The following is a 132,407-nucleotide window of genomic DNA, read 5'->3' on the forward strand; positions in this document are numbered from 1 at the left end:
TTATGAATAAAAACGCATTTGAATTATTTTAGCAAGTGTCAATGGGGGTTTAGCCTCATAGAAAAAGGATAGTGTTCTCAAATTCGAACTGCTAAGTTGTGTGTGAGAAAACCTCTCTCTCCTTCCTAATTTTGGCGAAAAGGGAAGATGTATCTTATAATAATAAGTGAAATTAATTGCTCATAATTTAGCCATGCACATAGACATCTAATGTTGTGGAGTAGAACGTACGTGATGGGACCTATAGCTATACGATTGCTTAGTTGTCATGGTAATGTGATAGCTAGGGACCTAGCTGGGTTTTCTTAATTGTAATACTTTGTGATTTGTGTGATGTGAACTTTCCAGCCTCCTCTTGTTGGTCCATTTCTTTCCCTTCCACAGCTTTTAAAGCTCAGCTTCTGTCGTCTCCTTCCTTCCTAGTGATTCAGCTGACTTTTTAGGGTTTTTCTCAACCAACTCAGAAGTGACACGTTGATGCTACAATGCTCCACAAGCTGCTTCAATGGAAAGTATCGATCATTTGAATCTGTGGATCGTTTTATCACTTTATATAACTTTTTCTTTTTGGGGTTAATTAGTTTTTGCCCCATTATTTTCAAATTCAATATAGTCCTTGACTTAGTTTTTTTTTTACAATACTGTAATGGTTTTCTTTTTTCTTTAATTTTGTTTGTTTCTCTTTCTTAATTGCTTCTTGATGACTGTAGCAATCACTGGCGTGATCAAAGTTGCTATTGCTTGCTAGCTGCATGAAGGCTGTATATAGCTGTGGTGGTGATATATTTCCAAACAAAATTAGGTTTTAAAGTCTTTAGACTAAATTGTGGAGCAAGGAATACAAGAGCTCTCTTTTTCTCCACTTCCCTTTCAAGGGGTTGATTGCTTTCCATTGATGCCAAATATATATGACCAATCAGTAGAGAACAGCTTCATTGCTTTTGGCTAACTCCCATGCATTCCAGAAGCAATTAGAATGTTTTATTAATTTTCTGACATCATCTCCAAAAAAGATGTCAACTTGATGACCTTTGTGTCAATTTTGACATCTTTCCAAACTTCCTATTTTTACGCGAGCCATGTTTGATATGGAGATTAGATTGAACTAGTTTCATATTCTCTCTAATCCTTTAAATTAGAAGATAATACCCATATTCTTCCTTAATTGCACATAAAGTCTAGTCATTTTATTAATCCAATCCAAACTAATCCAGTTGTTTACCTGTTTTGATGAAATTAGGCCCAAACACCATTCTAATCCTCCATATCAAACGTGACCCGATATATCAACTACAATTATTATTTTATTACTTTCATGTGGCTCCATTCATTAGAAAACTTCACAAATCAACTGACAACCACCTTATATTATCTGTTGGGCCCCTATCAAGTATCAACTTCTAACCCCTGATTCTTCCAGCTTGGAAATTCTAGCTTGTAACTTGGATAATAAGGTAGCCTGAGAGGCGGAAAGGTTATAAGGAGAAGTTTAGAGTGAGGAGCTTATTTGAGAGGTTCAATTCCACCATCAACAAATGTGAGGAAATCAATGGACTTAAACATTTTAAATAGTTTGATGGTGGGATTGAACCCCTCAAATAAACTCCTCACTTTAAACTCTTGAGTTATTCTATGGTGAGGGTGTCATATATGGACCATAGATGTGGATATTTATATTAGCCACAAGATTCATCTGAATAGTAACTTCACTTAAATTTAATGAAATGATCCTATAGCTAACATGAAGATCCACTGGAGGAGTCCATATATGACACCCTCACTATAGAATTTTGCCTAAACTCTTCATTGTAGAAGCTCTCCCGAGATGTAGCAAAGTTTGATATCTTTGGCACGCCTTAGGCCCAAGAGCCTGATAGCTTGAGGTGAGCATTTTAAATAAATCACACCAAAGCCTAGTCCAAAGCCCCACACTTGTCAGCTTGAGAGCTGGACCTTTTGTGTGAATTTGAGATGATCAGTTCTGCTGACCCATGTCATTGTTGGGTTGGGTTTATAAGTAAATGGATCATATTTGATATGGATAATGAGCCATGCCCATGGGGACATTTGTAAAGAATCATTGTTGTTTTTTGAGTGGCTAACTGCATAGAGAAAAATGGTTCAAATTGAAGGTAAAAAAATAAAAACAACCCAAAATAAAGGATTAAGGCGGGCTCAGCTACTCTCTCACTCACACCCTCAATTCGTCTACTCTCCAACTCTCTCTCAACGCTATCCCCTTAGCAGACTAAACGACATGGCGACAACAACAGGCCTCATCTCCTCCACCTTCCTCTCCGGCGAGACGTCGTCGTTTCCCAACACATCTTTCTCCTCTTCATCCTCCTCTCTCAGGTTTCACCACGCTAACTTCCCTGCTAACCTGCGCATGGTGCGTATCCCAACCCTCGCCACTGCCTCGAAGCCAGCCACCACCACCCCCCGCCAGCCCCGCGGCATCATGAAGCCTCGCAAAGTCTCACCCGAGATGCAAGCCCTTGTGGGTACCCCTGAGATTTCTCGCACCCAAGCTCTGAAACTGATTTGGGCTTACATTAAGCAAAATAATCTTCAGGTTTGCTCTGTTCTTTTATGTTTATTTTAAAGTTCTCATTTTTGTCACTTTTTCATGGTGGTACTTGATTTTTCGAAAACCCTTTGGCTTTTTGGGGTTTGAATGGTATTTTTTTTTTATTTTTAATTTTATGAAAAAAAAAGTCTGGATAAGGTTATATTGGTGTATATGGAAGTGTTCGGTTTTGTTGATACTGTGCTGAAATTGGTTGATATTATGAATGTGAGTGTCTTTATGCTTGGATAAGGTTTTGGGGGCATGGATGAAAGGTGGGGTTTTTGTTGTTACTGCACTTGAGTTTGGTTCTTGATGTGTTTTTAACTGGTTGATATGTTTTTTGTTTGTTGAAATCGACAATTTCGATGCATATAAGAGTTGGGTTTCGTTATTTCTATAGTTGAGAGTTCATTTCTATCGTGTATTTAGATAGTTTTATCTGCTGCTATTATGTGGTTATATATTGGTTCAGGCAATGCTTGGATTGAAAAATGAGTAGTGGTATATACTAAGTTAGAACTTACTTTGGGATTTTGCAGTTTGTTATTCTGGTTAGATTGGACATACTAGGGCTGTCTTTATATGAGTGAAGTTGTATGTGAGGAAGTTGATCCATAAATTGTCTGTATGTTGTTTTCTGGATGCTTTTTCATCTGTTAAAGTTGGATGTTTCTAGTATATGTAGAATTATTTAAAATGTATTACTCATACCATTTCAAAGGATTGTCTTATGGTTGAATAATGGATTTGTTATTACCAACTTGCTATCTCCTAAAAGGTTCCTATGGGATTATCTTATGTGCTTTCTGATCATCTTGGGGGATTCTGGATCTGGCTATGCAATTCTGGCTGTTATGGACTGATAGTTGCATACTTAGGGCTTGTGGTTTCGTAATTAAGATGTATGGCTTGAAAAGCAACCTAATTTGCAGTATAAGGGAATTGTAGAAGCTGTTTTGAGTGAGTGGAGTTTGTACTACCTTTAATTTTTCTTTCCATACTATATTCTCATATTTGAGGTTTGTCTTCCTTCGTAGTAGTAAGATGGCGTTGTTGCTCCAGTTTGGCACCTACATGTAAAAGGAGGTCAAATGATTTTTTGGTTCATGCATATTCTTATTTGGCAGTTTCTGGATTTCGTTAAACTTATTTCTTATGCGATTTTGGATATGGTGGCAGGTCAACTGTTATCTCAAACAATAGTAAATATCTCTGCACAGTATATGTGTACACAACTTTTAAATTCAGGACTACCAAGTTTTAGCATTCCAGCTTGTTGCTAGTGTAAAGTTACTGGCATGTAGCATTTTCAAACGCATCTCTCATCTGCCAATGGGATTGCAGTTTTTTCACACTTATAAAGCAATTTAAATTGATGCACTTGTTCTTTGCTGATGTGAACTCAGCAAAAACCATGTGGTTGATGAATACTTTTGTACTTTAATTTTTTATTTTTCTCACGTTTCCTTTTTCTCTGAATCTGGTGTATCATGTACTTGAGCTTTTGGGTTCTGCATGCTTATCTTCGGATCTTATTATATCATAATTCCTTTCTTGTGACTATCTAAAGATTCTATTGGATAATAAATATAATATTGTAATTAGGATTCAAGGAATATTGGGTTTTCCCCAGTTTGTTTAGGGTTTGATAAAGATAGGATACTTGATTGTGGTTTAGTTTCCCATTATGATTGGGGGTTGTAGTCTATTTAATTAATGATAATGTATCTGATTATCTCCCTGAATTCTTATTAACATTTCTATGTTTATGTTAACTATCTCTAATCTTTCTGACTTGGTCCTTGGGCTTCATTCTTCCAGGACCCTCAAAACAAGAAGATTATAGTTTGTGATGAGAAGCTGAAGAAGATTTTCGCAGGGAAGGACTCTGTTGGATTTCTGGAGATTGCTGGGTTGATCACTCCTCATTTCCTTTGATGGAGCCCAACCTATGTAGGAGAACAAATTTGGAACTGCGGATCATTTAAGAAGCAAATGTTTTTGAATGTCGGGGTTGTGTTTTGGTACCGGTGAAAAAGCCATGCTGCTGCATTATGCTTCTCTAAGTGTTTAGTTTTTGTACTTAAGGAACAACTAGCTTTAGTTAGGGATTTTGCTTTTGGATTCCTTGTTATGTGGTGGTAGGCTTTCTATATGCAATATTACTGGTTACTGCTGGGTCTGCATTGGTCGAGGGTTTTAAATTTTGTGGAACTTTGGATCCAAGAGTTTTTAAATGGTGTTATATTTCATCTGTCAAGTCATAAATGGTGTTATATTTCTCGGACACTTCATGGTATTTGGGGCGAAATTTGGTTATTTTTTAACCTGACATTTCAAACTAACTTTAATGTTGTGCAATTTTTTTTGGGTTCGGATCCTTTGCTTTGTTTTGATATGCTTGACTTTTATTATTTACATGTCCAAGTCTAACTGAGTCATTAGTATTTCAAAAATGGATTTTAGCCTCCAAAGCCTAAAATCCAAGCCATAGCGAGATTCGACAATATATCAACTATTTGTTGGAGTTTGAATGAAATACATGAACTTGAGTCTCACATTGGAAAAGAAGAGTGGAAGTTTCCCCACACACGCTATATGGAAGGTGGGATTAGTGGAGTGGAACTTGGGCCTTACCTTTTGATTGGGCGTCGATTATGCATACATAATAATTAATATTTAATAATCATAAACTGAGTCTTGTGTTAGTACGACGTAACCGAACCTAACCTAGACATGTCTTAGTGAATTTTTTTGAGACAACAAACCACTTGTTAAAATCTACCTCAAGGCGCAATCAACTAACTAGGGTTAGGTCTAGATCGAGTTACGTGAGCATCCAAGCCTAATCGAGTCACAAGTGCCCCATAGTAGTCTAGTGGTTAGGCTTCGAGGCTTTAGAAAGGTTTGCGACTTGGATTTAGGGTTTGGAGGCCCAAATACATTTTTTGAATACTAAAATAATTTTATAATAATTGAAACTATTTAAAAAATATATTCAGAAATTAAAAATAATTTTAAAGTCCACAAAATTATTTAAGATAAATAAATATAATTAATTAGTATTTACTAAGTAATTTATGAAATTAATTAAAATACTTAAAATACTAATTAGTCATTAAATGAAGAATAATTAAAACATAATTAAATAAGAGTAAGATATTACTTAATTGTAAATATTAAAAAAAACAAACTAATTTTGTATAACAAAAAAATAGTCCACAAAATAATTTAAAATACTTAAGAACTATTTATTAAGTAATTTATGAAATTAGTAAAATATTTAAATACTGTTGAGGCCCAAAAAATTCAAGGCCGGACCCAAATATATTTCTAGTCCACTACGACACCTAACTCGGGAAAAAACCCGACTTGGGTACGCAAGAGTTCGTCATATCTGCTTGAACATGTGCCACACCAAGCAAATATGCAACATGCCACACAGAAATGTCGTAACAAGCCCGGAAAATGTACTGGTTCTATGAACCCATGCTTATTATCCTGTCAAGCGCTATTTTGGCGCAGCCATAGCCCTTCCAAAAACGGTAGAGCTCGAGCACAAGCATGCCAAATAACATGCCACGCCAAGCGAAAAATCCTTATTTTTGCACCAAGTCACGCTACAAGCTTAAGTGGGCTCAAGCCACGTGAACGCCTGGGGCTTGCTAAGCGGGTTGTGGTATGGATGGTTATGAGTATTCACGAGGCCCATTGATGGTCCAATGAGTGGAAGTTTTGGACTGCTTGAGAGCACCAAAACTCAAGCCCATTCCTTGAGCCCAAACATATGGGTAAGCATGAGAGAGAAAACCCAATAGCCCATCATCTTAAGAAAAGGCCCAAACTCTTAGAAAATATCCAATAACCATAGCCCACAACACTTGGAAATATCCCACATTAGTCAAAATATCCAGCACCTTGTCAAAACCAAGGCAAACCCACGTGAACACAAGCTGCTCCCAACACCTTATCAAAACCAAGGCAAACCATATGCACAGATTGCTGGAAGTAAATCACCTTTTGACCAGAACCCTTACCCATTCTTTCCTCTGCAAGCTCTGGTGGGAAATAAGAAAGGCAAAGCAAGAGGCGCCTCACCTAGATGGAGAAGTCTAGCTGCGTGAAGGTCTTGGAACCCCAAAAAGCTCTGCTCCTATGTTCTTGGGTTGGGGAGATTTCACCAAAGAGGATTGATTGGAAGAAAGTGAAGAAAAATGGAGGAGAAGACTTGATAAAATTGGGGGCTTCCAGCGCCTATAAAAGGAGACACCTTCTACCCAGCAACATAACTCTTCCAGAGTGAGCAACATCCTTACTCATTGCTGGAAGCTTCAATTTCATGCTTTATTCTTCCATTTTCTTCCTCTCTCTCCCATAAACACATCCAGATAGAGCAAGCATCACCTCTCACCTCTGGAACCCTTCAATTTCAAGCTGTGTTCTTCTATCTTCTTCCTCTCTCTCCCATAAACACATCCAGAGAGAGCAAACATCACCTCCCACCTCTGGAACCCTTCAATTTCAAGCTGTGTTCTTCCATCTTCTTCCTCTCTCTCTCTCTCTCTCTCTCTCTCTCTCTCTCTCTCTCTCTCTCTCTCTCTCTCTCTCCCTATAAACACATCCAGAGAGAGCAAGCATCACCTCTCACCTCTGGAACCTTTCGATTTCAAGCTATATTCTTCCATTTCTTCCCCTTTTTTCTTCCGGCAAGCCACCCAAGAGCTTGACGAAGCTTTCGTTAAACTGTTGGAAATCTGCTAAAGCCACCCATTTTTCCACCTTCATCTTTCCCTCTCTTCCCTCAACAAATTCTCACAAAACTCCTTCTCCCCTTACTTTGAACCTATATTTCTCATAGTCTCTCTCTCTCTCTCTCATGCTAAACTTATGAATGCTCAGTTCCCATGCCACAAACTTCTTATGCCAAGCCATAATATTTATCTATAAGCAATTGTTGGTTTTGTTAGTGAAGGAAACCAATGTGCTTCCTAAGGCTCCACGAACCTTTCAAAGCACTCTTGGGGCCTGATTTTGGAACTTAGACACATGGGTAACTCCACCCATTAGCTCTTTACAGCAGCACATGCTCATCTATAGCTGTTGGAACAAAAAAGACCCCTACAAATACTAATTATTCACTAAATAAATAATAATTAAAATATAATTACTAATTAAAGTAATTAAAAAAGACTATGATATTACTTAATTAAAAAAAAAGAAAACCATTTTGTGCAGTACATCTGCTTTAATATATTTGAATATCTTTAAATAGTATAGCCACTTAGCTATACGCTTAAAATGTTAATATATTTTGAAAGTATAGCTGCGCGGCATTACTTTTAAAATATTCGTATATATTTAAACAATATAGCCGCACGGCTATACTCTTTAAATATTAATATGTTTTAAAAGGATATGTAAGAGTTTTTAGAACCAACAAAAAAAGTCTAGGGAAAAGTTAGAGAGAGAGGCTCCTCCTTCTCTCTAAGTTTTCTCTCATCTCCACCGCCCTCTTCTGAGTAGCTGGTGTCTCTCCCGCCGCCCTTCGGGGCGGCTGCTCCGCCACCTTTGGTGTGGCTACCCTGCCTCCTTTTGTGTGGCTCTTTTCTCTCACTTTCGTTTTGTCCTTTTGAAAGCCCTTCCTATTTTGTATTCTCTGTTGCAGACCCTTAAGTCTTCTACTCCTTCCTCTGTTCTTTCTCTCCCTTTGTTCTACAGCCCTCACATCTCCCTCATCTCTCTTTCCCTTCATCCCTCCCCCACTCCGTCGACCTATTTCTCTTTTCCCACAAAATCTAAAATCCAAAAGTCCTCTATCCCTAAGATTTATTTGGTTTGTCACTGGATTGCTGCAGTTGTTCTACTCCATCAACCCATTCTCAGATCTCATACTTGGATCTGCACTTGTGGGTTCTGCAAATCTATGGTCAATCTTGACCACAACTTGATAGATCATTTGAGTATGACGCATGGGGGCTTGCTCTCCCAAATCCACACTCTACAGATCTCCTCTCTTGGCTCCCATGACCTTTGCTTTTCTTGTGGCGGCGGCGGCATATCTGTGGGTGGTGACGGTGTCTTATTTTATTTAGGGTTAGATATTAGGGTTTTTGCTTCTTGTGGGCTTTTGTTGTGTTGGGCTTGCTATTTTGGCACTTTAGGTTGGGTTTTTATTTTTTTCTATTTGAGCCTAGGCAGTAGTCTTATGTTAAGAGATGGATCGGCTCCCCTGGGAGGTGTCAATACTCTGATCTCTAACTTGATTACTTGTTCATAGTGTCTGTTTGTGTTTAGTTTGCTTTATTTTGGGCTGTTGGTAGCCTTGTCGTGCTTTGCTCTTTGTTTGTTGTGTCTGGCTGTTGGTAGTCATGTCTCACCTTGATGTACTGTATGTTGTTTAATGGAAAGTACATTTGACCAAAAAAAAAAAAAAAAAAGAGTTTTTAGAACCAACATGCATGTCCCTGAACAGACTACAAGATACATCATCTCGAATTAATTCACTATCACAATTTTATAGACAATCACACCAATTTATGAAAGATTGTGGTAGAATTTTAATTTTTCTGAATATAAATCCAATTAAAATAGGCAAGAGAAATGTAAGTTATCAAGTTCAAACTCTCTTTTTCAATTCTATTTTCCTCACAGCTTTCTCAGCAACCAAACAGAAGGTAACGAAGAATACCTCTAGATCCAGTACAGAGAACTCTGAAAATGAAGCAATTCGGCGCAATATCAAAACCTGGGGTTCCAAAAACCAACAATAACAGAACACACACGCTTAATTATGGAATGGCGGTGGTCTGCGGAGGCCAACTGGATTTATGGAATTTAACGGGTAGGATAGTTACGTTGAATGGGTAAATTTAGTACCGGGAAAATAATAGATAAAATAAAATAAAATATCAAGGTCCTCAAAATAAAATTAAAAACATTCCCATTAAAAAAGAAAAAAAAAGGAAAAAAAAAGAAAATATCAGATTGGTCTCAAAGTCACAATTTCCCTCGAAGATATTCGTCTTCTAAGAGAAGTTGCTTGTAGTAGTACCAAAGCCTCACACCCAGCCACTGAACTCCAATTTTCTCACTCTATCTCTAATGGCGGAGCAAATAGCTCTCCCTCTGCTCCTTCACAACCCACCACCCTCTTCAAGACCCTTCTTCCAAAACCACCACCAAAATCAAAACCCAGCCACACCAACACCACCGCCACTGCCTCCACCTCCACCGATGCCAGTAACCCCTCTTCTCCAAGAGCTCCTCCTCCACCCAAACCCCTCAACCCCACTAACCCAAAACCCCAACTCCCCTCCCACCCTCCCCAGAGCACGCACTCGCATCGGCAAGTCACGTGACTCCAACCGCGGCAAGCCCTGGTCCCACCACCGCCTCTCCTCCCAAGGTCAGCATATCCTCCACTCCTTTCTCGACCCACAATTTGATTCTTCTAAACTAGATGAGCAGCTTCTGGGTTTAGTTGAATTGCATAGAGATGAATTTGGTTCTAGCTTGGACTCTCTGTCTCTGGACGTCTTGGGTATTGTTAAAGGTTTAGGCTTTCACAAGAAATTCGACTTGGCAATAGATGTGTTTGAGTGGTTTAAGAAACGTGAAGATTGTGATTCAATTTTGAGTGGTTCTGTTGTTGCTGTGATTATTAGTATTCTGGGAAAAGTGGGCAGGGTTTCTTCCGCAACTTCTTTGTTTCAGAGTTTGCATAAGGATGGGTTTGCGCTTGATGTTTATGCTTACACTTCTCTGATTACTGCTTGTGCCAGTAATGGAAGGTATAGGGAGGCTGTTACTGTTTTTAAGAAAATGGAGGAAGAGGGTTGTAGGCCCACATTGATAACTTACAATGTGATTTTGAATGTGTATGGGAAAATGGGTATGCCTTGGAATAAGATTAGAGTGGTTGTTGAGTGTATGAAGAGTGCTGGGATTGCCCCGGATTCTTATACTTATAATACACTTATAACTTGTTGTCGCCGCGGCTCTTTGCATGTGGAGGCAGCTGAGGTTTTTCAGGAGATGAAATCAGCAGGGTTTGTACCCGATAAGGTTACGTATAATGCGTTGTTGGATGTGTATGGAAAGTCTAGGCGGACTAAGGAAGCAATGGAGGTATTGAAGGACATGGAGTTTAATGGGTTTTCTCCAAGCATTGTGTCTTACAATTCACTGATATCAGCTTATGCAAGAGATGGTTTATTGGAGGAGGCAATAGCCTTGAAAACCCAGATGGTGGAGAAAGGGATTAAACCCGATGTTTTTACCTACACCACCCTTTTTTCAGGATTTGAGAAGGCTGGGAAGGATGAGCCTGCAATGAGGGTTTTTGATGAGATGAAAAGTTCTGGTTGTAAACCAAACATCTGTACCTTCAATGCCCTGATTAAGATGCATGGCAACAGGGGAAATTTTGCAGAAATGATGAAAGTTTTTGAAGAGATCAAGATATGTAAGTGCACCCCCGATATTGTCACGTGGAACACACTTTTGGCAGTGTTTGGCCAAAATGGGATGGACTCAGAAGTGTCAGGAGTGTTCAGGGAGATGAAGAGGGCAGGGTTTGTACCTGAGAGGGATACTTTCAACACTCTAATCAGTTCATACAGCCGGTGCGGTTCTTTTGATCAAGCCATGGCTGTGTATAAGAGAATGCTAGAAGCTGGTGTTACTCCAGATCTTTCTACATATAATGCTGTTTTGGCAGCACTGGCTCGAGGTGGGCTTTGGCAACAGTCTGAGAAAATACTGGCTGAAATGCAGAATAGTCAGTGCAAACCCAATGAGCTTACATATAGTTCTCTGCTCCATGCTTATGCCAATGGCAAAGAAATGGAGCGCATGCATGTTCTTGCTGAAGAAATATACTCTGGTGTGATTGAACCCCATGTTGTGCTCTTAAAGACACTTGTTCTAGTTTTTAGTAAAAGTGACCTTTTGATGGAAACAGAACATGCCTTCTTGGAGCTGAGAAGAAAAGGATTTTCACCTGACATAACTACCCTGAATGCGATGCTATCAATATATGGCCGGAGGCAGATGTTTATGAAGACAAGTGAGATTTTGAAATTTATGAATGAGATGGGGTATACTCCTAGCTTGACAACTTACAATAGTTTGATGTATATGCACAGTCGCTCAGAGGATTTTGAGAAATCAGAAAAGTTTCTAAGGGAGATTATGGAGAAGGGAATAAAGCCTGATATAATTTCATACAACACTGTCATTTTTGGCTATTGTAGAAATGGTCGTATGAGAGAGGCTTCACGGGTATTCTCAGAAATGAGGGATGCTGGGATTGCTCCAGATGTAATCACTTATAACACCTTTGTGGCAAGTTATGCAGCTGATTCTTTGTTTGTGGAAGCTATTGATGTGGTCCGCTACATGATTAAGAATGGCTGTAAGCCAAACAAGAACACATACAACTCCATTGTAGATTGGTACTGTAAACATAATCGACGGGATGATGGAGTTAAGTTTGTCAATAACCTTCGCAATCTTGATCCACATATTTCCGATGGGGAGGAATCCAGATTATTAGACCGTATTAAAAATAAATGGTCATAGTTAGTTTTTCCTCTATGAATGGGGTTGCAGCTCGATTGGCTTATTATTAGCCTCAAAACACTTTAATGCATCAAGTTCTTCATTACCTCTTTCTATGCTCATGTTACAAGTATTTTGTTTAGGAATGGAGACGAGAAGAATGTAATGTTGTTGTTGTACATGATTTTGTTGTTTCTCCGGAAGGCTAGCTGCAGGATATTGTGAATATTTTGTATCTGAGGGATTATACGTTTGTTCAACTCAATATATATGGTCTGCGGAAAATATTGTATAGATCAGCTGAGATGAAAAGTAGTGGGATGCTGAGTAACTTCAAGGTATGCACAAATAACTCTTCAGCAACCACAGATTAACTCTTCAACAACCACAGATTGCCAATGTCTTTATTTTGATGGTAATAATTGTGAAAATCTCATCGCCGCAAGCTTGTAACAAATCATGGCATGACCATTGTATGATTAATAGTTGAGCATTTCCATTTCTGATTTTGGAGTTTCATCGAAGGTTATAGTTAAATGGTGTAATATATCCATTTCTGGTTCTTCCTTATGCTTTCTTATCTGTATATTAATTGATATAAAGTTTTGGTTGCTTGGTCAGGATGAGTAAGATGGGTTGATGATGTTGTGAGAGGTATATTACTATCATGCCCTTTATCGTTTCTTGCAAGTAGAAATAGATGTGGTTGCTCTTTGGATGGTTGCATGCAATCTGGCACATTATTAATGGTGAGAAAATGAAAAAGAAAAAGACAGGGAAGGACTTTTGGTAACCAAGAAGAAAATGTACACGCAAGATTGATGAAGAAAAAAGAAATAGGTGTGGTTGCTCTTTGCATTATTGCATGCAATCTGGCCCATTATTAATGGTGGCAGATGAACAAGAAAAAGACAGGGAAGAACTTCTGGTAACCAAGAAGAAAATATACACGCAAGATTGATGAAGCCAACGTGCCCCACTCTTCTAGTGAATTATGATAAGAGTAGAATTCATGTTCAATATGATAACCAATACCATCCTGAACAAAAATATATCCAATCACTTTGTCTGTTTTCTATCTATCTGTGTGGGATGCAAATTCATGTAAAATGTGTTAGAATGCCACATGCTTCCTAAATGTAAAATCAGGGAAATCTCTATTTTTATTGAGTAAGCTATTTAATTATGCAATTGTTGTAAGAGATTTGTTGTTCAAGTAGTTAAACAATTAGTTCTGCATCCGAAGTCATGCTTTCACTATTCTCTATTAGTGTATGGATTAGTCACGAATGGAACTCCATTATGTACGAATTTGTACTAAAGATGCAACCAAAAACCAAAAGGTTTCTTGAAGGAGTTTATCCAAATGTCATTTTACAACTGTGACTCAGACTCATGACCGACAAATCACATTGAAGGGTGAGGTAAGCCATGACACCAAAACCAAAATCCAAACCAGACATTAATTGCAGTAAACGTGGATGATCACTAGCCACACATTGAAGGAAAATATTTTCCCATCTCCCGTATATAAGAGCGAGACCAACCGCATACTGAACTCAGAAACTAGTAGTGTAGAAGACACTGGAAGCAATTTGAGACTTTTAGTCAATTTGGGCGCAACCAAGACGGGACAACAATGAGCTGGTGGTGGTCAGGAGCCGTAGGAGCTGCAAAGGTAACAACTTTCTCCACAAACCAATCAATTTTTTCCTTCAATTCATCCATGATCATATGCTAACATTTTCCCCCAAAATAATCACCAACCAGAAAAAGTTTGATCCCAACAATGCACCAACCAAGTACGAGAGCGTGGCATTGGTCGCCGGGATCACGGGGATTGTCGGCAACAGCCTTGCCGAGATCCTGCCGCTCCCTGACACCCCGGGTGGGCCCTGGAAGGTTTACGGGGTGGCCCGCAGGCCCCGCCCGGATTGGAACGTTGATCATCCCGTCGAATACATCCGATGTGATCTCTCAGACCCTCATCAAACACATTCCGAACTCTCCCAACTGACCGATGTCACACACATCTTTTACGTCACTTGGGCCAGCAAGCCCACGGAAGTAGAAAGCTGCGAGGCCAATGGCAACATGTTTCGAAACTTGTTGGATGCTGTGATCCCAAATGCACCAAATTTGCAGCACATATGCTTGCAAACTGGTCGCAAACATTATATTGGTCCATTTGAAAAGTGGGGAAAAGTTGAGCCTCATGAGCCTCCGTTTGATGAGGACCTCCCAAGGCTCAACGTGCCCTGCTTTTACTATACATTGGAGGACATTTTGTTTGAGGAAGTGAAGAAGAAGGAGGGGTTGACATGGTCAGTGCACAGGCCTAGTGTGATTTTCGGGTTTTCGCCATATAGCTTGATGAACATAGTGGGGACTTTTTGCGTTTACGCCGCGATTTGTAAGCACGAGGGGAAGAAGAAACTGAAGTATCCTGGGAGCAAAGGATTTTGGAACGGGTACTGGGATGCCTCAGATGCTGATCTGATTGCTGAGCATGAGATATGGGCAGCAGTTGATCCTTATGCCAAGAATGAGGCTTTCAATTGCAGCAATGGGGATTTGTATAAGTGGAAGCACTTGTGGAGGGTTTTGGCAGAGCAGTTTGACATGGAGTTTGAGGACTTCGATGATGATGATGAGGGCGGATCGAGGCCGAGCATGGGGGAGATGATGAAAGACAAGGGGCCAGTGTGGGATGAGATTGTGAGAGAGGATGGTCTGGTGCCTACAAAATTGGAAGATGTTGGGAATTGGTGGCTTGCGGATGCTATGTTTGGGCTTGATTCAACTGTGGACACTATGAACAAGAGCAAAGAGCATGGCTTTGTGGGGTTCAGGAATTCAAAGACATCTTTTGTAACTTGGATTGATAAGATGAAATCTTACAAACTTGTTCCTTGATGTGGTGATGGTGCCCAAGTTTTTTTCTTCTTGTTTTGTTCCTTAAGTCTTGTTGGCATGGTTTTCTTATGCTGTTGTTTTAATTTTTTACTTGTAATTGTAATTACCAAATCTTGGTGATGATGGTTTATTGGGTTTGTAATTTTGTATTGTTTTTTTCTTCAAGAAAATGGAAAATGTGATGCGAAAGATGATTAGCAAATCCTATATAATGGCCCCAAAACACCAGGAGGGTGAACCGCATGGATGGTCTGAATTAGAAGCCTGAACTTGTCTACAATATCATCACCAACCTGCAGCTCATGAGCAGTTCTTGGACGCAAATTTTAGTTCCTTCGTCAATCACACTTGAACTAGCTGCCATGCTTATGGCAAAGTAGTTAAAGTACATTTCCGATTAGAGATGCCTGAGAACCGTTTTTAAACCCGAGGAAAGATCTAATCTACTTGTGGAAAAGCTATTTCATAGTTTCATTTGTTGCTGTTGTCTGACATAAATCAACAATTAAAGGGAAGAACAATTTCTGAAACATGACAACTGTATTCTAGATGGCTAGTAGCCTAGTAGGCAACTTGGAGAATTCACAAAATGCAAACGAACCGAGAAGGTTTTATAAAGTAAAGGCTTTTTATCACAAAACGTCCCTGACGTTTGTGAAACTATCAGATTGCATCCTTAAAGTTTTTTTGTATCACTCATGGTCCCTAACGTTAATATGAGTGCTCTTAAATAGTCCCTCCGTCAAAAAAACTGTTAAATCCAAGGATAAAATCGTCAAATCCGTATTGCTGAAATTTTCCTTTTTTTTTTTTTTTTTTTCCTTCCATCTCTCTCTCTCTCCTCTTGCACTTCTCTATCTCCAGTCCTCTACCCAAGCTTCTCCCTCCACAACACTCTCTTCCCTGTTGCTTTCATCCATGGCAATAGCATAACTTTTCCTTATGTTATTTTTTTATATAATGGTTTTGGCTGAGTAAGCATTGATGTCTGACTAATTTATGGTTTTGAGTAAGGAATTGGTTTATTTTTATTTTTTTGGAAAGCCGAAACAAGTTAGGAAAAAAACAATAGAACATAAAAGAAAAGAAAGGAAAGGAACAGAAAATAAAAAAAGAAAAAGGGAGAAAAGAAAACAGCAAAACAAAAGAACCAGAGCAACAACCCAAAATGGTGGAAGAGAAAGGAATAAGAAGGAAAATACAGCAACCCAAATGCTCCCCACCAGAAACACCCAAAGCCCCACAGTCAAAATCCAAACCCCCAACAAACTCTCCAAACCCAGAAGAAAGCAAACAACTGTGGAGAGGAGAGAAGAATAGGGAAGGTCAAAGAGAAGGGAAATTAGAGGGAGAGACAGAGGAGGAGCTACCGTAAGAAATGGGAGAAGAGAGGAGATGGAAGGAAAAAAAGAAAACTTCAGCCACGCAGATGGGGGAAGAAATGAGATTGGAAGAAGAAAGGGAGGAAGGAGACGAAGAGTGCGAGAGAAGGGAGGGAGATGGAAGGAAAAAAAATTAAAATAGAAGGAAGGAAAATTCAGCAACACAGATGACGATTATATCCCTGGATTTAACAGTTTTTTTGACAGAGGGATCATTTAAGAGCACCCATATTAACGTTAGGGACCATGCGTGATACAAAAAAACTTTAAGGATGCAATCTGATAGTTTCGTAAATGTCAGGGACGTTTTGTGATAAAAAGCCTAAAGTAAATGCTTCAATAAGAAGAAGAATGAGGCGATTTCAGATCATGCTGGTAGCAGTTCCAAGCACAGAATACATGTAACGTTTAGAAACTAGTCCATCAACATTTCTTGGCCCAAAAAAAAAAGTCCATCTACATTTCCATAACCTATATTGGAGGCACCACCTCTATATTTCTTCCACTGAGAATGTTAAAATTCAGATTATGCTTGCAGTTCATGTAAAACCAGTTCAATTGTCACCTGCTGTTGCGGCATCTTCAACTCCTAATGCTACGTTTCGACTGTCCATGTTCGTCGGAGTTCGGAAAGCAGTAGAGCCAACTGTTCATCGCACCAAAAGTTTTGCTTTTTATACGTCCTCTCTATCTCTAAAGCCCACATGGATTATTGACTCGGGTGCTACGGATCACATGACATTTAATCCTGGCCAACTTATTAGTCGCAAATCATGTGGTGTCTAATGCTAATGGTATGATCAGTGCATAATTACATATCATTTGTACATGTTGAGGTCCAAAAAAATCCAAGGCTGGGCCCAAATCTATTTCTAGCCCAGTATGACACCTAACTTGGGAAGAAACTCGCCTTGGGTACGCAAGAGTTCGTCATATGCGCTTGCACACATGCCACGCCAAGCAAATATGCAACATGCCACACAAAAAGGTCGTAACAAGCTCGTAAAATGTACTGGTTCTATGAACCTATGCTCATTATCCTGTCAAGCGCCGTTTTGTCTGGCCATAGCCTTTACAAAATGGCAAAGCTCGAGCACAAGCACGCCAAATAACACGCCATGCCAAGCGGAAAATCCTTATTTTTGCACCAAATCACGCTACAAGCTTAAGTGAGCCCAAGCTATGGGAATGCTTGGGACTTGCTGAGCAGGTTGTGGTATGGATGGTTACAAGTATTCATGAGGCCTATTGATGGTCCAAGGAGTGGAAGTTTTGGGCTGCTTGGGAGCATCAAAAATCAAGACCATTTCTTGAGCCCAAACATATGGGTAAGCATGAGAGCGAAAACCCAATAGCCCATCACCTTAAGGAAAGGCCCAAACATCTTAGAAAATATCCAATAGCCATAGCCCACAACACGTGGAAATATCCCACATCAGTCAAAATATCCAGCACCTTGTTAAAACCAAGGCAAACCCACGTGAACCAAGGCAAACCCATATGCACAGGTAAACATGAGAGCGAAAACCCAATAGCCCATCACCTTAAGGAAAGGCCCAAACATCTTAGAAAATATCCAATAGCCATAGCCCACAACACATGGAAATATCCCACATCAGTCAAAATATCCAGTACCTTGTCAAAACCAAGGCAAACCCATATGCACAGGTTGCTAGAAATAAATCACCTTTTGACCAGCACCCTTACCCATTCTTTCCTCTACGAGCTTTGGTGGGAAAACAAGAAGGAAAAGCAAGAGGCGCCTCACTTAGATGGAGGAGTCTAGATGCAGGAAAGTCTTGGAACCCCAAAAAGCTCTGCTCCTATGTGCTTGGGTTAGGGAGATTTCACTAAATAAGATTGAATGGAAGAGAGTGAAGGAAAATGAAGAGGATGACTTGGTAAAATTAGAGCTTCCAGCGCCTATAAAAGGAGGCACCTTTTACCCAGCAACATAACTCTGCCAGAGCAAGCAACATCCTTACTCATTGCTGGAAGCTTCAATTTCATGCTCTGTTCTTCCATCTTCTTCCTCTCTCTCTCCCCCATGAATACATCCAGAGAGAGCAAGCATCATCTCTCACATCTGGAACCCTTCAATTTCAAGCTGTGTTCTTCCATCTTCTTCCTATCTCTCCCACAAACACATCCAGAGAGAGCAAATTAACATCACCTCTCACCTTTGGAACCCTTCAATTTCAAGCTGTGTTCTTCCATCTTTTTCATGTCTCTCCCCCATAAACACATCCAGAGAGAGCAAGCATCACCTCTCACCTCTGGAACCATTCGATTTCAAGCTCTGTTCTTCCATTTCTTCCCTTTTTTTCTTCTTGCAAGCCACCCAAGAGCTAAAGCCACCCATTCTTCCACCTTCATCTTTCCCTCTCTTCCCTCAACAAATTCTCACAAAACTCCCTCTCCCATTAATTTGAACCTCTGTTTCTAATAGGAAATCCAAACCTTCTCTCTCTCTTATGCTAAACTCATGAATGCTCAGCTCCCATGCCACAAGCTTCTTAAGCCGAGCCTAAATATTTATATGTAAGCAACTGTTGGTTTTGTTGGTGAAGGAAACCAAGGTGTTTCCTAAGGCTCCACGAACCTTTCGAAGCACTCTTGAGGCCTGATTCTTGAACTCAGATACATGGGTAGCTCCACCCATTTGCTCTTTACAGCAGCCCAGGGCTATCTGTAGCTGTTGGAACAAAAAAGTCCCTATTGTACCTTTCTAGCTTATGATTTCATTATGTTTTTGAGTTAAACTTGTGCTTTTAATCTCTTTTGTGTTTGTTTCAGTGTATTAAGTTTAAGGACTCATTTAATGCATTTTGGACTCAAGTTAGCTCAAAATTGTGTCTGAAGATCAGTCAACTTCATGGATTGGATTGTACATGCTCAAGAAGAACCAGCTAATGAGCCATACACCATTGAAAAGTTGTGGAAGTCTAGTTTCTGAAGCATTTTGTGGTTCATGATTCCGAGTCTTCTAGAGGAAGTTATGCAAGTTTTGGCAGCTTAAGGTGAAATTCGGCAACATTTGCGTTACTGTGCCAAAAATGATATTTGAAGGCCTTTCCGATATTTCCTTGAGTTTGGCTACATATGGTTAGAAAGATAAGACAAAGAGCTTCAAGATCCATATTTTTCCAGAATTTTATCAATGGAGGAACAAGCCCAAAATGAGCCTACAAGCAGATTGCAATGCTATGTTATGATGACATATGCATGAGTTAATTGTTTTTTGTGGGGAAGTTAGGTAAAGTTGGTGAAGTAGGTGTTGTAGGTAGAAGCAATACTCAGATCAGATTTTTACTTCCCTTAGGCCTATAAATAGTGTGGTTCTCTAAGTTCTCAAACACCCCCCAAGGGGGGGGGGGGGGGGGGGGAGTTCTCAAACATCTTTCTAGAGCTCATCTCCATTCTCTCCTTCAAATTCTCTTAGTTTTTCTTTTAAGTTCTCAATTGTTGTAACAAAACCGTTTGGCTAAATTTTTCTTTATGTTTTTCTTAGTTGTACTTTCTTTTCATTATCATGTAATTTCTTATTTGAAGTTTTCAAATTTGATTAGTTTCCAAGTTTCAATTACAGTTCTTGTTCTTATTCATTATGCTTATAAGTTATTATGTTTGTTTGAATGATTGATCACCATTAAAACTTGTATCTTGGTTGGAATTAAGAGTGGACACCATATGCTTTAATTCAAATTGAACTATGAATAGGAAGAGTATGTATGGACATTCAACAACAGAGATTAGATACATGCTTGGTTGTTTAAAACATTCTTCTATGCTTAATGGATTTCTAATGCTTAATTTTGGTTCGAAAACAAGGATTAAATTAGGGAATTAGGAATACAAGGTTAGGACCAGACACCATGGCTTAATCATACTTTAGCTAGAATCAATCTGAGAATCTGAATTGAACTTGGTAACTTATTTGGTTGAGTTAGTTTCTTTTCTTTTCTTTTCTTTCTTTTAGATTATTTTCTTTCTTATTTTCTATTTTGTGTAGGGAATCAAATTGAATCAATCTATCATCAATCGTCGTGGGATCGATCTCGTACTTACATATGCTATACTTTCCAATGGCTTGTGCACTTGCGAATATCACAAGTTGAGAATGCAGCTAAATCAATTTTGACGCAGCTGATCCGACAACAACATGGTACCCACTCCCCTATGGTTAAGGAAGGCTCTCTATCTCTCTCTAACTCCATCCATCTAGATTTTGTATTGATTGTTCCATCTTTGGATCATAACTTGTTGTCTGTTGCACAACTTACTACTATTTTAGGGTGTATTGTAATATTTTGGCCGAATTATTGTGTTTTTCAAGACATCATCACAAAGAAGACGATTAGTTGTGGTACTAGGCGGGGCAAACTCTACTATTTGGACTAGGCACTAGATAGTGAAATCAAGGTTGGTCAAGCTTTCACAACAAGTGGAGCTAGTTTTGAGAGGTAGAGAGACAAAGTTTGGTTATGGCACAAACGTCTTGGGCATGCCTCGCTCGGTTATCTGAAGAAGTTGTTTCCATAATTATTTTCCAGTTTTGATATTTCCAGCTTCTAGTGTGATACGTGTGAATTGACTAAGAGCCATCGTATTTCGTTCCCATTAAGTACAAATAAAAGTTTGGTTCCCTTCTCCCTTATTCATTATGATGTTTAGGGGCTTGCTCAAATCGCTACTCAAGCTGGAGCTCGATGGTTTGTCACTTTCATTGATGACTGCACCTGAATGACTTGGGGTTCCCTTCTCAAAACCAAATGGGAAGTCAGTTTAACGTTTCAAAAATTCCATAAAATGGTGGCGACTCAGTTTCATGCCCAAATCCAGGTTTTCCGTTCTGACAATGGTGGAGAATTTCTTAATCACGATCTCAACAAATTCTTACAGGATCATGGCATCATACATCAACGCCCGTTTCCATATACTCCCCAATAAAATGAGGTGGCTAAGTGAAAGAACCGACATCTTCGAAGTCGTTCGTGCATTTTTATTTGGTGCCAACATGCCTCGATCTTTTTGAGGCGATGTCGTCCTCTCTGCAACTTACCTTATAAATAGGATTCCCTCAAGTATCTTGAATTTGCAAACTTCTCTTCAAACACTTCACCACCATCTCCAAATACCTCCCACCTGAAACCTTGGACCATAGATTTTCGGCTATGTTGTATTCGTACACTTACATGATCACCAACGCAACAAATTGGATCCCCGCGCAGAAAAGTGTGTTTTCATTGCCTATGCCCTCATCATAAAGGCTATCGATTTTATCAACCTCCAAGTAAGAAGATCTATACCTCCATTGATGTAGTGTTCCAGGAACACGACATATATTTTTAGAGAATCACAAGAGGAGAATCTAGAGCCAAACACCCTTACTTTTCTGGACTTTTTCACAACAGAAGAGACTCAGCATCAAAGCGACCAGTCGCCTCCCTTTATCCGTACACAAGAGGGATCTCTGCCTTAAAGCGACCGGTCGCCTCTCCCACACGACTAGTCACCAATGGAAAACGACCGGTCGACTCCATGCTATCAAAATCAGGAAGAGAAAGTTGAACTGTTATATGAGATTTTGCCTGCTTTGGACCCGCTTTCAGCTTTAGCACCACACCAATCACTTTCTGAGGAAGTTATTTAGGTAACATCTCCCCCTGAAATTGATAACACTAATGAAATATACCATGATGATTTGATTTCAGAAAGTATAAAGGATACAAATACCCTTATATACCAACTTCTAGAAAACAAGAACCGTGGTAAACCTTGAGTATAATATGAAGCAGATCTTAAAGCCAAAGGAAAATATCCCACCAATAATTATATATCTCTAAGCAGATTGTCAGAGTCACATGTATACTTTGTAAAACAGTTGGCTGATATCTATCCCCAGTAGTGTGACTGAAACTATAAGACCCGTGTCTTGGGGAAATAAGAACGGTGAGCAATCCCACATCGCTCGGGGAGGGAAAGGTGAAGTGCTTTAAATGTGTGGGCACTTCTCGACCTAGCACGAGGCCTTTTGGGAGCTCACTGGCTTCGGATTCTTAGGAACTCCGAAGTTAAGCGAGTTAGGGGCTAGAGCAATATCAGGATGGGTGACCCACTGGGAAGTTGCTCGTGAGTTCCCAGAAACAAAACCGTGAGGGCAGAGAGGGGGGCCCAAAGAGGACAATATCGTGCTAGGGGAGTCAGGTCGTGACAAATGATATCAAAGCCGGACCCCGATCGGAAGTGTGCTAGCGAGGACGCTGGGCCCCAAGGGGGGTGGATTGTAAGACCCATGTCTTGGGGAAACAAGAACGGTGAGCAATCCCACATCGCTCGGGGAGGGAAAGGTGTAGTGTTTTAAATGTGTGAGCACCTCTCTTCCTAGCACGAGGCCTTTTGGGAACTTACTGGCTTCGGATTCTTAGGAACTCCGAAGTTAAGCGAGTTAGGGGCTAGAGCAATCTCAGGATGGGTGACCCACTGGGAAGTTGCTCGTGAGCTCCCAGAAACAAAACCGTGAGGGCAGAGAGGGGGGCCCAAAGCGGACAATATCGTGCTAGGGGAGTCGGGTCGTGACAAATGATATTAGAGCCGGACCCCGACCGGAAGTGTGCTAGCGAGGACGCTGGGCCCCAAGGGGGGTGGATTGTAAGACCCGTGTCTTGGGGAAACAAGAACGGTGAGAATCCCACATCGCTCGGGGAGGGAAAGGTGTAGTGTTTTAAATGTGTGGGCACTTCTCTTCCTAGCACGAGGCCTTTTGGGAGCTCACTGGCTTTGGATTCTTAGGAACTCCGAAGTTAAGCGAGTTAGGGGCTAGAGCAATCCCAGGATGGGTGACCCACTGGGAAGTTGCTCGTGAGCTCCCAGAAACAAAACTGTGAGGGCAGAGAGGGGGGCCTAAAGCGGACAATATCGTGCTAGGGGAGTCGGGTCGTGACAGAAACGAAGACTTAAAATGGAAAGAAACCATGAATGAAGAAATGCGAGCTCTCCAGAAGAATTCTAGATGAGAGATCGTGCCATTACCTCATGGAAAGAAGACAGTGGGATGCATGTTGATATATATTGTGAAACTTAAAGCATATGGATCCATTGAAAGATATAACGCTAGATTGGTGGTGAAGGGGTACACACAGAGATATGGGGTGGACTACCAGGAGACCTTTGCCCTAATAGCCAAGATCAACACTATCAGAGTCCTATTGTCTCTAGCAGAAAATCTAGATTTGCCACTACATCAGTTCGATGTTAAAAAAGCATTCTTACATGGAAACTTGGAAGAAGAGGTATACATGGATTTACCACTAGGATGTAATTTAGCTCATGACAAGAAAAATCAAGTTTGCAAGCTCAGAAAATCATTATATGGGTTAAAACAATCTCCCAAGGCATGGTTTGGCAGATTTACTAAGTGCATGAAGAATTTTGGATATACTCAAAGTAATTTAGACCATACCAGGTTCTTGAAGAGTGATGAAGAAAAAATCACTGCATTAATTGTTTATGTGGATGATATGGTCATAACTGGGAATGACACAGGAGAGCAACATAAGCTACAAAAGTATTTGTCTTAGGAATTTGAGATGAAGGATTTAGGTGCTCTAAAATACTTCATCGTAATTGAAGTAGCAAGGTCAAAAATTGGTATATTTCTGTCTCAAAGGAAGTATGTGATGGATCTACTCACTGGAACATGAATGCTTAGATGTAAGCCTGTTGACACACCTATTAAGATGAATCACAAGTTGTGTGAAGACATGGACTGGTTGCCAATCAATAAAAAACAATATCAGCGTCTTGTTGGAAGGTTGATATATTTGGCACATACAAGACCAGATATTGCATATGCTGTGAGTGTGGTTAGTGAGTTTATGCATTCACCCAGTGTTTCTCATAGGAATGCAGTTGATCGGATCTTAAGATACTTAAAGTCAGCCCTTGGAAATGGATTAATGTTATCAAAGAATGGAAATCTTGAAGTTGTTGGATATACATATACTGATTGGGCTGGTTTTATTACAGATAGACGCTCTACATTGGGTTACTTTATATTTGTTGGAGGTAACCTAGTCACTTGGCAAAGTAAAAAATAAAATGTGGTTGCTCGGTCTAGTGTAGAAGCAGAGTATTAAGGAATGGCTCAAGGAGTTTGTGAATTATTGTGGATCAGAGGACTCTTGACAGAATTTGGTTTTAAACTAGAGAAGCCAATGGAGTTATATTGTGATAACAAGTCAACTATCAATATTGCTCATAATTCAGTTCAACATGATTGAACTAAACATGCTGAGGTGGATAGACATTTCATCAAAGAAAAAATTGAGAACAAGCTCATATGTCTACCCTTTGTAAAATTAGAAGATCAATTAGCGGATGTCTTAACAAAAGCCGTCTGTGGACGAGTGTTTTATGACTCACTTACCAAGTTGGGCATTGGTGACGTGTATGCACCAACTTGAGGAGGAGTGTTGATGTGAGTTAACTTACTAAATCAAGGAGATTTATTTCCTAAGTTAATTAGGTGATTTACTTCCTTGTTTTATATAGTTGACGCATCCTTGTATAATTAGGAGATATCCTAATTAATTAATGTATCCATTTCCTTGTAAATCACCCTTATAAACTCCTATATATACCTCCTTATGAAGAGAATACAATAACCTAAAATATTCAAACCATATTCATATTTTAGCACATTCGACAACTTAACTTCAATGCACGCTCCCAATGATGCAGTAAGTCTTGCAGCTAGTTGATGCTAAGAAACAAAGCAAAAATAAGAACAAATTTTATTTATTTATTTATACTTTTCTTTAATTTCAGGGAACTAAATAATGATAAGCAAGAGAGGATCTCACAAAAAACTGCTCTCCTCTATTTACAATGTCATAGAAGAATGAATAACAAATCTCATTATCTACGAATTTGTACTAAACAAAGATCCAACCAAATACCAAAATGTTTCTTTTAACGAGTTTATCACATCATTACAACTGACTCAGACATATGAGCAACAAATCACATGAAAGGGAGAGTCATGACAACCCAAATGCACATCCTTGTAAAACGTACCAATTGTCCAAAAAATTGAAATGATGGCGACAAACCGAAAGAAAAACCAGACATGAATTGCAGAAAAAAGGGATAATCACCAGCCAAAATTTAAGGATAAGATTTTCCCACCACATAATCCTACCATGAAACCAACAATATAATATACTCAGAAACTAGTAGTGTAGAAGACACTGGAAGCATTGAGACTTTGAGACCCTTGGTCAATTTGGGTGCAACCAAACAGCACAACAATGAGCTGGTGGTGGGCAGGAGCCATAGGAGCTGCAAAGGTAAGCACTTTCTCCTCAAACCCATCAATTTTTTTTTCTTCAATTGATTGAGTTCCAATTTCCATGATCATCCCTGCTAACAATTCTCCCGCAAAAACCATCAACAACCAGAAAAAGTTTGATCCCAACGATGCACCACCCAAGTACCAGAGCGTGGCACTGGTGGCGGGGGTCACGGGGATCGTGGGCAATAGCCTTGCCGAGATCCTGCCACTCCCCGACACCCCTGGTGGGCCCTGGAAGGTCTATGGGGTAGCCCCTCAGGGCCCGCCCGGATTGGAATGCTGATCATTCCATCGAGTACATCCAATGTGATCTCTCAGACCCTCATCAAACGCATTCTGAACTCTCCCAACTCACCGATGTCACACACATCTTTTACGTCACTTGGGCCAGCAAGCCCACGGAAGCAGAGAACTGCGAGGCCAATGGCAACATGTTTCGAAACTTGTTGGATGCTGTGATCCCAAATGCACCAAATTTGCACCACATATGCTTGCAAACAGGTCGCAAGCATTACGTTGGTTCATTTGAGATGTTGGGAAAAGTTGAGCCTCATGAGCCTCCGTTTCATGAGGACCTCCCGAGGCTCAACGTGCCCAACTTTTACTACACATTGGAGGACATTTTGTTTGAGGAGGTGAAGGAGGGGTTGACATGGTCAGTGCACAGGCCTAGTGTGATTTTCGGGTTTTCGCCGTATAGCTTGATGAACATAGTGGGGAGTTTGTGTGTTTACGCTGCGATATGTAAGCACGTAGGGAAGAAACTGAGGTTTTCGGGGAGCAGAGGAGCGTGGAACGGGTACTGGGATGTCTCAGATGCTGACCTGATTGCTGAGCATCAGATATGGGCAGCAGTTGATCCTTATGCAAAGAATGAGGCTTTCAATTGCAGCAATGGGGATGTGTATAAGTGGAAGCATTTGTGGAGGGTTTTGGCAGAACAGTTTGACATGGAGTTTGAGGACTTTGATGATGCTGACGAGGGTGAATCGAGGCCGAGCATGGAGGAGATGATGAAAGATAAGGGGCCAGTGTGGGATGAGATTGTGAGAGAGAATGGTCTGGTGCCTACAAAATTGGAAGAGATTGGGAATTGGTGGTTTGTGGATGTCATGTTTGGGATAGAGTCAAGTGTGGACAGTATGAACAAGAGCAAAGAGCATGGCTTTGTGGGGTTCAGGAACTCAAGGACATCATTTGTAACTTGGATTGATAAGATGAAATCTTACAGACTTGTTCCTTGATGTGGTGGTGGTGGGGCCTAAGTTCTTTTTTCGTTTTTCTTGTTTTTGTTCCTTTGTCTTGTTGGTTTGGTTTTCTTATGTTGCTGTTATAATTGTTTTGTTAAGGTTGTAATACAAAATCTGGGTGGTTAGGGTTTATTGGCTTTGTAATTTTGTGTGAATTATGAATTAAGTCCATGAATTTTGGTCTTACATTACAATGATTTCAAGTCCCTTTTTTTTTTTTTTTTTTTTGTAATTCAGCTAGATGCATCACTTAAGGCCAAATCAGTACAAACAATCCACATGTATTTGTGGGGTTATTGATGAGGACATCTTTGTCAAACCAAGTAGGCTGCGTTTGGTTCATGGGTCTTGGGGATGGGAAACCAATTGCTTTCCCATGTTTGGTAAGTCAGGCATGGGAAAACGTTGCCTAGCACATGGGAAAGTATGAGGGAAAGTGAATCCTTCCTTCCTACTTGGGTTTCACTTTCCCTTCCCATGGGAAAGTAAGACTAACTTTTTTTATGACTAATTTGTCCTTACTAACAATTCATAATTACAGTTTTTATCCAACAATTATTGGTATTTTTTTATTATTTTAATAGGGATACAATTGGGAAACTAAACAAAATTTGTTTTCCATTCCTACTCAAAACAAACATGGGAAATGAAATAAAGTGATATTTCCGGGTCACTTTCCCGGCATTACCAAACATGGGAAAGGAATCACCATTTCCCATCCCTTGGGAAATGACATGGGAAATGATTTCCCATCAAATTCATTCCGTGAACCAAACGGGGCCTTAGGGTTTACAAAATAAAGAGATGGAAGAGGAAGTCATTTAATTTGGTCTTTAAATCTGGCAATATTTGATTCTTGCGATTAGTTTCTAAAATGACGGAATTTAGATTTCCATCATTTCAATTTCCGGCAATTGAAGATTTCATGATTTGGATTTATGTATGTCGGAATTTGTAAATGACAGAATTTTGTGAATGTCTCTATGGAAATTGTGAAATGACGCATATTTTGGTGGAAATTAAACTCGGGAATTTGATGCCCCAATTTCCACAATTTTTTCCGTGCATCATTTAATAAATTCCGCGCTTAAGTTGCCAAATAAGGGAATTATCAATTTCTCCTCTTAAATTCCCAACTTTTAGCTAAATTCTGAGTTATTTTCCCTCATCCGAACGGAGGGTAAGTTCTCCAAATTTTAGTAAGATTTTTAAGTTTTCCAAGTTAGGATTTCTAAGTTTCCTATTTTATTTAGGTTAGAATATCTGTTTTAGCAAGGGATAGGTTTAAGTTTGCTATAAATACCGCTCTCATGTAATTCATTAGGGAGTTAAGTTGTTGAGATATTAAGAAAACTGAAGCATCAGGATATAAATTATTTTAAGTAGAAAACTGTTTAACCCAACCATATAAATCGACTACCGTAAATTACAAATCTACCATCCAAAGATTTTGTTATGGCCAAATGTATTGTCAATTATCAACCTGGAAGATCAATTCACAAAAGCAGCAAATAGGGATTTTACTGATTCACATATACAATCAACCATTTTCTACAACAAAATGGAAAATGTGATGTGAAAGATGATTAGCAAATCCTATATGATTTCCCCAAAGAACCACATGAAGGGTCTGAATTACAAACTTGTCTACAATATCATCACCTACCTGCATCTCATGAGCAGTTCCTGGAGACATGACAGAAACAAATAATTAAAGGGAAGAGCCATTTCTGAAACATGACAACTGTATTCTTGATGGCTAGTAGGGAAAGTTGGAGAATTCACAAAATGCAAACGAACCGAGAAGGTTTTATAAAGTAAATGCTTCAATAAGAAGAATGAGGCGATTTCAGATCATGCTGGTAGCAGTTCCAAGCACAGAATACATGCAATGTTTAGAAACTAGTCCATCAACATTTCCATAACCTAAATTGGAGGCACTACCTCTATATTTCTTCCACTGATTATGTTAAAATTCAGATAATGTGACCTGCTCTTGCGGTACTCTTCAACTCCTAATTCTAAATTTCGGCCATCCACGTATGTCAGAGTTTAGAAAGCAGTAGAGCCAACTGTTCATCAGACACCTTAACTTCAACGCATGCTCCTAATGATGCAGCAAGCCTTGCAGCTAGTTGATGCTTACACTGGACAAGAAGAAACAAAGTAAAAATACGAACGAACTTGTTATTTTCTTTAGTTTCAGGGAACTAAATAATGACAAGCAATTGAGGAATCTCACACAAAGCTGCTCTCCTCTGTTTACAATGTCATAGAAGAATGAATAACAAGCACAATAGTGCTCAGCAAAACAGAAGTACTCCTCCTTCCTCCGGGATTCTCCTACGACCTAACCAGACAACATAAAATGAGAACTGGGATTTAAGTTTCCTTTCTACTTAAGAAGTTAACATAAATTTATAATTATTTGGCCCAAACAAACATGATTCTTTCCCCTGAATTGATTTGCATAAGTTACCAAATTTCTTATTTTTGAAAAGAGTTACCAAATTTCTTATCCTTTTGGCTGAACATGAACATTAAACAACTAAACAAATTCCAAGAGATTTCTTGGCAGTTCCCAGCCATAAAGATAAACTTGTTGCTCAAATTTCAAGTCATCTACATTCAAAATTCTGCCCAAACTGCTTCAATGTGCATACCTGAAATACTAAATTCAGTTGAAACCCAGAAAATGATATGAATAAAAGTCAAACCTGAAAGATAGAACGTCCACTGGGCTCACCCAAAACCCTCTTGACACCTCTTTGATCCACTATCCTTGTTGCTCTCTCCAAGTTCTTACCGAACACTAAATGCAAGCTGAATTTTGACCGCAACAGACATTATTGGAACAAAATTTTCAGCTTTTCTCAAAAGGGTTTAACAAAGAATTTGAAATGAGATGAGACTAACATGGAGAGCTGATCATCGGTCACTGTCCCATTTCAGCCATTTCAATTAGTTCCTTCTCATCAATGCCGACATTATATTTATAAAAAATGAAAGCAAAGGTTATGTCTTTTAAGTGGGAAATACTCAAAAACAAAAAAGAAGAACAAGAAAACAAAAAACATATAAATTAGAAAGAGAAAAGAAGGAAAAGAGAAAGGACCTGAACCAGTTGATTCAATGGCCTTCCAAACTGCCTCTGCAACCAAGCTACTTGCACTCATATTCTCAGTTTGCCACGCCCTATAAAAGATGGGTTTGATGACAGAGCTTGGGGAAATTCAATAAACAGGGCTCCAATTCCTGAATCTGATTGGGTTCCCAAGCAAAACGTTTGACAATAGCTTCTGCAGAGATGAAGCATCTTTCTCACGGGAATGAACCTTTCCACTATTTTTAAGAATTGAGAGACCGTATAGTTGTAATTTTTATTTTTTTGAGAAAAATTTAAATTTAGAATTTTTGTAATAAAAGAAGAAAAACATTTCAAAAAGCTAATATGTTTGCTTGATTTGATATGAGTCGTTGCGATGCTATTTGTGTTTTGAAAAATTAGTAAACTACATTTTTTTTATAAAAAAAAAACGAGCGATAGTCTAAATTAAAGATGTCAAAAACGTTCTAACCTGAGATTAGGGGTGGGCATCAATCCGGCCGATCCGGTTACACCGGCCGAACCGATTATATTGGTTTGGTTTGGTTTGGTTTTGACCAAAGAAAAAGTCAACAGTTTCAAAAACCGATCCGAACCGGTTTGGTTTGGTTCGGCTGCGGTTTGGGAGTTTTGAAAACTGTCATAAACCAAACCGGACCGATTATAAATCAATTTATTATTTGTTTAATTTAATTTACATGTGGCAAGGCTTGAGTGGTTAGTTGAAAGTGTACCATGTACCTCAGCACACCTGATTGGACTCCAAAACTAATACTCACAGACCCCATTCTCTCTCTTGAGCCTCTCTCTCTCTTCTTCCTTCGTTTCAACCCTAGCCGCAACTCCCTCTCATCATCACTCTCTCTCTCTCTGTCTCTCTGCTCTACACTCCACCTCTACCTCTCCCGCCCCTAGCCGTCAATCGTCGTTCGAGAGGGCAGTAGGTTGTTGCTTCTGGCAGCTAAAAGCAATTTATGTCATCTCGTCGTTGCGGTGGGGAAGGACGTGAAGGAGAGCGAAACGACGCTGCTTTGGGCGGTAAAGAACTTCCCGGGGAAGAAGATATGCCTGCTCACAAGCCTTCCCGCGTGCTTTCACTTTGTGAGTTTTTGATTTTGAATGTTGATTTTCGATCAATGTCTTCTGGTTTATGTTCTGTGAGAGCTTGAGCTTGTGTTTGGCTGCTGAGATAATACAACAAAAGCTAGGGGAGTTGAATTCTGAGTCAATTGTGGAGTAGTTTCCATCTTCAATTTCTAGTTGTAATTTATTTGTCATCAGAGCTTTTAATTATTGTGATTTTGCTATTCTTTGCAGCAGAAGGAAATGGTCCTGCCAGTAAATTGAAACAAGGAGCCATCAATTATGTGTGTTCATCGTCATCTCGTTGATATATGAATTTTCTATTTCAGCTGGACGCTTTGAAACTATTCATACTCGAAGAAGATATTCAGGTATTTTTTATTTTTTCATCTGATTATTTCAATCTGTAAATTAGATTGGGTTCCTTGGATTTTGGTTTCTGTTTGGGTACTGAGAAAGTAGTGGGAAAATGAACTAGATTATCTTATGCATCAATATTGAGTTGTTTGCATAGTTAACGTAGTGTTCCTAATGATTACTATGGTTTTAGGTTTTTGAGCATTTCACTACATTGGTTTCAGAGTTGGAATGGGGGTCGTAGAGGCAATGCAACATTTGGAGTCGTTGAGAACAATTGCTTCACTTAATGGTAGTCATTCTGATGTAAGATTGGGACAATTGCCCATGGAAAATGGAGAGCGCTCTTTCCATTCCCAGTCACCTAAGTTAAAGAGGCGCAGAATCCCTGCAATCTATATCTAAATGTTATGCAGAGAATAATCTTTGGACTCAACAATTTTTACCTGTTTGTTCCTGTTTATGTGACTTTTTGAGTTGATTTGGCATGATCCTTAATGTAGTGAAAATTGGGAATGGATACACCTATGTTTTTTTTTATTGATCCTTGTATTCTACTGCAGTGCAAATGTTTTTGGGGTTTCAACAGAGTCTATGCAGCTTTCATTTGATGCCAGAGGAAATGCATTTATTATTTCTCTTAATGCATCAGAGTGGACCTCTTTAGTCCAGTAACTCGCCTTTAGTTTGGGTTGGTTTGTTATTGTAGGGCTCAGATTCATCTCTACGTTCCATAAGGAGATAAAATGAGTAATATGCTATGTGTTTATGTTGCTGGACTAGTATTCTTAAGAAACAGAGCTTGTGTCATACAATACTCTTATGAAACTCATTATTGTTGTTTTTATTTGCAGAATGAGAATGTCAGCAGAGGGAGAGAAGTTCTATTTTACTGTTTTGATGTGCAGAATGTTGTGTTGAATCTGATGGGGCTGCTGTTTGGAAGGATTCACTGTTTTTTAAATCATGATTTGTAATAACTATATAATTAAGCACAATAGGATTGTATTTCTTTGAGAATCATGTTCTGTAATAATTATTATTGCTTGCAGCTTGTTTTCTTTCTTCTGTTTTTTCTTTACCTCTTTGGGTTGTATGATTAGTGAATGTTTTATGTGTTTGATATTAGGAAACTTGAGAATGAACATGTTCGGTTACATGGAGAAAATGATGTTTTCTTTTATGCCTAAACCGGCCGAACCAAACCGCACCAAACCGGATATGAATGGTTTGGTTTGGTTTGGTTTTCATTTTGATTTTAGCTCAAACCGAACCACACCGAACCGTGAAACTTTAATTGGTTCAGCTGTGGTTTGAGGATGAAACCGGACCAAACCGGACCGTGCCCACTCCTACCTGAGATTACTAATATGAATTTACACTATAGAGCAAATATTAAAAATGACACAGTGATATCTTGAAAATATTTATAAAAAAAACTAAAATTTAGGAATTACATTACAACAAGAGAAGAGAGCTCTTAAATTTCTGTAAACGACTTAGAAATTACACAATAAGAGCACACCCAAATTCCATTTTGAGGGAATAAAAGTACACACCATAGTGATTGTTTTTCAATAGAACTACAACATGTGGCAGAACTCTTCACACAAAGTATCTCAGTTGTGAATATTTTTTACTCTTCACACAATTTTGCCACTGATTATTATTTTTTAAATACAAGCGAGGTGGCACATGGATTCGAACATGAGACCACTGTTCTGTAAGTCAAAGCCCTATTTGGCACCATAGATTCTTTTCTTGATGTAAAAGATTTAGATAACCTCTAAAGCCTTCACAAGAGAGCAGAGAAAGTTTTCAGGCCTACCTAAGAAGAATGTCCCTAAAGGATTGCAATTCAGAGGCAACATGACTAATACCCTTTCGGTCTCTTGGGGATTCAACAGAACAAGCAATTCCAATTTGAAAGATCAAACACAAGCACTTCAGCTTTTTTTGAGTGTCATTGGTTCTCCTTCCAGTGTGATCTCCTTGAAGAAGTAGTGGATCTGCAATTTCTGTAACTCCCTCAGGAAAAGCCACCTTGACAAAATTATGTAGGTTCAAGCCTTCACTAAACATGTGGTCAGTGGGTCTCTTGCCTGTAAACATCTCTAGCAAGAGAATGCCAAAGCTGTAGACATCCCCATATGTTGTCACCTTACTTCCCATACCATACTCTACAGTTCAAACATCACAAATTATCACTACAAATGTGAATTAAATTACTCTCTTCTCATTATATTTGTATAAGAAAGGATAAAGGATACTGTGAACATTACCTGGAGCTACATAACCAACTGATCCTCTTATGCCAGTGGAACTTATTTGATTTGAAGAAACGTTACTAGTTTCTTTAGGGAGAAATCTTGCTAGTCCGAAGTCAGATACATGTCCGGTCAATCGGTCGTCCAAAAGAACATTGCTTGGCTTGAGATCACAATGAACTATTGGTGTTCCACAATGGTTATGAAGATAATCTAGAGCACAAGCAACATCAATGGCAATGTCTAGCCTCTGAGCAAGATTTAAGTTCTTAGGTGCATCTCTTACCCCCTCTGTTGGAGTAGTTGGATGCAACCACTCCTCTAAGCTCCCGTTGTCCATGAACTCGTACACCAGGGCCTTGAAATCGTTGCCACGAAAATCAACACTCGAACATATAGTTAAAATCTTGACAAGATTTCGATGCCTGATATTTCTCAAGGCCTCACATTCAGCTATGAAACTCTTAGAAGCTCCCCGGCGTAACAGGTTGAGCACTTTCACTGCAACAAGCTGAGCTCTATCATCATCAAGAAGTAGGCCTTTGTACACAGACCCAAAACTTCCAACACCAATCAAATTAATGGAAGAGAACCCATCAGTTGCTTTTAGGAGAGTAGAGTATGACAGTTGCAATATAGAGTTTTCCAAACTTGTCATTTCAGTTTCTTTGCTTATCTTCTTTCTTAGCGGATGAAGAAATATAAGAGACAGCAACATAGCTATTCCTAGAAACCCGGATATAGAGATTACTAAAATGAAGCTATGAGACAATCCTCCACCCTTAGACTCCTTAGAATGTTTGCATTTGGGCAGCTGAAGCTCAGCAATGCCGTCACAGAGCCTGTTGTTTCCAACAATTGAAGTCACACTAAGAGTGTTAAAAACACCTTCAACTGGTACAGCTCCCAGAAATTCATTGTAAGATAGGTTCAGATTTTTCAAGAACGAAAACCCCTGTAAAAATTGTGGAATTTCACCCTGCAGATTGTTGCAAGAAAGATCCAAATCTCGAATCCGTTCCAGTGAAATCATAGAAGAAGGAATAGGCCCCTTGAACAAGTTGCCTTGCAAGTGTAGGACTTCTAAGCTCAAACAGCTACCAAGGCTAGTGGGAAGTTCTCCTGCTAACATGTTATCAGAAATGTCCAATGCCCCTAGACTCTTCAACTGTCCAGCCTTCAATGGAAAGGGACCAACAAAGTGGTTTCTAGACAAGTCCAAGGAAATTGATAAGGAGGGGAGGCCAATAACATGTTGAGGTATTGGGCCACCCAGGTTATTTTGAGAGAGATTCAAAAGGAGCAGCCTCTGGCATTCCCCTAGGCTTGAAGGGATGCTACCCTCAAGATTATTTCCTTGCAATAAGACTTCGGTTAACATTGTTAAATTTCCTAGAGAGGAAGGTATGCTCCCTGATAATTCATTGTTTTGAAGACTCAATCTCCTAAGCCTTGAAAGTTTCGCAATGTCGTTGGGGATATGACCTTTGAAGTTGTTATTCCCCATGCCCAATAATTCTAAGTTAACCAAGTTCTGCAAATTTGGCACTTGCCCAGTTAGTTTGTTCTCTGAAATATTCAATTCCACTAGACTTGTGGCATTGGATATTGACATAGGAATGGACCCAGTAAATTGGTTCCCATAAATGTGAAAGTATTGGAGATTAGGAAGAGTGTTTCCCAAGTCTGAGAGAATGCTCCCTTGAATTTGGTTTTGTGACAAGGAAAAAGCAATGAGAGCAGAGAGGTTGTAGATGGAGGGAGGGACACTACCAGACAATGTATTTGAGGCCAATGAGATATTTGTTAAATTTCTCAATTGACCTAAAGAGCTAGGAATGCTTCCTTTCAAGTTGTTATCATTTGCACCAAGTATCATCAGAGATGAAAGATTACCAAGGGAAGGAGGGATTTCTCCTGTTAAGTGATTAGCTTGCAGAACAAGGCTTTGAAGCTTCGACAAGGTGCTGATTTCTGGCGATATTTTACCCACCAAGTTGTTGTAGCCAACATTGAGATTGATGAGGCTGAGGCAATTAGAAACATTGACAGGAAGAGAGCCACTAAGTGAGTTATTGTCTAGACGAAGTACCTGCAATCTGCGTAAATGCCCGATTTCCAGAGGGATTTGATGACTGAAGCTGTTGTTTTGGAGATGTAGTTCCCTTAAGAAGCTTAGATTGCCTATGTGTGGGGATATGGTTCCCACTAAATTTTGAGACTGGAGATCTAGCCTAATGACCCTCTGATGATGCTGTAGACTGCAGTTGACACCTTGCCATAGGCAAAAGTGAATGGAGTCTTTCCATGAGCTCAAGACCCTATGGGGGTCTTGCAGTATTTGAGCTTTCATGGCTTGCAATGCAAACCTATCTGTCACATTTCCTGGCAATGAGCTCCCACAGTAGACTAACGTGCTAAAGAATGAGTATATTAAGATGAGTCTTAAAACCAAAACCCCCATTTTGAATTGGGTAACTAGAGAGAGAAAGATAGATGGGTTGAGATGTGAAATTGGCCGGTTTTATTTCGTATCAGACATGACAAACTAGATTTTTTATTTGAGACAGGAAGTAAGAACCTGCATAACATTTTCCAACTAGTTTCAAATTTGCTTAATTTCCAAGGACCACGTCATTGGTCTGTCTGCTAGTCTTGCTCCAAGGAAGTAAGCTACATGCTTTGACTATTCTGGTCAACATAATATGTCGTGTTTCATAACTTCCACGAAAGTGTGAAAAAGAAAATGACTTGGTTGAACAAGACCCCAACGTGTTCTGGATGGTACGAAATTTAGACTGAAGATGAGAATGTGGACCGAGGTTTAATTAGTTCGTTTTCTAAATTAAATAATTATATCAGTCATTGTCTTAAAGAATTTTAAGCAGTACTATCCCTCTAATCGAACTTAACCCCCTGAATTATATTTTTGTCCATTCACATTAACCAACTTAAAATCCAACTACAAATATACTTTAGTAGCTCTTAGAATAGTAATACTTTTTCCCAAATGTTCAACACCCAAAAAATAAAAATAAAAACTAAAATGAAAAAGAAGAGAACCGCCGGTTTGATCAAACCCAATTTGTTGCTTATGATGGAAACCATGAACATGAAGAAACCACAATGAGAAATCAATAGAACAGGTCATTAGAATATTTGGGAGGAAGAGGGGGGGTGAGATCACAAAATTGGTACTACAACTTCTCTGGAGTTTGCAGGCAGTCTGGGCCAACCAAAGTACATGAAGTGAAGGAAAAAAAAACAGAAAAAAAGACTCTCAGTTGCAGAAATTTACTCCCAGTCTGCATTCAAACGTGCTTGTATACCTATGCTATAAAATTCATCTATTATACCCCAACCAATCCAGAAAAAAAAAACCTAACCTTATTCACAAGTTTTTTTGATTATTTCAACTACTAACTACACTATGCTAGGGTATCAACCATTCAAGGGTTTTCTTTCGTTCACTAAACGATGTGATGCAGACCCTGTTCTGCATCATCTGCACTAACCGAGAAAATATCAACAGGTGCTCTGGTGGAGCCAAGAGTACTGTGCTTAATTTTATGCTTCGAGGAGCTTTTGTGGTGATCAAGATAGACTACAATGACAGTGATGTCATCATGGAAGTGACGCCTTACTCCCTTTTCAATTTTCTTTATGTCATCATATCTCATCTCCCTCTTCTTTGCAGCCTCATGAAGAGCAGCCCTTACTAATCTCTTTGCAATACCCTGCAAATATTAAACCAACATATGGAATTCTGTCACAGAGATGTCCAGAACACACTCAAATACAAATTTGAATAATTTAATCCTACTGCTATTATTACTTCAAAACATTTGAATATATTCGACGGGGAAAGAATAAAGAGCGAATAAATGGAAGGGAAACAAGCATATGCTCAAGTACCTAACAAACTGACGAAGATAATGACAATAACAAGGTGATAACCTAAGGTCCTCTTGGTATTACTGTAAAAAATAGGTGAAGGATGGGAACTTACTGCTCTAGGGTTTTTGAAAACAATTTCTACTGCTGCTTCATCACTCAACTGTTCCCAGAGGCCATCTGATGCAAATATCAAAAATGAATCCTGTGGCTTAAGGTTCCTAGTAATGATTGACGGCTCTGCTGTCATCACTGGCCGCTTCATAGGAACGGGATTCAGAAATTGCTGGTATATTGGGTCTCTGTTGAACTCAGGCTTCTTTAGATAAACATCCCCAATAGATCTTGACACCTGAAATATAAATAATATAAAATAAAAAAAACCTTTTAGACCACATACTCCAGTACATATAATTCATCTAATACTATCTCTAGAGGTACAAACAGAAAAACTGAGACACTCAACTGCAATACTTTACACTTGAAATAAGAAACCAAATATTCACAAGCTCAACAAAGTTGCATGGAGATAAATGAAAAATAAGGGCACGATAGTTACATAAGCTTCCTTCCTATGTTTCTGGGGGTCTCGTGTACATCTCATGCATGGAAAACAAACACTTCTAACCAACCTGCATGAGATGCTGGATCAGGAGGCGGGGCATAAGAGTCCTGGAACATACAACTCTCTTTAGAAAACTAAGAATACAGGGAACAAGTTCAATACGTTTTTCTGAATAAAGACATAGGAAACAGATAATGCCTCGAATTCATATATCTTGCACAACAATGTTGATCAATGAAAAAACCAATGACTTAAAACAACAGTTTTGATTCTAAGCCTGACAAAATTATACAGCACATACATAAAAAACGGATCATCTAAAACCATACTGCTTACTCCTAGGATTGCCAACATGCAAGTCACCTCATAAGAACTCATACTTTAGGCAGCAACAAACAACGAACGAATTGTTTCATGAAAAGAGTCCGGATGTACCTGAATTATGCCCTTTATTCTCCAAACTCCACGAGTATACACCACCACATGCGCATCATCTGGATGGAGTGCTTCGACCTCCTTCCTGACCTGCTCATCTCCTACATTGTGGTCAGTGGACAAGCGTTCTGCCACCACCGCACTCCTCTTACTCTCTGAAACTCTCCGGCCAAGGACTGCTCTGGAGTCCCCGAGATTGGCCACATACAAAACATCATCCGATATCGCACCCACAAGGCAACACGACCCTACCGAAGCAATTTGCGGCATCACCGGCAAAGATCGCTTCACCAGACGCAAAAACTCATCCTCAGTGGCGCTGAACGCCTTCTTAATCACATCCGGCGACAACCCACCTTGCTCCGTGGCAAATTCTACAAAACCCACATAAAATCTCAGAATCTCTAACCACAAAAGCAATCAAATTCAAGTCCTTTCACTACTCCTAAACCCAATTTTCTTATATGCCCTTAAACCCATTTCAAAATATTCAAATTCAAGTATTTTTGCTTAAACCCCAATACAAAATTAAATCGAATAAGAAAGAAGAGTGAGACATACTGTGTAAATAAGGAAAGAGGTGGTTGTTGACGAATCTAGAAGCTTCAGGGCCACCATGGCCGTCATAAACACCAACATAGGTCGCAGAGGGAGAGGTGAAGACCTGACCCTGATCTTCCAAATTCGAATTGGCCTGAACCACAGCGATCGAGTAGTCACCGGAGGCGTGGGGCTTCAAGTCCATGTGCCAAAGCCCATCGCCACCTCCTCCAGCACCAAATCTCAATCCGAAGCAGCGCTCAAGCGGCCTGTAGCACGAGCGCAGCATTGTGTTTCACTCCCGTCTCCGATTTTGGGTTCTGCGTTTTGGGTTTTGCCTCTAGTCGTTTTTTCGTGTAGAATTTGGTGGTTCGGCGACAGAAAATACAGAGAGAAATAGAGATTGAGATTGAGAGAGAAAGATGATCGTAGAGGCAGAGGCAAAGTCGTGGGGAAGACGCGTGAAGAGGGAAAGCAGAGACTAGTGAATATGAAACAGCGTATGCTTCAACGAATCCCTCCTTTTATACACTCCACTCTACCGCGTCAGAAAAATGAAAGTGCTTTTTCTTTTTCCTTATTTTTCGGTCAAAATAAAATCTCATATTTTACTCTGTCATTTACTACCCATTGCGTGGTAAAAAAACTAACATTTACAATTACACGCGAGTCACACGTATTAGTTAAATTCAAGTATTTTTATACTGCAGAATAAAAAATCAACACGTTTTAACTTTACAGCTCACTTCATACTCGGTCTTTTACTAGTGAGTGAATCTCGAGATTACTCGTGTATGTTCTTTGTTTTTTTTTTTTTGTGTTTGATTTTGTTTCTTTTGCACAAATTTTTTGGGATTCATTTACAGTGATGAGTAAGAAAATTATGATTGTGACATTTTAAGTCACTTAAATAAAAAGGGCAACTTTTTGACAAAAAATAAAAATAAAAAGGGTAACTTGATGCATGACTTGGGGCCACTTACCTTTAACAATTTATTTTTACCTCAATCAGAATATATAATTACAAAGGAGGTAAATTACGATTACCTCCTCAATATAATTAATTTTAAAAATACTTTTTTGTGTGTGTTAGATTCCTTGTTCTTGAGGCTGCTTATTATAATTTAAATGAACTTAAAGTATATGTATATCAACCTACACGTTGAAGCAACTCAATATGCTTTAAAATGGAGAAGAATGGAATTGACTTCAAAAATTTGGAACAAATGATAGAATATTTTTTTCAACACACGTCTACAATAAAGTTACGCAATGAGATTTTAAACTCATCACAAATATATATGTCGATATCGCATCTATTTGAGTCGAACTACGACTTATTTTGATGAAATAGATGCGACTAAGTTAGTTTTTGTTTTAAAATTATCTTAGATTTTGCTTTATATTCTGTTAAATAATTTGAGAGCTTAAGACAAAAGTTTTTTTTTTTTTTTTTTCTGGTAATATTATGTTCAGATAAAATATAAAATTCTTTTTAACTGCAAACAGATAAACGTAAATCTTTGAATTGAAACCAAACGTCCAGTTGTAATTAATTTGAAAACCAAATTCAGGTGAAGCGTCCAGCTGTAACTTTTACAAATATTTATTATCTTTTAACTGGCATATATATATATATATATATATATTTCTTCTAACAATAATCTTATTGTTTTGGTACCAAACTTTTGAGATTGTTACTAGAAAAAAAAAAACATAAGGTGAATTAGACCAGACTTAACATTCAAATGGTAAGCTAACCACAATCAGTGGCACCTTATACTATAGCATGCACAACAATCACTTGGCCATCAACTTTTGAAAAAGCCAAACTTGATGGGAAAAAAAGGTTTAGATGCAAGAGAAATATAAGAAGAAGAAAAAAAAAATTATTGGGTGCGATGTGAAGTGTGACGGTGACGCTTGTTCACACTATCTCACGTGGTGTTTATATTTCATTATGGAAAATGCTAGAGGCACCAACTTTGGGCACCAACTTGCTCACAAACTCTCTAATAGAGCGTGAGACTCGTTGTATTGGCGGGCTCCACCTCTATTAGAGAGTTGGTGAGCAAGTTGGTGCCCAAAGTTGGTGCCTCTAGCACCACCCTTTCATTATTTAGGTATAATGAGTAAATAACACGATGCGTTAGTGTGACAGTGACACTGTAAATATCAGTGGGATTTGTTCTGTAGGCACAATCGCTTGCCAAATCCAAGAAAAGGAAAATGGCAGTGGTTTTGTACCTCTCAAGTTAATTTTCAATGGTGAAGTTAATTAACAAGGTTGCTTGGAAGATTAACTACGAGAAGAAGCTTTGTCCAAAATTGTAATCAAGTTGAATCGAATTCCTTGACTAAGTCTGATGAATGTGCGTGTTGGGAGATCTAATTAAGCTCCTTAACTGTAGGGTGATGAGTTGTATGCACAGAGTTGTCTACGCTGGAATATATGAACTCTTTATTCATGGGATTAGTAGAATCAATTACCCTCTTGCTGTAAAATTTGAGGTCGAAATTTGATGAACAAACATGATGATTAGCGAGTTCCAAATGCTTAAAGAGATACAACGAAGATTGAGTTGAGACGAAACTTAAGATAATAGTTGTTAATCACATACTAACTACATCAAGTAAGTACTGAGTCAAACTTGAAAACTTAAGACCATCTTCAACAGTGGGCTAAATCCTCAAATTTAGCTAGTTCACACCTAAAACCCGTCTCCAGCAAGTGGGATAAATGTGACATGTCACCATGCCAAACCCAATTGGCAGGCCAAATGGGCCAAATATTGGACCAAATGTGGCCTACTTCTTGAGTGGGCTATATCTTATTTTATTATTAATTGAGTGGGCTATTTGTTGTTTTTAAATTAATGTTTTACGTTCTTGGAGATGGTCTAAGAGCATTCAAAATGGGCTTTATAAATCACATCCTTAGTGAAAATAATGAAAATAATGAAATACTAATTATTTATTTAAGGATAAGATAATAATTAATTACAAATATTAAACTAAACAAAAAAAAAGGACCCGCCCAGGCCGCCTAGCGCCTAGGGCCTAGGCGCCCAGACGGCCTTTTGTTTTTTGTTGTTGTTGGAGCAAATTACACACAGGTATATCCGCTTCTGTTAAAGATTTGTTCTCATTAACACAAAACGTATGGAATCAAGCATTGCACTTTTGTTTTCAGGCTATTGTTCAAACAGAAACTGAACGGCAAATTGATCATATTTAAATCAATCCAATACACACAGGCTGGTCAACTCTACAGTTGAAACTGTTCATTTCATCACATCCTCAGCCTTTGGAGCAAACCTCAGCTCTGACAGCAGATCAATCCCAAAAACAGCATCAACCCGAGCTCTCCGAGTTGCATATGTTCTCGAATTTGTCTCGCCTTTGAAGAAAAGACTGAGCAGATTGTTGGAAAACCCAGTGATAATTATCCCTGCATTGTGATTCTTCACAGGGCTGCCAATGACCTCAGGCTCAGCAATTGGGTTCTTAAGATTCCAAAGCACCAACTGTGGTACAGTTGCATACCCTCTATTTCTGTTCTTAAAGGCCTTCTCAAAATCAATCAAATGCAGGAGAAGCCAGAGCATTTTTAGAGAAAAAAGATATTCCATACATAAATAAAAAAAGAAAAACTTCAAGGGATATATCATATTATATATATGTATATATTCTGCAGGTTCCCAGATTAAAACCCATATGAATTCCGCAACTAATTTCTTCTTGGTGTTTGAATATTTTCTGTGATATTTCTTGTGGGACTAATGGCAAACCATGTACAGAAAATTAACTGAAGTCTATATCTGTAGATGTCATGTTTAGTTAGAATTGAAAACGAAATCCCAAAAGAACAGATTCATACTATGATTGAACAAAACTTATTATGTTGATCGTATTTACATCAATCGAATACAAAGAGGCTCGTCAACTCTTCAGTTGAAACTGCCCATTTCATCACATCCTCACCCTTTGGAACAAGCCTCAGCCCTGACAGTACATCAATCCCACCAAAAGCACCATGTACCTGACCTGCATATGTTCTCGAATCAATCTCGCCTTTGAAGAAAAGACTGAGCAGATTGTTGGAAAACCCAGTGAGTTTAATCCCTACATTGTGATTCTTCACAGGCCTACCAATCTCCTCAGGCTTAGCAATTGGGTTATTAAGATTCCAGAACATCAACTGTGGCACATTAAAATACCCTCTCTTTCTGTAATTATCCAAGGCCTCCTTAAAATCCAGCACCCAATTGTTCTTAGAGGCCTTCTCAAAATCCCTGTATGTGAACACAAAAATCCTTTTAGGAACCTTGGCATTACCCTCTGCGATGGCAATCTGCAGAACTTGATTGTAAATCTTTGAAAAATCCACCTGCTCAGCACACTCTATATGTCTCATGAACTCACATTTGGACTTAAGATTGTCTCCTTCAATTTTGTGCAGCCTTGGGAAATCGCTGAACGAGAAAACAGAACCTTGCCATGGTTTTTCGCTGAGCTCCGAAACCAACAACCCCATTGAAATGCAAACCATCTCCTTCAATGTCCCTCTCTTGCTCTCAGGGAGATCACACACTGCAATACAATTCCTGAGCTTCCCTGTGTTCTGCAACTTGTGGACTACTCTCCGCCATTGAAGCTCTGCAATCTCATCATCACAGCCGCCATGTTCCTTCTCCAATGAGGCCACCACCTGGTGAGGAAGATTTAGCTGGTCACCAAAGCACATGTTGAAAATAGTTTTCTTTCGTAATAGCATGTCCACAAGCTTCATGCAAATGTTGATTGGCAATTTGCTTTCATCATGGCCTCCACCAACACCACAACTAAAGATCTTCCTGTAGATTTCCAAAGCAATCAGCGCCTTGCGGTTCTTGAACGATGATGATGACTTGTTGTTCTGTTTCGCAGCCGTTGAGCACTCCAATGCCTTGCGCAGGGGGCTAAGTACTTGTTTCCTCAATCGATCACGAACCCTATAAGAATAATGAGCTTCTTCAACATCTTTGTACTCTTCAAAATTATGGCGTGAAAACATTCTCTTTGCTATGTTTTCACATATCAAAGTTTCTCTGTCGTAAGACGAATCAATCGAAGGACATAATTTGGAAACAGAGCTGATTTTTTCAATCTCGCCAGACTCCAAAGACAATAAATCTGATGTCAGTATTTCCACAAACACTTCGGATACAATATCGTGCAACAACCGATAGTCTGGGTCGTTTTGGTACCTATCAACCGCGCTCTTCGCTCTTGCAATGCGAACTTCTCTGACTGGCTTGATCTCTTTCTTCTCTTTCTCCTCCTTTTCCTTTGTTTCATTTGTTTCATCCGTGGACCAATAGCGGGACCAATAGCCTGACCAATAGCTATTCCTAAGTTTCTGTCTCTCTTCCTCCTCCTTTTCCTTTGCTTCATCTATGGGTATCTGCAAAACCCTATAAAGAATCTCCAATAGATCTTTGAACCAACCCAATTCCACAAAAACCTTGAGATTCAAAGCCAAGGTTAGAGGGTGGTTTTTGTGGAGCCACACGAGGGATTTGTAAAAGGCTTCTTTGTTGGGCCTCACCGCCATTCTCAGGCAAAATATGAGCTTGAGAGTTGTGAGAGGATCATGGTTCCATGCCTTTGCTTCATATGTCATCAGATCCTCCTGGCACCGATACAAGTACGCGTGCGTGGGAGGGTTTTCTTTGGATTTATCAGAGTATGTGGTGGCCTTGAAGAAGAATTCAAGGCAGGGGTTTAAGGGTGGGTTTGAAGAAAAAGACCGGCCTTTACCCAGTGGGGGGTTTTCTTCATGAGGTTTGATGATGGTGGAAATGGGGTGGTCAAGGTGGAGCTCCGGTGGGCCCAGAAGACAAGCTGTAGGAACCATGATTAGGGTCTAAGGGTGGGTAGAACGACTACACAGTCGGATTGGATCGATGGGTTCTGGTTTTAGAAAGATTTGTGGCTTATTTATAGGATGAAATTACTTGGTCATCAAGTATATTGTAGGTTATGATAACATAACCGAGCTTGGCCATCATCATCTGTTGTTTTTTTAAATTTATCCAAGCTAATTTGTAATTTATTTTACTGAAATTAATTTGTTAACTTTTTACCTGCAATTAATAAGCTAAAATTGTTGCAAGTCAAAGATTTCTTTCGTTTTATTTTTGTTTTGTTTTCCATTCTAGTGCCAATTTTGAAACAATAAAGCCATTTAAATAACATAAGCAATTAAATAATTTCTAATTAAGCCATTTAATGATAATCATAAGATTGGATGAGATAGGTCATGAGTATACATGTTAATTAAATTCAAACTACGAGCATCTCCAATAGTATTAGCAAATTAAAGTTTGTTGACCTATGTGGCAATTTGAAAAAGTTTATTTGCTACTTGAATATTTTTTGCTCCAACTGACTTTTCAATTCAATTAATACAATATCATGAAAAATATGAAAACATGTGAAAAGTGTATGTATTTATTATAAGGAAAGAAAAAATGCATGTTTTCAACATTTTCAAGGTAATTAAGTTTTGTTTTTCCAAAGTAAAATTAAATGTTTTGAAGAGCCAAAGTCAATTTATCAGTCCTGAAGAGAGAGTTACATACTAAATCGAACCTGAAAACTTAAGGGCCCGTTTGATAACCATTTTATTTTTAGTTTTTAGTTTTCATTTTTCATTTTTGCGCTAGAGTATAGAGGAAAATGAGAGTGAGAATGAGAGTGAGGATGAGATTGAGAGAGACAATGAGAAGGAGGAGTAATAAAAGTGAAAACAAAATCTTGAAAGTGAAAAGAATTTGAAATAAATTTAGTTTTTGGTTTTACTTTTGTTACTCCTCCCTCTCATCATCTCCTCTCATATTCCATCTCAATCCCAATCTCCACTCTCATTCTCACTTCCATTCTCCCTCTTTTTCCTCTATACTCTAATACCCAAAAAAACTAAAAACTAAAAACTGAAAACTAAAATTGAAATGGTTATCAAACAAGACCTAAGTAATTAGATTTAGATGAAAAGTTCATATCATTGTGGAATTTGTTTTCCATTAACAATTATATGCCCATTTCAGAATATAATGACCATTAAAATGTATTGAAAGATGCTAGCTAGCTAATAGTACAGAAAATCAACCGAGTCATATTTCATCCTTGGTAAAAATTGAAAACAAAACCCAAAGAAAAGATTCATATATTATGATTGAACAAAACTTATTACAAGATGTTGATCATATTCACATCAGTCGAATACAAAGAGGCTCGTCAAGTCTTCATTTGAAAGTGCCCGTTCCATTACATCCTCAATCTTTGGAGCAAACCTCCGGAGTGACACAAGATCAATCCCAAAAGCAGCACGTCCCTGAGCAACCCGAGCTGCATATGTTCCCGGATTCGATTCCCCATTGCAGAAAAGACTGAGCAGAGTGTTGGAAAACCCAGTGATGATCATCCCTGCATTGTGATTCTTTACAACATGGCTACCAATGAAGTCAGGCTCAGCAATTGAGCCCTTCAAATTCCAAAACACCAACCGTGGCACATATGCATACCCTCTCTTACTGTAATTCTTCACAGCCTCCCTATAATCCAGCACCCAATCATTCTTAGAGGCCTTGTCAAAATCCCTATATGTGAACACAAAAATGCTTTTAGGCATCTTGGCATTGCTCAGCTTCTCCATCATGGCAATATGCAGAACTCCATTGTAAATCTTTGAAAAATCCACATTCTCAGCACACACTATGTTCCTCATGAACTCACATCTGGACTTGAGATTGTCTCCTTTGATTTTGTGCAGCCTTGGGAAATCGCTGAATGGAAAAACAGAACCTTGCCATGGTTTTTCGCTGAGCTCCGAAACCAACAACCCCATTGAAATGCAAACCATCTCCTTCAATGACCCTCTCCTGCTCTCCGGGACATCACACACTGCAATACAATTCCTGAACTTCTCTTTGTTCTGCAACTGTTGGACTAGTCTCTGCCATTGAACCTCTGCAATCTCATCAGCACCACACTGTGTAAGTCTAAATAGATATAACATGTAAAACACTAACCTGTATCAGTCATGTTGAACAAGATGAAGATCAAAACTGAACCTGAGAAAAACAGAGACTTTCTCCTAGAAGCCGAGAACTCTTTTTCAGCAGTAATTCTAATGGGGTGAATATCTGTATGCTTTGTTGTTGTATGTCTCGGCTCTAGAAGGAGCCTCCTATTTATATGCATATCTCTAGGAGTTTTGCCCATCAAGAACCTCCTAGAGATAACCTTAATGCTTATAGGATTAGGTAATCTTAATCCTTATCAAAGTAGGAATCCTTAAGCCTGTGTATATCTAGAACACTTATTTTAGGCTGCCATATCTGATAGGAATAGACTTTCTGATAAACCATGAGTTCTTAGAAAACCTTATTCGATTAGAAGATCACTTCTGTGGTTTAAGACAGTAAACCATCTTACATTCTCCCACTTGATCAAATAATCGATCTAAGCTCATTGTCATCACTTAATGGCCATGTGAAAATCTACTCTTATCTTTATTCCTTTATCAAGCCACTGTCATGATTGATAGTTCACAAGGGACTGTCGAAGCTCCTCAGATATATAACATCTAAGACTTTTACAACCACACATATGAACTAGCAAAAACACGTAAGGCTTCCAACTGGATTAAGATTGAAAACAGTTATGATTATACTGTCGAGTGTGATCAATCATAACTGGTTTAGCTCACTTTAATGACTGCCAAGGTCTTTAAAACAAAATCATTCAATGACTCATTCATAGATTCAAACTGTGAACAATTGCTAGCACAATTACAGTTTGGCTTTAATCTATTTGTCATTTAACGAAACAGTATATGCAAGTAATAGAAAACTTCAAAACATAACTGAATCAAAAGCTGTCTAGATAAACTAGTTAACAAAACCAAAATAAAACTGTAATCACTTTAACTCCCACTGACTCCCACTGACTTTAAGCATCAAAACTTATCAGCAACCCCATACTTGCAACGTGCCTATGAAAAACATGATTAGGCAAGCCTTTGTTTAAGGGATCTGCTATCATCAATTCTGTTCCTATATGATTTAAAGCAGTCTCACCATCTCGAATCTTTTCCTTGGCTGATAAGAACTTTAAATGTAGATGCCTCATACCAGATGACCTTTTATTCCCATTTGCAAAGTATACTGCTGCACTGTTATCGTTCCACAGTTGAATAGGCCTCTGTATTGACTCTACTATATTTAGCATTGACATAAAATTCTTGAGCCATATTGCCATGGAAGTGGCTTCATAAACTGCTAAGAACTCAGCTTGCATTGTAAAGGTTGAAACATATTGTTGTTTTACACTCTTCCATGCGACTGCACCTCCTGCAAAAAGAAAAACAACACCTGATGTGCATTTCTGAGTGTCCAAGCAGCCTGCAAAGTCAGCATCTGCATAACCTTCTAGTTTCAATTCTTCAACTCTTCTATAAATCAGTTTATACTCCTTAGTCCTCTGTAGGTACCTTAACACCTTTTTCCCTGCAACCCAATGTGTCTGGCCTGGATTGGACTGAAATCTGCCAAGAACACTGATACAAAATGCAAGGTCAGGTCGAGTACAAACCTGAGCATACATGAGGCTTCCTACCAATGAGGCATAAGGCTTGTCCTGCATCTCTATCTTTTCTTGTTCAGTCTTGGGAGACTGTTCAGTGCTAAGCTTGTCACCCTTTGAGAATGGAACATCACAACCCGTGCAATTTTCCATATTAAACCTCTTAAGTATCTTCTCAATATAAGCCTTCTGAGATAAACCTATCAACTTTCTGTCTCTATCTCTGCTAATTTCGATTCCCAGTACATAGTTGGCTTCTCCTAGATCACTCATATCAAAATGAGAAGACAACATTCTCTTGGTGTCATGTAACAAGGACAAATTACTGCTTGCTAAGAGAATGTCATCTACATATAAGAGTAGAATAATAAAATCCTTTCCATTGAACCTCATGTAAATGCATTCATCCACTGGATTATCAATGAAACCTTGAGATTTAATTACCTCATCAAATTTAAGATACCATTGTCTTGATGCTTGTTTTAAACCATAAATTGATTTCTGCAGTCTGCATACTAAATTCTCTCCCCCTTTTAAGATAAAACCATCCGGTTGTTTCATGTAGATCTCTTCAACTAAATTTCCATTTAGAAAGGCTGTCTTGACATCCATTTGATGCAAGTGTAGATCAAAGTGTGCAACCAAAGCCATAATGACTCTGAATGAGTCTTTTGTTGACACAGGAGAAAAAGTTTCATTATAATCCACTCCTTCTTGTTGTGTGAACCCTTTTGCCACTAATCTGGCTTTGTATCTGTCTATTTTCCCTTGTGCATTCCTCTTGGTTTTGTAGACCCACTTGCAGCCAATAGGTTTAGAACCTGGTGGTAATTCAACTAAACTCCATACACCATTCTTGCTCATCGATTCAAGTTCAGACTCCATGGCTGCAAACCAATGTTGATTTTCCTCACTTTCCATAGCTTGTTTATGAGTGGCAGGATCTTCTATGGTGTTAATGTCAAACTCAGACTCTTGCAAATAGACAAAATAGTCATTTGGTAGAGCTGGTCTTCTAGTTCTTTGGGATCTCCTTAATTCCATGGTCTGATGTTGTTCTGGCAGATTTAATTGCATTTCAACTTCTGCATTTTGGTGCGTTTCAGCTTCTAGATTTGGATGAATATTTATGTCTTCATGTGCAGGAGAGTTTTCTTTATTCAAGTTGTCGAAATTCAATATAGTCACTCCCTTTTCTTTATTTCCAGCTTCTGCAATTTCTTTGCTTTCTATAATTTCTTCAAACTCAAAATCTGTTGTATCTGTTTCTTCCTTTTCTTCTTCAATGAAAACAGCCCTTTGTGTCTCTACAAATCTGGTGTTGTGATTAGGACAATAAAATCTATAGCCTTTTGTCCTATCTGGATATCCCACAAAATAACAACTAATTGTCTTTGAGTCAAGCTTCTTTTGCATTGGATTGTATATTTTTGCTTCTGCTCTACATCCCCAAGTTCTCAAGTGATTGAAACTTGGTTTTCTATTGCACCAAATTTCAAAGGGGGTTCTGTCAACACTTTTAGTAGGTGATCTATTAAGCAAGTAATTTGCTGTCTTCAAAGCTTCTCCCCATAAAAATTTTGGTAGTGTTGTGCAACACATCATGCTTCTCACCATCTCTATCAAAGTTCTATTTCTTCTCTCTGAAACACCATTTTGCTGTGGTGTTCCAGGATTCGTGTACTGAGCCACAACACCTTCTTGTTGCAAGAACATGGCAAAAGGTCCTGGGTTTCTTCCTTTCTCATTGAATTTTCCATAAAACTCTCCACCTCTATCAGACCTCACTACCTTGATTTTCGAATCTAGTTGGTTCTCAACCTCTGCTTTGTAAATTTTAAACATGTCCAATGCCTTCGATTTTTCTGCTATTAGATACACATAACCATATCTGGAAAAATCATCAGTAAAGGTTATAAAATATCTGAAGCCATCATGAGTGTTGACTGGAAAAGGGCCACAGATATCAGTGTGTATCAACTCAAGTAATTTTTCACTTCTTACAGCTCCTTTCTTTCTGAGGTTTGTCATCTTCCCTTTTGCACATTCAATACATGTTTTATCCCTTTCATGGTGGTCAAGTGGTGGCAACATAGATTCCTTGCTTAAGATACTTATTCTTTCTTTTGAGATATGTCCTAGTCTCTTGTGCCAAAGAGTATATGATTCTGAATTGCTCAACTGTTTTGTGCTTATTACATTTAACATTTCAGTGCCTTGTTTTGGTAGTTTGCAATTCAATCGAAACATTCCATCAACAATCAAGCCATTACCAACAACTCTTTTATTTCTTGAAATGGAGAAACCAAAATCATCAAACTCAAATTGTAAGTTTGATTTTACAAGCCTACTAACTGATAAAAGGTTCCTTGTCATAGTAGGAACATAAACGACATCAACTAATTCCAAACAAAAACCAGATTGCAACTCTAGATTAACTAAACCAATAAAATCTACTTTAACTCTTTCTCCATTTCCCACGAACACCTTCAAGTCATCCTTGTTTGGCACTCTCTTTGTTTTGAACCCCTGCAAAGAATTTGTTACATGAACTGTTGCACCACTGTCTAACCACCATGTATTGGATAAAATTTCAAGTGAATTTGATTCATAAACCACAGAAACTGAGTTTTTCTTACCTTTAGCCTTTTGCTTGTCCAACCAACGTTTGTACCTTCTACAATCCCTCTTCATGTGACCAAACTTTTTGCAGAAAAAACATTTCAGACCTACTGGACCTGTCCCTTTGGTAGTTTCATCCTTCTTCTGTTTCTTGTCTGCATATTTGGATTTATATCCTTCCTTTGGCTTGCCTTTAAAATCCTGCACCAGATTCACATGTTCCTTTGCATTATCAATTCTAATGCTTTGCTCTTCCTGCACACATATTCCTATTAGATCAGCCACTGTCCATGTTTCCTTTTGAGCAATGTAAGTAGTTTTCAAATGCCTATAAACGCTAGGAAGAGAGTTAAGAGCAAAGTGCACCATCATGGCTTCATCTACTGTAACTTTCAGAGCTTTCAATTTGTTTCCAATGTCTACCATGTTCAGAATATGAGTCCTTATGCATCCTTCTCCATTATACTTCAAATCTGTGAGTTTGCTCATTAGTGTACCTATCTCAGCCTTTTTGGAGCCTTGGAAATTCTCTGCTATTGCCTCAATAAATGTCTTTGCATTTTCAGACTCTGTGATGCTGCCCCTTACCTCCTCTGAAATTGATCTCCTCATGATTAAGATTGCCATTTTGTTAGCCTTAGTCCATTTTGCAAACTTGGTCCTAGTTTCGACAGATGCATCAGCTGCTGGTGTGGCTGGTGCTTCCTCAGTTAGAACCATTTCATAGTCCAATAAGCCAAGAGCTATTTCTAGATCTTCTCTCCATTTCTTGTAGTTGGAGCCAGTGAGGGTCTGGATTGAATTGTGATTGACTGTACAGGTTTTAAAACATTAATACCTTAAATAATTTCCCCAAAACTTTAGTTTAAACATACTTAACTCACATCTTTGGATAGAAAGTGTAAGTACGTCCATTGACACTGAAATACAAACAGTTATATAATTCCTTGAACAAAAGTTGTCCACATCTTTGGATAGAGGAGAACTTCTGCTATTTTATAACTGTGCATATTCCATGTCGATCCATCACAGTCAAAGCTATATCAAAATGCTCCCATCTTTGGACGGAGAGCCTTTCAATAAGTTCTGAACTGTGATGCCAATTTGGATCAATGTCTTTGAATGCAATTATCATGGAATGATTGAGCCGCTTTAGCTTGCTCAATTATCCCATGGCAACTGCAAACTTGATCAAAAACTGTCAAGAACATGATAAAGTCAATTCTTTATACTGTTATTATGTTCTTGTCTATATAACTTGCAGCTTTCAGTTTAAAATTTTCATAGATTTCCTGTATCAGATTGGTTAGGTAAAACATGATATAACTAAAGCTCTGATACCACATGTAAGTCTAAATAGATATAACATGTAAAACACTAACCTGTATCAGTCATGTTGAACAAGATGAAGATCAAAACTGAACCTGAGAAAAACAGAGACTTTCTCCTAGAAGCCGAGAACTCTTTTTCAGCAGTAATTCTAATGGGGTGAATATCTGTATGCTTTGTTGTTGTATGTCTCGGCTCTAGAAGGAGCCTCCTATTTATATGCATATCTCTAGGAGTTTTGCCCATCAAGAACCTCCTAGAGATAACCTTAATGCTTATAGGATTAGGTAATCTTAATCCTTATCAAAGTAGGAATCCTTAAGCCTGTGTATATCTAGAACACTTATTTTAGGCTGCCATATCTGATAGGAATAGACTTTCTGATAAACCATGAGTTCTTAGAAAACCTTATTCGATTAGAAGATCACTTCTGTGGTTTAAGACAGTAAACCATCTTACACACTGATCCTTCTCCAATGAGGCCACCACATGGTGGGGAAGCTTTAGCCCATCACCAAAGCACAAGTTGAAAATATAATTGTTTGGTAATAGCATGTTCACGAGCTTCATGTAACACTTGAATTTCAATTTGCTTTCATCACGGCCTCCACCATCACAACCAATGATCTTACTGTAGATTTCCAAAGCAATCAGCTCCTTGCATTTCTTGAACAATGATGATGACTGGTTGTTCTGTTTCGCAGCCGGTAAGAACTCCAATGCCTTGCGCAGGGGGCTAAGTACTTGTTTCCTCAATCGATCACGAACCCTATAAGCATAATGAGCTTCTTCAACATCTTCGTACTCTCCAAAATTATGGCGTGGAAACATTCTCCTTGCTATGTTTTCACATATCAAAGTTTCTCTGTCGTAAGACGAATCAATAGAAGGACAGAATTTGGAAATAGAGCTGATCTTTTCAATCTTACAGCACTTCAAAGACAATAAATCCGATGTCAGCATTTCCACAAACACCTCGGATACACGATCGTGCAAGTATCGATATTCTAAATCGTTTTGATACCTATCAACCGCACTTTTAGCCCTGGCAATGTGAACATCTGTGACTGTTTTGCTCTCTTCGTTCTCTCCTTCCTCTTCCTCCTCCTTGCTTTCGTCGTCTTCCTCCTCATCGCTTTCGTGTTCCTCCTCATCACTTTCATCTTCCTCGGAGTCGGACCAATAATTCCTTTTACTAGGTTTCTGACAATAATTCGTACGTTTCTTCCAATACTCTTTCTGGCTCTCTTCCTCCTCCTTTTCCTTTGCTTCATCTATGGATTTCTGCAAAACCCTATAGAGAATTTCCAATAGATCTTTGAACCAACCCAATTGCGCAAAAACCTTGAGATTCAAAGCCAAGGTTAGAGGGTGGTTTTTGTGGATCCAAAAGAGGGATTTGTAAAAGGCTTCTTTGTTGGGCCTCCCCACCATTCTCAGGCAAAATATGAGCTTGAGAGTTGTGAGAGGGTCATGCTTCCATGCCTCTGCTTCATATTCTGTCAGATCCTTCTGCTGCTGATACATGGGAGGGTTTTGTTGGGATTTATCAGAGTATGTGGTGGCCTTGAAGAATTCAAGGCAGGGGTTTGAAGAAGAAGACTGGCCTTGACAGATTTTGATGGTGGTCGTGGGGTGGTAAAGTTGGAGCTCTGGTGGGCCACGAAGACATACTGAAGGAGCCATGATTAGGGTTTGGGGTGGTATAGTGAGTACTGTTGGATTGGATCGATTGGGTGAGTTATGTCGGCTGGCTTATTTATAGGATCATTGCTTGGGCATCAAGTATTGTTGTAGGTTATGATAACATAACCCAGCTTGGGCATCACGATATGTTATTATTTTCAATTTATCTTAATTTGTTACCTAATTCATTTCAAAGCCATTACGTTCTGTGGTGAAACAAGGTTTTGTTATATTATTAATAAAATCGACAGGTAAATTGCTTATTAAGGGTTCATTCGGATGGTTTAAACAAATAATTTAAATTTATTATTTAAATCCATATAAATTTAGATCCCTTCATATAAACATAATTAATCGAATCTATATCCATTGAATGAGAAATCACGACCTTAAACACTTGATTTAGCACTTTCTGGGAATTCTTGTTGGTTTGAAACTGCCACTAATTTTCTGGCTTTGATTTGAAGAATAAGGCCTACGAGCTCTTTGTTTTTTGGCAGAGATCTCTCCACACCAAGGATCCATCCATTCAATCAAACTAGGGAAGTTGATGTTGAATCTAAAGGATCTACTGCTGGATAGATACTTTTGGCAGCTAATCCCAGTGTTTCATGTCAGTTTTTCAAGCCATAGCCATATCATGCTGATCCAGAAGATGCAGCGTGCAATCGACCCGTACGAAGGGGTAATCCGACCACCAGTTTCATCCAACGACATCGAGGGAGCCCTACCATTCCCAGTAAGGAGATTCAAATTATTTGAGTGCAAGAAGTAGGACTCACTACCCTGACCAACAATGATGAAACAAGGCTTAATGTGCTAATAGTTATCTTCTTGTTAACTTTTTTACCACAAATAAGTCCGAAGAAGCTAAATCGAAACCAAAAACTTACGCACCCAGATGTAGACGAAAAGGTTTATATGATTGTGGAATTTGTTTTTCTTTAACAATTATATGCATCCATGATTTAAATTCACATTTCAGAAAAGAGGTTTTTTATTTTTTATATAAGTGATATCTTGGAGGGAATTCGTATACAGGATAAGTTACAAGTCCCTTGCAAAAAACAACATTTTTATATAATTATTTCTTAAAATTTGTAATGGCAAATTTGTACACATGGATTAGGTAGCTAGCTTTCTCCCCGATATAGCAAAATAGAAATCACTTTCCCAAGTTTATTCTTGAGTGAAAACCCATCTGTATGTGTCATCCTTCGTTAAAATGAAAATGAAATCCCAAAACAAAACAAACAAAAAAAAAATTCAGATTCATGCTTTGATTAAACAAAGCTTATTATATCGTGTGGTTCATATTTACATCAATCCAATATAAAGAGGCTCCTCAGCTCTTCGGTTGAAACTGCCCATTTCATCACATCCTCAGCATTTGGAGTAAGCCTCAGCCCTGACAGTACATCAATCCCAGCATGTACCTGATCTACTCGAGCTGCATATGTTCTCGAATTCGTCTCGCCTTTAAAGAAAAGACTGAGCAGAGTGTTGGAAAACCCAGTGACAATTATCCCTGCATTGTGATTCTTCACAGGGCTGCCAATGACCTCAAGCACAGCAATTGAGTCCTTAAGATTCCAAAACACCAACTGCGGCACAGTTGCATACCCTCTCTTTTTGTAATTATTCCAAGCGTCCTTATAATCCAGCACCCAATCGTTCTTAGAGGCCTTGTCAAATTCCTTGTATGTGAACACAAAAATACTTTTAGGCATCTTGGCATTGCTCAGCTTCTCTGTCATGGCAATCTGCAGAACTCGATTGTAAATCTTTGAAAAATTCACCTTCTCTGCGTACTCTATGTTCCTCATAAACTCACATTTCGACTGGAGATTGTCTCCTTCAACTTTGTGCAGCCTTGGAAAATCACTGAGCGGGATAACAGAACCTTGCCAAGGTTTTTCGCTGAGCTCAGAAACCAACAACCCCATTGAAATGCAAACCATCTCCTTCAATGTCCCTCTCATGCGCTCCGGGACATCACACACTGCAATACAATTCCTGAGATTCCCTTTGTTCGAAAACTCTTGGACTAATCTCCGCCATTGAATCTCTGCAATCTCATCATCACCGCCATGTTCCTTCTCCAACAAGGCCACCACATGGTGAGGAAGCTTTAGCCCATCACCAAAGCACATGTCGACAATAGTTTTCTTTGGTAGTAGTATGTCCACGAGCTTCATGTAACCCTTAATTTGCAATCTTCTTTCATCACGGCCTCCACCATCGCCACAACCAATGATCTTGCTGTAGATTTCCAAAGCAATCAGCCTCTTGCGGTTCTTGAACAATGATGATGACTTGTTGTTCTGTTTTGCAGCTGGTAAGCGCTCCAATGCCTTGCGCAGGGGGCTAAGTACTTGTTTCCTCAGTCGATCACGGACCCTATAAGCATAATGAGCTTCTTCAACATCTTTGTACTCTCCAAAATTATGGCGTGGAAACATTCTCCTTGCTATGTTTTCACATATCAAAGTTGCTCTGTCGTAAGATGAATCAATCGAAGGACAGAATTTGGAAGCAGTGCTGATATGTTCAATCTCACCAGACTCCAAAGACAAGATATCTGATGTCAGCATCTCCACAAACACCTCCGATACACGATCATGCAAGAACCGATATTCAAGGTCGTTTTGGTACCTATCAACCGCGCTTTTAGCCATGGCCATGCGAACATCTGTGACTGTTTTGATCTCTTCCTTCTCTTCCTCCACATCACTTTCGTCATAGTTGGACCAATACCTATTCCTAGGTTTCTGCCATTCATTCGAACGTTTCTTCCCATACTCTTTCCGTCTCTCCTCCTCATCTTCTTCCTTTTTCTTTGCTTCATCTCTGGATTTTTTCTTCGCTTCATCTATGGATTTTTTCTTTGCTTCATCTATGGATTTCTGCAAAACCCTATAGAGAACCTCCAACAGATCTTTGAACCAACCCAATTCCCCAAAAATCTTCATATTGAAAGCCAATGTTCAAAGATGGTTTTTGTGAACCCATAAGAGGCATTTATAAAAGGCTTCTTTGTTGGGCCTCCCCACCATTCTCAGGCAAAATATGAGCCTGAGAGTTGTGTGAGGGTCATGCTTCCATGCCTCTGCTTCATATTCTGTCAGATCCTTCTGCGGCTGATACATGGGAGGGTTTTGTTGGGGTTTATCAGAGTATGTGGTGGCCTTGGAGAAGAATTCAAGGCAAGGGTTTAAGGGTGGGGTTGAAGAAGAAGAATGGCCTTTACACAGTGGAGGGTTTTCTTGATCGGTTTTGATGATGGTGCAGATGGGGAGGTCAAGGTGGAGCTCCGGTGGGCCCCGAAGACAAATTGGAGGAGCCATGATTAGGGTATGGGCTGGGTATAGCGAGTACTGGGGGATTGGATCGAATGGTTTTGGTTTTCAGAAAGATTGGGTGAGTTATGTTGGCTTCATTTGTGGCTTATTTATAGGAAGAAATTTCTTGGGCATCAAGTATTTGGAGGTGATGATAACATAACCGAGCTTGGTATCAAGTAAATTATAAACTAATTTGTAACTTTTTCTTAACTCACACTCTAAAGCCATCTGTGATGAAACCAATTCTTTAAACTAAAATATCATAAGCAATTCCCTCAAAAAGAAAAATATCATAAGCTATTAAATAATATTTCTAATTCAGCCATTTAGTGATTATCATAACATAGGTCGAGATACGTCATGAGTGTACGTTACATTCAAATCAAGGTTAAACCCTTCAATCTGCCACCAAACTAGGTAAAAATTTGAAGGTGAATTCAAGTCAAATTAAGATAGGTCTAGAGGGTGGATTATAATAAAATCTTACTAACTTTTTTCCGGTCTCTTCGCAAAGTCTAATGGTGTTTCTCTTCCCAATATTAAAATAAGTTTCTAGCTCATTGATTTAATAAAAAATAGGAAAATTCAGTTACTAAACAAAATATTAACCATCTAATCCCCAAGTTGAGTTTGCCTACCAAAATAAAGACTTGTGCTCCTTATACGAAAACACCCCAAGTCACATACATGATTGACACTCGTTGATGGTAGCTCTCAAAATGAGTCACATCCCAATCCATCTGACCATCACCCACACCTACGGCTAGCCTCTAATTAGTCTCAACTCAACCCAATCAATAGTTGACAATCATTCATAAATTTTGACACACTACATACAACCATTGATCGAATGTAGTTCTCGCGTATCGAGTATAACACTAATCAACAACACAAAGTCAGTATATGAAATGGAAGCATGAATATCGTAGATGCTCATGGCAGAAAGGAACATAAATTTATTCTCTCTTTTTAAAAAAATTAATAAAAAACTTTGAAAGTGCATTTGCGCGGCGTTCGACTTGTTTTTGGTAGTGTTCGTTGGTCCTTAATTCTGAAAATGTTTCCCCTATTTATAGGAAAATATGCCGCCCTTGTAAGCTCGACCAAAAATATCTTCACCACCTAAAGCTTGCGTGTCTGATGTTGCTCGGCAATTTCCACCTTGATAATGAATTTGCAAGTCCCAATGTCGGCTTTATCTAAGTTCCTAATTCTAATCACCCTTCCCCCGTTCAAATCACACTTCCCTCAAATTAAGGTTGACAGTCATTTGATGGTTACATCCTAATCTAATTTGCCAATCACCAACACCTACGATTTTTCACAGCAAAGTGACAATTCTGAACTTCCTCCAAATAAGATCATTGTCAGAGAAAATTATGGGATTTTCAAAAACCAAAACTAACAGCAGTGGAATTGAATTGCAAAAGAAATTTGGAATTCAGCCTCTGCAGTTATGTACAGAAAATCAACCAAATGCAGGAGAAGCCAAACCATTCTTAAAAGAACAAGGCAGTCAAAATCTAATGAAACATTCATCATTCTATGTCAAGGAACATAAACATGTTTCCATCAATCAAATACAAGAAGGTTATCGAATTCTGGTCCTGAAATTGCACATTTCATCACATCCTCTGGTCTGGGAATGCATTTCTGGACATCAATACCATAAGGTGCTTGGATCTGATGAGCTGCATATGGTCTTGAATCTGACTCTCCATTCAAGAACATAGTGAGCATATTGTCTGAAAACCCAGTTAAACTAAGACCTACTTTATGGTTCTCCTTCAATGGGCAATTAATAACCTCTGGCTCACGCATGCCACCCTTAAGATTCCAAAAAACCATATCTGGCACAGTCTGATACCCTCTTCTTCTGTAATTCTTCAAAGCCTCTTTATAATTGTCCTGCCAATCGCATTCGAAGGCTTTCCGAAAATCCCTGTTGGTGAACACAAAAATCCTCTTGGGCATCTTATCAGGGCTTAGATTTTGTGAGGTTGCAGTGTCCAAGATTTGGTTGTAAACTGCTAAGAAGTCCAATTTCACAGAACACTCTATCTGCCTCATGAAGTTGCACTTGGACTGAAGATTTTCTCCTTCGATCTTGCAAAGCTTGGGAGAAAGGCTAAAGGGAAAAACCATTCCATTCCATGGATTTTCACTCAGTTCTGAAATCAATAACCCCATTCCAATGCAAACCATATCCTCGCATGTCTCTCTCATGCTCTCTTGGATGTCACATACGGCAAGACAATTCCTCAGCTTCCCTTTGTTTGAAAAATTTTGGACTAGTGTATGCCATTCAAGCTCTGATCTTTCATTATGTTCCTTGTTTATGAACCAACGCTTGTACAAGAAAGGAAATACTATTTGGTGTGGAAGTTCTAGCCCATCACCAATGCTTACCCGGAAAAATTCAACAACATTTATATAAAGCTTAAATTGAGATTTGCTTCCATTTTCCCCCCCATTTTCCATCAAATACAATTTGCTTTCATATTCTCTCTCATTGCTCAGGATCCTCCTGTATCTTCTCAAACCAGCCAGGGCCTTAGGGTTTTGGGATAATAGCTGTGGTACAGTAGGAACATACCCGATCTTCCTTGGTGATGATGATGATTCTAGCACTTTGCGCAGAGGAACAAGTACTTGTTTCCTCAAACGATCACGAACCCTGTAAGCGTAATGAGCTTCTTCAAGCTCACTGTAATCTTCATAGTCATGGCGTGGGAAAATTCTCTTTGCTATGTTTTCACACAGCAGGGTTGCTCTGTCATAACCAGAATTAACTGAAGGACAAAATTTGTAAGCAAAACTGATTTTTTCGATCTCACCAGACTCCAGAAACCTGAGATCCGATGTCAAAAAATGTGCAAACATCTCCGAGATTCGATCATGCAAGTTTCGATAATCCGAGTCACTTTGGTACCTCTCGACCGCCATTTTAGCCCTGCCAATGCGAGTATCTGAGCCTGTGATCTCTTCTCTGTTCTTCTCCTCAACCCCAGTTTCTTTCTTGTACGGATAACTCTGATAAAAGTCATCTTCGTCAGAATCAAGATATCCATAGTCATAATTGATTATTCCATTCTTCTTTGATTTTTCTTTTGCTTCTGCTTCCTTTATCGGGTCTTCCAAAACAAAATAGAGAAACCCCAATAAATCTTTGAACCAACCTTTACTCCCCAAAGCGATGACATTCAAAGACAGGGTTAAAGGGTGGTTTTTGTGCACCCACAACAAGGCTCTGTAGAATCCATCTGTGTCAAGCCTCTCCACCATTCGAAGAGCAAATATGAGCTTGAAAGTGGTGAGAGGGTCAAACTTCCATGCCTCTTCTTCATAATAAATCAGATCCCGCTGGACCCCCCCGAAGTACCAGTACTCGGGAGGGGTCTTTTTCCGGGTGTGATCAGCAGTGTATCGGCTGGCTTTGAAGAAAAATGTAATGCACGGGTTTGAGGTTGGGTGTGAAGAAGACTGCCCAGATTGGCCTCTACCCATTGAAGGGCCTGGTTCATAGGTTGTCTTAAGCGTAAGGTCGAAGATGTCCGGGAAGGGGTTAGGCCGGCGGAGAGCCGGTGGGCCCAGAAGAGAATCTAGAGAATCTTGAGAAGGAGGAGCCATAGTTGGGTATGGAGAGAGGGATGCAGGGTTTAGGGTTTTGAAAGAATTGGAGAATGCGGGGAAGATCTGTTGGGGCAGAGAGAGATATTAGATTTGTTTGTGGCTGATTTATAGGATGAAATTACTTGGGCATCAAGTCTTAGTGGAGGTGATAAAGTAACTGATCTTGGCCAAAGGTTGCTTTTTAAATTTATTTATTGAATTTTCAATTTTTCTTTTGCAAAATTAAATTTGTAGACCTTTGTCTAATCTCCGTCTGCGGAACCGAACCAGAGGAAGAGAGAGAGAGAGAGAGAGAGAGAGAGATTCGCGGAGTGGGCCAGATCTGGCCATGTGGCTGCGGAAGTGGCGGCGGAGATAGAACGAACGAGGAAAGGTACGGAGGGCGTGGAGAGAGAGTGACGGCTGAAGAAGAGAGAATAAAAATAAGTTAGGTTAGGGTTTTAACCGTAGCTAGTTATATATATATATTTTTTAAATTTCTTGAAAACTCCCTTTTATATATAATCTTTCCTACAACATGAGAACCCACCACCCATTTTTCTTCTGTGGAGAAGCTCAGGGCTCAAACAATCTAGGGCCGGCCTCTTGAGTTAGGCCTAGCTGGAGGCTTCTAGGTTGCTTCAATATAGCCAAAGAAAAGAGGAGATTTCATGTCATAGCCAATACACCTGCAAAGGAGGCAGGGTTTCCAATTCGGACAAGGATTTTGCCAGGTTAATTTTGACAAAGCCATTCATTGGTGAAGCCAAGGACTGAGTGGGCTTAATAATCTTGTAATTATGTGATTTTCAAAACAAATTTTCCATAAGTTGTGATTGAGTAAGATAATAGAATATTTTCAAAATCATATGTTGAACTCGGATTAAGTGTGGTTAGTCCCTTTATTCAGACTAGGATTAGAAAACAGAAAGCAAACCTAATCGAACTCGGGTGGAATCATAGCCTGCGTCCCTTTTGTTACTATGTCTTGGCTAAATGGCCTAACCTACATATGCAATTTATGCTTTAGTTGAACTATTTTGTTCCATAGTTGCACAGATGTAAACATTGATTGCTGGGAAGGTGACTTTCTTCAAATTTTGCGTCATAATAAGGGAAATTCTCTTCCATGTTGGTTTAGATTGAAAAGTTCAAATTATACAAAAAATTTCACGTCCTTGTTTTGCATGATAATAGGAGCGGGTAGAAGAGAAACTATAGAATAATACATTAGTATCGTCACGTTGTATAGTTTGTACACGTATTACAATATAGGTGGAGAACTTGGTTAACATTTTCCATTTTTAGGGAATAGTATCAATAAAGGAGGAGACACTCGCATCAATTATTTTTAAAAAAAACATTTTTGTCGTTGGCAATAGAAACGTACAATTTTCGAAAAGTTTTCTAAGGATCCAAAATCCACATGAATATTTGTTTTTCCCTCTTAGTAGAGGCCGATGATAAATTAGTACGTGTAGCAACTTGTGAAGCACTGGCTTTGATATTTAAAACTGGGTGTAGCAACTTGTGGAGCACTAGCTTTTATATTTGAAACTGGTAGTCCGGAGAAGTTATAGAGTGAAAAAAACATACGCATTGTAAAATATTTGAACATGCAACAATTGATAAGAGTTAACACGATTGCTGAGAGAGAAGTGAACTAAGTTGTAAAATATCTTGAGAATTCTCTCAATTGCTAATGGATTCTGTTCAATTATTTTGTTTTTTGTTTTTTGTTCTTTTGGCAAATATAAGAATCTCTTTTCTTAACGCGGAAAAGAAAAGACTAACAGAACTTAGACTCACGAAGTCACGCAAGCCCAAAGAAGTCCAAGTAAGAAGAGTTCACGAACGAGAGAGGAAGACTACAGACAAAGTTTTGATAGGGTCAAAGAGTTGAATATCAGTCCAAGAGGAGGATAACCATTTTGCACCAAACAAATATAAGAACCTTACATCCAAGTTGTATTGACTTTTTCAACCTCTAAAAGACCATGCTTATCTAAGTTCACTACATTTTTTTCTACCAAAATCACGCTCTTTTAAATTCTGCTTTGCAAGGCTTTTATCAGTTTTTTTAAGCAGTTCAGGGAAGATGTAAAATCTAGCTTAACTTTACCTGCTTTACAACTATTGTAGATTAAGTTACAAAACAAGGATTGAAACTATACACCAAGTATGCAAGACAAAACATAACAACGATTCGTTGCATCTAATCAGAAAGCATCACCATAATTTGGTGGTCAAGTTCCAAAACTTTTCCTGCAAATGAGCAACCCAAGCAGTAAATCATCTCAACAGAAACTATGTAGTCCTTTTATCAGTGTGACTATTTACAACTATAACTCTTCGGCAATACGGGCAGTCCCCTCGAATTCGAACCCAGGGACCCAAGCAGACAGCATGGAATCTATGCGCACAAGGCAAGTTTATCAGCTCATCTCCATCCATGAAGCTCTCCAGGCAGATACTACAATCTCGGGATGCTCTTACAACCAACCCATCGACATCCATTTCTGAGCTGCTGAAAAGCTCAGGGTTCAGACAATCAAGGACCTCTTGAGTGAGACCCGGAGGCTTCTTGTTCGCTTCTTGCAAGAGTTGCTGCCTGTCAACTTGGGAGCCCAAGTTAGTGGAAGGATAGGCACCGGTTGACCGACCAGTCAAAATTTCAGTACCCCAATCCCTTACATCAAAGGGACTTGATTCATCACCATGCACTAGCCCACTTCCGTAAACGTTCAATGCTCTACGATGCCTAAATAAAGCCAAACAGAACAAGGTAATTTCATCAGAGTCAATACTAAGAGGCAGGTTTTTTAAATTTAGGCCAGGATTTTGCTATCATCTCTACATGGGTGTTTAACCAGTTGATGGATACTGAGTTACACGCCAAACAATAGATCATAATGCTCGGCTTAGACAGGGGCTGACAATCGTCAATTGGTTAATTGGTGTGCATCGCACAACCAATTAACCTAAACCCAATTGGTAACTGGTGGAGAGTTCTCATAATTTTATATATTGAGATCATGCAATGCTCAGAATATCTAAGCATGGTAAAATTCCACAGCAAGAATCATTGTGAAGTCTAGTCTTAATCTCCAAATTAACTTAAGTGTTGCCAAATAAATGGGCCATAATTTGCAGCCAGCATCCAAATTTCAGCTCCTAAGTACATGTATAATCCAATAGAATTGCTAATATGCTATTGTAATTGCTAAACAAGAAACAAAGCTAGCTAATTTCCTCAAAAGAAGTACAATTTGGAGGCATTAACATGCAGAGCAGCAGAAACTGACCTGGTTTGTGAAGGAGGCATCCCTCTCAGCCTCTCAAGAAGCCTTTCCCTAGCGAGCAAAACAGACCCAGGAAGCCTCTCGTTCCCGCTCAACCCGGGACTGCTTGCACCGACACCATTTCCCGAACCCGAGTGGGCCCCACCTTGCTCAGCCCCAATTGCCGCTCGCTCCTGACCAACCAAACCCAAAAGCGCACAGATTTAAGAAATTACGAAATTCAATTGCAAAATTTGAAATTAAAAAAAGAAAGAAAATGGTTACCGGAATGGAGGCGCGGTGGCGGAGATGGCGAGGGGTTCGGCGGAGGAGAGGATCACATCCGTCGGATTCATGATGGTTATTGTGATGGCGACGGTTGTGATTGTGGTTTCGATCGGGAAGAGGAGGAGGGAGAGAATCGAACCCTAGATCGTGGGTGGCGGTTCGGCTGTTGTAGCGAGACCTCCGGTTGTAGAAAAGCTCCGATGCGCTCGTCATGCACACACACCAATCAGCGTTTTTTACCTCACGATCCTAGAAACGCTTCTTGTTTCTGTCTGTGTTGATGGATTTACAGTGTTTTTTTGCAGAAACGGTTGGGGAAGAAGAAGGGACGGTACTCAAAACTGTCCACGTTAAAAACGCGGTAGATGAAGACTGAAGAGCTTTTTATAATAATGGTTTTTATTTATTGGTTGGAAATGACTTGTTTTTTGTGGCTTTTTTGATACTTTTTTTGTGATTTGGAAAGGATCGGATTGAGATGAGGAAGCGTGTCAGTGAGAAAAGGAATTTAGTGGATTTTAGGCGTTGGATTCAGAATTCAGATGATATTTATGAGAGCATTTTTGCTCATCACTTTAATAATAGGTGTACTCTCACCACTATTCTCAATACTTGACATGTGTTCATAGGTGTAATAATGATTCCATAAATACAAAGCAAAAGTTAACTATGGTTATATCTATGGACACGTGTCAAGCATTGAAGATGGTGGTAAGGGTACACCTATAATTAAAGTGGTGAGCAAAAATGCACCCGATATTTATTGCGTTTTTTTATATTTTTGGTTAAAGATATTTATTGCGTTTAACGAGTATTTATTGGAGAGATTATCTTTGATGAGATGGATTGGATTGAATTGGACAGTGACTTGAAAATAGGCATCCAGCTTTTGCTTCTTATTTTTTTTGGAGGGGGGGTCTAAAGCTTTTGCTTTTTCTTGTTAAAATAAAAAGGAGAAAGTTTATGTTAGGCCCAAGGTCTTAAATATCGATAGTTTTGGAAATATCGGTGGAAATTAAAAGCCACAGAAATTGTGATAAATACATGGAAATTTTTAATGAAACTTTAGAAGAGGTTTATTTAGTCAATCATCTATTATTTTGACACAAAAAATTGGAAGGAAATGTATTGCATAGTGAGTTTGAGTGATTTAAGTTGATTATATTGCGATCTGACAAACTCTGTGACTTAGAAAATCTGGAGTAATTAATGAAAGAGAATTAAACACCCCCTAATAATTTATTTATCATTTTTTAGTACAATATTTTACACTTTATAAATTACATGGTAAGATACATGAGTAACCTTATTTCACATTATTCACTAAACGTGGTACACGTTCTTATACTTATTATTTATCAAAAATTGAAAAATAATTAAAGATGTAAACCAACTTGATTTTTCATGAAAATTAGGCACTTTACCATGCTTAAAAAATAATAGTGAAGATTGAAAATTAACTAAGAACATAAATAAATTTATCCAAGGAAGAATTAAATAGTAAATAAAGAAAATAATTATAGAGATTTAAGTAATTAAGCAACAATTTGAAGGAGAATTTAGCAATGTAAGTACTTATAATGAATAATAAAATAATCAATAACTCATGGCTGGAGATGGCCTAACCAACTTGTAAAAGAAAAACTTGCCTATACATGTTTCATTGATGTCGTGTGTCTTACACGGGTGTAGACAAGTTTTTCTCCCACAATATGACTTCAATTTTTTATTAAAACAAAATTACAGCTTCATACGTGGTCGTGAATATGGATTAAGATGTATGTTGCTAAAAGGATCATATTTTTAGATCATATTCGATGATTGTATAATAAAACAGTTGATTTATATACTTATTACATCAATTATTTAATTAGCGAACTGTTCGTGTTACTATATTGTAAACATGTTATCCAAATTTTGTAAATATGGCAAGAACTGGGGAATATTGTACTCGTGTACGTAGCCATGCATTGTACATACGTATTCAAAGAGTACAATTTATACAAGGGCTAGCTTAGTATATATTATATATATGATATTGTTCGTAAGGGCACCGATCTTATTTAAATAGTAAATCCGGCCACAATATATAATTAGGCCATATTGTTCACAATAAACCCTTTCTAATAATATTAGATACTTTAGTTTTATAGATATAGTGATGATTGAATATTTTTTCTCAAATGATCTCACATATGCATGTACTGATAGTAATGATCCGGAGCAGTGTCCGGGTCCGGTTTCTCGAGTACTCCGTCGACGTTCCGGAGCCAGAAAGTCGGGTTGACAGAAGCAGCTTCCTTGGGGACATCATCCATCACCCCTTCATGCCCTTGGGGAACATATATTCCTGTTCTTGGATGTGGAACCCAGTTGCACCTCCATGATGGGCTGCCACTACTAGTCTCCTCACTGTCACTCTCGTTTCCGCCTGAAATTTTCTCTGCAGCTCCCTTCATCTTGCTGAATTGACGTTGATGATCCACTCTCTTAGCTTCCCTGCAGTATGAACTGCGCACATATGCATATCATTATGCCCCCAAAACTAAACCAGAAGTACCATCTTAACTGACAAAAGCCGCGAGGGCATCCTCCTCCAGAAATCAAATTAGATTTGAAAACACTCACATAAATTATAGTTTCATTTCCCTATATATTTGAATGCACATGTTTAAAAACATTACCTAACCAGAAATATCTTTGACTTTGCGACCCCGCTGCCTCTTGTCATGTCCCTCAGCAATCACCTAGCTATTATCACAAATTTTTATACGCAAAGGCTTATGAAAAGCAATGTTGTGAAGTTTGAAAAGCCTGTATATGCATGCGATATATATATATATATATATATAAAAGAGACGGAGGAATATGTTCTATATGGTGAAGGGCGTTCAAAGAAGAGAGAATAAAAAAATGGTGTTGATTTGGTGGTCTTCGTTTAAGTACAATTGGAATATATTGATCTTAAAACATGCGTGACCGTACAGATATTTGTTCTGCAGATGTGACATCTGGTTGCTGCCCAAGTACTGCACGTGGCAGTTCCTCTTTGGTGGATTATGAATAACCCTAGCTTTGTTTGGAATTTAATCTAGGTGACGCACGATTAGGAACATCTTTGTGAAGTTGAACGCGATGGCCCAAATCTTCACAATATCAATGACCATGACCAACTTACTAGTCACACTCAAGTCATATCACTATCTTTTTTCTATAACTGTCGTTTATGATCTATGTTAAACTTATCTTTCAATAACTGTCGTTTATGATTTATGTCATTAGCTACTGCTTAATTAAGATAGAATAACTTTATTAATTATAAAGGGCATTAAGCTTATTCTAGGAAAGTGTCATGAACAAGTGTTTTAAATGTGTCATATGGTAACCTTGCATGCTCAAAGATACGTCGTACGTATTACATATATACACCAAACCAAACCAATTATGATTTTTTTATTCATACTTGAACAAATTAACCAAAAATCAATCAATTCTTAACCACCTATTTCCACTTTCCATCCTGGAGAATAAATCATGAGGAATCATATTGCAATCAAAATTTCTGTTTTGGGTAAAAGATTGAATTGAATACACTAACTTTTGTTTTTATAGAAATTAATATACTAACATTTTTGCTTTCGCACATGATCTCTAAAGAGGAACCTTCCCACATAAGTCAAGTTTTTAAAAAATCATAGTCGCTTCTCTCCCAAAAAACACTCTATAACCATTTTCACTTTGAGGGGGAGGAAGTCACTGTTCTTCCTCCCCTCTCCCCTTCTCTCTTCCTACCTTCTCCTTTTTTTCCCCAATTTTTAGAGACATAAGGTTTCCCCTATTTATCTTCATTTTTTAATAATTTTCCTCCACTCAATACGTCTTGGCCTCAAATCTCCACCTGCGTTTCTATGTCGGATCTCTATCACAATCAATTTTGCGGTTTCTTTATGTTTGGAATAAGTTGCAGAGACTCTTTGGCTTTTTTGTATAGTTTTCATCTCTCCTTTTGTGATAGTTTTTCATATCTTCTTTGTGAGAGCTTTCCACATCTCATTTGTGATAGTTTTATTTGTATTGTTATGTCTTGATTTTTTTCAAGCTTTATCTATTTTTGGTTATTTGCACTCTTAGTTGGGATGACTATGCTAGAGTTTCTTCGATCATGCATGATCATTAGTGGTAGAGCCCCAGATTGTCTTAATTTTGATGTTAGATCGCTTCATTATTGTAATGACCCTTTTGTGACTAGTTTGTTGCTCTTCGTAGCTAGTGACTATCTTTGCCTGAATTATAAATGCAATTTCAGAATTTTAAAAAGAAAAAGAAAAAAGAGGAACCTTCCCCTTTAGCCAAGCCAATTTCAATTTTTTTTTTAATGAAGGCCAAGCCTTGCCTTTGAGTACTTGTCCTTCACACATAAGTTCACACGACATTACATTGGCTAAGAAAGGTAAACAAACAAATATAATACTTTTTAATTAGGGCTAGTTTGACATTGTAATGCTATGAAAATAATCGCTGTCAGATTAACTGTGAGAGAAAGCAGTTTAGCGTTTGGTAAACTTTTTGTTAAAAGTGTTCTCGCAAAATTTTTTAACAATAAGTGATTTTCTCATAGTTTACCAAACGGGATAGGCTTCCTAAATTTTTTAAAAATCACTTATCGCCCCAAATAAGAAATGTCAAACGGGCACTTAATCTTACAAATATAGAAATATAAAAAGACCACAAGAGTGTAAAAATAATTGTTATTGACCACTTAAGTTATAAGTATCTGTGAGTGCAATATAACTTAGTTCTTTGAGTTCTTTCACCTCCACCTATGTGGGCAGGGATTTGAAACCCCAATGCACCTAATAAATATTTGTGTAAACAGTAAACCCCCACCCCAACCCTATAAGTACCATGCATCCTTAGTTCTAGGTTCGATTCTCCTACCACCAATATCACTTTGTACAAAAAAAAAAAAACCCCTTCCTTTAATCGTTTGTACTAAAAATTAAAAAAAAAGAAGTTAAAAATCCCTTATTTGATTTTTGTTTTTGTTTTTTTATGAAAAGTTATAAGACCCTTATAATTTTAATTTTTTTTTAATATTAAAAACAAAATTGGTCATTTTCCTAGACTTTACAGAAACTACAAACTATATAAGACATTTTTATTTTTTTGGTCTGAACTATATTTGACACCAATAAAAAAGAAAAAAAAAATATATAAAACAAAAGAAGACTGCAGAGTGAAGACAAGGGCATCCGGCGGCCAAACAATAAAGAAGAAGACCAAAGAGCGCATGCTCGTAGAGTCGTAGCTCACAAATGAACTGAAAGAAAGCAAAAAAAAGAAAGACAAATTAAAAAATTCGCAATGAAAGTGAAAGCAAAGAGCCCCAAAGCGAAATTTGGGCTACCCACAGTCTTCCTCCTCTGTTCCCTCTTCTTCTTCGCTGGCTTGTTCACCTTCACCCTCCTCTCTCATGTCTCCTTCCCTCAATTTCTCTCCGGTCCACGCTCGGTCACCAGAACGCTTCAATCGGAAGATGGCGAAGATCACGGTCCACTGCCACAAGGCGAGACCGGAGACAGCTTTATTCAATCGATTCCATTCCAGGTTTGTGTTTAATCTGATCAGTAATCGCATTGTTTGGAATTTGCCTTGCTAATTCGGTCAATTGGGTTTTGGGTTTGTTTGACATTGTTGAATCCCACAGGTTTTGAGTTGGAAACCTCGGGCTCTTTATTTTCCGAGATTTGCAACTGCGGAGCAATGCGAAAGCGTGATTGAAATGGCGAAGACTAAGCTCAGGCCGTCGGCATTGGCTTTGCGAAAGGGAGAGACTGCTGAGAGCACAAAGGGGACTAGAACAAGGTATCTTTGTCCTCCATTTTTAATGCTTCTCATCATCTCCACATGGAGAGCATTTGAATATGGATATGAGTGGAGAAAGATGGGCCATAATAATGTGTTGTGTCAATCAGAAATGTTTAACGTAATGTTATGCAATTATGCCTAGCGTGCTATGGGGAGAGTAGAGTGTTTGATATTTATGAGAGTAGAAAGAAAGGGACCCATGGTGTTTCATTTGGAAATAAAGTGGCACAAACTAATTCCAGCTGTTGGGAAAAGTTAATATTTTGTTAATCATAACATTCTAGGGAAGGATAACTTCTTATTTATGTGTTTCTTTCTCCATTGCGGCACAAGCACTTGGGTTCACTCATCAAGTTTCTTCAAAATTTGTTTTAAATCAGTGATTTGCCATAATAAGTGGATCGGTCCCATTACTTTATAGATACATTGATGTAGGGGCAATGGATAAAATGCCTGCATTGTTCGTCTTCTTTCATATTTGTCATCCTGAAGTTTTTAAAACATAGTTGACTCCTGACCTAGATTATGTACAAGAAAAAATGACATCATAAGTTGGGATATGTGAGTACCGGGGGGATGATATCAGGGTTTGTCAGTTTGATGCGGGTGCATTGACTAGCAATTCCTTGCTCCACGCATAAAATTATTTTTGTATTTAATAAGTTGAGACTGTCTGTTATTCTGACCTTACCATGCTCAGGATATGTTCTCTTATGCAACTTGCAAAATGAACTACAATATCAGCAGAGTTCGTATTTCGTGTTTCCTCAAACTGCCATTAGAAACTTCTAGAATAGCTCATGCACTGTAGTTTGTTGACATGTATTGTATAGTTTGCAAGTAAATGGGAATTTAATGCTGGATATTTTTTCACTTCTTATTTATCTTTTTCTATTATTAAAGGGCCTGCATATTTGGGAAATTTGTGAAATGAGTAGTTTAAATGTTTCAAGAAACCCATTCATAAGAATTCTTTTGGCAGGGAAGTTTTGGAAGATAATTTATAAAAGAGCCTTGTAATATCCCTTTCTGTATCATAAAACTTGTCATCTCTGCTTTCATCAAGTTATATGTGGTATGCTGCTTTGGAATGTATCTTATAACTCACAATTAATCACCTTTGGTTGGTCTCTGTGCTCACGATCAATGTTAAACATGCTGGTTTGAAGGTGTTTTACATAGAATGTTTTGCTGCTTGTGACATTAACTGTTAGTCTATACTTTATTATAGTTCAGGCACATTTATTAGTGCATCTGAAGATGAAACCGGAATCCTGGAGATTATTGAGGAAAAGATTGCCAGGGCTACAATGCTACCAAGGACCCATGGAGAGGTATTTTTATCATTGTATATTATTCAGGGGCAGGCTTAAGTGTGAGGGGGAATTCAAAAGCAGTTAAGCAGATGTTTTTCATTGTTCATATAGGTCTGAATGCTACTATTAGTTTTTCTGATAAAAAAACTGTTTCTTTCTTTTTCCTGGTAAACAGAAAATAGTGTATCCAATACTGTTACTACTTTCACAACAATTTTAAAATGTTAACCTTTCATTACAGTTAAATTCTAAATTAATCTGAGTAATGCTAAGATATCATCATATTGCAGGCATTCAATGTTTTGCGGTATGAGATTGGCCAGAAGTATGATTCTCATTATGATGCATTCAACCCATCGGAATATGGTCAACAGAAAAGCCAAAGAGTATATACTTAACTAGCTTCTGCATAATGTGCTGTCATTTTCTGCTCTGTTTTTATTTCGGAATTCCTTCCTGCCAAATAGAAGATCCCTGATACTTGATGGGATGGTTTGCGTATTTATGCACCTAACACCAGCCAAATAAATAAATAAATGAACACATAAAAAAGAACTACGGTATTTCTTATAATTTTTGTGTAATGGTCAGCATCTCTATTATGTATTGCTGATAAGCAATACTTATGGAATTACTTGAATATTAGATCATAATCATAACCCTTTTCTAAAAAAATAAATTTGCAACAATGGTTGACCATTTTGCTTCCAAAAAAATCAGTTGTGCTTTCCAACTTATGATTTTTCCTTTTTCATCTTCTATAATGTATATTTTAAATTGAGTATTGAGCAAAAAAAAAGAAAGAATCAATATTGGTGATGCAGCAGTTATTAATGATATATTTCAAATGGTAGTTTCATTAGTCCCTTTTTCTGTTTATGTCATTTGAGTACATATGTTGCTTAAAAAATATTGGGTTGAGGACCTTGAAGCTGACATCAAAAGATTGTTAGTCTTTAATTTTTCAGAACAATTTATCATCATCGAGCTGTAATTGATTTCTGTAACTTAGAAGGATGACTGCAGTTTTAGTTGTCCTGATTTCTTCAGCTTTTTAAAAAGAAAAGATTAAATAAAACTTGTAGCATAATCCCATTATTCTAATCACCATTTTTGTATTCTAACATTCCATGGTTCTATTTTATATGAGCCTTGCCTATAAATTCTTTGCCCATTATACTTACTGAACTAGTTAATAGTTATAGATCCTTTTCTCATACCCTTTACATTCAGCCTAAAATTATATTTGAAACTAATTTATAATTATAGGTATGCAGAAGTTGCAAATTGCTTTTTGAATTCATGATTTCACCTTTCTGTAAACGATTTATCGTTGTTGCTTCTTTCCTTAACCATTGATACCTAACTGTCAAAACTTTACACTCAATGTTGCAGTTTGCTTCCTTCTTGTTGTATCTATCTGATGTAGAAGAAGGTGGAGAAACCATGTTCCCTTTTGAGGTAGGTTAGAAAATTGATAGTTTATCTTACTATTACTTTGAAATATTTGCATGCACTCATCCTAATTTTTTTTATTAGTAGAATGGCTTACATATGGGTATGAGCTATGATTACAAGAAATGCATTGGTTTAAAGGTTATGCCCAGGCAAGGGGATGGACTTTTATTTTATTCAGTGCTTCCAAATGGCACAATTGATCAGGTAGTTTACTTTATCATATCTTAAATCACATCTAATTCTTATAAATTGCTTTTCTTGTTGTTATGAACGATGTGAAGTTGGACAACTTGTTTCTATTTCCTTTGGCATCAAATTAATTTATTTGAATCACATCAAAGTATTTATTTATAAAGGATCAGCAACTAATTAGTTTATTTGAAACTTGGAATTGTCATTTCGGTTCTCTTCCTCTGTCACTTCTTAATGGTGATTAAATAAAAAGTCTCTTGTGGCGCAATTTGCAGACATCTCTTCATGGAAGCTGCCCGGTGATCAAAGGGGAAAAATGGGTTGCAACAAAGTGGATTAGAAATCAAGAAGATCTGGAGTAAGAGTTGTTTTATTCCAAATGTTGTTCTTTCTGGAGCTGGTGGTTCCGGAACAGTGGAACAAAACAGATCACTGGTTTTACAACTGCAGCCTAGTCAACGTCGAACAGTGGTACTGGAGTTTCTGTTCCTTTCATGTTTCAAGTATAGAACTGAGTGAACTATGTTCTTGCAGTAGGCGGCGAAACAATCACTCTTGGATGTACAGCCCAAAGATGGGGTGCTAAACTTCTTTTGTTTTGGGTCGATAACCATGCCACTCGTTATAGAAGAATTCTTTTGTGTAGCTTTGCAGCTAAATAATGAAAGAACCTTGTATGTAAAATGGTATTTTGATTCGATAATTCTTCCTTCAAAATCGAAATTTTGAGTTGTCGACATTTTGTGTATTAAGAATTCTCCATGCATAATTGTCATCATCCACAACTCTCTTGGACTACCAAAATAAAAATTCAAAAAGGTCAGGATATGAAATATGGTACAATTAAGTATTGAGTCCACTTCTATTCAGGGATTCTATCAAATAAACTTAATGAAGGATATTTTATGGAATTCGATTGTATTTGAGGGATCTCTTAATTGAGATAGAATATAGTTGTCATTTTGTCAACGAGCCTTAACTCAAGTGGAGTCGGAGAGCAGAGATCTTAAGTTCAAATTTCATGTAATTAAAAAATAAAAGAAAAAAGAAAAATAGAGTGAGTTGCCACATAAGCAAAGGTGTGATTCTCTCGTATCCTCCACATCCAAAAACACACCACAATGACAGAATAAGGTAACTTCATTTTAAAAGGACCGTTGGAGCCAAAAGACACGCCCTTTAGACTGTAACGGCTACTTACCATTTGAAAAAAACAATAAACCCTCTTTGGATACCAGCCAAAAATCTTCACATTCTTCTGATTACCAAATCCCAAAAGAACAAAAATCTTCGCATTCCTCCCTCAGATCTCACAATTCCTTTCGAACTCTTCATCATTGATCATTCTCTTCTGCGATTCTTGATCCCCGTTTTCGTCTCAGAGATTAGCCATGGACCTCGGCTGCTTGGACTTGGGTTGCATCTCCGTGTCAGACAAGCGAGGCACTAACGACGCCGTTCTTGATTCCAACAACAAGGAAAACGACGCCGTCGACACGACCACCGTGAGCCCCAAGATCGGAAACGTAAGTATTTTGACCTTTCGTTCTTCAGATTCAAGACTGCTATTTTTCCATCAGTGCCTTAGATTTGTTCCGTTTTCTTGAATCGGATTCTCTGTTTGTGTTTGGATCCTGATTTGTTTAGGCTTTAGTGGATTTGAAACCCTAGGACCTTGAATAAATGAGGATTATTGATTGGCTTTGATTTGGTACTTAATTGCTGGTTGTTAATCATTTGGAACCCTAAAACCTTTGTTATTTTTTTCTTTACTGTTGGGATTTATGCCGATTGAAATTCCAATAGCCCCATAAACTAAATGATTAGTTAAATTTTTCTTAAGTCCTCTACTTGGTGTTCTGTTTTAGCTTCACTTTTGTGTTGATATTTTGATAGAAGCGGATTCGAAATGCCTTACTTCCACTGCTTAAATTCAGTTGGCTTTTGCTTGATAAGATATCTTTGTCATTACAAGAATACCATGGATGTTGGAAAGAAGGCAATTTTAATATGAATTTATTTGTTAATTTAACCTGACATTTCAGTGTTGACCTTTCTGGTTGGTTTTTGTGTTCTATATTTGCAGGAAATGCTGTGATATAGACCAAATTAATTTCTGTCAAGTCCTGTATTGTTTTGTTTGACATCCCCATTTTCTTTTCTGAATAGTGCAGAATAAAAATTTGAAAGAGACTAGCCTATCAACGTTGAATTCTCTTAACAAATCACAAATAAAGAAGCCTTCTCATCGTAGGACCTCTCCTCTGAACTGGTTCCCGCGAAAAAAAGGGGACTCCTATTTGAAGAGGAAGATCAAAATGCTGCAGGTTTTGCATCTTTCTCTAATAAACACTTGTTATTTATGCTCTAATGTTTTTTTGATTAATTTCCATGTTAACCAAAATACTAATTTGTTGGCTTTTATCAGGAAGTAGATGGCATGAATTTAACTCTTGATGAGACTTTAGGGGATTCTAATCCGCATTACTCAAAAGTCCTAAGGGAAAAAATGGCAGCAAAAGAAGCTGCACAAAAGGCAATGGAGGCACGAAAAGCTGCACTGGTGGAAGCATCTTGGTGTCGCATTCTTAGGGCATCCAGGTAATTGTTTGAACTTGGATGCTTAATCATGATTAAGCAGTTTAAAGGCTAATTTCTTAGTTACAATGTTCTTTTAATCTTTATTTCAGGATTCAAAGCAAAGAAGCAGAAGCACAGCTGTTGAAAGCAGACAAGGCTGCAGCCGAAGCTTTTGAAGAGGCAACAGCTGTGGGAGTTATCATGTTTGACAAACCAAATTGCCCTCGGAAGCCATGTAAAATAGAAACATCCACTGTTAATGGAGGAGGGTCTACTACTCACACAGTCACAGCATCTTTTGAGACTGCATTTGACGTTGATAAAGAAGTAGCTGCAGCTGTTAAAATTGCATTAGTAAGGCTTGGAAATTCTCCTTCTTTTAGTAAAGATGAATTCAAAGATCTGCTCCGAAAAATTAGTGAGAATCCTGATACAAGTGAAAATAATCAGGAATCGTCTGAGTTTACTTCAGAATGTGAATCAGAATCTGGATCAGAACTTGAAGTAGTATCCCAGAAAGATTCTATCATTTCCCAAGATTTAGATCATAAGATGCCAGGTTTTGAGGAAAGACAGAGTAAAAACAGAAGGCAGTCATTTGGTAAGCTTAATATGGCAAAGATAGCAGACATGATGCTTGAGAGGCTTCAATGTTTGCAAGAAGATGAACTCTCCTCTCTTGCCACTATAGTTGCTACTTGTGGTTTAAATGCTGCCTTAATGGAAGTTGAAAATAGCAAGCTTCATGATCAAGGCTCTGCTGCTGAGACCCTTCCACAAAGATTTGGAGCGGCAAAGCCTGAATACTTCAGAGATGGGCAGGTGAGAAGGAAGCAAACTATATCAGAACTCCCAAGTCTTGACAAGTTTTTAGTTAAGCACATGACCAAACTTGAGAAAGAAGTACAAGAAGCCAAGAATAGAAGGAATAAGTTGACGGAAAAAACTGCAACTGTTGATGAGAAGGCCAATTTAGATAACATTGGAAATACCTCTGAAACCATTCCAGGCTTGGGAAGCATTCTTCTGAAGCATGGTTCAAAGTTCGAAAAAGAGATTGAAGAGGCAAAGAAAAATTCAGGTGGAGATTTTGAAATGTTTCAAAAGAGTTCACTGAGAAACAAAATATCTTCTGATGCCATTCCTGACTTGGAAAGTATGCTAGTTAAACATTCTTCAAAACTTGAAAAGGAAGTTGAAGAGGCCAAGACAAAATTTGCGAAAACATCTGCTACAAGTGACCAAAAATCGGTAGTGGGCAGTCGCAAAAAAGAACATGTCTCAGAACTCCCCAGCCTAGACAAGTTCTTAGTGAAACATGTCTCAAGACTTGAGAGGGAAGTCCAAGAAGCAAAGAACAGAAGGAAGACTGATGTACATGAAGGAGTTAGGTTTCCTTATCTGAAGAAGAAAGTTGATTCATTTGCTTCAGTTGCACAACAAAAGAAAATGGCTATTTCTTCTTCTGAGGAAGGATCAGAGGGGAAAGAAAATTTAGACTTAAATAAGGATGTTGACGAGAATTCTAGGATGGAGCAAAATGAAGTTGGGTCTTCACTGCAGAATCCTAGTGCAGAGGAAATAAACTCACTTCAGAATATGAAGGCTGAAACTAAAGAGACTGAAGATGGTTTAGACAAGATTATGGTCAAACCAGTCCACTGGTTGGAAAGGGAGAAAATCCAAGCCTTGGCAATGGGAAACAATTACGAATATCATACGCTCAAAAAGAAAAAGGGAGAAAGCAGTGTTACACAATGTGAGAGCTTGGACAAAGTTTTGGTAAAACATGTTTCCAGACTGGAGAAAGAGAAGATGAAGCAACAGTCAGAGAACGGAGCAACTGAAGTAAAAAGAAGTAATACAAAACTGCCTTCACAATCGGAAGAAGCATGTGGTTTGGACCAAATTCTGGTTAAACATAAATCAAGGCTTGAAAGAGAAAAGGTGGCTGCTGCTCAGCAACCAGAAGAACAAACCAGATTCTCTGTAACTCGTAAAGAAGCAAGGGACAGAGAACTACAAGAACAATGGGGAGGTTTAAGCTTAGGAAACTCCATGAAGCCACATGTCTCGAAACTTCAACGAGATAAGGTAAATGCTCTTTTTCTTGTGCTTAATGTATTTTTTGCAATGCTTTGTTGAAATTCTGATTATTTGTTGGTTCCTCCTTTGTCTAATGGGTTTGTTGGTATTTCCATTTTGTGTAGGCCGCTTGGGTTAAAGCTGAACAGGAGGAGAAGAGGCAAGGTACTGGTTTCTCAGATTGAAGCCGAAGATTAGAAAAGGAATGGAAGATATGGACAGAAGGAACATGTGAACTTTTGTGAAGAAAACGTTCTCATCATTTTCTATTCAGTGATCAATGCGATCAATGCGTTTTTTTCCTATGTTTTGTACTATATTGCATTGTAACAGGAGATTTATAATTGTCTATAAATATAATCAATTCAATTTGGTTAGTTCTTTGACTACGGTAGAATGGAGTGGTTTCCCAAATCTAAGTTTGGATTTTATTTTAAATTTTGCGTTGCCTCATGCCAGTGGGAAGTAGGAATGTAAGTTCAACAGGGGACATCAATAAGAACCCCATCAGACAACGAATCGACCATGATCAAGTTTTGACAGAAATTTTTTTTACTGCCAAAGCAATTATAAAAGCCCCTTGATCTTTAGAGGGGGCAACGAAACAGCACTGGAAACAAAACCACTTTGATCTTTTAGGTTCATATTGTAAATTACGTAGCCGATTTGGATGTAACAGATCATAATTTTTACAAGAGACCATTGAAGCAAAATCATTATGGATCCAAATGATCTACCAACAAATGGAATGATACAATTTTATTGCTCAAGTAACTACACCCTCTCAAGCTCAGTGTTGTGCTTGTCCAATTGGTCTTTCAGATCCTTCTTCCACCCTTGGATCAACCTTTCATGCTTCTTGATAAGCTCAGTCTTTATCCTCAACTCCTCTGCCATCGCATCAATCTCCTGGAAAAATGAAAACACGCAACATTAAGAAAACAAAGGCTTAATAAGCTAAGGACAAGCTGAACAACATGGTCTTCAGATAACCTTTCTAAGTTGTTCGGCCTTGGTTGGCTGATCCTCACGTTGTAGACCAATAAAATATAGTTGAAGCTTTTTGGCAGCTTCCATAAAATCTCTGGCATGCCTCTCTACATCAACTGAAGCAATGACAAAATAAACACCATCAGAAGAAGTAAAGATAAATGCATTCTTGGTGCATTGTTGTTCGTTGTGCACTTCAGGATCAAAGAAGACTTGGCAACTTCGTTCACTACTTTACAAAGACTGACAGTTATAAGGTTTGATGTTATGATTGATAAACAAAGTTTCCTAACGCAACCTCAACCTCAAAGGCCAAGTCAACCAAGGTTACAAAGGTAAAACAAAAGATCCATGAATCTTTTGTAGCCACTACAAGAATGATATTTTTCAGGTGGGTACACAAGATTTACCCAAAAACATAACCAAGAGTTCCAAAACAATCCTAACACTTGTAAGTAGAATTTTCATATGAAATGGAAAAATTCATAGAGAGCAAGACTTTACGTCCCCATTTATGCATCCAGAATCCAAACTTTTGGTCAAAATGGATTTTCTTACCCCCGCATGAATATGTTATGTAATCTACAATTTCCTTCTTTTCCAGCCACTATTTAGAACTAAAGGCTAACACTTGGTTATTTGAGATTTGATTTGAAACAAACAACAACTCTCTTGCTGTTCAAATCTCCCAACTCTCTTGCTGTTCAAATCTCCCAACTCTCTGTTGAAATATAACTCTTTTGCCAAAGCTGAAGCAAGAACTCCCAAACTGAGTGTGTTTAACCAATTTAATATATTCCTTACTCTTTCCTTTAGGCTTTGGCCAGAGACAGGTACACAGAATGTTTTCTATTGTGGACCCAAGAAACCCTATTGCAATTTTTTTATGGGTAACATAGCTCTGTCACGAGGTTCACCCTCTCAAAGTTTATCAACAAAAAAGTGAAACTACAAAGTTTCAGTTAAAACAAATGCGTACACATCCAAAAAGTTGTAGTTTTATCATCAAAACTTAGAAACCCTAGCCTCAGTCTCAGGATAAGTGGTTATTATGTGGGTGACCAAGCATCTGTATCAAAGAGGATTCACATACATACAAGCAAGCATACACTGAAAGGCATGTAAAGCTATTGGTACTAACTCTGATGAGAAGGGTGGGGAGACCGGTCAATTGCTTGAAGCTCTCTGGCAGGCAAGCATGGAAGCAAAGCAGCCTCCAGTGCTATCACACAGGCAACCATGTCTTCCCTTGGAGGCTGTGGGGATTGCATCTGGGCATCAATTTGATGCTGCTGCTGATCTGCCGCTTGTCTCTCAGCCATGTGAAAGATAACCAACACCTGCAAAATACCCAAAAACCAAAATAGATAGGAAATGAAATTGAAGTATGAATTCGATTATCCAAATGGGCAGATAAGAAACCCAGAAGAAGAAGAAGAAGAAAATGTAAAATTTACAGATGATGTGGTGGAAAATTAAGTATTTAAGTATCTGGGTATAACCAAACCATCATGAAATTTTCAATCTAAGATTCAACAGCTCTTAGTATCTAAATAATATCTAAAAGTGCGAGGCTTTTGCTAATCTATTAATCATACAACTAAGGAAGAGTGAATTGAATCCATAAAAATTAACTAAAAAAAGCTTAGGAAATATCCAAATGCGTATTCTCTCTTTCAATTTCAGACAAATTATACAAATCTCGTGTTACCTTAGCCTTGGGTGAGACTGAAATCAAAGCTTGATATGACGAAACAATCTCATTCAGTGTAGAAAGTTCAGCCTTCCTCGTTCTCTCGTGCTCTCTCTCTTTCAGTGTTGAGTATCCTTTCTTTCCCTCTTCTCCGTTTTTCTCTTTTGCTGAGAATTTCCCTCTTCCACTTGAACCTCCCTTTAAACATTAAAAATTACAAAATACAAAATACAAAATACAAAAAATATAGAGTGCTGCTAAACGAACCCTAAAATTAACTGAGTACACCCTATGATCTAAGTATACCCTAATATTTAAATCAAAATGTAAAATTAACTAAGTACACCCTATTTAATTACCAAAAATACCCCGGATACACCCTAATCCACTCTATTACATAGCAGCAAACCCATTCGAATCTGGTAACAACATTCATCAAGGTTAAGTGGCATACTAAATTATTCGGATATCATGGCTGAGCTTTGATTCAAAGGCAGTAGAAAGCCCCCTGTTTTCTCTGTGATTTATTATTCGCCATTGCCATGTGGTTCTTTTATTGAATAAATGATGTTTACCAGGTTCGAGTTTGAATTCTCTCTACATCACTTTCCCTTATTCGAGTTTGAATGAATTAGCACATGTACCTTGCTCAACCACATAATGGAATAGGGTTTCTATCTATTTTTCCCAGTTAAGCAGATTCTTCAACTCAAATCCCAAAAGTTTCAATCTTTATTTTCTTAGTTTTCACCCAAATTGAATTTGGTTTTTTCTTCAATTTTTTAGAATTTCAATACACAATTACCAAATTCCAGTTTCAATTCCAAGTAAGCACGTATGAACTCGCTTGGTATTTGGAGGTTTTTTAATCTTTTTATTGTCAATAAAAGGAAATAACATAGTTTTTGGAGTAGGGTTTTTCGTTTATGTTTGAGTAGAGTTGAATATGGTGAGTAGGGTGTATCCGGGGTATTAACCAAGTTAATAACCAATATATTTTGAGTGGTGCTAAATGAACTCTAAAAATAACTGAGTACACCCTACTATCAAACTATTTATTAAATTGATATTTTTATAACCAGTTTAGTTTTTTATTAACCTTTAAAAAAAAAGATTTACCAACTTTTAACGATAAATAGAGGAATTGATTAACAGGTAAAACACAAGAACTAAATTTTCCATTAACTAAACTGAAAATAAATTGACTATTAAATTGGAGAGTCCCAATAAAGTTAGGAAGATCAATGTTAATATTACTTGATATGAAATGACAAAAGTTGTTAAATTTATTGGATTATGTTAATCAGCCTCCACTCACACACACATTCAACTCAATCTTTGCTATATCAGAGGTTGTCTTGAGTTCAAAATTTTGTATTTTTTTTAATAAGGACGATATCATAAATTATTCTAATGTAGAGGATGGGGATTCAAACTTGAGTATAAGGAAATAGGCACATTACATTGGCCAATTGAATTAACCCGCATTTGTTTGAGTACAAATTTTAAACACGATGATTTTTAATGAATAACATGAAGAAGAAAATAAGAAATACCCACATATATGATAGAGAGCATTTTTGCTTACCACTTTAACACAAGTGTATCATCCTCATCCTTCTCAATACTTGGTATATGTCCATATGTATAGCCATTGTTCAATAAATACAAAGTAAAAAGTTGATCATGGTTATGCCTATGAACACTTATCAAATATTAAGAAGGATAGTGATGATTCAACTTAGGTTAAAGTAGTGAGTAAAAATATTTCCTATATGATATGACATGGTATTGTAGACACATATTTTGAGGTGGTAGGCACATCAAAAAACACATCATCTCTTATTTGAGAAAAACTTAGTTGCAACAAAAAAAAATTTATTTTACTATTTCTGATCAATAATTATATGCCATATGAAAGTGTTATCACACATGTCATAACATTATAGACCAAAAATTGCTACCCTATTTTATGGAATTCTTTCTCCTCTTGTTTGCCACTTGCCTGGTGAACCGACTGACATAAATCCTCCTACTCTACCAACCTCCAACTAAGTCCAATTTATTTCCAGCGAAAAAACAAAAAACCTAAAGTCCAATTTTTTTGTCTCTATTGCCTTCTTGCCACCCTTTAAACACAACCCTCCTCCTCCTTCCTCCTCTCATCTCCTCTTCTTTCTCTTCCACATTCCCAAATAAAAAGAGCACCCTACCCAAAACTCAAAGCAACGTTTCTGGTGCTTTTTCTGCAGTCTGGTTTTCCATATCAGAGCCATGGGAGGAGGCAACGGGCAGAAGGCCAAGACGGCACGCGAAAGGAACATGGAGAAGCAAAAAGCCGCCAAGGGTAATTCTTTCTCTATCTTACTTTCATTGCACAAGCCTCAGATTTTCTTAGACTCGTGTGTGATGATGCTGATCCATCTGGGTTTTGTTCAATTATTTATTTATTTAGGAAGCCAGCTTGAGGCCAACAAAAAGGCCATGAACATCCAGGTAGGTAGTCCCTTTGCAAGCTTGGCTTTAATTTGTTTCAAAGTATTATGCTTTATGATGGGTTTTGCTGTTTGATATATTATTAAGCTATATATCATTTGTTGGTGCTTAAATTTCATTCACCCAAAAAAAGGGTGCCTCTCAAATTTTGTTTATTTTTTGTTATCCAATTGGTTGATGAAGAATTTCTTGGTTTGAATAGATTTTAGAGCCTGTGACTTATCTAATGTTTTGTACAGAAACTTTACTCTAAAATTTTACTTTGCTGGGGTTTGGAGATTTTGGCTTTTGTGATTTGGTATTGTAACTTGATTGATTGGCAATGAGGAAATATATGTTATATATGTATATGTGTTATTTGTACGCTTCTTGTAGTGATATGAAGATGGTTGTTGTGGAATTTTCCGGCTTGAGTTCCGGCGCCTGAGTTTTTCACTCTGTACATCTCTGTTCTAATTGGTTTTTTCTTTTCTATTTAATCCAATGACTCCACTTTGATTTCAGCTATTTCAGCTCCTCCTACGCCTTAGCTGATCAACAATTGCTGTTATACATATCCATCCCTACTGAATCATGTCCACTTGATCATGGGCAGATACTAAGTTGCAGTAAAAAATCAACAAATGAAATTTATTCAAATATGATTTACTCACTTGACATCCATTATGCATATTTTTATGCTTTAAAACCCTTTCAGAATGATCTTGTTTTAATCAATTTCCTATAGATATTCGTACTTGTGTTTTCCATTTGTATCGGTTTCTTGTGTTGTTATCATTTTCAATCTTAGGAGATGCTTTGTTAATTTGCTTATTTGTTGTTGATTATAAGTTGCCTCAAGTTCATGTACATGTGAGATGTCTAATTCTGCTTTTGGACTAGTGATCTCCATGGGTTTTATAAGTCTTTTTTTCTCTATAAGCACGACTTGTACAAAGATATTCTTGGATCAGAACACCTTATTTCAAAAACCTCACAACAAGTTTAGAGAAAATAGAAAGGCACATTTTAATCTTTCATCCTGCATTATTGTGAGTTTATTATTCCTACTATGTAGCTTGGTGGAATTCCATACCTTGATAATGATGAGGTTGTGAGAAGCTATGACTGACATATTGTGCTTGATTCACTTATTTTACTTGCTCAATGTCATTGCATTAGAAATAGTTTTTAAACTCTTTGACAAAGTTTGTGACCCGGTTTGCTCTTGTTATAATTGTTGTCGGTGTTGTCGCTCGTTTCGTTCCTTCAATGATGCATCTTGGCGGGTAATGGTTACCGAATGCAGTGCAAGGTGTGCATGCAGACATTTATATGTACCACATCAGAGGTGAAGTGCCGGGAACATGCTGAAGCAAAGCACCCTAAGGCTGATGTTTATTCTTGTTTCCCACATCTTAAAAAGTGATCCTTAAAACTGCAAAACTTGCAGACTGGGACGGGCTTTAGAATGTATTATGTATCTAGCTACTCTGGCTTTAAAATGGTTTTAGTTAATGAAATTGTCTATTCAACCATCCAATATGCCCAAAAGAAAAAAGTCTGTTAAAGACTATGAAAATGGTGTTGAATTGGATTTTGAATGTTAAATTACTAGGCACAGATCAATTTAGATATCTGGATGGGAGCTTGCATTTCATAAATCTACTGTATGTTCATTAAAAATATATGAATTGGCTAAAGCTTATTTGTCTTGCACAAAGTTGCTCTGATCTATTAGTAATTTTTTCGTGTGACAGTCACAGTGTCGCATGGTTTTTTTCCAATCCATGTTATATGTGTATTACTATATCATAGTATATAAATTATGCCGTTCATTCATATTACAATGTTTGGATTGATAACATCACGTGACGGTGTGATGGTCTCGCTTTAAAATTTCTTTTCTTTTTTGGTCAGATCTACCATAGTCAGCCAACCTCATTTTCCTATTGGCCAAAAAAGAATCCTAGTGACCCACTCACCCATATTGTCAGGCAAAATTGTTGGTACTGAACTGATTGCCCACCATGAATGTCTTCGGTCAAAGAAGTTTCACAGGGCAGGTTCCAAATCACTCATTAAGCATCAGCCCAGAACTTACTTAAGCATATTGGGCCATTGGCTTTTACCAACCGACAAATAAAGAAGGAAATTTCCCCTCCACTCAATTCTTTCTTTGTGTGGAAAGTCGTTTCTGTGAGGACACTAATAATAAAAATCCACATGCTCTCGAAAAAGACATATTTTACATCCAAGTTGCTAAGTTTGTGATTCTTCCATTCTAAAGGTGTAATGCTTTATAATTCAATTCTTTTTTCAACTTTTATCCAAATTCTCACAAATGAAGTGGAATCCATAAAATTGTATCCGAGCAAGACCTATGTAAGGAATTAAACTTTTGTTACAAAGGGTTTGTATTAGGTCACATGATGAGAAATAAAGGGTATAATCTCCTGACAAAAAAGTTGAAGTAATTGTGATAAGTCACGTGATGAGAGATCAATATAGGAAGGAAGTATAAACTCATTACATACACTACTTTTTATAATAAAGTTTGTTGTGAGCAAGAGAGTTAGGAAAATAGCAGAATAATAGTTCGATTATATTCTAGCATCTTCCCTATAGAAAAATGAGAAATAAAAAACAGGACCTTCAACCTTTTGATCCCTTTGAACATGAACATGGTACAAGAGGGCCCAGCATATATATAATGGGTTGAATTCAGGCATGCCTGCCTAACATGGCAGGACATAATTGGCAAAAGCCAAAACTAGTTCAAAAGACAAACTCACCAAACTCACTTCACACTGTACCCGGTATACTGCCCTATTTGTTTTGGTGTTTCCCCATAGTCACCACCCTCGCCCACCAGCTCAGCAGCTAAGACTAGGTCTTCTCCAATTTCCCAGATCACCCCTCAAGTGGCCCCCACTCAACGCGGCAAGGCAAGACTTTCTTTTAGCTCTCTTTCACAAGTCCACAGACAAACTCACAGGTCAGTCATGACCACTGCATGAATTTCCCACTTGTTTCCAATCCAATTGGGCTTGAGAAGTCTGAGAAGACCCCCTCTCTGCATCAGCAGGAGAGAGAGAGAGAGAGAGAGAGAGAGAGGAGCTCTAAAGTCTAAAAGACTGTAAACAGTAGTATTTGAATATTACTATTCATAGCGCACACCACGCAAATCGTATTTGACTTGACGAACTTTGCAAACCAACACTTGCACTTTTGAAACCAAAACCACCACTTCGCTTCTTTTTCTTTGTTTTTTGTTTTGTTTACTTCTCAAAGTTCCTCCATTGTTCTCTCCAATGGCTCCTCTCTCCATAGTATCTTCCTTTCTCACCTTCCTGTTATGTATTTCTCCTGCCTTCTCCACAAACTCTGAAGGTACTTCCTTCCTACCCATCTTGCAAGATCCTTTCTGGGTTTCAAATTTTCCCTCTTTTCCTCAACTGGGTTAGTTTCCTTTTGGTTGCTGAGAAACCAGAGAGGAGAATCAGGGAAAATTTCCTCAAAACCCACATCAATTTCAGCTTCCAGTTTCTTTTCCGTGTCCTCTTTGTTGGGTATCTTTGAGATTCTGTAATTTTGACTTGTGATTTAATTTGATTTCAGGAAATGCTTTGCATGCTTTGAGAAGCAGACTCAATGATGCCACCAATGTCCTGCAGAGCTGGGACCCAACTCTGGTCAATCCCTGCACTTGGTTCCACGTTACCTGTGATTCTAATAACCATGTGATCCGTTTGTAAGATTCTCTAATTTCTTTGTTCTTTGTTCTTACCATGTTTAAATTTAATTTAAAATTTTATTGGGTTTATGTGCTTGTTGGATTTCTTGTTTGAGTGACGGAAGCGCTTTTGGAATTGTTGGCTATTTATGTGTCCTGATTGACTTCCTTGTCTTCAATTTCAGGGATTTGGGCAACTCTAACATTTCTGGGAGTTTGGGGCCTGAGCTTGGGGAGCTGAAGCACCTACAGTACTTGTATGTTTCCTTTTCTCATACCAGCCTTTTCTGTTATGCTGTATTTGATTCAGACCCCAAAAAAGAAAGGGACTGTATTTTTTTGGCTGCTTAGAAAAGCAAGGAAGCAAAAGATCCCATGTTTATACTGTTTCCAACTTTAGAAATGAAAAAGCTCACTCAAGTAACAGATTGTGGATTTAGAGACCCACATGACTGAAGATTTTTTTTTTTTTTCCCTTTCTCCCAGTTCCTATATCAAGTGGAAAAAAGAAAATTTGATCAAATCTTGATTTCAATTTACTTATACATGTTCTGACTTTGATAACAGTGTACTTGTACAATTTGTTAATGAAAATAATTATCTGAAGAAGTGATTGAGTGAAAATCTTTGAATGTGTTTCAGGGAGCTTTATAGAAATGACATAAGTGGTAAAATTCCGAAGGAGTTGGGGAAATTGAAAAGCCTTGTTAGCATGGATATGTATGGCAACAGATTTGAAGGAAAAATCCCCAAATCTTTCTCCAAATTGAAGTCACTCAGATTTCTGTAAGTACTTTCAGACTGATCAGCCAGAATATTTCAACATTTACAATTCACAAAATTGCAGCTAATTTGCATTTGACATGGTTAAATTGATGGTGCAGGCGACTAAACAACAACAAACTAACAGGATCTATTCCAAGGGAGCTCGTCAGCCTTTCTAACCTGAAAGTTTTGTAAGTTATAATCTTGAGATAACTGGAAACTAAAATCTAAACCTGAGTCTAGTTCTCATTCTGAAATTATTTGGCTAGTTTATTACTGTATTAGTAGCAGTCTTATGAGATTTTAATGTGACAGTGATGTTTCCAACAATGATCTATGCGGAACAATTCCAGTTGATGGCCCATTTGGGACTTTCTCAATGGAAAGGTACCATTTCTGTCACAGCCCTTTCTTTCATCTTCTCAATCATATGCAGTATGCGCCATGGCACTAAAACCAATCATAGCCTAAAGAGAAACCAAAAGTTTATAAATGAGTTTTGAGTTTCCTATTAGGTTAATAGGATAGGATCTGGGGACGCGATTGTTTCAGCGTTCCGAGATAACATGGCCATTGAAATATGTGTTGTGTGTGCATCATGCATTCAAATGTTAACCAAGATTCAGGCCCAATATGAGACCAGATGGTGGTTTGGATAAGTTCCGGTTAATTGGTACGGCACACAAAAAATTTCATCATTGTATAGCTGATGGATAGTTTTAACTCTCAGAGAGTGAAGTCACTCTGGAGCCTGGAGTATTGGAGGGCATGATGATTTGAATGAATACTCATGAACTAAATCTCAAACTTTATTCTGGATGCTGTTTCAAAAGTTAAACCAGTTCTTTTCATAAAATAAGTTCCTTAATTACAAATCATAGTATGCATATGATGGTCATTTTCCATAGTCTAGAGATCTTGAACAGGTCTCCAAGTCTCATGCCCTATAATCATTATTTACCTTATTGCAGTTTTACTGAATTTGCCCACCTGGTTCTGTTTCATTATTTACCTCATTGTAGATTTACTGAATTTGCCCTGGTTCTGTTTCAGTTTTGAAAACAACAGACTTAATGGCCCAGAGCTGAAAGGACTGGTACCCTACGACTTTGGTTGCTGAAGAAGAAGGCTGGAATTTCTCGATCATCCTTATAAAGATAGTAACCTTGTATTATAAAGGAGCAGGATTGTAATCACTAATTATATTATGCATCTGGCAATGGCACACTGTTAATGTATGGATATGAAAAGTAAACACTATCATAGCAAAAATAAAATTATTCTGAGATCGGAACCTTCAATATGATCAGGGCAATTGTTGTATTAAGCCACAGTATTGTGTACTGTGGACAGCTTATTTAGAGGACGGGACATCGGTTGTAAGGATAAATGTTCTCTACCACTTCACCATTTCACCAACTGAACTTCAAACCCCTTGTTATTGAGTACTTGCTTTAAGTAATCATAACGTCTAGATTAATTCATAAGCTCAAACCCAATACTTGCTTAAAAAGGTGCTCAATCCCATCCGAAAATCATCAGAAGAAGAGGCTTTACGAAAACTCTGAAAATTATGAGGATGTGAACTTTGAAAATTTATGCATTATGAATTACACATGCATCGATTGTAAGAAATCAAACCTGCGTCATCGACACTCAGAAATCACACGTGACATTTTTTTTGTTTGGTTGGATGTCGATGGACATATTAAGAGTTCTGAAAATGAGAAAACATAGCATACCTCAAAACTCAATATCAAATGTTCATGGACTAGACATCAAATGGTGACACGAGATGCGTCATACACAAAACAAAACCTACAGGATACAGCTTTAGTAACTCAAATGAATATAGGCAGATCTTCGAGGGCATTACTGCAAATGCAAAGGCAACGTGTAAAATTTCTAGACACGTGGCATGATAAAATTGGTACACCAAACTTTCTGGAAACAGTTTGGTTCACGTTCAAAAAGGTCGGCATGTGTGTAACCGAAAAGGCAAAAAAAAAAGGTCGGCATACATATACGTGGCGCTCTTTTCCTACTTGCCGTGTATTGAGTAAGGGCATACTCGCTTGCACTTTACTCCACGTGTGTAATCACACTTTCAAGTTTCTTTTTCTTTTTTCCTTTCTACGAGGGAAAAGTATTGCATACCGATTCTCATTTCAAGAGCTGTTTTTTGTTGTTGAAGGAAATGCAATATTCACATTGAAGAGCTTGAAAATATTATAAATGTAATATGATATACTTAAGGCTAAGAATTAAATTGTTTATATACACGCATATCTATGCTAAAATTAAGACACGATGGCAAAGAACTTCATCTCCTATTTTGGAAATGTAAAATTCTCATTTCATGAGTTTTGGATACCCTTTTCTCCATCATAACATAAGGCTAAGAATCAATTTACTATTCCCTTCTTTTATATATTTTTGTTTGCTAAATACTGAAATGATGTCTCATATCTATTCTTAAGTCTCATGTATGACCTTTGTAGAGAGAAAAAAATGATGACATTAGTAAACACTAGAGAATTCTTACAAATGATATCTCATTAGTTCAACCACTTGCTCAAGGCTCAATACGGAACTATAAGGTAGGTTGTTATCAACCATTGTATCTAATGAAATCGAACAACTTCCCCCATAGTTCCCAAGTGGCAATGGAGAATAACTCGTATTTATAGGGGAAACAAGAGCAATGTACAAGTGTACATAAACATGAAATTATTCTTATGCACCAAAAAAGAAAAAAAGAGTAATTGCTGCAGTGTTTATCATGTTTACGAAGAGAAAAACAGTGTTTCTGATTGTTTGGCCAATTAGAACTACAACTTAGATTTGAGTCTTTATATCTTTGATAATGCTCTAGATTGGGTTGGGAATAGTTTGATTGATGATTTGCTAGGAGTTACCAGAACTCGTCTAGTTTATACAGATATGCTGGTGTAGGTTGTTCTTTGGGATTTATCTCCTCTTTTTAATTATTATAAATAAATAAAAGCCAAAACATATACCATTGTTCTAAAGGTTAGGGAAGCGAGTACAAACTTCATACATAAAGTGGAGAAAGCCCAATTCATTTCTATATTTTAAAACAAAACCCCAAACTTGCCACCAAATGACCAAAAGTCCCCTTCCTCTATATAACTCGACACACGTCTCTCTCTCACATGTCGCTTAAAACCTCTCTCTCTCTCTCTCTCTCCCAAAACCCCACGTCAGAGAGACCAAAACCAAAACCTCTGCCCTTCCCCCATTGAAGACCTGCAACAACCACAATGACGGCCGTTTTCAGAAGAAATACTAACATCACCCGCCTTCTACACAAGCACTCCATCACCGACCCGATCGGAGCCCGGACTCTTCTCCAATCCCAAACGCAGTCCAAAGCATACCTCCGCTTCCCCCAAGTTTTCCGGAAAGCCAGAGACTACGACCTCTCTCCCTCTGTCTTCTCCTCCGCCTTCTGTTCCTCCAAGTCCTCTGCTGAAACGACGTCGGTTTCTAAGCTTGGGTTCGTGGGTTGGTATCTGGGTATGCTCCAGCACCGGCCTATTTTGACAAAGAGTGTCACTTCAGCGCTTATTTACACTGCTGCTGATTTGTCTTCCCAGGTGAGTCAAACCGTAATTAAATCATCACTTTTGGGCATTTTCTGGTACATTTTTTCAATTGGCGCTTGTTTAAATATGGTATCTAATGAAAGTAGTGATATTTATCAGACATTAGCAAAATCATCATTTTCAGAATCTTATGATGCTGTAAGGACATTGCGCATGGCTGGATATGGGATGCTGGTTTTAGGGCCATCCCTGCATTTCTGGTTCAATTTCATGTCAAGAGTCTTCCCAAAACGTGATATTTTCTCTACATTGAAGAAAATGGCTATGGGGCAGACGCTTTATGGACCTACCATGACTGTTGTTTTCTTCTCCTTGAATGCATGTCTACAAGGTATGCATAAAACATGTTTCTTTATGGCACATTTTTCATGTTGAATACTCTTTGTCAAGGTCCAAGGATTATATGTGCTCTGCCTCAACTTTGTATAACTTTATATTTTGCGAAGATTTGTATGAATTAATGCTGCATTTGTCTCACAGATCAAATCATGTGTAGTACATAAAATTTGTTCTACATTCTTGAATCAGGGCATTTCTCTTTTCATGTTATAATATGTTCAGCAAAGATTTTAACTCCGTGCGCATTTTAAAGCTGTGAGGATTGAATTAAGCGGCAAGTAGATTGGTTTGTCAATGATTGTGAATTAGGTTGTTCTAGGTTTTATTTTGTGAAAATTATGATTGAGCCTGCCACACTTCGTTGTATAAGTTACTTTGGAAATTGGCTTTCCAATTTTTATTCTTGAAATTGAAGATGAAAATCAGTTTTACAGAGAGTTGATAATGGGATGCTGAAAAGGGATAAATACATGTATAAAGTCTAGTTGTAGTTCGCCCAGATAAACAGAAGTCTAGATGTACTGACTTTTAATCTTGACCCTTGTGTTTAACTTTTGGTGTTTCCTGTTTGTATGCAAGAATAATGGTATAACTTTGATGCATTATGAATAATGGTATAACGTGTCTCTATGTGAATTAATTCTTCAAGCACTAACTGCTAAGTAAACAATTAGAGCCGAACTGAGTCTGCAGAAAGATGTTTTAAGTATACAAGGTGTTTCATTTCAAGTTCATATGGTCTAAGTATTTTCCATGATTGCCAAATCCAGGTGAAAACGGTACAGAAATTGGTGCCCGTTTAAAGCGAGACTTGTTCCCAACATTGTTAAGTGGTGTTATGTACTGGCCACTGTGCGATTTTATCACATTCAGATTCATTCCGGTCCAATTACAGGTATATGTGGAAGTTTCTCTCTCTCTCTATTTTATTTTGGTTTTTCTCAAATTTTTTGGATTTGGGAATCACTTGAAATTTTAAAGGGGTTGTCTGCTGAGTTCTATTCTGTAACACACACAACTTGGATTTGGCTCCAGATAATAGTGGGAAATTTTCTGATTTGATCAGTTCACCTCGTTGTTTGTCCAACAGACATATTTGACATGATCTGCAACTAACTTGGGAACTTTTTTTTTTTCCTCTTATGTTCTCATTTGGACAGCCATTAGTGAGCAATGGATTTTCGTATCTGTGGACCATTTATATGACATACATGGCAGGCCTGGAGAAAGCAGGCACAACATCCTAGCTGAATTGACTGTAGGTGCCAATTTATTTCATTAGTCTCATCTTCAAGATCTAGACATGTTTCCACAACCCTGCTTGGAAGTTGCTTGTGATGCCTTTACACAGTAAAGCTTCTGGGTGCCTGCGCAGAAATGCTAATGTGACATCCACAGCCGAACCATGGTTGAAGCCCAAGCTATGAATCTCACTCTGATTTAAATTAGACAGACCTACATTATTTATGAATTAGATTCATTGGTAATTATCTTTAGACCGTGTTTTTCCCGGTACTTGTAAAACAAGCATACACGTTATGTTATATAAAGCAGTAGGTTGATGTTGAGAAGAAACTTACAAATGACAATCTCTTTTCTCAGAAACAAATGCATGCCGGGTTTTCATTTTGCTTGTATATTAAATTTTTTTTTTTTTTTTTTTCTGGAAGAGCTGTTTTTCAGCAATTCAAGTTCTTTAGAACAGGTTGACAAGTATATAAGGAAAGGCACATCTTTGGTGAGTTCCTGATTGATATAACTGGTGCTGAATGAACACCATCTCAAGGTCCTCATAAACTTGGCATCAGAAAGTCATTGATTCTTTGAGTTAGTGGATATGGCTTTTATTAAACCAAGGCATAACATACAAGAGAAGTATTACAGGGTGTCTAGATAAGAATCTAAAAAAAAAAAGTTACAGTAAAACAACAACGTTCATATTGCAGACGCTCAAAAAACTTCTTCCAAATTGTATAGCTGAGCAGACCAAGCCACCCCACCTTCTCTTTGCCGGCCCCATCAATCAACTGGCGAGGTCCATGTAGGAAACACCACAAACTTTGCATTTAAGGCTTTCTTCAAACTTGAACTGATCCTCTATACAGTTTATTGCCGATACGAAAGTGGAATTACACAGAACATTGTATTTTTCTGTCAACTGCTAACTTCATTACGTACAAAATTCAGACAGCAGCTCTTCACCGGTGGGGAAGATTAACAAACAAATAAACAAAAGATATTTCATACATCAGTTAATCATCGAATATAGCAGATATTCGTTCCTAAGAAAGGAAAGGTTCCATAAAGTGAGTTGGGAAGCGTGGTTTTGAAGCAACACACACACACACACACACACACAGATACATGTTTTATATTTAAGGCAATGAATTGTGAGCTCAAAGTGATGCTGTTGCTTACTTTGAACAATTTATATGCTTGATATTGTAGTCAGAAGCTCACCTGTTCTAATATACACCAGGCTTGCAACCGCCTTTGGATATGCATTTCCTCACTAAAAGAAAATTGAAGCGACCCCTCAATCAAAGAGATGCCTTCTCAAGAACTTTGCTCACATAAGCCTAGGCATTGATCACGTCAAGGACTGCACACACCGTTATGTCAGTTAAGTATCAGTGCTCCAAGTGAGGGAAGAGGAGAAATCCTGACAAAATTATTTTGTGTGACCCGCTATTTCAATTACAGGCTCAGGAAAAAATAAGACAAACTTCATAACACAGCACTAATAGGTTTCATTAGCTGAGAGGAATGTAACACTAAAAGTAAAATAAGGCAAGCAGGAAAAGTAAATTTAAAGAATATGTAACTGTCTAACTCCAATAATTTGAATTGTGAATAAGACGTTTTCCCATAACTTGGTAATAAGAAAAATGGGAACAAAAACAGATATTCATTGAAGAACAATGTTCAAACACTGGTGATGTCTTGTATAAATTGTTTACATGTTTTGGTATAGACATGCCCCCTCCAAAACAATTATCAAGCCTATATCTAAATGCAACCTAATGAACTTTACCCAAAACTTCTCACATAATCTACAACTTATTCCCTATCGCAATGCTTCAAAACTCCGTACCAGGCAGAGACTAAAAATCCGTGTAAGGTTAAAGAATTGATCCAAAACACTGAACTATGAATAATTGAGGGTGCAATTTCATGCCTCGTCATCTCATCAACCGCTGAATGTGTGCAATGATTTATTTCACTCTTCAGAAGCACGCAAGACAATCTTCTCACGCTGTATGGCCCAATCTGCACCGAGTATCTGGGGATTTAGCTCAACTGAGGCAGAAAAATCCGATACAGTCACATAAGTAGATTTTCTTTCTCTTTGCATATTTCTCGGAAGTGACATCCCATTCAAACCATCTTTGTACGGGTATGAGCCACTTAGTTGTTTTAAGTGCTCATTGCCATGCCTTGTCCCAGCTAGCTGAATACAAGGTTCTATTAATCTCTTTAGGTAAGCATCTAATCCATTATTCAAGAGGTTAACACAGTCTACAGAGACACTAACGCCTTCCAATTCCAACTTCCGCTCCAAACGACTTCTTAATGATCTTGTATCAGGTAGCTCACCACAGTTTTGACAGGTCTCAGGGTGGTAAGTACTACACAATGATACATTAGGAAGAGCTTTACGTGATCCACCCAAATATATACCTAGAGGAGCTGTTACTGGGCTTCTACTTTGAATAGATGGGCTTCCTGCGTCCTGTTCGACCTCTTCTCCATCTTCTACAGAGGCAACTTCAACAGGAGGTCTGCTTCCAAGAGAAAGCAATTCACTAGCACTTTGCTGCTCCTGTGCTTTAGAAATGAACTCCTCAGATGCCAAATTTTGGGGCTTTCCATTTGGCCCCAAAGGGCTTAGGCGGTCCCGGAACTTGCGTTCCCGATTAACTGGAGACCTGCCCTTGCGAGGAGATTGAGGAAATGCATCCGCATTAACTGATTGAAAACCATTCTTCTGATAGCCATTCGCCACTTTAACATTCAGGGTACTTCCCCCTTTCTTAATACCTGTCAAGGGTGGAACTTTTGCAAGGCAGGCATTCTTGATAATTGATTTGATAAGTCGGTTATGAAGATGGACATTTTCCCTCCCAATAGTCCGATTGCAAAACTTGTCGAATTCACACTTGCTAATCTTTGAACTAAACAATCTTCTGATCAGATCAAAGTATTTCTCAGCTCTCTGATGCCCAATCCTTTGGATAATCAGACCTTTCAGCTCTAGAGTGTCGATACGAGTATAGCTTTGATTGGGCACCATTTCTTCCCCTCCACTTGCTAAAATTCACCAAAACCAGATCCTCATTGAAACCTTGAATTCTCCAGCAAAACCCAGATGACAGAATACATGATCTTCAATCCAAAACCTAAAACCCTAATTTTCAGACAATGTTTTCACCTGCATGTTCACCAAAGCATCAGAAGCAAATTCCTAAATTTTCTTATTCAAATTGAACATGGGTACTAAAATTCTGCTCAAATTACTTCAATTACAAAGATAAATATCACTGGGAACTAAACATTGACTAAACCAAGAGTTCAAAGAAACATAAATATCAAAATATCTTTCTAAAATTGGAAAATTAAAGAGAAAGAGTAGCCGAAGCAAAAAATTGGGCAAATTTGATAGATTTCAGTAAGAATTTACAGATTTGACAGAAACCCAAATCAGATTTTGGCATGAAATAAAAACCCAAAAAGCGCGTTGACCAAAGAACGAAGAAAGAGAGAGAGACACGAACCTGGCTCGAACGAGGCAGTTGGATTGCCCTTTGAGTTTGAGTGTGTTTTTTCTTTCCTCTTTTTCCCAATTGTTATTTGGTGATTGTGCTTTGTCTGTTTTGTTTAGAAGCTGTTCCAGTTATAACAAGGACATGCCAAACAAGGATTAGGAAGTAGAGGGCTTTGCCTTTGTGTACTTTTCAGATGAAAACACACAAGTGCGCTTTACTGAGTTTGAGAATTGAGATGTGGAGACTTTGGTTAGGGCCCGTTTGTTTGCGCTTTTTTTTTAACTGTCTTTTGTTTTTCTTTCCTTTCCCTCCCTGGCTCCCCTGCGGTAAACAGAAAAAACTCCCACAAAGCTACCGACCAAAATTGGTTTATATTGTTTATTTATTTATTCAGTTGGGATATCGAACACTATTGATTGTTTACTATTGATCAATATAGATTGTATTGTGGTGTTCACGTCAATCAACAGTTTATCAATTAATCATGTTCGCATAAGTGATTGAAAATAGGATATTGCTATTAGACTAAACTTTGAGGGTACTGATAATTCACTGAACGACTAACACTAGCATATCTCTATTCCCGTATTATCTTGTTAGCAAACTTTTCAGGGTTTTGTAAAGTAGTGGGTTGATTGATGTTGTTGAAGACAAACCAAGATAGTATCACTTAAGAATCTATTTTCTTGGAAACAAATGTTTGTGGAACTTGAAAACCAAGTTCTATATTATAAGCTCTTTTTCTCCAGTTCTAGAAGAAACTTGTCTTTGTGCTTGGTTCACTGATAATTCTACACATCTAACGCAAGCAATTCGACTTCTTCTTCTTCCCTGTAGAGGGAGATAGTTTTCCCATTTAACCTGGTTAACTTTTAAGGCTTTGTCAGCAGATTTGCTTTTGGATGTGTAGATTCAAACCAGGGAGGCAATTGAACAAAAACAGAATTCTATAATGAATTGGATTCTGTCAATCGTCAATCAACAAAAAATACAGTAATACAATCTGACATTTAAAACATAGCTCATCTTGAGCTCAGTGAAGCAAGCCCCAGAACAAACTACCCTACCTATGCAATATAACAACATTCTAACCACTAACTAGTTAATAGTCAGGTCAGCATTCTTCACCAATGCCTTCTGGTCTTTGATATTGAGCTGAGGCTTCAGATCTGGCTGTGCGCCTTCCACTGTTCACAACCAATTAAGAGTTCCTCTTCAAAACTATTTAATCAAAAGAAATTTTTTTGAAATTATATAGCCGACGAAGCTGGGCGGAACCAACATACCCACCTTTCCTTTCCTTCTCCACAATGCACTGACAAGTTTCATCAATTGAGAAGAATGAATAGTCCAGTTAAAATAGGGTGAGCAAGAAAAGTAAAATCCATTTGAAGTTCAAACTTTCTAAAGATTTGTAACTGTCTAATTGATAACTGAAGTCACTGTACCAATTATGAACGTTGAATATACAAAAATAGAGAACAAAATAAAATTAATTGAAAGTAGTGTCCAAACCTTCAAACAGTGAGGTCTTGTATGAAAACGTTAACATATTACTGTATTAACATGCCCTCTTAAGAATGACTATCAAGCCTATGCAACCTAATGAGCTTTACCCAAACTTCCCACAGAATCCACAAATTTTTCCTATGTCAATGCTTAAAACCTTGAAGAGGCAGAGCCTACAAATTCATGTGAGGTCAAATGATCAAAAAACTGAACCATGAATAATTGAGGGTGTAAGTTTCACGTCCCTTGATCTCATCAACTGCTGAATGTACGTATACAAGGTTTTTTTTCACTCTTCAGAAGGACAATCTTCTCAAGCTGTATGGCCCAATTTTCGCCAAGTATTTGCGGATTTAACTCCACTGCTGCACAAAAATCTAACATGGATGCAAAAGTAGATTTTGTTTCTCTTTGCATATGTCCCCCACGCAATGTCCCATTTGAACCACATATGTACAGACCGTTTAGTTGTTTTAAGTGCTCGTCCCCATGCCTTGTCCCAGCTAATCGAATACAAGGTTCCAGTAATCTCTTCAGGAAAGTATCTAACCCATTGTTCAAGAGGTTAACAGAGTCTACAGAAACACCAATACCCTCCATCTCCAACTTACGCTCCAAACGACTTCTTAACGATTTTGTATCAGGTAGCTCACCACAGTTTTGACAGGTTTCACGGTGGTATGTACCACCACACACTGATACATTAGGAAAAGCTTTACGTGATCCACCCAAATACATGGATATACCAAAGGGAGCTGTTACTGGGCTTCTACTTTGAATAGCTGGGCTCCCTGCAACCTGTTCAACTTCTTCTCCATCCTCAGAGGCAACTTCAATGGGAGGCCTGCTGTCAAGAGAAAGCAACTCAGTAGGACTTTGCTGCTCATGTGCTTTGGAAATCAATTCCTCATATGCAATATTTTGAGGCTTTCCATTTGGCCCCAAAGGACTTGGGCGGTCCCGACACTTACGATCTCGATTAACAGCAGACCGGCCCTTGCGAGGGCATTGAGGAAATGCATCCCCGTAAACTGGTTGAGCACAACTCTTCTGATAGCCAATTGCAACTTTAGCATTGAGGGCACCTCCGGTTTTCCTAATACCTGTCAATGGTGGAGTTCTTGCAAGGCAAGCATTCTTGATAATTGACCTAATAAGCTTGTTATGAAGATGGACATTTTCCCTCCCAATAGTCCGAATGCAGAATTTGTTGAAGTCACACTTGCTAATCTTCAAACCAAACAATCTTCTGGTCAGATCAAAGTATTTCTCAGCTCTCTGATGCCCAATTTTTTGTACAATTGTAAATTTTAGCTCTGAAGTGTCAATACGGGAATAGCTTTGATTGGGCAACATCTTTTTTCCCTCCACTTCTTGTCTTATAATTCACCAAAGTCAGATCCACATAGAAACCTCGAATTCTCCAGCGAAACCCAGATGACAGAATGCAGGATCTTCAACTCAAAACCTAAAACCCTTATTTCCAGGCAATATTTTCATCTGTATATTCACCAAAATGGCATCAGAAAACAAATTCCTACATTTCTTAATTAAAATGAACAAGACCCATGTACAAATTTTGCTCAAATAATATAAATGTCATCTCGAACATGGACTATATCATGAGTACAGAAAAACATAAAGCTTACAATGTCTTTACGACATTCAAAAATAGAAAAGAAAGAGTAGCAGAAACAAAAACAGAGCAAATGTGATAGATTTCAGCAACAATTTGCAGAATTGGCAGAAACCAATTTGAGATTGTGGTAAGAAATCAAAACCCAAAAAGCGAATTGACCAGAGAACGAAAGTACAAAGAGACGCACCTGAGTGAAACAAGGCCAATGCTTGAAGCTACTTCTGTTAACCAAACAAGGATTAAGATGAAGGGCCTTGTGTGCTTTCCGAACCTTCTTCTGTAAAAGCCACACGTGCGTTTTTCTGAGTATGAGAGATGTGAAAGACTTGTTTAGGGCCCGTTTGTTTGCGCTCTTTTGTAACTGTCTTGTGTTTTTCCTTCCTTTACCTCCCCTCTAGTGAAGAGAGAGAAAAAAAATAAAAAAACCTGTTTCATTTTTAGTTTCTTATATAGTTTTATATTTTTAAGGACAAACATTTGGCTTTGATCTTTCTTTTTGTTTTTAGAGAGAGGGGAAGCATAAATTCATACTATTTTTTTTAGCTCTAGGTATACTTTACCTCGGAAGCTATAAATCATCACATCAAATGCAAAATCTTATTGAGGTACATAATGTAATTGCTATGTGATATAAAGTTGGAGGCCAAAATCTCATCCATTCATACGTCAAATGTAGCCTCATCATTTGGTTCTAAACCCACCAACATGCTACACTATAGTTAGGATCCTGTTTAGGAGTGCTTCTAGAAGAGCCAAGAGCACTTTCTGACAACTGAAAACGCTTTTTACAACATTTGGTAGAATAATTTTGAAGTGCTTTTGGGTTATAGAAACGCTTTATGGAGAAGCATAGGAAGCACTTGGATTTCTTAAGAAAATTTCAACATTTTTATAATAAAAGTGCTTTTGTTAGAAGCACTTGTAAGCATGTGCTTCCTAAAGAAGCATTCCCAAACGAGCCAAATTCAAACAAATATTCGCTTGTGTGCAAAACAAGCAGCTGGTGAGCAGCTCGCTATGGATAGATAAAGTAGGAGCCTAGAATTGTTAGCGTGGTTCATTGACTTCACTTCGAGGACATTGTAGAGTTGAGATGCCAACAAAGAGGACCATCTGGGTTTTGCATTTGATGATTATTGTACATTTTTCTATCCTTTGCAAAAGAACTTTATAACCTTTTCAAGGCAATCGAAACTCTGAAAGCATGTACAGTTTTCAAACCCAGTTTTCATCTTGCACAAACTAACTTCAGACGAACACCAATGCATCAAAACAACTTCAAACACATAACAAAAAGAATTACAGCTTCAAACACTTCACTTCAAACACATAGTGCTGCATTGCATGTATTAGAATTACAGCTTATATGGTAAAGAATTATACATTCGTTTATAGCTTTGCGAACCTGTGAAAGTTAGTATGAAAAGGACTGGCTACTCTAATTTCAAGACTTCTTCTGACCTCAATTTGGAGGGTTCTTGTTCTGTATCAGGTGACAAGTCTGTGAGAAGGCCAACTGAAGCCTCATCTGCATCTTCTGGATGCAACTGCGAAGCCGATGAATGGCCAGCCGGACAGTTAAGGGGAGGCTCAGCAGGTTGTTCTGCATCAAAATGTGCCCACTTCCTATCCTTTGCATGAACTAAAAGAGGGTACAACAAAACCCCAACAATGATTACACAACCACTTACAAAGAAAGTCCTTAGAGAAGCCAAGCACATAACAAGAACAAGCAACAATGCAGGAGGCAGGCAAAGCATTGTTGCCCCAAATGTTTGGAAGGGGACTTTGTAAGGTCGATGAAGGTCTGGCTTCTTTACTCTCAATTTTATAAAAGCTGCAAATTCAAGAAGCATTCCTATAGCATATAAGAAATTAAGAAATTCCAAAATTTCCTGAAAACTCATCCACGACAAGAAGATAACTCCGGTAGCAGAGCACAAAATGCTAACAGTGGGTGTTCCATACTTTGACCTACAAGATGGAATTAAACAAACAATCAGGTAAGTGCTCATCAACACTGCACCTAAGGTCAGATAGCATCGGACTCAATTTGGAAGCAAAAGGTCCTTTTCTTTGAACCTATCGAATCTTGGGATATAAATTATAAATAATCTGTCAATTAAGTTTATAGATGAAATATGCCATCAAAGGTTCATTTCCTTGAGGTTGCTAAGGGAGATGAAGCATACGAGTTACAAACCTTGAAGCAAATATAGCCGGAAGCATTCCCATCTCACTCATCCCAAGAAGTTGAAAGGCATCACTGCTCATTTCTGCTTCAAACAACCCCATGTTAGACATTGCAGCAGCTGCTTGAATCCACCACTTAAGCCAAAAGCCACCTATTAACATCCCAACTTCAGCAAAGTACCCATCAGTCCACTCACTAGAGGCAGAGTTTAAAGCTCCTGTTCCAGCAAGAAGTGGGATCAAATATGAAGAAACCACCACAACTACAGCCCCGAGAAGCGCCTTTGGAAATGTCTTACTTGGATTTTCAACCTCCCCTGCAAGGGTACTTGCCTTATCCCAATAGTTCAGATTCCAAAACATACTATTGAAGTATCCCCTCCAATCCACCTTCTTAAAGTCTACAACTAGCCACTGCTTAACCCTTATTCTGGGAATAGAAAGAATCGCCATTACAAGAAACGGGCAAAGTGAGAAAATCGCAAGAGAAACAGCAGAGAACCCGACAATGTGTAGTCCACGGTAGTTCAAGTATGTCAATGAGAATGTTATTCCCAAAAGAGCTGGAATTCGAGCTATCAACCGGTTGAAGATGGGAAATGAATGCTTCAAGTAATCCAGGAATAGGACAGGGTAAAGAGCGTTGTCCATAACCCCACTAAACCATTTCCAAAAGCCCTCTTGGAAACCCCAGAAAGGCCCAAAAGCTGCTGATATCCAGAGCACATATCCACCATTTTCAGGGAAGCTTGTGGCAAGCTCAGCTGTCACTAAAGCTTCTGGGATGCTCCAAAACAAAGGAAACACCAAGAAACCAAGCAAAGACAAAAGAGGGCCACCCCCAGCCCTGACTGAATCCTCTACACCAAAAGGACCCCCAGAAACCTCATAGAAAATTAGAGCTATTAGAGGCAAAAGTGTCAACTTTGGGTTTGGTTTTGCAGCTGCGTTCTTTGCATCATCACTGACTATTCCCTCTTCAGCCATCCACAGACAGCAAAGGGAAAAATATCTGAACTCCAATACCAAGCAGCCTAATGGATTCAATGAACTGGGTTATGCCTGAAATTTAGATCTGGTTATTGTTTCATGATGCTAAGCTGTAACTGTAGCCTGCAAGCTCCATCAAAACCCATAACAAAAACAATCAAGGAAGTTTCTGCAGGTGATTTTGTTCAGAGAAAGTACCTGTTTTGAAGGATTTGCCAAACTTGGTGTGGCACGATTTTCACAACAGAGGTGTTGGATTGGATCTATGAACCCTCTCTTCCTATTTTGCTTCTTGGAAGAAACTAAAGCCACTTCCTTCCACAGAAGTGGTGAAAATGGATCCTTCATTTGTGGGCGAGTCTAATCTTTGACTTTGGATGCGCTGCATACGCGCTGTAGAGTCACGTGAGGCTAATATTTATGTGGAATGTTGGGATGTCAAGACACTGGCTCCCATACGCCATTGTGTTGGATTGCGTACTGAATATGGCATGTATAATGTGGAAGATATGACGATTGATGAGAGATGATAATGACCCAATGGTCCCCCAACGTGATCGTTGATTATGTGAATGTAAGTTGGTCGGAAACAAGGGACATAAAATAGATAGAGGTGCCATTAGAATGCATGTAACAAGTTCTGCTAGAAAAAAATAAAAATTGCACGTAACAAGTTACCTAATACACCATCCTACAGCGATTTTTCTAACCTATAGATAGAAATTGCCCTTAAAAATCGGCTTGTAAGAAAATGGTGCCCGAGAGTTCTAAAATCACTTTAAAATATTTTTTTTCTTTTCTAAAGTGGGCTCTTGAATCGTGACTAATTACTTACTAGTACTTAAGCAAATATTCCATATTAGAATTCATACACCAAACAAGCCGTCTTTTTCCCGCCACATATCTCCTTCGCGTCTCGCTGTCTCTGAAAATGTCGGAGCATCCATTGCAGGCACTGTTTCAAACTGTTGCGAAAGTCTCAAATTCAATTCAAGCCCAACTCTCTAATCTCATAGGCCAACCTCACCACTCCTCTCCCACAACCCAAACACGCCTTTTCTCTGTCTCTTCCTCCTCCAAAGTACGTTCGTCAGAAAATGTCTCCACCCATCCCCAGCCCACCGATCTCATCAACAAGAAAAAGGTACTCTTTCTCATTGATGATCGTTACACTCACTCGTTTGCAGTGTTTTAAATCTAAAGTTGCAGCCTTTGTTGGATTTCCTTGTTTGTCTTCTGTCTTAGAGAGATGGGTAACTCGGTAACTGTTTGATAGAAGTCCTGAACGAGTCTAGCGCTGATTATTATGTGTTAGTGCATGTGGATTTTTCTCTAATTCACGTAGTGTGAATCCCATTGAAATATGTTTTTTTGTTGGAAGCATTTGTTTGGTGGGTTTTGTGTGTAAATGTAGGGTCGGCTGAGATATTGTGTTTGCAGCAACATAGGATGGCTTATTAGCTGAGACGGGTTGAGTTGTATACTAATGCCATATCTTTCACTTTATAGATTTTTAAATTGGATTCATTATTTTGTTGTGGAAAATGTATGCAGGTTGAGTTCCTGTAGGCACCAGTAGCCATAGTTAGCTTCCATGGCATTTTCAAGCCATTTTATTCTGTCAAAAACTTATTTAGAATTTCAACAGGAAATTGCTTTGTTGATAATGATGAATCAATTCCTTATATTCAGGGAAATTCGGCTAGTCCTTCGACTAAAGAAGAGCTTGGAAGAGCCACTTGGACTTTTCTTCACACTCTTGCTGCTCAGGTAAACAAAGTAGTGAGTGTTAGTATTATTTGCAGTGTGCAATAAAGTTGTTAACGAATCCAGAACAAAATTGAAAGTAAAGTTGGTGTACTATAAACTAACTAGTCACTTGGTTCATTCCCCTTGCTTTACAAAAATATCTTGTTTTTTAATTATCCTAAAGATAACTACTGCAGACTACCAGCTAAAAAATAGACATTTGCAAGAAAATTACTTATGTATACTGCACCTTCTGCTCTTGATCACAACAAAATGATGTATTATGCGCATGTAATTATTAACCATTTCATGTAGATTGAATTATTTAATAACTTTTATTTCTTTCAGTATCCAGATAAACCAACAAGGCAACAGAAGAAGGATGTAAAAGAATTGGTATATGCTTCTCTCTCTCTCTCTCTCTCTCTCTCTTCTCTTCTCTTCTCTTCTCTTCTCTTCTCTTCTTTTAACTAGTCTATGTACCAGAACTAAAATGATGCCATGACTTGGTGCTTCAGTTGGGTTTCCGTTAAGTTATTATATAGTAATGGACCATAAATCTACTTCATTAGCTGTTCTTTGTTCATTTCTGAAGAGCTAAGAAGAGTTTCACAATCCTACTCCTGCGGAAATATGATTGCAAATCATTTTTTCTTAAAGGATAGCACCATTAGCTCATTAGCACTCCTCAATTAACCTCTGGCACTCCAAACTGATTATCTTATGATTTTTATGCACTCACAATATGGAGTGCAAGGTAAAAAGGAGTGACAATATTCCTGCCCTTCTTAAATCCTTATTTCTTTCGGATGGAGTCTCATCAGAACTTAATGTAGGATTTTCTAGAAGGAAAATGTTTTTTCTTCATAAACTTTGTGCAACCTCATTATTTTATTCTAAAATAATTCATTTGTTGGGCATGTTTTCTTTTTTCTATGTTGGACTTCGTCTTTCAAGAAGCCACTGTGATAATATATTGTTAGGTGTGAAACTGATATACATAATGTGGAAGAATTGGATTATGCAATTAGAGCAACTCATTTTGCGTGCATTTATTATGCAGATGTCAATATTATCACGAATGTACCCCTGCAAGGAATGTGCAGATCACTTTCAAGAAATTCTCAGGTGCACAATTTCATCTTCATTTTAACTTTGCTCATCATGTTTGTTCTCTATTTTTCCATAATTCTCAACTACGTTATAGGTCCTTTGCTATCAATTGATTAAATGTGACATTCAGATGCTTTACCGTACGATCTCCAAATGCTTCTTCCGTATAATTTTGAACCAATAGATGCATCTTTGCTGCATGTTTGGCAGATCAAATCCTGTACAGGCTGGATCACATGCTGAATTCTCCCAATGGCTATGTCACGTGCATAATACAGTTAACAGAAGGTAAGTTCTGCAGAAATCTCCGCACAATGCTATTAGTTTTTTTCTGACCAGATACTAGAGTTTATTTGCACTGCTAAGATCGGATTTAGTCACCAGAGTGTTTGAAAGGTAGTCTGGCTGACACCAGGCACCAGCTCAACTGTCCTGGTTCTGTAATTTGAGATGCTATTTGATCTGTGGCCCTTTGAGGAACCTGATAATTTTTACATTTTGACAAACTGAATTCTTTTGAGTGCTAAAATGTGGTGTTATTGATACAGCCTTAGCAAACCAGTTTTCCCCTGTGAGCGAGTTGATGCAAGGTGGGGCAAGTTAGAGTGCGAGCAGCGTGCTTGCGATCTACTAGGACTTACTTCAGGATTTGAAGACACAATGTATTAAGTACTTTCTGGATCAGATGTTGAATTATTAGAGTTGATGGTATTATTGTACACAGCATTGATTGTAATCAACTTCATATAAAAAAGTGCATGAGTTACAGATAAAACATATCGATAGTACCCCCTTGCATATTTTGCGGGACTTTGCCCTTTGTGCATGTGCAGCAGTAGACAAAGCTTGTACATGAACAGCTTCTACACTTGAAAGGGCTAGATTGATCAATTCCATGGTTGTCCAAATTAGCAATTTTAATTTTCTATTTTGTCAATTTGATTATGACATTACCATAACCCTTGAGGTTTATTGTGTCCCCATATAAAGTTTGGCTGATCATGAATTCCGGCTAATCCAGTTTAACCGCAAACCATTTTGATTTACTTTTTGGTTCTTGTACTTCTTTTTGGCTAAAAGAAGATTAAAGAAATAAGGAAAATGTGATAATAGTAGGACGAAATAGGAGAGGGAGAGAGAGACAACAATGAATCAACGGACTTTACTTAAATCAATTGGTAGACTGAGTTGAGTGACAAACAATTCACGACATTCATAGAAACTATGGTCAAGAAAACCCAAGGACTTGGCTCTATCTACTTTAAATACCTTCTGGACCTATTAAACATCTAAGAAGTTCAGGACTGGAACCATATGCCAATTTTCTTTTGGTTTGATGGAACCATACCATTTTCCTTAGGCTACAACGACAATGCAATTTTGTAAATGGAGATAGCCATCAACAATCAGAACCAAACTCTATCCAACAATGATCAAGCCATAATGCAGGAAGAGTTGGACAAAGCAAGATTAGCCGAGCTTGATCACTTCCATATCCAAAAGCGAGTGACCAAGTGAGCTTACGATACGACAGAAAGGTCGAAATTATGAGCCTTGGTTAATGAAACATAGTCTAGAAGACCATCCTCTAACATTTCAAAAGCATTGACAGTGTGTTCTTCCCTTCCATACAGACTGCCATATACATCAGGAAAGCTTTGCAAAAGTAGTCCTCAGGCTATCCCAAGCTGACTGCCGCTGAGTTACTAACTCGTTCGCTGCCCGTGTCGTTCCCTCCATGGCAGACGCTTGTGCTAAGTCTGAGACTAATCCATCTCTCACAGTAGTAACTTGTGTATCAATGGTATCCAAAACCTCATGAGTCTTCTCCCTATCACTCTCAGCCGTGGCTAAACAAGCTTCCAAATTCTTTATTTGGGACTCCAACTCTTTGATCATGGCCTTAAGGTTGGCAACTTTCTCATCCGTGGCAATAATTTCTTTCTTCGCCTCAGCATACTTTGAAGCTTGCTGCAGGAGCACAAACTTTTTCTGAGTAATTGAGGCTGATAGGTTTGACGCCACCTTCAACTTGTGTTGAGCTTGGAGGAAAGCAGAGGTTTCCTCTGAAAGATTAACCCCGAATGATGAAAGGTCCTTCAACTCTGATGGGGATGGATGGTATGATAGAAATATGGCTGAGTAAGTGAGAAACTCCTTTTGCACTTGATGATCAGCTAAAGCTTCTAACCCACGATCAAAGATCTTCCGGAGTCCCTCCTTGGCCAATGCAAGCTCATCGTGCCCAACCAACGACTGCGCATCTGCTGGACGAAAGTCAAAGCTAGGAACTGGCTTAGATATAAGATCAGTAACAGAAACCATCAGCGCATCAATGTTCTCTAGCTTGGATGAGGAGGATAGATCCTAAACATGCGAAAGTATATGAGTGATTGGAATGTGGACGATAAAAATAACAAAAGCAAAGAAGCTCACCTTGGAGGCATTGGAGGGTGAAAGAAAGGATCGCAATTGTGGGATCACTCGAGCATCTAACAATGCTTCGCAGCGAAAACACCAAATTCTTTGATGATATCTGTTTCAAAATGTAAGCAAAAACCCCAAGAAATATTCGTAACAATCACTCTAGAAAAGTAAAGAAAATGAAAGATTTAAGGCTACAATTTGTAGAAAGCACTGCTAATGGTACCTGCAGCTGGCAGCAAGACAATGATTTGTCTGCTCATAATGCTCAACGAAGTGCCTGTTCACAATTCGACTACAGAAGACGTCCTTGCAGGACAAACAAACCCAAGTCTCCTTGAGGTCCTGGCATCTAGTATATCAAAACTGGTCCACATATTAGAAATACAAGTTATGGTTCAAGATTCATACACACTCAGGGTTTGATAGTGTAAAAGTGGTAGACGCCAGAAGAACTTTGAAATCTTCTTTCATCGAAGTTGTCTTTCTAGATGATGGCTCTTGCCCTTTGGGGAGATATATATTATATGTGAAACTAAGGTCACCTAGATAGTAAATTGTTACAAAAAGAAAGCTAATGATTCAAAATAGGGTTGAGTTTATTTTCCTTTTCTATTTCAAGTTTCAACTAGACAATCACTTGGGTCTTGGGTCTAGCAGATAATTAAAGTTCATTCAACATGCACACTTTTCTACTCCATTTCTTTTGTGTATCTTTGTTTTCCCAGATGCAAAACAATCAATCATTCCCAATTCCCGAGCAAAGCAAGCAAGAACAATTCAGAGTATAAATAAAACAACCATTGAAGAAGTAACCCGAACCTCTTGCATGGAGTATCAGAGTTGGGAATGCGGGTGAGATCAGAGGACAGAAGACCCAGGTGATCGCACCATGTCTGTGCCTTCACCAAACAAACCATTTAGATTTAGTCATAAGCTTTCAGAAAAAGCAACTAGTTACTAAGCGCAGATAGATTACCTTAGGAGAAGAGCCAGAGCCAGCTTCCTTTGCCATTGAGGAGTCGCTGCTTTGCGTCTTTGGGTTTCTAAACCGCTGTTTAGAGCAAGTCCAGCAGTGGGGTTTGGACTGAGGCTAGGGGGGGTTTGGGAGAAAAAGGGCCTCCAGCAGCAAGGTTTGGCCTGAGAATCTGGTGGGGTCCACAAAGTCGGGCTGGCCCGAGGGCAGGTCCAGCCCCATGTCAGCCTTGCGCGCGCCCAATGGCTCTGGGATAGCTGGCGCAATCTGGGCACTCCGATCTCTTTTCTCTCTCCAATCCAACGGCAGCCAATATTTTTGCTATAAAAAAATGAAAAAAAATCTGAAATTATTTTAAAAAAAATACTGGAATTTTTTCCTATAAATACCTACCCCTACTCTTCACTTTCAACACCAAATCCTCATACATTTTCTTCTAACCCTAATAGTATTGACACGTAGGAACCCAAAAATCTTATTCGAAAATATTGTCCAAATTAATTATTTAAGTAAAAAAATTTGTGAAAAAAATATAAAAAATGAATAGTATTTGCCATAGACTAAGGCAACTGCTGGAAACATAAATTGTTTTTTGCAAGGGCAGCCACTATTCATGTGAATAGTGGCTGCCCTAGCCCCCCCGCGGCCATGGCTAAGGGCAACTGGTGGAATTGCTCTTATGTATGTCACTTGGATACATCAATCAAACTAAAAGCTAAATCGCCTTTTTTTCATGACTTTGACTTTGAGGTCCTCCTCTCCTTTATTGCTCTCTCTTCTCCTTATGAAACTTTTAGGCTAAGAGTATCCACAGTGAAAGTGTGTATAATGAGGTGTATGTTAAATATACACCCTTTGTGATCGGAATCACCCGCAATAGAGAGATGTAAACGAGTGTAAATTTGCATCACCACCATGAGATGCAAATGTAGATGCACATATACATCTTTTTTTACATCTCTTGCAGGTGGGACCTACACGAGAAAATGTGAGGAAAAGGGGACAAAATTGGGACCTACAGCAAAAAAAGTGAAAAAAAATAACTATACATCTTTCCCACTAGAGCAAAAATCACATTTACAAGTCTCGGAGGTGTAAAGGGGATGTAAAAGTGGCTTTACACCCCCGAAAATACACCCTCCCACTGTGGATGCTCCAAGGGCATCTGATATGTTCATAATTTCACATGATTTTATATCCTTCTTACTTAGTTTTGTGGGGTTAATCGTTTTATTAGTCCCTGAACTTAGACCCGATTTGCATTTGAGTCCCTCAATTTCCAAAATCGTTCCCGTGGTCCTTCAACTTCAATTTCGTTAGGACAAATGGTTCTGCCGTCAATTTTGTTAACTTTTCTGTTAAATGCAGGGGCAAAAAGGTATTTTTATATTAAAACAAAAAAAATGAATAAAAAATCATATCTTTAAAATAACAATAAAAGAAAATCAAATAAAAAACCAATAAAATAAAATAAAATAAAGTTTGGGGGGAGTAGAAATCGGGATAGAGGGAGAGAGAGAGAGAGAGTTTAATTTTAATTTTTTATTTATATTTTAATCAATTTAATACAAAAATACCATTTTGCCCCGGCATTTAACAAAAAAGTTAACAAAATTGACGATAGGACCATTTGTCTTAACGAAACTGAAGTTGAAGGATCACATGAACGATTTTGGAAATTGAGGGACTCAAATACAAATCGGGTCTAAATTAAGGGACTAATAAAACGATTAAACGTAGTTTTGTGAATTAATTTGGACTAAAGATGTTAATTTTAGTTATTTACTGGTTTTTCAGCTTATGAGTCACGAAAAGGATAAATTCGCCAAATATTCCTCATAATAGAGTTTGACATAATTCTAATTAGAGATGGAAGATAGCATCTTGACGGTTGTCCATGAATATTTTCATAATTTTTGAAGATTGCTAGGGCTCGTTTGGTACACCGTATTAGACTCTAGATAGGAGTAAACAGTCCATGTTAGTTGTTTGGTGTCAACTTGTATTATTTAATTATCTAACTATTTTAAACGGCTTGGGCTTGGGCTTGGGCTTTTAATACTCTCATTACCTGACTAACTAATACAACCCACACACCTCGATTGAGATAATACACGCTTAATTATATGGCTAGGGAAAAAGAACACACACGTTTTCACGTGAAAAAATCCTATTTTCATCTTCTTCTCCATAGGGTTCTTTTATACTATCTTCTCCATATGTTATTCTCTCTCTGTCTGTCTCTCTCTCTCCAATATGCTTCTTCTCTGTTCTCTTGTCTTCATCTTTCATTTCTTTATATATTTCATCTTTTATTAAATTTTGTGGAAATTAGGTTATGAGTTTTTTTTTTTGGTGAAAATTAGGTTAGGAATGTAATTACATCGTGGAATTATCTATTTCTCTATGTTTTGCATTGAATTGAAACTCGATGTTTAGAAGAGTAACCAAAAACCTTGGGTTTGGTTGTTGGGGAGTGGATGAGTTTGGATGAGTTTGGTTCATAATTCAGTTTTACAAAATTCAAGCTTTAGTTTGGTCGATGAGTGGATTGTTCGATTTAATTTGATGAATGCTGAAAATTAAATTAACTAAAATGTATTTAGGCAAATTCATGATGATGGATGGATATATGGGATTAATGGCAAGAAGCAGCAGGTAAATTAAAAGCCCTTTTAACTTCCCACTAAATTACTCCTTAATTTTCGTATGAATTTAAATTTTCATTAAATTATCAAAGATTTTTTTTCTTCAAAAAATAGTATGATCCGATTTTATCCGGAACAGCACCAAACACAGTATAATTTAATCATACTATTTATTCGGAACATCACCAAACGCCTTATAATATTATAGATAAACAGTCAGTACTCTCCAAAACATATTAATACTATATGATAGAAATTAGTCAATACAGTCTGACTTACGAAACATCTTAATACTATCCGATACAAATTAATCAGTAAGGCCTTCACTATAGAACGACTCGACTATAAACATGTCCAACCAATAAGTTGGGTTATATTCTGCCTCGTGTTTTGGCTGGACTGGATAGGCCATGATATTGATTTTATTTTTCATACAAATAATTAATCGATAGCTTTTTTAATTCACTTCATATGTGACCGCGTGTAAGGCCATAATATTGTGACTGTTGGTATCAATGGCCACAATTTGAGTATGCTTTTAGTTTTTAAATTATTTAAATATGAGCTTATACAGTTGCTTTCCCATCCAACCACCAATATTTTTTCTCACCATTTTCAACGCTAAAAATACAGATCCAAAGGTCCAAAATCAAATCTAAAGGTAAAAATAATTTAAATAATTATTCATAATCAGATCCAACTTCAAAACTCAAGATTTATTGCACACACAAAAAACAGAGATAGAATTATGTTTGTGAAATTTTCAATTTTTGTAGGCTAAAATATTTGAAAAAATAAATCATGAAATAATAAACAAAAATTAAATCAAGAAAACTTGGACGTAAACTATTATGATACAATTGTGGACTCAAATTTTAAGTTTATATGGTTGGAGGAAAAAACAATTTGACTATAGGCAATACGTAAATAATTATATTTTGAGGGAAAATTTGAGTTGGAGATGGTCTAATGAGGCCATCTCCAACCTTGCAGGCCAAATGTCAAATTTTGACATTTCGGCCTCCAACTTTATATCCGAACGGGCTAAATTACCAATTCAGGCAAAACCCAGTGAAATACCGGTCCATTTATTGTCTAGACTGGAATTGTCGTGGGGCCAAGTCCAAGCCAACTTGCAGCCATGAGAAGGAATAGAAGAGGTGGGCCAAGGATGTCAGCCACATGAAGGAAAGCCGTGGGACGCGTGTCGCTTGCTGGGAATAAGTCGTTGCCATCCAACAGCTGCTGTTCAAATTGGTTGATTTCAATTTGATCCAACAACTAAAATTAAAATCTAACAACCATGAGATGTGGTGTGGTGGTAGCTCACCTCATTCCTTAACCATGAGATTAGGGGTTCGATCCCCGTCCATGGGAATGGAGCGCATTTTGTGGCCAGCCATTTATCTCCATTGGGAGAGCTCCCGCGGTGAAAGGGATTAGTCACTACTGTCGGCGGTGGATATCCTTGGGTCTCACCTAAAATAAAAAATTAAAAAATTAAAATTAAAATCTAACAGTTAAAATAAATCAATAAAATATTATAAATAAGATCTAACCCCAAAACACATTCCAAAATCTATAAATATACATCCATTTGTTAAACAACTTTATTTTTAAGTGAAATTATATTGTGTTTTAGAATTTAGATTTTTTAAGGTTATAATGTTCATAAAATTAAGTCACGAATGTTTTTTTATATATATATTAACGGATAAAAAAATTAGGGATTTATTTGAAAATGATCTAAAGTAATAAATAGTCCGAAATAAAATATTTGGGATTTATTTATAGACCCAAAAAATAATAATAATAATAACTTAGGATTCAAATGGGCCTGAATTTCAATCATTTTATCTTGAGTGTACTTTTTTGGGTCAATTTATCAAGTTCTTTTGAGTATAATATACTCAAGAAGAGAGATTCAAACTGGAGAGCACGCTCTTAACTGGAAATGTTTTTGCATCTTATACATGCATGGGATATAATAGGGTTAAGAGAAATAGATGAGGTACGTATGACAGATTGAAACCTGAAGTAGGACCATTTGTTAAGGTATATCATATATACAATTAGCAAACTATCCTTGACTCATTCAACTACAACACATTGAATAACATTTCAACAGCATTGACAGTGGGTTCTTCCCTTCCATCCCATGCAGACTGCCATATACATCAGGAAAGCTTTGCAAAATTAGTCCTCAGGCTATCCCAAGCTGACTGCCGCTGAGTTACTAACTCGTTCGCTGCCCGTGTCATTCCCTCCATGGCAGACGCTTGTGCTAAGTCTGAGACTAATCCATCTCTCACAGTAGTAACTTGTGTATCAATGGTATCCAAAACCTCATGAGTCTTCTCCCTATCACTCTCAGCCGTGGCTATACAAGCTTCCAAATTCTTTATTTGGGACTCCAACTCTTTGATCATGGCCTTAAGGTTGGCAACTTTCTCATCCGTGGCAATAATTTCTTTCTTCGCCTCAGCATACTTTGAAGCTTGCTGCAGGAGCACAAACTTTTTCTGAGTAATTGAGGCTGATAGGTTTGACGCCACCTTCAACTTGTGTTGAGCTTGGAATAAAGCAGAGGTTTCCTCTGAAAGATTAACCCCGAATGATGAAAGGTCCTTCAACTCTGATGGGGATGGATGGTATGCTAGAAATATGGCTGAGTAAGTGAGAAACTCCTTTTGCACTTGATGATCAGCTAAAGCTTCTAACCCACGATCAAAGATCTTCCGGAGTCCCTCCTTGGCCAATGCAAGCTCATCGTGCCCAACCAACGACTGCGCATCTGCTGGACGAAAGTCAAAGCTAGGAACTGGCTTAGATATAAGATCAGTAACAGAAACCATCAGCGCATCAATGTTCTCTAGCTTGGATGAGGAGGATAGATCCTCCTAAACATGCGAAAGTATATGAGTGATTGGAATGTGGACGATAAAAATAACAAAAGCAAAGAAGCTCACATTGAAGGGTGAAAGAAAGGATCGCAATTGTGGGATCACTCGAGCATCTAACAATGCTTCGCAGCGAAAACACCAAATTCTTTGATGATATCTGTTTCAAAATGTAAGCAAAAACCCCAAGAAATATTCGTAACAATCACTCTAGAAAAGTAAAGAAAATGAAAGATTTAAGGCTACAATTTGTAGAAAGCACTGCTAATGGTACCTGCAGCTGGCAGCAAGACAATGATTTGTCTGCTCATAATGCTCAACGAAGTGCCTGTTCACAATTCGACTACAGAAGACGTCCTTGCAGGACAAACAAACCCAATTCTCCTTGAGGTCCTGGCATCTAGTATATCAAAACTGGTCCACATATTAGAAATACAAGTTATGGTTCAAGATTCATACACACTCAGGGTTTGATAGTGCAAAAGCGGTAGATGCCAGAAGAACTTTGAAATCTTCTTTCATCGAAGTTGTCTTTCTAGTTGATGGCTCTTGCCCTTCGGGGAGATATATATTATATGTGAAACTAAGGTCACCTAGATAGTAAATTGTTACAAAAGAAAGCTAATGATTCAAAATAGGGTTGCGTTTATTTTCCTTTTCTATTTCAACTAGGCAATCACTTGGGTCTTAGGTCTAGCAGATAATTAAAGTTCATTCAACATGCACACTTTTCTACTCCATTTGTGTATCTTTGTTTTCCCAGATGCCAAACAATCAATCATTCCCAACTCCCAAGCAAAGCAACCAAAAACAATTCAGAGTCTAAAGCAACCATTTGAAGAAGTAACACGAACCTCTTGCATGGAGTATCAGATTTGGGAATGCGGGTGAGATCAGAGGACAGAAGACCCAGGTGATCGCACCATGTCTTTGCCTTCACCAAACAAACCATTTAGATTTAGTCATAAGCTTTCAGAAAAAGCAACTAGTTACTAAGCGCAGATAGATTACCTTAGGAGGAGAAAAGCCAGCTTCCTTTGCCATTGAGGAGTTGCTGCTTTGCGTCTTTGGGTTTCTAAACCGCTGTTTATGTATGTCACTTGGACACATCGATCAAACTAAAAGCTGAATCGCCTTTTTCACTTTGATGTCCTCCTCTCCTTTATAGCTCTCTCTTCTCTTTATGAAACTTCTAGGCTAAGGCATCTCCAACCATATGGGCTGAAACCCAAATTTTAAGGGCTAGTTCGGTAACATTTTAAGGGGTTGTTTTCATTTTCAAAGAACAAAAATGAGGCAAAAACACGTTTGGTGGCCCAAAAACAGAAAACACTGAGAATGTTTTCATAAAATGAAAACAAGTTTATGGAAAATGTTTTCATAAAGTTGTTTTCATTCTCATGGAAAACGTTTTCATAAAAATAACTCACATATTATTATTTCAAATTGTACTACCAGACACGTTTTCATTGTTTTTGTTTTCTGAAGATGTTTTCTAATTAATCTTCCAGACGCATTTTCATTTCCTGAAAATGCAAATTCATTTTCTTGTTTTCATTCTCTGAAAATATTCTAAGAAAACATTCTCCGAAAACGTTACCGGACGGGCCCTAATTTTTTTCCGGAATTACATCTCCAACCCATGGGGCTAAGAACCAAAAATTCTAGGCAAAACGACACTTGTAGTCCCTGTGGTTTCAATTTCATCACTTTTGCCACTGGGGTTTAAGAGTCCAAGCAATTCGAGGACACTTCTCAATTTCCATCAGATTTCTTTTAGTTCTGTTAGGGCATCAGTTGTTGCCGTTAGTTATTGAATAAGTGGAGGGGCATTAAGGTAAAATCCCCTGCAATTCATAGCTTGGATAGTAGAAGTACCAGGATCGACAAACGCGCCCTTGTCTGGGTTGGTCGCGTGTGGGTTGCTGTTCGACTAGCCGGAAAATTGCCGGAGAGTCCCCGCCGGCGAGGTTGCGGTTTCTTCGACGACGTGTCGATCGGGAATAACAGCGATGATGAGTCTGGGAGCGATGACTTCGAGAATGATGAGGCTCAAAGCTCGTATAAAGGTCCTTTGGATATGATGAACGCGTTGGAGGAGGTTTTACCTATGAGGTTAGCAGCAGTTCAACTAGATTCATTTAATTTCTTATTTGCAATTTTGTTTTAGTTTTTTAATCAATCTATACGTTTGTCTTGATTGGTTAAATCAAAAGGTCAAATTCATGTCGTTTTAGAGGATGTTTCTAATTTGGGTTCGTTGTAAATTGTAATTGTTTGCATAATATGAGCTGGTTTTTTTTTTCTTGTTTGATCTGGGCGTTTTGACTGATGAAATGGGTCTTTTTATGCAGGAGAGGGATCTCAAAATTCTATAACTACAAATCCAAGTCCTTCACGAGTCTGGCAGAGGCTTCATCTTCTTCCAACATCAAAGACCTTGCAAAACCAGACAATGCATATGCCAGAAAACGCAGGAACCTACTTGCCTCCAATCACATGTGGGAGATGAACCGAAGCTTTCCACTGAGAAGCAATGGGGGCAGGATTTCAAAGAGACCCATCTCAACGAGTCGAAGCACATTGGCTTTGGCTATTAAATTGAGCAGCTGTGCTGAATTACAGGGGATTTTACCTTAATGCCCCTCCACTTATTCAATAACTAACGGCAACGACTGATGCCCTAATAGAGCTAAAAGGAATCTGACGGAAATTGAGAAGTGTCCTCGAATTGCTTGGACTCTTAGTGCCCGTTTGACATTGCTTATTTGGGGAGATAAGTGATTTTTTAAAAATTTTGAGAAGTCCAGCCCGTTTGGTAAACTGTGAGGAAATCACTTATTGTTAAAAATTGCTGTAAGAGAAAGCTATAAGGGAAAGCAGCTAATGAGGTGCTTTCATTTTCTGATTATGCATGAATCAGTTTTGAAGAGGCGCTGGGTTTAATGATTATGCCACAATCATTTTCTGATTATGAGGAAATCAATACCAACAACACTTTTAACAAAAAATTTACCAAACGCCAAACTGCTTTCCCTCACAGCTGATTTCTCTCACAGCAAATCTGACAGCGATTATTTTCACAGCACAGCAATGCCAAACTGGGCCTTAAACCATAGTGGCAAAAGTGACAAAATTGAAATCATAGGGACCTTAGTGGTAAAAGTTGGAAACCACAGGGACTACAAGTGTCGTTTTGCCAAAATTCTATAATGAGGATCTTATCTAAGGCTCTTAAATGAGGCACCATTTCTTAATCGTTTGATCAAATTTATTAGTCATTATTAAATCAAATTAATTAGCATAATCCAACGGTTAAAACCCTAACTATAGAATGACTCGGCTATAAACATGCCCAAACAATAAGTTGGGCTATATTCTGCCTCGTGTTTTTGGGCTCTATAGGCCATGATAATGACTTTATTTTTCATACAAATAATGAATTGATAGCTTTCTTAATTCACTTGATATGGGGCCGCGTGTGTAAGGCCATGATATTGTGGCCGTTAAATATGAGCTTATACAGTTGCTTTCCCATCCTACGAATAATATTTTTTCTCACCATTTTCAACGCTAAAAATACAGATCCAAAGGTCCAAAATCAAATCTAAAGATAAATATAATTTAAATAATTATTCATAATCACATCCAACTCCAAAACTCAAGATTTATTGCACACTAAAATAATAAAAAAACAGAGATAAAATTATGTTTGTGAAATTTTCAATTTTTTAAGGCTGAAATATTAGGAAAAATAAATCATGGAGTAATAAATAAAAATTAAATCAAGAAAACTTGGACTTAAACTATTCTGAAATAATTTAATAAAGTTATGGACTCAATTTTTTTTTTTTTTTTTTGGTCTGAACCATGAGGTGGTCCTGGATGGGCCTCAACCATGGGTGGCACCTTTAAGCCTTAACCACAACCCAGACTAATCCCCACTCACACCGGGTCGGCCCGTAAGGGGTAAAGTGTTGGCCAAAGTGGTGACTCCGTATGAGAGCAGGGATCGAACCCCTGACCTCTCTTAAGGAATGAGAGTGCCGAACCACTCACACCAACCACCTTGGTTAAAGTTATGGACTCAAATTTTGAGTCTGCATAATTGGAGGAAAAAAACTATTTAAATTTAGACAATACATGAATAGTTGTATTTTGAAGAGGGGAAATTTGGGTTGTAGATGATCTAATAAAGTAATAAATAGTCTGAAATAAAATATTTGGGATTTATTTACAGACCCAAAAAACATTAATAAAAAGAACTTAGGATTCAAATGGGCCTGGATTTCAATCATTTTATCTGGAGTGTACTTTTTTGGGTCAATTTATCAAGTTCTTTTGAATACAAGAGAGATTCAAACTTGAGAGCATGCTCTTAACTGGAAATTTTTTTGCATCTTATATATGCATGGGATATAATAATAGGGTTAAGAAAAATAGATGAGGTACGGATGACAAATTGAAACCCGAAGCAGGACCATTTGTTAAGGGATATCATATATACAATTAGCAAACTATCCTTGACTCATTCAACTACAACACATTGAATAATACCAAATAGTTCAAAGGACTTGATAAATACAATCCATGATTGTCCAAATTAGCCAATGAACTTTAATATTATGTCATTTGGATAACAGACATTTGCAGAACTTATGCCTCGGTATAGAGTACAGTGGATCATGAATGATGTTTAGTATCAAGTTCTACGGAATATGATACCTGGCAATCGAATGGTATGAATGTCTCTTTAAAGAACCTCATCTGATAAGAAAAACTCCAACATGCGTACTGTGATTTATTTTATCACCTCCAGTTATAAGCTCTCAGTTATTTTACAGCTATTAAACCGTTCGCAATGATGGGGCCTCTCCAGATTTCAGTATGTAGGCAGTTTCATACACACCCTGCAACTGTGGGATTACTGAGCATCTAAACACGCATCACAGGAGAAACACCAAACTGATAGATCACTGATTGAAATAAGAAAGTGAGAAAAACAAATTTGGAAACAATCACTGTAGAACAGTAAATAAAAAACGACTTCAAGATGGAAAAATTTGTGGAAAGCATTGATAATTGTACCTGTAGCTGAGAGCAAGACAATGCTTTGTCTGCTGATAATGCTGAACCATGTGCTTGTTCACAAAAGAGCTATACTGGACGTCCATACAGCAGAAACATAACCAACTGGGGTGCTGGCATCTAATTTATGAGGCACTCAGACTCAGATCAACGTAAAACGGGAACAGAATCAGAAGGAGCAACCTTTGGATTCTCTTTACCATAACAATCTGAAGATTCTATTTGATGTAAGAGAAAGCCATTCGAATCCTTTTATCGTCAATGAAAGGAACAAGTTTACTTTCATTTCCTATTGCAACTTACATACAAGCAACAACCGGCAAAAAACCAAGTGTGCTACGAGTTTATTTAAGTAATGACATGGTCTTGGCTTCATGTAGATGAATTGAAGTTTATTTAACTTGCAAATCTACAAATTAACTAGAACAACCTCATGCTGTAGAATGCGGATCCTAGTCCTCAGAGGCCTGCAACAATGCTACATATATTTTCCTATGTTTTCCTTCTAAAGTCTTTCTGGGGAAGGGGGAGATTGTTAAGATTGGTTGAAGAATAAGGATGTACTTAGGAAGATGCTACGCACATTGTTGGATTAGGTGGCTTTAAAGTATTTAAACAGCAGTCACTTCCTACGGTCCTATACTGATACTATTTGAGACGCAAACACAGATTTTTTGCAGAAGGAATCATATCTATTGCATGACAAAGGATACAGAAATCTTATACCAATTGTAGCAGTCATGTAAGCAACCTCAACTTATTCATATGTCTGAGAAACAGCATACAAATTAAGAAAGCAAATGCTTAATAGACAGTCATAGGTGGGAGGGGAAATTAAACCAAGAAAGTAACCAGAGATTGGTCAATTAAACGTATGGTGAGAAAAGATGGACCCTTTGTGATCAAGCCGAGGAATGAAGACATTCAATTTTTGGCCAGGTAAATATACAACAGAATCTCAGTGCTTACAATGAGATTGTTAAAAGTACACACCAACCAAACTTCTTTATCTTTTAACTTGGTTAAATTTACAGACCACCAGTCTTTTAAAAACTTTCAGTTCCCATAGTCGCAAAATTAAATCAGAAATACCAAGTTATGGTTCACATTCACGCAGTCAGGCTTTGATAATGTAAAAATGGTAGATGCCAGAATAACTTTGAAATCTTCTTTCATCGAAGTTGTCTTTCTAGTTGATGGCTCTAGCCCTTTGGGGATATATATGTGTATATATATATATATATATGCAATTAAGGTCACCTAGAGAGTAAATTATTACAAAAAGAAAGCTACTTTCCATAATAGGGTACAGTTTCTTTTCCTTTTCTATTACAACTAGGCAATGACTTGGGTCTTGGCTCTAGCAGATAATTAAAGCTCATTTAACATACACACTTTTCTACTCCATTTCTTTTGTGTATCTTTGTTTTCCCAAATGCCAAACAATAAATCATTCTCAACTCACAAACAAAGCAAACAGGGTTTTTAAATAAATTATAAAAAAAAACACAAAAACAACAACAACAATTCAGTGTATAAAACAACCATTGAAAAAGTAACATGAACCTCTTGCATGGAGTATCAGAGCTGGGAATGCCGGTGAGATCAGAGGTAAAAAAAACCAGGTGATCACACCATGTCTGTGCCTTCACCAAACAAACCTTTAGATTTGGTCATAAGCTCTCAGAAAAAGCTATATATGTTTTAGCATCAACCATTAAACTTAATCTATTTCAACTAGTTAAAGATTACCTTAGGAGAAGAAACAGAGTCAGAGCTAGCTTCCATTGCCATTGAGGAGTTGCTATTGACTTTGAACAAAATTTACAATACAAAGTTTGCGAAGAAAAAATAACCCGCAAGATTATAAAGTCAGTAACTGATTAGATTGTAGTTCAAAAGCAGTACCCTTATTTACAAAATCACCTCACTAGGGTACTTGATGTACAGTAAGTTACATATCCTATTTTGAACCTCAAAACCAAAGAAGGAAAGGCTATACGAAACCTCTCTGCTTTCCCAACCATAACCTATATTCTCCAACCAAATGTAAGCAAATCCGGGGGAAGAGAAGCAGGATCGAGCTCCCAACAGTCTTTCAAAAGGTTTGGAGCCTCATCACCAGAGAGCTTCCTAGCAGGAATTTGGTGTGAAACCAACCTAACGTCATTCTTTTCTAGCCATCTAATAGCATGGGACCCAATCTCCCTCCTCTTAAATACTGTCTTGAACCCATCAACCTTCTCAAGATACCCCATACTCAAACCGTGCATCTCACTATAAGTTGTCAGAAACACAACTATGTCATAACATCGCTTATCTTTAACAGACAGGTTGCTTCCCTCTGCATCCAAAGCTGCTTCATTATAAAGTGCCCACACGGAACCCTTCTTTGGATAAATACGATAAATTTCTCTTGCAGCCCTTTCACAATTCACGACATGAGAAAATATATTCACTGAATAAATGGGAGTCTTCCTGGCAACCTTAAACCTCCCACAAGAGACATGGAATCCCATTTTCTCCCAAGAAGCCAGCCACTCATCACCATTATTTTGAAGATCCAACCAACTCATTTTCACCTCAAAAGGATTGACAGAAACAACTTCATCGATCAAACCATAATGCCTGGGCATTCCATCATCATCATCGTATATCGCCCACACCTGCCCTTTCTTAAAGCTCCTCTCCTCTCTATCTTTATCAAAATCATAAAAATCAGAATCCTCCACTGCCATAATCTCCAAATCCCCACTCTTTGACACCCTGCTGCTCATGTCTACTGCCAAACCTCTAGTCTTATCACTTCCTAAATCCTTAATCTTCTTTGAAATAGTCCGTCTCTCAACTTCAAAATTCTTACCCTTCTTCAAATCGTTATGCCTCAGCCTCTCCCTCTTATCTTCCTTCTCTCTTTCATCCTTCTTGTCTTGAAGCTTCAACTTCAACTTCATCTTCATCTTCTCCTCTTGCGCCTTTTTCTTCATTTCCGACTGCATTTCTGCCAATGTCATCATGTCCTCACTGGTTTTTGCCTTCTTTGGTTTAGACCTCTCCATCACCTCTCCAACACTACTCATTCTCCTTCTCAATTTCCAACCAAATGGTTCACCACCATTACCACCAGTCACTTGCCTGTCCAGATTCCCACTACGGACTTCACTTTTCCCTCTCCCACCACTACCACCATTAATTTCACCACTATCACTCACTCTCCTGCCCAATCCTTCATTACTTATTATTTTCCCTTTTGATGCCAAACCGGTGGCGTTTCTCAACCTCTCACTGGTCCTAACCTTAGCATTTTCACCACCACCATTCTCATCACTTTCAACCTCCAGAGCCTTAAAGCTCTTCCTACAACTTGGGCAAACCAAATTATGCCCCAAATACCTCCTCTCAAACTGGTGGAAAAGCCGGCACGTCGAACACGAAGTCCAAAAAGTCTCCCTCTCCACCACCACACTCGAACCCAAACCCCCAACACCACCCTCTTTAATCTTCTCATCCTGAATCCTTATCCTGAGCCTCATATCATACTCCTTCCTCTTAAGCTTGTCGGAAAGGAACCGAAACGCCTCGCCGACGAGTTTGAAAGCCTCTTCGGAAGCAGCATGTGGGTTCTTGTCAGGGTGGAGAAGAAATGCGAGCTTCTTGTAGTTCTTCTTAATGGTGTTGGTGTGGGCAAAGGGCTCCACCTGGAGGATCTTGTACCAGTTGGGATCGGGGGTTTTGGAGGCTGTACGGAGGATCTTGAAGGCGGTGACCATGGAGGAAATGCCGTCCAGGTTTGGGCACAGCCGCTCCGCTCGTTTTGCGTATTTGAGGGCTGATTTGAAGTTGCTGTCTTTGCATTTGGCCTCAGCTACAGATTTCAGCCCCCGAGCTTCTTGCTCCTGCTCTGCTTCTTCCATATTATTTTTCTTTCTGTCTTTCAGTTTGTAGGGTTGAAGGGTCTTAACTGGTGAGCAAGCAAAACAAAAAGAGATTGAGCAAAAACAAGGCACGAACAAAGTGAGAAAGAAAGGGAGAAGCTGGAGTTTGCATATATTATATATAATATATTACTCACCTGTTCTTCATTAATAGAGAAAAATCAGCAGCATCTTCTCCCGTTTGGATTTGTCAAAATCAACAGAGTGGCTGTAAACCTCCCGGTAGTTTTTGGATTGGAACAGACTGGACTGGCTGAGACTGTACCAGACTTCGAACCCTAGTTGTTGTTTGATGCTAGGACTGCACTGTAAAACATTATATATTAAAAAGCTATCATCTTTATCAGAATAAATAAATAAATAAACGAAATGGTGCATACTACGGAAGTGGAACCCATATCGGCGATACGAGATCTGAAGATTTTCAATGAATTGAAGTAAAAACAAACTTAAAGCAAGAATGAGACAAACACGCGCCAATAAAATCGAAACCCTAAACCCAGAAAATGAAGATAACATTCATCAGAAATCTCAAAATTTAACAATAAAATCGAAAACAAAACTTTTGAGAGAGAGCGAGAGAGAGAGAGAGAGAGAGAGAGAGAGATAATTTGAACCTTGTTTGAGCCAAACCAGAAAGCCAAATACACCAGAGAAAAGAGGAGAGTAGACAGAGGAGAGTACGCGAAGAGACCACGTTATTCTGGACTATTGTCCAAGATGAATATCCAGTCCGTGATGCACACTTAGGCCCACCAAACAGGCCCTATGGACCTAAAGAAATCATTTTGCATCCTACAACCTACAACTAGTCTACAACATGTATGATAACAGATTTGATTCAAAGCCCACAAAAAAATTGTAAAAATAGGACCAACTGTTAATGGAGTAATATAAATTTACCAAATTATTCTTAATTCATTCACAAGTTTCAGATTTTTTTTTTGAAACACATACAAAAAAAAAGTTGGACTAGATTTTGAGTGAAGTTGATGAGATTTGGACTAGATTTTTTTTCTTAATTCATTCCCAAGTTTTTCTTGTTCTTTGTACTGTCTGCATTTTCGACAGTTGATGATACAAGCCGTCTCTAATTTGATCCAAGAGACAAATACAACAACAAATTATATAACAGCTAGTAGTTCTTTAATTTTTTTTGGTCAAGGCAAACCTTCATTAATTATGCAAACACATTACAAGACATAACATAGGTAGAAGCATAAGACATAGGCACAAAAGATTACAAAACAGAATTTTAATTCAATTTTAATACAAGCAAGGCCAACATACAAAGTTTCAAACCAAAACAACCCTAAAACTGAAAACAAGTTGCAACCGCACCATCCACAGCAAAGCAGCCAAACCACCATTGCAAGTCCACAGCCAACCAAGAGGGAGTCTCTGGTAACATAGTGAACCAAAAGTACGAACGGAAGACGGGGGTGAACAAGCCACCTGCCATTCTTACTTGGCGGCGCGTTGGGGTATGAGGATGCCTTTAAAGTGCAACAGCTAGTAGTTCAAAGGACTTGATAACTACAATACAATCCATGATTGTCCAAATTTGCCATTGAACTTTACTATTATGTCATTTGGATGACATACATATTTGCTTAAGGAACCTCATCTGATAAGAAAAACTCCAACAAGTGTACTGTTAGTCTGTAGTTAATTTGATCACCACCTCCAGTTATGAACTCTCAGTTTGCTATTAAACCGTCCGGAACGGGGGGGCCTCTCCAAATTTCAGTATGTAGGCAGTTTCATATACACCCCGCAGTTGTGGGATTACTTGAGCATCTAAATATGCATCGCAGGAGAAACACCAAACTGATAGATCACTGTTTGAAATGAAAAGAAAGTGAGAAGACAAATTTGGAAACCATCACTGTAGAACAGTAAATAGAAGATGACTTGAGAATGGAAAATTTTGTGGAAAACATTGGTAATTATACCTGTAGCTGAGAGCAAGACAATGATTTGTCTGCTGAAAATGCTGAAGCATGTGCTTGTTCACAAAACGGCTGCACAGGACATCCTTACAGCACAAACATAACCAGTTCTCATTGGGGTGCTGGCATCTATTTTAAGAAAATTGTTTCCCATATTAGAAATGTAACGCATGATTCAAGACTTGGGCACTCTGACTCAAATCAACGTATAAAGAGAAGAGAATCAGAAGGAGCAAGCTATAGATTCTCTTTCTCTATAATAATTTGAAGATTTAATTGGATGAGAAAAAATTTCAGATCCTTTTATAGTTGATGCACTTTGAATATAAATATGTGTAAAACCAAAGGTTGCCTAGACACTAAACTGCTAGGAAAAGAAACTAGAACAACCTCATGCCATAGAATGAGGATCCTAGTCCTCTCAGAGTGCTTTCAACAATGCTAGATGTCTTCTCTATGTTTTCTTTTTAAAGCTTTTCAGGGAAAGTTAGATGCAACGCACATTGTTGGATTTAAACAGCAGTCACAAATGTTCCGCAGTCATGTAAAGCAACCTCAACTCATTCATATGTTTGAAAAACAGCATACAAATTCAGAAAGCAAACGCTTAACAGACAATCATACAGCATGTGACTTTATGGGTGAAGAGACAAATGGCCACAAATACAAACAAGAGGATGAATGAAAAATTAGAAGATGGGTTGTGACTTTTGTTAAAAGGAAAAAAAAATTATCAAACTCTTTTGCTAGTGATAACAATCAAAGCTGGAACAAGTGATCAGAGGCTAAATTGAGAACTGGGTCAAATTGGAACAACACAAACAAAACTGAAAAACTGAAAAAAGAAAGGTTACAGCTTTGAGAAAAAGGAACCTGTTGCAGGGAGAATCAGGGGCGGGAATGTGAGCAAGATCAGAGGACAGGGAAGGCAGGTGATCGCAGAATGTTCGGGCCTCCACCCAACCCGATTCAGCTCCAAATATCAACTCTTCTTCGTTTTCAACAAATGGGTCCTCCTGATTCGCACAATCAACAAAACCCTTTGTTACAAAATTTCAAAAGAATCAAGCTTTTGGCTTCAGCCAAGCGCAGACATAAAAGATTACCTGAGCAGCAGAAGAAGAGCCAGCTTGGGCTGCCATGGAGGAACTGATGGCCTCTCACGCTGAACAAAGTTAGAAACTTGAAAGGTCTCTGTTTTCAAGCAGTGTTTTATTTACGTTTTTATTCATATACGGGTCGGGTCGGGTGGGCCTGCATTTGGTGACCCGACTAGATAACCCACCCGTGCGTTCTTTAAGTCTAGGGTTTTGTTTTGACTCTCTCCCATTATAAATACCAACTTTAAACCTAGCTTCTCCACTTCTTCCGCAAATTGAGATTACTCTGCGCCTGCTAGGGTTTTTGCTCCTTCAAACCAAATCATGGGGCACTCCAACGTCTGGAACTCTCACCCTAAGAACTACGGCCCTGGATCGCGCACCTGGTACTCATTTTCCCACTTTGATTTCCGAGAAATTTCAATTCCCAGTTCATTTTCATTGGTTTCAAGTTCAACTCTGTTGTTAGTTAATTTAGATTGATTTGTATTTTGTGTGTAGTCCTAAATTTTCTGTTTGCTAGGGTTTCTGAAATTTCTGTCTGCTGTAGGAAAACAGTCCATGATATTGAACGTGTTTGTAGTCAATAATCTTTCGTTGATATATAAAATATTGTAAATTTATGTGTAGTTTGTCAATTTGATCATTCTCGCGGTTTTGTTGCATATTTGTGGAATTTATAAATCTCAATCTTAATTGCATTGGCCCTTTTCACATTGGTTTTTCATGCTCCCTTTTGTCTGTTGATTCACCTTATTTGGAAATAAGCATATTCCCATTATTATTTGAATGCTTTGATGTGTTGAAATTTCTTGAATTACATGAAGACATCTGGGTCTGATGTGTTCAATGAGCAGTAGTTGTTGATACATTTCTCATTTGGATTTTGTTACTTATTTGGGTCTGGTTTTATAATTTTGCATTTTTTGCGATGTTTGTGTATATATATTGATATTGCTTGTTTTGGTTTCCTTTTTACAGTCGCGTGTGTGGAAACCCTCATGGGTTGATCAGGAAGTACGGTCTCATGTGCTGCAGGCAGTGCTTCCGTAGCAATGCCAAGGAAATTGGCTTCATTAAGGTAATGCTTTGAGAACTTGTAGCCAGTGACTTAGTGCTAATTCCCCTCACCGATCTAGAATCATTTTCACATTGTAATTGACTTTCTTTTTGGTTGCAGTACCGTTAAGTAGCTGACCTTCAACGTCCCAGGACTTTAAGTTTTGGCCCAAGAATCGTCAGAGTAGTTGTTTCTGAGTTGTCATGAACTCCAAGAAGATATTTTTGTTTTACTGATTTGCTGTTGAACTTGAATTGGTGGTCAGACTATGAATATTGTGTTAATGAATTGATTTATGTTCTCTTTTGTTGTGGCTGTTTCTCATGTTCTGTTCTTGTTCATATCCTATGGAATTTAGCTCATTCTTGTTTGCTAAGTATTCCGTGATATCAAAAGACTTATCAAACAAAAAAAAAAGTGAACTTTAAAAGTAAAGGGCACTGATCTTCCACATTGTTCTTCCGATATTCGCGTTTAGGGTTTCTTTGATTGCTATGTACCATGTTCTTGCTATGTGCATTAGGTTGTAGTTATGGCGCACACCCGAGTTGTCGAACCAGATCATAATCTTAAGTTGATGTCTGTTTCTTGTTCCATTTAGTCGCTTGTCCGGTTGCCTCTACCAAAATTTATTATTTTATCAGTACTGTCAAAACGTTTGTATAACAATGCGGAAGACCAGTGCCAGTAAAACTATTGCTTTAGAATTATGCCTGCTTGAATTTTGCAAAAATCGCTTTGTGCTTTGTTGAAGTGGAGATTTATTGAACCAAGTTAAAAAACTGAATTGTTTTGAAAGACTGATGGTCCGTAAATGGAACCAAGTAAAGAGATAAAGAAGCTTGGTTGGCATGTACTTTTAACAATCGCATCGTAAGCTGCGATCATGTTTTATATTTTAGAAGTTCAGATTTCATGTTATGCTAATTTGATTAGAAATGTTCATGGTATGTTAAAATCCAGCTGCATCTTGTTAGGGCACATTTCTTGATACAAGCGATAATAAGGAAGGAGAAACTAGACCACAAGATTTCGGGTACAGTGATAAATATTTAACCACTTCAATTATAAGCTCTAGACTGTCAGAGTCGTTTTCAAAGAACAGTTCATTTGATATTTGTTTGAAATTTAGATGGTTCAGAACTTCCCCTTCTCCTCCTCTCTGTGTTCCTGATGATGCTTGGCAGTTTCAATAATCTGTGGACTTTTGAAGTGGGGCAGCATTACATCAATAATAGAACCAATCGAACATGGCAGTACTATTCCATACACTCAATTCAATACCTCAAAGTTACCAATAATTCATGACGTTAGTTCATGTTGAGTAGGTCTAGGAAAATCATGGTGGTCACCCGTTTTCGTTACATCACAAAACTTTTGTATCTCTGATGCCACCGACTCTATAATCCCTGTGCAAGTTCAATGCTTGTGTTTTCTTGTCTCCAGGACAAAAATGAACAAACTTAGATTACCTTTCTAAGCCAAACCACAATGCTGTTTTCTGTATTTTGCTAATCAGTGGAGCTTCTAGTTCATTCTTAAGAACAATTCTTTGTTTTTCTTCTTGTTCAACAGTAACTGGAATATCGTAGCGTGGTATTACTAATTGGCACATTATTATATGGGTGGAAGACAGGTTTATCTTATAAGATAAGATATGCCCGTGTTAAAACGTGAATGAATTAGTTATACCATGTGGCACAGTACAGTCTCACCCGAAAATTACTCTTGAAAAAAAAGAGTGCAAGAACTAAACTATCTTTATAAATTATGTATGTATAAGTAAATGATCTACCACTAGAGCTATGAGCCTATAACTTTCCACTTTATAACACTTTTTCTACTCCTTGTTTACCATCAAATTTCATCTCAACTCTTGAAGTGCTAGCTGAGAGTACCAGCAGGCATCAGTAACATATTATGGTGCAACTAACAAATTATACTGAGGTTACTACAGCTTCAATGATAGTGAAGATCACCTAAATGAAAATAAAAGCACAAATGGGCATGCAATAATATACTTCACCAACCTACTTTACTAAAATTTCTTCATCTCCAAGTTAGTTTTCAAAAACCTCCTTTTCAGATGTCTTTTCTGACGTCAATCACTTCCCTCTATCATCCAGGTACAATCTTCTGGAACTCATTAAATTTTCTCTTCTCCCACAACCATCAAATTGCACAATTGAAAGCTTCTCACATGACTGGCATGCAAAACTCCTGGAGAAATTTTCACCAAGTGAAGATTTGAATGTAAAACAATGAATAATTTTGACTCTAGATTGTTGCCAACCATCATGAAGGGGTTTATGAATTATGATTTTATGATTATCCTTTAAGATTCTAAGAAAATTAATGTAGAAAGTATAAATCTAACCCAATTAATCACATATAATACACACATGTTAGACTCTATATGCAAAATAATCACTTTTTTTTTCTTTGTAAAAGCAATGTTGGGTTGAAGTGGAGAGGAGAAGCAATGTTGGAAAGCTATGGGGTGCAGACAAAATCATTCTCCTGTAGTTTATAATCACTTTCAAAACAAACTAACTAATACCCAATTAAACAAACATCACCTAATGGGTGTGTGTTACTTTTAAACTAATTATCCCATTGGAGTGTACCTTAAGTCACATGGCTGCAAAACAAATCCAAAGCTATCATCATTTCAGGATATTGTAGGCTTAGTAGCCATAGCTGAAATGATGCTATTCCAAAATGGGTGAATCTATATTCTATTGAGAGACTCAGTTGGGATTTGGGGTTCTTAACAGGTTTGTAATTGTCTGCTAGTAATTTTATCATTGATGGATCAGATTCTCCCTGAACTTTCACTGTTTTCAATGGTTTTTTTATTATTTATATTTTATTATTAAACAACTAATGTCTACGAGATTTAAACTCATAACATTCTTCAACAAAATAAAAGCTAACTACACTAAATGATCATTGACACTAAATGCAGCACTGCACTGTTACATCGTTTGACTAGTACATTGCTCTCTCGGAGTAGTAGCTTGAGTCTCCGGACTAGTACATTACCACTCCAAGCATCTCGGAAATTAACCGCCATGTTCTGTGGTTCACTGCTAAAATTACCAAACTCCTGCAGATTAGTATCTATTTTGAAGTCAACAAGGTAATAATTGAAGCTCTAGTCAGTGACGTACGGACACCAATAAGGCCTTGAGTGGTTTGTGTGATTAGATCTTACCTGGTGTGGGGCAGACAGTGAGGAAGTTTCATGTTTTACTGTTAAAAAAGTTGATTGCTTTTGTATTTACAAGTTGGCTTGAGAAAGATATTATGTTATAAGTCTTCAATTGCCACACTTTGGTTGTACTTTCACCACAAACACCACATGGGTTAGGTTAGGGATTTATAGGTAGATTAGACTGTCATAGTAAAAGCAATTAGGCAGATGGGTTAATGAGGTTCATTGTGTACTTTTTGGTTGCCTTTCCAGCTGGTGCAGTGCAGGGTTCATTTCCTAGCCTCTTCCAAAAAATAATTTCTTTTTTTTTTTCTTTATAATAATTTTACTGAATTTTATCAGTAAGATTTGTATTTGGTCGGATCACGGATGGGATTATCTTGTTTTTAGTAGATTAAGTCCATGGAATCAAAGAATAAACAATACATATGTCCTGCATTTTCTGATATAATATGAACCAGAAATGTATTAGAAAATATCCATATATATACAGTCAAACTAAGTTAGATTTCATAACCAGAATGAAAATGTTAGAGAGAGAAATGAACTATAATTTTGGATGGAAATATAAAATTGCTGAACATATAAGGAAAGTTGATGGCACTAACCACATTTTTCTTGTTGTTTTTTTAGAAGGAATTGGGAAATTAGGTAGTTGGGATAATTTGCCAACAAATTTTTAACCAATTTTCCTTTCGACGATTTGAGTAGATGCTAGAAGACTGAGATTTATTGTGGAGCTGATTTAATGTTGATGTCTTTGAATGATACTGTTGAAATTTATTGAATAAAGTTTTTCTTTGATTAAAAAAATTGCGGAGTTAGTGAATTGGATTGGTAGGAGCCACAACGAAGAAAAAAATTCCGGGTTTAAATGAAATAGGAAATATGTTGAAAGCAAAGGCATAACTAAAAATTGAGAGATGGTGATAAAGATGTGGTAACTC

General features: G+C 38.0%; 27 protein-coding genes and 2 pseudogenes across 36 annotated transcripts; 12 read left to right on the top strand and 17 right to left on the bottom strand.

Annotated features, from left to right (window-relative positions):
• Nucleotides 1-2,161: 2,161 nt before the first annotated feature.
• On the top strand, nucleotides 2,162-4,861 carry LOC110767984 (uncharacterized). Its single transcript, XM_021971662.2, has 2 exons — nucleotides 2,162-2,575; nucleotides 4,394-4,861. The coding sequence occupies exons 1-2, from the start codon at nucleotides 2,258-2,260 to the stop codon at nucleotides 4,508-4,510; spliced, it is 435 nt and encodes a 144-aa protein (XP_021827354.1). The 5' UTR covers nucleotides 2,162-2,257; the 3' UTR covers nucleotides 4,511-4,861.
• A 4,680-nt stretch (nucleotides 4,862-9,541) lies between these two features.
• Nucleotides 9,542-13,811, top strand: LOC110767980 (Pentatricopeptide repeat (PPR) superfamily protein). Its single transcript, XM_021971658.2, has one exon. The coding sequence runs from the start codon at nucleotides 9,674-9,676 to the stop codon at nucleotides 12,152-12,154; it is 2,481 nt and encodes an 826-aa protein (XP_021827350.2). The 5' UTR covers nucleotides 9,542-9,673; the 3' UTR covers nucleotides 12,155-13,811.
• LOC110748783 ((S)-8-oxocitronellyl enol synthase CYC2-like) lies at nucleotides 13,672-15,238 on the top strand. Its single transcript, XM_021948731.2, has 2 exons — nucleotides 13,672-13,811; nucleotides 13,904-15,238. The coding sequence occupies exons 1-2, from the start codon at nucleotides 13,773-13,775 to the stop codon at nucleotides 15,047-15,049; spliced, it is 1,185 nt and encodes a 394-aa protein (XP_021804423.2). The 5' UTR covers nucleotides 13,672-13,772; the 3' UTR covers nucleotides 15,050-15,238.
• Nucleotides 15,239-25,451: 10,213 nt separating this feature from the next.
• LOC110767982 ((S)-8-oxocitronellyl enol synthase CYC2 pseudogene) lies at nucleotides 25,452-27,222 on the top strand (annotated as a pseudogene). The gene is made up of 2 exons (XR_002528386.2): nucleotides 25,452-25,781; nucleotides 25,893-27,222. The product of XR_002528386.2 is annotated as a (S)-8-oxocitronellyl enol synthase CYC2 pseudogene (transcript).
• Nucleotides 27,223-28,825: 1,603 nt separating this feature from the next.
• Nucleotides 28,826-30,418, bottom strand: SSN2 (zinc finger SWIM domain protein). Its single transcript, XM_021971663.2, has 5 exons — nucleotides 30,152-30,418; nucleotides 29,953-29,974; nucleotides 29,754-29,859; nucleotides 29,279-29,386; nucleotides 28,826-29,183 (listed from the first exon to the last, which is right to left on the bottom strand). Exons 1-5 carry the CDS (start codon nucleotides 30,210-30,212, stop codon nucleotides 29,082-29,084), a joined length of 399 nt encoding a protein of 132 aa, XP_021827355.1. The 5' UTR covers nucleotides 30,213-30,418; the 3' UTR covers nucleotides 28,826-29,081.
• Nucleotides 30,419-33,038: 2,620 nt separating this feature from the next.
• LOC110767969 (uncharacterized) lies at nucleotides 33,039-36,821 on the bottom strand. The gene is made up of 2 exons (XM_021971649.2): nucleotides 33,865-36,821; nucleotides 33,039-33,762 (listed from the first exon to the last, which is right to left on the bottom strand). Exons 1-2 carry the CDS (start codon nucleotides 36,311-36,313, stop codon nucleotides 33,407-33,409), a joined length of 2,805 nt encoding a protein of 934 aa, XP_021827341.1. The 5' UTR covers nucleotides 36,314-36,821; the 3' UTR covers nucleotides 33,039-33,406.
• Nucleotides 36,822-36,976: 155 nt separating this feature from the next.
• On the bottom strand, nucleotides 36,977-39,781 carry LOC110767958 (Protein phosphatase 2C family protein). Its single transcript, XM_021971630.2, has 4 exons — nucleotides 39,305-39,781; nucleotides 38,744-39,117; nucleotides 37,859-38,095; nucleotides 36,977-37,586 (listed from the first exon to the last, which is right to left on the bottom strand). Exons 1-4 carry the CDS (start codon nucleotides 39,570-39,572, stop codon nucleotides 37,320-37,322), a joined length of 1,146 nt encoding a protein of 381 aa, XP_021827322.1. The 5' UTR covers nucleotides 39,573-39,781; the 3' UTR covers nucleotides 36,977-37,319.
• A 3,421-nt stretch (nucleotides 39,782-43,202) lies between these two features.
• LOC110767970 (uncharacterized) lies at nucleotides 43,203-44,339 on the bottom strand. Its single transcript, XM_021971650.2, has one exon. It carries the CDS (start codon nucleotides 44,337-44,339, stop codon nucleotides 43,203-43,205), a length of 1,137 nt encoding a protein of 378 aa, XP_021827342.2.
• Nucleotides 44,340-53,272: 8,933 nt separating this feature from the next.
• LOC110767971 (uncharacterized) lies at nucleotides 53,273-54,550 on the bottom strand. Its single transcript, XM_021971651.2, has one exon. The coding sequence runs from the start codon at nucleotides 54,548-54,550 to the stop codon at nucleotides 53,273-53,275; it is 1,278 nt and encodes a 425-aa protein (XP_021827343.2).
• Nucleotides 54,551-55,687: 1,137 nt separating this feature from the next.
• LOC110767972 (uncharacterized) lies at nucleotides 55,688-57,897 on the bottom strand. Its single transcript, XM_021971652.2, has 2 exons — nucleotides 57,604-57,897; nucleotides 55,688-57,516 (listed from the first exon to the last, which is right to left on the bottom strand). The coding sequence occupies exons 1-2, from the start codon at nucleotides 57,895-57,897 to the stop codon at nucleotides 55,873-55,875; spliced, it is 1,938 nt and encodes a 645-aa protein (XP_021827344.2). The 3' UTR covers nucleotides 55,688-55,872.
• A 1,569-nt stretch (nucleotides 57,898-59,466) lies between these two features.
• Nucleotides 59,467-61,524, bottom strand: LOC110767952 (uncharacterized). Its single transcript, XM_088245856.1, has one exon. It carries the CDS (start codon nucleotides 61,522-61,524, stop codon nucleotides 59,467-59,469), a length of 2,058 nt encoding a protein of 685 aa, XP_088101982.1.
• Nucleotides 61,525-63,598: 2,074 nt separating this feature from the next.
• LOC110767943 (RING/U-box superfamily protein) lies at nucleotides 63,599-65,449 on the bottom strand. Its single transcript, XM_021971608.2, has 3 exons — nucleotides 65,073-65,449; nucleotides 64,812-64,981; nucleotides 63,599-64,267 (listed from the first exon to the last, which is right to left on the bottom strand). The coding sequence occupies exons 1-3, from the start codon at nucleotides 65,286-65,288 to the stop codon at nucleotides 63,814-63,816; spliced, it is 840 nt and encodes a 279-aa protein (XP_021827300.2). The 5' UTR covers nucleotides 65,289-65,449; the 3' UTR covers nucleotides 63,599-63,813.
• A 1,664-nt stretch (nucleotides 65,450-67,113) lies between these two features.
• Nucleotides 67,114-67,921, bottom strand: LOC110767967 (glutamate racemase). Of its 2 annotated transcripts, none has more exons than XM_021971646.2 (2): nucleotides 67,760-67,921; nucleotides 67,114-67,574 (listed from the first exon to the last, which is right to left on the bottom strand). In XM_021971646.2, exons 1-2 carry the CDS (start codon nucleotides 67,804-67,806, stop codon nucleotides 67,265-67,267), a joined length of 357 nt encoding a protein of 118 aa, XP_021827338.1. In that variant the 5' UTR covers nucleotides 67,807-67,921; the 3' UTR covers nucleotides 67,114-67,264. The 2 variants fall into 2 exon arrangements, with proteins under 2 accessions (XP_021827338.1, XP_021827337.1); XM_021971645.2 differs by having other exon boundaries at nucleotides 67,114-67,586; nucleotides 67,760-67,918.
• Nucleotides 67,922-70,298: 2,377 nt separating this feature from the next.
• Nucleotides 70,299-74,632, top strand: LOC110767944 (putative prolyl 4-hydroxylase 9). Its single transcript, XM_021971609.2, has 7 exons — nucleotides 70,299-70,682; nucleotides 70,783-70,940; nucleotides 72,175-72,277; nucleotides 72,550-72,645; nucleotides 73,655-73,720; nucleotides 73,802-73,921; nucleotides 74,185-74,632. The coding sequence occupies exons 1-7, from the start codon at nucleotides 70,440-70,442 to the stop codon at nucleotides 74,269-74,271; spliced, it is 873 nt and encodes a 290-aa protein (XP_021827301.1). The 5' UTR covers nucleotides 70,299-70,439; the 3' UTR covers nucleotides 74,272-74,632.
• A 413-nt stretch (nucleotides 74,633-75,045) lies between these two features.
• LOC110767949 (myosin-2 heavy chain-like protein) lies at nucleotides 75,046-78,972 on the top strand. The gene is made up of 5 exons (XM_021971616.2): nucleotides 75,046-75,435; nucleotides 76,084-76,236; nucleotides 76,338-76,510; nucleotides 76,600-78,583; nucleotides 78,700-78,972. Exons 1-5 carry the CDS (start codon nucleotides 75,301-75,303, stop codon nucleotides 78,757-78,759), a joined length of 2,505 nt encoding a protein of 834 aa, XP_021827308.1. The 5' UTR covers nucleotides 75,046-75,300; the 3' UTR covers nucleotides 78,760-78,972.
• A 213-nt stretch (nucleotides 78,973-79,185) lies between these two features.
• Nucleotides 79,186-81,450, bottom strand: LOC110767947 (mediator of RNA polymerase II transcription subunit-like protein). The gene is made up of 4 exons (XM_021971614.2): nucleotides 81,276-81,450; nucleotides 80,706-80,904; nucleotides 79,568-79,680; nucleotides 79,186-79,483 (listed from the first exon to the last, which is right to left on the bottom strand). The coding sequence occupies exons 2-4, from the start codon at nucleotides 80,884-80,886 to the stop codon at nucleotides 79,349-79,351; spliced, it is 429 nt and encodes a 142-aa protein (XP_021827306.1). The 5' UTR covers nucleotides 80,887-80,904; nucleotides 81,276-81,450; the 3' UTR covers nucleotides 79,186-79,348.
• Nucleotides 81,451-83,284: 1,834 nt separating this feature from the next.
• Nucleotides 83,285-85,455, top strand: LOC110772621 (uncharacterized protein At2g23090). Its single transcript, XM_021977075.2, has 3 exons — nucleotides 83,285-83,604; nucleotides 83,713-83,753; nucleotides 85,042-85,455. The coding sequence occupies exons 1-3, from the start codon at nucleotides 83,532-83,534 to the stop codon at nucleotides 85,159-85,161; spliced, it is 234 nt and encodes a 77-aa protein (XP_021832767.2). The 5' UTR covers nucleotides 83,285-83,531; the 3' UTR covers nucleotides 85,162-85,455.
• A 1,307-nt stretch (nucleotides 85,456-86,762) lies between these two features.
• LOC110772635 (leucine-rich repeat protein 2) lies at nucleotides 86,763-89,536 on the top strand. The gene is made up of 7 exons (XM_021977092.2): nucleotides 86,763-87,125; nucleotides 87,354-87,486; nucleotides 87,654-87,725; nucleotides 88,111-88,254; nucleotides 88,353-88,424; nucleotides 88,549-88,620; nucleotides 89,287-89,536. Exons 1-7 carry the CDS (start codon nucleotides 87,047-87,049, stop codon nucleotides 89,351-89,353), a joined length of 639 nt encoding a protein of 212 aa, XP_021832784.1. The 5' UTR covers nucleotides 86,763-87,046; the 3' UTR covers nucleotides 89,354-89,536.
• Nucleotides 89,537-91,390: 1,854 nt separating this feature from the next.
• On the top strand, nucleotides 91,391-93,827 carry LOC110772638 (protein SYM1-like). Its single transcript, XM_021977096.2, has 4 exons — nucleotides 91,391-91,853; nucleotides 91,962-92,193; nucleotides 92,972-93,096; nucleotides 93,362-93,827. The coding sequence occupies exons 1-4, from the start codon at nucleotides 91,518-91,520 to the stop codon at nucleotides 93,446-93,448; spliced, it is 780 nt and encodes a 259-aa protein (XP_021832788.1). The 5' UTR covers nucleotides 91,391-91,517; the 3' UTR covers nucleotides 93,449-93,827.
• Nucleotides 93,828-94,016: 189 nt separating this feature from the next.
• LOC110772637 (transcriptional regulator of RNA polII, SAGA, subunit) lies at nucleotides 94,017-97,201 on the bottom strand. 3 transcript variants are annotated; one of them, XR_002529129.2, is made up of 4 exons: nucleotides 96,977-97,201; nucleotides 95,380-96,633; nucleotides 94,662-94,803; nucleotides 94,017-94,397 (listed from the first exon to the last, which is right to left on the bottom strand). XR_002529129.2 is itself a non-coding variant. In XM_021977094.2 (2 exons), the coding sequence occupies exon 2, from the start codon at nucleotides 96,493-96,495 to the stop codon at nucleotides 95,422-95,424; it is 1,074 nt and encodes a 357-aa protein (XP_021832786.1). In that variant the 5' UTR covers nucleotides 96,496-96,633; nucleotides 96,977-97,200; the 3' UTR covers nucleotides 95,093-95,421. The 3 variants fall into 3 exon arrangements, 1 of the variants encoding a protein (XP_021832786.1); XR_002529128.2 differs by having other exon boundaries at nucleotides 95,296-96,633; nucleotides 96,977-97,200; XM_021977094.2 differs by lacking the exons at nucleotides 94,017-94,397; nucleotides 94,662-94,803 and having other exon boundaries at nucleotides 95,093-96,633; nucleotides 96,977-97,200.
• A 695-nt stretch (nucleotides 97,202-97,896) lies between these two features.
• On the bottom strand, nucleotides 97,897-100,476 carry LOC110772627 (uncharacterized). 2 transcript variants are annotated; one of them, XR_015826137.1, is made up of 3 exons: nucleotides 100,303-100,476; nucleotides 98,483-99,976; nucleotides 97,897-98,282 (listed from the first exon to the last, which is right to left on the bottom strand). XR_015826137.1 is itself a non-coding variant. In XM_021977080.2 (2 exons), the coding sequence occupies exon 2, from the start codon at nucleotides 99,830-99,832 to the stop codon at nucleotides 98,732-98,734; it is 1,101 nt and encodes a 366-aa protein (XP_021832772.1). In that variant the 5' UTR covers nucleotides 99,833-99,976; nucleotides 100,303-100,476; the 3' UTR covers nucleotides 97,897-98,731. The 2 variants fall into 2 exon arrangements, 1 of the variants encoding a protein (XP_021832772.1); XM_021977080.2 differs by having other exon boundaries at nucleotides 97,897-99,976.
• A 938-nt stretch (nucleotides 100,477-101,414) lies between these two features.
• Nucleotides 101,415-103,669, bottom strand: PUT5 (Amino acid permease family protein). Its single transcript, XM_021977100.2, has 3 exons — nucleotides 103,497-103,669; nucleotides 102,319-103,370; nucleotides 101,415-102,089 (listed from the first exon to the last, which is right to left on the bottom strand). Exons 2-3 carry the CDS (start codon nucleotides 103,293-103,295, stop codon nucleotides 101,549-101,551), a joined length of 1,518 nt encoding a protein of 505 aa, XP_021832792.1. The 5' UTR covers nucleotides 103,296-103,370; nucleotides 103,497-103,669; the 3' UTR covers nucleotides 101,415-101,548.
• A 324-nt stretch (nucleotides 103,670-103,993) lies between these two features.
• On the top strand, nucleotides 103,994-107,097 carry ERV1 (Erv1/Alr family protein). Its single transcript, XM_021977099.2, has 6 exons — nucleotides 103,994-104,442; nucleotides 104,991-105,068; nucleotides 105,396-105,443; nucleotides 106,111-106,175; nucleotides 106,371-106,448; nucleotides 106,709-107,097. The coding sequence occupies exons 1-6, from the start codon at nucleotides 104,230-104,232 to the stop codon at nucleotides 106,827-106,829; spliced, it is 603 nt and encodes a 200-aa protein (XP_021832791.1). The 5' UTR covers nucleotides 103,994-104,229; the 3' UTR covers nucleotides 106,830-107,097.
• Nucleotides 107,098-107,308: 211 nt separating this feature from the next.
• On the bottom strand, nucleotides 107,309-109,720 carry LOC110772622 (uncharacterized). Its single transcript, XM_021977076.2, has 5 exons — nucleotides 109,564-109,720; nucleotides 109,407-109,486; nucleotides 108,811-108,936; nucleotides 108,597-108,696; nucleotides 107,309-108,527 (listed from the first exon to the last, which is right to left on the bottom strand). Exons 1-5 carry the CDS (start codon nucleotides 109,597-109,599, stop codon nucleotides 107,808-107,810), a joined length of 1,062 nt encoding a protein of 353 aa, XP_021832768.1. The 5' UTR covers nucleotides 109,600-109,720; the 3' UTR covers nucleotides 107,309-107,807.
• Nucleotides 109,721-114,189: 4,469 nt separating this feature from the next.
• Nucleotides 114,190-116,269, bottom strand: LOC110772629 (uncharacterized; annotated as a pseudogene). Its single transcript, XR_015826071.1, has 4 exons — nucleotides 116,120-116,269; nucleotides 115,963-116,042; nucleotides 115,383-115,508; nucleotides 114,190-115,268 (listed from the first exon to the last, which is right to left on the bottom strand). The product of XR_015826071.1 is annotated as an uncharacterized LOC110772629 (transcript).
• A 481-nt stretch (nucleotides 116,270-116,750) lies between these two features.
• Nucleotides 116,751-118,215, top strand: LOC148292543 (uncharacterized). Its single transcript, XM_088245857.1, has 3 exons — nucleotides 116,751-116,831; nucleotides 116,919-117,223; nucleotides 117,463-118,215. Exons 1-3 carry the CDS (start codon nucleotides 116,751-116,753, stop codon nucleotides 117,746-117,748), a joined length of 672 nt encoding a protein of 223 aa, XP_088101983.1. The 3' UTR covers nucleotides 117,749-118,215.
• A 3,845-nt stretch (nucleotides 118,216-122,060) lies between these two features.
• LOC110772628 (DNAJ heat shock N-terminal domain-containing protein) lies at nucleotides 122,061-124,853 on the bottom strand. Of its 4 annotated transcripts, none has more exons than XM_021977083.2 (3): nucleotides 124,749-124,853; nucleotides 124,269-124,437; nucleotides 122,061-124,157 (listed from the first exon to the last, which is right to left on the bottom strand). In XM_021977083.2, the coding sequence occupies exon 3, from the start codon at nucleotides 124,108-124,110 to the stop codon at nucleotides 122,227-122,229; it is 1,884 nt and encodes a 627-aa protein (XP_021832775.1). In that variant the 5' UTR covers nucleotides 124,111-124,157; nucleotides 124,269-124,437; nucleotides 124,749-124,853; the 3' UTR covers nucleotides 122,061-122,226. The 4 variants fall into 4 exon arrangements, with proteins under 4 accessions (XP_021832775.1, XP_021832777.1, XP_021832774.1 ...); XM_021977085.2 differs by having other exon boundaries at nucleotides 124,269-124,432; nucleotides 124,749-124,767; XM_021977082.2 differs by lacking the exon at nucleotides 124,749-124,853 and adding an exon at nucleotides 124,512-124,742 and having other exon boundaries at nucleotides 124,269-124,432.
• A 420-nt stretch (nucleotides 124,854-125,273) lies between these two features.
• LOC110772639 (histone deacetylase-like protein) lies at nucleotides 125,274-127,328 on the bottom strand. The gene is made up of 4 exons (XM_021977097.2): nucleotides 127,190-127,328; nucleotides 126,957-127,099; nucleotides 126,087-126,212; nucleotides 125,274-125,972 (listed from the first exon to the last, which is right to left on the bottom strand). Exons 1-4 carry the CDS (start codon nucleotides 127,223-127,225, stop codon nucleotides 125,843-125,845), a joined length of 435 nt encoding a protein of 144 aa, XP_021832789.2. The 5' UTR covers nucleotides 127,226-127,328; the 3' UTR covers nucleotides 125,274-125,842.
• Nucleotides 127,329-127,407: 79 nt separating this feature from the next.
• Nucleotides 127,408-128,549, top strand: LOC110772640 (small ribosomal subunit protein uS14z/uS14y/uS14x). The gene is made up of 3 exons (XM_021977098.2): nucleotides 127,408-127,569; nucleotides 128,165-128,264; nucleotides 128,364-128,549. Exons 1-3 carry the CDS (start codon nucleotides 127,508-127,510, stop codon nucleotides 128,370-128,372), a joined length of 171 nt encoding a protein of 56 aa, XP_021832790.1. The 5' UTR covers nucleotides 127,408-127,507; the 3' UTR covers nucleotides 128,373-128,549.
• Nucleotides 128,550-132,407: the final 3,858 nt, after the last annotated feature.

Source organism: Prunus avium, chromosome 8 (assembly GCF_965620075.1).
Source record: "Prunus avium chromosome 8, drPruAviu1.hap1.1, whole genome shotgun sequence".
In the NCBI taxonomy this organism is placed as follows: domain Eukaryota; kingdom Viridiplantae; phylum Streptophyta; class Magnoliopsida; order Rosales; family Rosaceae; genus Prunus; species Prunus avium.

What these genes read in the sequence shown, in the direction of transcription:
- SSN2 (XM_021971663.2), bottom strand. Translation starts at nt 30,212, where the DNA reads ATGAGTGCAAGTAGCTTGGTTGCAGAGGCAGTTTGGAAGGCCATTGAA. An exon ending in ACCGATGATCAGCTCTCCAT is followed by an intron (nt 29,860 to 29,952) that starts GTTAGTCTCATC and finishes GTCAAAATTCAG; the next exon opens with CTTGCATTTAGTGTTCGGTA. An exon ending in GTGGACGTTCTATCTTTCAG is followed by an intron (nt 29,387 to 29,753) that starts GTTTGACTTTTA and finishes TTGTCTGGTTAG; the next exon opens with GTCGTAGGAGAATCCCGGAG.
- LOC110767967 (XM_021971645.2), bottom strand. Translation starts at nt 67,806, where the DNA reads ATGACAAGAGGCAGCGGGGTCGCAAAGTCAAAGATATTTCTGGTTAG. An exon ending in TCAAAGATATTTCTGGTTAG is followed by an intron (nt 67,587 to 67,759) that starts GTAATGTTTTTA and finishes ATATGTGCGCAG; the next exon opens with TTCATACTGCAGGGAAGCTA.
- LOC148292543 (XM_088245857.1), top strand. Translation starts at nt 116,751, where the DNA reads ATGGGGCTAAGAACCAAAAATTCTAGGCAAAACGACACTTGTAGTCCC. An exon ending in TCATCACTTTTGCCACTGGG is followed by an intron (nt 116,832 to 116,918) that starts GTTTAAGAGTCC and finishes TGTTGCCGTTAG; the next exon opens with TTATTGAATAAGTGGAGGGG. An exon ending in GAGGAGGTTTTACCTATGAG is followed by an intron (nt 117,224 to 117,462) that starts GTTAGCAGCAGT and finishes CTTTTTATGCAG; the next exon opens with GAGAGGGATCTCAAAATTCT.
- LOC110772639 (XM_021977097.2), bottom strand. Translation starts at nt 127,225, where the DNA reads ATGGCAGCCCAAGCTGGCTCTTCTTCTGCTGCTCAG. An exon ending in CCTGATTCTCCCTGCAACAG is followed by an intron (nt 126,213 to 126,956) that starts GTTCCTTTTTCT and finishes TTCTTAAAATAG; the next exon opens with ATGCCAGCACCCCAATGAGA. An exon ending in TGTCTTGCTCTCAGCTACAG is followed by an intron (nt 125,973 to 126,086) that starts GTATAATTACCA and finishes CATTTCAAACAG; the next exon opens with TGATCTATCAGTTTGGTGTT.
- LOC110772622 (XM_021977076.2), bottom strand. Translation starts at nt 109,599, where the DNA reads ATGGCAAAGGAAGCTGGCTCTGGCTCTTCTCCTAAG. An exon ending in TCTGATACTCCATGCAAGAG is followed by an intron (nt 108,937 to 109,406) that starts GTTCGGGTTACT and finishes TTGATATACTAG; the next exon opens with ATGCCAGGACCTCAAGGAGA. An exon ending in TGTCTTGCTGCCAGCTGCAG is followed by an intron (nt 108,697 to 108,810) that starts GTACCATTAGCA and finishes ATTTTGAAACAG; the next exon opens with ATATCATCAAAGAATTTGGT.
- LOC110767984 (XM_021971662.2), top strand. Translation starts at nt 2,258, where the DNA reads ATGGCGACAACAACAGGCCTCATCTCCTCCACCTTCCTCTCCGGCGAG. An exon ending in TTAAGCAAAATAATCTTCAG is followed by an intron (nt 2,576 to 4,393) that starts GTTTGCTCTGTT and finishes TCATTCTTCCAG; the next exon opens with GACCCTCAAAACAAGAAGAT.
- LOC110767947 (XM_021971614.2), bottom strand. Translation starts at nt 80,886, where the DNA reads ATGGCTGAGAGACAAGCGGCAGATCAGCAGCAGCATCAAATTGATGCC. An exon ending in TCCCCACCCTTCTCATCAGA is followed by an intron (nt 79,681 to 80,705) that starts GTTAGTACCAAT and finishes TCATTGCTTCAG; the next exon opens with TTGATGTAGAGAGGCATGCC. An exon ending in AGGCCGAACAACTTAGAAAG is followed by an intron (nt 79,484 to 79,567) that starts GTTATCTGAAGA and finishes TCATTTTTCCAG; the next exon opens with GAGATTGATGCGATGGCAGA.
- LOC110767980 (XM_021971658.2), top strand. Translation starts at nt 9,674, where the DNA reads ATGGCGGAGCAAATAGCTCTCCCTCTGCTCCTTCACAACCCACCACCC.
- LOC110772635 (XM_021977092.2), top strand. Translation starts at nt 87,047, where the DNA reads ATGGCTCCTCTCTCCATAGTATCTTCCTTTCTCACCTTCCTGTTATGT. An exon ending in CTGAAGCACCTACAGTACTT is followed by an intron (nt 87,726 to 88,110) that starts GTATGTTTCCTT and finishes AATGTGTTTCAG; the next exon opens with GGAGCTTTATAGAAATGACA. An exon ending in TTGAAGTCACTCAGATTTCT is followed by an intron (nt 88,255 to 88,352) that starts GTAAGTACTTTC and finishes TTGATGGTGCAG; the next exon opens with GCGACTAAACAACAACAAAC.
- LOC110772640 (XM_021977098.2), top strand. Translation starts at nt 127,508, where the DNA reads ATGGGGCACTCCAACGTCTGGAACTCTCACCCTAAGAACTACGGCCCT. An exon ending in GGCCCTGGATCGCGCACCTG is followed by an intron (nt 127,570 to 128,164) that starts GTACTCATTTTC and finishes TCCTTTTTACAG; the next exon opens with TCGCGTGTGTGGAAACCCTC.
- LOC110772628 (XM_021977083.2), bottom strand. Translation starts at nt 124,110, where the DNA reads ATGGAAGAAGCAGAGCAGGAGCAAGAAGCTCGGGGGCTGAAATCTGTA.
- LOC110767944 (XM_021971609.2), top strand. Translation starts at nt 70,440, where the DNA reads ATGAAAGTGAAAGCAAAGAGCCCCAAAGCGAAATTTGGGCTACCCACA. An exon ending in GTCAACAGAAAAGCCAAAGA is followed by an intron (nt 72,646 to 73,654) that starts GTATATACTTAA and finishes TCAATGTTGCAG; the next exon opens with TTTGCTTCCTTCTTGTTGTA. An exon ending in CAAATGGCACAATTGATCAG is followed by an intron (nt 73,922 to 74,184) that starts GTAGTTTACTTT and finishes CGCAATTTGCAG; the next exon opens with ACATCTCTTCATGGAAGCTG.
- LOC110767958 (XM_021971630.2), bottom strand. Translation starts at nt 39,572, where the DNA reads ATGCTGCGCTCGTGCTACAGGCCGCTTGAGCGCTGCTTCGGATTGAGA. An exon ending in GAATAAAGGGCATAATTCAG is followed by an intron (nt 38,096 to 38,743) that starts GTACATCCGGAC and finishes TTTATATTTCAG; the next exon opens with GTGTCAAGATCTATTGGGGA. An exon ending in TTTTCAAAAACCCTAGAGCA is followed by an intron (nt 37,587 to 37,858) that starts GTAAGTTCCCAT and finishes TAATATTTGCAG; the next exon opens with GGTATTGCAAAGAGATTAGT.
- LOC110772637 (XM_021977094.2), bottom strand. Translation starts at nt 96,495, where the DNA reads ATGGTGCCCAATCAAAGCTATACTCGTATCGACACTCTAGAGCTGAAA.
- LOC110748783 (XM_021948731.2), top strand. Translation starts at nt 13,773, where the DNA reads ATGAGCTGGTGGTGGTCAGGAGCCGTAGGAGCTGCAAAG. An exon ending in GAGCCGTAGGAGCTGCAAAG is followed by an intron (nt 13,812 to 13,903) that starts GTAACAACTTTC and finishes ATCACCAACCAG; the next exon opens with AAAAAGTTTGATCCCAACAA.
- LOC110767943 (XM_021971608.2), bottom strand. Translation starts at nt 65,288, where the DNA reads ATGACGAGCGCATCGGAGCTTTTCTACAACCGGAGGTCTCGCTACAAC. An exon ending in GCCACCGCGCCTCCATTCCG is followed by an intron (nt 64,982 to 65,072) that starts GTAACCATTTTC and finishes TTGGTTGGTCAG; the next exon opens with GAGCGAGCGGCAATTGGGGC. An exon ending in ATGCCTCCTTCACAAACCAG is followed by an intron (nt 64,268 to 64,811) that starts GTCAGTTTCTGC and finishes GGCTTTATTTAG; the next exon opens with GCATCGTAGAGCATTGAACG.
- LOC110772638 (XM_021977096.2), top strand. Translation starts at nt 91,518, where the DNA reads ATGACGGCCGTTTTCAGAAGAAATACTAACATCACCCGCCTTCTACAC. An exon ending in CTTGAATGCATGTCTACAAG is followed by an intron (nt 92,194 to 92,971) that starts GTATGCATAAAA and finishes TGCCAAATCCAG; the next exon opens with GTGAAAACGGTACAGAAATT. An exon ending in TCATTCCGGTCCAATTACAG is followed by an intron (nt 93,097 to 93,361) that starts GTATATGTGGAA and finishes TCATTTGGACAG; the next exon opens with CCATTAGTGAGCAATGGATT.
- LOC110772627 (XM_021977080.2), bottom strand. Translation starts at nt 99,832, where the DNA reads ATGTTGCCCAATCAAAGCTATTCCCGTATTGACACTTCAGAGCTAAAA.
- LOC110767970 (XM_021971650.2), bottom strand. Translation starts at nt 44,339, where the DNA reads ATGTTTTCACGCCATAATTTTGAAGAGTACAAAGATGTTGAAGAAGCT.
- LOC110767971 (XM_021971651.2), bottom strand. Translation starts at nt 54,550, where the DNA reads ATGGCTCCTTCAGTATGTCTTCGTGGCCCACCAGAGCTCCAACTTTAC.
- LOC110767952 (XM_088245856.1), bottom strand. Translation starts at nt 61,524, where the DNA reads ATGGCTCCTCCTTCTCAAGATTCTCTAGATTCTCTTCTGGGCCCACCG.
- ERV1 (XM_021977099.2), top strand. Translation starts at nt 104,230, where the DNA reads ATGTCGGAGCATCCATTGCAGGCACTGTTTCAAACTGTTGCGAAAGTC. An exon ending in ATCTCATCAACAAGAAAAAG is followed by an intron (nt 104,443 to 104,990) that starts GTACTCTTTCTC and finishes CCTTATATTCAG; the next exon opens with GGAAATTCGGCTAGTCCTTC. An exon ending in AGAAGGATGTAAAAGAATTG is followed by an intron (nt 105,444 to 106,110) that starts GTATATGCTTCT and finishes TTTATTATGCAG; the next exon opens with ATGTCAATATTATCACGAAT.
- LOC110767969 (XM_021971649.2), bottom strand. Translation starts at nt 36,313, where the DNA reads ATGGGGGTTTTGGTTTTAAGACTCATCTTAATATACTCATTCTTTAGC. An exon ending in AGTTGGTTATGTAGCTCCAG is followed by an intron (nt 33,763 to 33,864) that starts GTAATGTTCACA and finishes TTTGAACTGTAG; the next exon opens with AGTATGGTATGGGAAGTAAG.
- LOC110767972 (XM_021971652.2), bottom strand. Translation starts at nt 57,897, where the DNA reads ATGGCTCCTCCAATTTGTCTTCGGGGCCCACCGGAGCTCCACCTTGAC. An exon ending in TCATATTTTGCCTGAGAATG is followed by an intron (nt 57,517 to 57,603) that starts GTGGGGAGGCCC and finishes TTCAATATGAAG; the next exon opens with ATTTTTGGGGAATTGGGTTG.
- LOC110772621 (XM_021977075.2), top strand. Translation starts at nt 83,532, where the DNA reads ATGGGAGGAGGCAACGGGCAGAAGGCCAAGACGGCACGCGAAAGGAAC. An exon ending in GAAGCAAAAAGCCGCCAAGG is followed by an intron (nt 83,605 to 83,712) that starts GTAATTCTTTCT and finishes TTATTTATTTAG; the next exon opens with GAAGCCAGCTTGAGGCCAAC. An exon ending in AAAAGGCCATGAACATCCAG is followed by an intron (nt 83,754 to 85,041) that starts GTAGGTAGTCCC and finishes TACCGAATGCAG; the next exon opens with TGCAAGGTGTGCATGCAGAC.
- LOC110767949 (XM_021971616.2), top strand. Translation starts at nt 75,301, where the DNA reads ATGGACCTCGGCTGCTTGGACTTGGGTTGCATCTCCGTGTCAGACAAG. An exon ending in TGAGCCCCAAGATCGGAAAC is followed by an intron (nt 75,436 to 76,083) that starts GTAAGTATTTTG and finishes TGAATAGTGCAG; the next exon opens with AATAAAAATTTGAAAGAGAC. An exon ending in CGAAACTTCAACGAGATAAG is followed by an intron (nt 78,584 to 78,699) that starts GTAAATGCTCTT and finishes CATTTTGTGTAG; the next exon opens with GCCGCTTGGGTTAAAGCTGA.
- PUT5 (XM_021977100.2), bottom strand. Translation starts at nt 103,295, where the DNA reads ATGGCTGAAGAGGGAATAGTCAGTGATGATGCAAAGAACGCAGCTGCA. An exon ending in CCGGCTATATTTGCTTCAAG is followed by an intron (nt 102,090 to 102,318) that starts GTTTGTAACTCG and finishes TCCATCTTGTAG; the next exon opens with GTCAAAGTATGGAACACCCA.